Source organism: Indicator indicator, chromosome 22 (assembly GCF_027791375.1).
Source record: "Indicator indicator isolate 239-I01 chromosome 22, UM_Iind_1.1, whole genome shotgun sequence".
Taxonomy (NCBI): Eukaryota; Metazoa; Chordata; class Aves; order Piciformes; family Indicatoridae; genus Indicator; species Indicator indicator.
Genome location: NC_072031.1, coordinates 2,808,026 through 2,949,390, shown reverse-complemented (window position 1 = coordinate 2,949,390; position 141,365 = coordinate 2,808,026). Strand labels below are relative to the sequence as shown.

Sequence of the window (141,365 nt, the reverse complement as noted above, 5' to 3'; positions counted from 1 at the left end):
CTGGCAAGTCAGCTCAAGCTGCCTGATTATCTGAGATCAAACTGGAGTAGGATAGAAATTGCTGAATGAGGCAAGATGGTTGCAAGAGGTCTTATTTTCAAGGTGTGTTGGAGGGAATTTGCATGGGGGAGGCCAAAAGAGGGAAGATATTGGTAGTGCTGAGACAACAGCAGTCCTTTTAAGGAGGAGCTTGAAAACACCACTAGGAAAGAAGTGAGGTAACTTTCACAAATCTGTCTGAATGGGAAGCAGTATGGACAGTGGTAGCAGAATGAATAATAAAGGGAATAGGTAGGATGATGTGGATTAAAAAAAAAAAAAAACCAACAAACCAGGAGAACAATACTGGCCATGGTAAGGCCAAAGATGCTGGAGAAAATGGCTAATATATGGATTGGAGAGGAGGGGTGTGGAAAGGTACATCTTGCTATACTTGTTATAAAGAAGCTAAAAGAGGTGATTGGGAAATCAGAGGAATTAATTGGCTGTCTTTGAAGCTTCATGAGGATCTCACTGAGAAGAAAAAGAAAAGCTGAGAATGAAGAGAACTTGGGTAAGGTGAAGCTATGAGAGACAAGGGAGAGTCTCCCCATCTAGAAGGAATGGGGACAGGGAAGGAAGACAGTGTGTCAGTAGTGACTGTGGGCTCAGGAGTGGGCTGACAGGCCACATGGCAATAGCCAGTGCTGACCAAGGGCTGGGTCTTTGGGACAGGGATCAAGTGGGCAAAATTACAGAGTCTCTTCAGGTTTGGGGCTTATTGTTATCTTGGTAGTTAAACACCATACCCTAAATACTGGGTGGTGTCAGCTCAGGTGACATTTCTGCTGAATTTATCTCACTTGCTGTGAAACAGGAAAATGAGGAAAGGGCTTTTGAATTTCATCCAGTGACTGGAGGCTCAGGCAAAAGGCCTGTCATGAGGCACAGAGTAGGAGGGAATAATAATGGCTGACATAGTGAGAGCGTTGCAAGTTAACAACTGAATGCAAGCAAACACCAACTAATCCTTGCTCCACCCAGCCAGCCATTAGTATAATATCACACTTAAGTGTATAGGACAAGAGATGCAGAAGTGAATCATCAGCAGAGCCAGGAATAGTGTGGGAGTCCCACTGGATGTCAAGTCTGTGTTTGATCTACTAGAGCCATTGAACACAGAAACTGGGGGCCATAGACTGTTGATGAAGTTGGTGCACTGAATGTGCAGTAGCTCTCTATGTCATGGTGGAGGACCTATCCCAGAGCAGATGCTCTGGGAGAACTATATGGACATCTGAGCCTCAGCTTCTGTAGGAGGTTCTTCAGTCTACCTGGGAGAAAGGACCAGGGGGTTAGATACCTTCTGGGCCTGCATGCTGCAAGTCCAGAGGTCCAGGAAAGGCGTTCTCTAGGGTGTTTTATGCAGCTCAGTACACCCTTTCATTTGGCATGTAAGTGATTACTCTCAGTTCTTGGTTGCAACCATGCATGTGATGCCTGAGAGCTGTGACCCCCAAACCTGTCTTATCACCATAGATTAGAGCTAGTGACTTTCCTTTGCTCTCTCAGACATGATCATCTGCTGCAGAGTAAGGTATAAGAGAGAACAGTTGCTAGCCCTGTGGCAAAAACTAAGGAGAAATATCAGGCAGCAGTTACTGAAGAGCAGGAAAATGTCCTGTAAACTCCCCTGCAGAAACACCCAAGAGGCCCATGCTTAATGGCTAGGGAGGTCATGTAAGTTGTCTTCCTTGCACTGAGCAAATGGAGCTCTCTGCAAGGACAGAGCAGACCCTTGTGCAAGTCCTGCAGTGGAGGCTTGGTTTATCTGAAGCACCCAAGATTGACTTAAGGAACTGCAACCTGCTTGATGTGCAGGCAGAAATGTGTAGTCCCAGGGACATTGATATAAGTCTGTGGCTCTGATGTATCTTCTATGGATGAGAAATAAGCTCACTTTAAGTCCTGTGGAAATTAGTATTAAAAAACCAAACCAAAACAACAAACAAAACAGCAAACCACACCCTGAGGCATCTACACAAAGAGCCAGTTCAGGGAAAGGAAGGTGGAAATGACAAAGCTTTTTTGTTCCAGGAAGGACATATCCTAGGGGGAATGGGCAGTAGCAGTTTCCATCATCTTCCTCTGGATTTGCTCCAGGCACTTGTGCTCTGGTGTGAGAGGAGTCGGTGTGCAGCCAAGCAAAGCTGCCAAACTGCAACATTCCACAGCAGAGCCCTGCTCTCCAGCTCTCACCCACACCTCTGCACCTTCCCTCCCCAACATCCCTGACAGCCAAATAACCCCACAGACCAGGGCAGTTCAGCAGGTGCCTGTGCCTGGCATTTGTGCTTTGTAAAGGGGAAACTCAGACACAGGGAGCACAGTGTTTTCAGGAGACCTGGCGGAGCTGTCCTCTGGCCTCCTGCATTTGGTTCAAATAGTTGCAAAGAGAAAGATGACTTTGCCTCCCCTCCTTGTGGTGTTTCTCAGAAAGCTTTTCTGGGTGCTGCATGTTTGCAGTGGTAAGCAGAGACACAGTCCCAGCCACACAAATAATTTTTCAGCTTTCTGAAACAGTTTGATTTCAAGTTCATTGGAAATATGATTTTGCCACAAACACTTCTGTGGCATTTGAAACGGAAGCATCCATGGAGAGTCCTGTGGGATTCATGTCCTTTTTGACCTAGGAAAGCTCAGCAGAAAACAAACTGGGAGCTACTCAACAGTAATTTCAGAAATCTCATTACTTGAGTCCTGATGTAGCTTTGGTTTAGTCTTATGAGCCTGTGCCAATGAAGTATTTACAATTTCACTTGAAAATTGAAGTTCACTAATTCTTCTTCATTCAGACTCAGAAACTACAGTCTGAAAAGGAGAGGAGGCAGATGGGATTGGGCAAGTGCCTGTCCAGGTAACATTTGCCTTATTTCCCTTGGTATTCTGTTCTCTTGCAGTCCTTCCTCAGAAGGAGCCTGACCTAGCTGAAAAAGGATGTAGAATTTCTGTGAAAGCTCATCAAGATTTACTATTTTTAAAGAATTATTTGTTTGTTTTAGCAAGCAGGTCAGTTGTTGGTCTCATACTGCAGACTCTACATGAAGCTTCTAAAAAGTTTTCAGAAGTGCTTGCCACTGGTCTATCTCTATTCCAGCTGAAGAAGTGGAGCTGCTCCCAGGACCCAGACACGGATGTAACAGCACAAAATTACCTAGCACTTCTGGGAGTGGAGGAGACAACTTGGAAGGACAAGTGATTAGCATCATGCCATCTGGTTGTCATATCTGGCTGTCTCATCATGTACCAGAATGACATCCAGAATCTTAAGCAGGACGTGAAGCTTTACAAGAAAATTGTTTAATCTCCATTCCAGCTCCAACTGATGTCAGCATGGGATTGACCGTTGACTTCAGTAAGCTGGGTCAGAGATGGAAAAGACAACATGGAACTTGGGAGGAAATATGAAGTGATTCAGGTATTTCAGGTAATACATTCATAACTTTGACACTTGGAAGATGAATATTTAATCATTGTAGTAAAGTGATCTTCAGATTTCGTGGACAGGTGGAGGTATGGCAGTTTTCCCCAGTGATCTGCTGGTGTCTAGGATTCTAGTCCAAAGGCTTTCAGCTTGCTTGTTCTCCTGTCATCACTAGTTTAATGTTTTCTTAGCCCTCCCAGACTGCATTTTGGAGACAATTTCTGCTGTTTTAAAGCATGGCCATAAAATGCCATTGCTGGCATGCAGTTGCATCTGTGGCTTGAACAATATTGAGTGTCTCTGCTGTATTTTATTGAAGTTAATTCCAGGTTTTGGCTAGCACTGAAACCCTGAATTTCTCAGTGGAGAGATCTTTTCTCTTTAGCCCAGAGCTAATGGTAACATTCACAATGTGCTGAGGCTTTTTAGATGTTCAGGAAGGAATAGTTCCAGCTCTAATACAGATAAGCAAAGAGTTGGGGAGCAGCATTCAGGTATTTGTTCTTAATCTTAAAACAGAAGATGGCTGCTGGTGGCAAATTAAAAGCTGGACATTAAAAAGTATTGAGGATGTCTTAAGGACACAAACTTTTCAGTGGGATGAAGGATGCTCTGCCAATTCCCCATTCTTTACTCCCAAATTTAATTTTTAATAATTTAGTCATTATGGCTTTTCAGCCTCTGTCAGGCTACCAGCCTCATTTCTCAAACATAGGTATGAGTGATTCAACTTTCAACTGAATATGAACCATGTTTCTTGGTGCAAACTCTTCACCTCGGTCCCTCGGCTTGTCTGTTGACAATGTGTAAGGTCAATGCTTGAAGAAGTCAGTGGAAGAAGTTGGTTGTTCATTTGTTACAGTCATCAGGATGTTGTTAGCATTGAGCCAGGGAGCTGGGCAGAACCCAGGAGGTCACATACTGCTTCTCCTCCTCCTTGTGTGCAATCCAAATCCCCATGGCTTACGTCAAAGTTCAGAATAAAATGTGCACAACCGTTGCCCACAAAATCAGCAGGTGCTGAAGGATGAAATGTTGGTGAACTGAGCTCTGCTGAGAAAACTCTCTGCTTTCTGCCTTGTAATGGTGACGCAGGCACAAACCAATTTGAGAGGTTTGGGAGTTTGCTTTTGTTTTGTTGTTTAAAAAGTGCAGCCCAGTGCTGTTTTGCTGCGACGTGCGCCTGGAGCGCTGCTTGCCTGGTTACTGGGCTTGTGCAGGCAGCTGCAGCTCTTCTGCATGCAGATCAGCAGCCTGGCCCTGCCTACCTGGACTCAGAAGGATGCTGGGTAGGCAGGGACTCCCTGGATTTTCCAGTCCTGTCCCAGGTCAGATTTAATGTTGGGTTATTCCTTCATGAAGGGAGCTCTGGTCTATAATTTAGTCCATTTACTGCTCCTGTTGCTCTCACTTCTATAGCAGTTCAAAACACTGTGAACTTTCACAAACTTGCTAGCTTAAAATTATTCCTGCTTGTTTATTCCTGGTTGTTACTGTGCTATGCTTGATAGAAAAACCTTCTCCTCTGGAGACAGCCCAGAGAACATTCCTGTATCCTTGCAACCTTTGCTTCATAGGACTAAGCAAGTTTGTTGAGTCCTTATTTCTGTACATTGAATTCATCCCTCTTGGCCATGAGGGACCAAAGAGCTCTGTCCTCAGCCCATATAAAGGTATGAACGTCACCTCATGTTTCATGGAAATGCTGTCTTTGGAATCATCCAGTAGCACATTTTCCTTTTCCATCAGCTGTGCTGGTATTTAAACTGTCATTAACCAGCAGTAGGTCTTTCTCCTCCCGTGTCATTTTGTACTAATGAATTTCCAGCTTGTAGCTGAAATTCCTGATGTAATTTCCTAAATGCACTGCTTTGTAGCATTATACTGCTTAGGAAAGCTGCCACAGTAGTTCTCTAGGTTTTTTATTCTGTGGAATAGATATTCTCTTTCTACATTTTTTTCCTTCATTCGTACCTTTTATTAGCCACTCTTGTATTTCTGTTAAGGTTATTAATTAAAATTCTGAGTAAACTTTGTCACTGATTTCTGCATTAACTGTTGATGGACAGCAGATACAGCTCTTAAATCTTGTTCCTTAATTTACTCTTTGGGGTATAATCCCTTGCTTCCTTCAGATGACCAACTTTAACCACATTTGAAGAGCCCTTATTCTGAAGGATAAGTACAAATGGGCCATGGGGTTGCACAAGAACTTGTCTCTCCCTAATTACCGTTCCAAAATTAGAGTGCTAACCACTAAAAGGAAGTATTGTCCCCTGGTTTGTGTGTTAACCTGGCCTTGGAGGGGGAAGATGGGCTTGGTTCCGGTTCTGCAACAGTCATGATGAGCAAGTTAATTGGTCTTGGTTTTGCTCAGCTCTTGTATATGGAAGCAGTGTATCAGGGAGACAGTGTGACCATTCTGCAGTGACATGGCCCGCTTCTGGTTATGCCTTGTCTTAAAACTCGAGCAAACACCAGAAGAGAGGAACTGCCAAGCTTAGATTTAGCCTTTGTCCTCTGTTGACACAATTTTGTCTTTCTTGTTTCCTTCAGCTGTTGGAATTGAGGGCAGCCTTACACAATTGCTTCCAGCACTTCAGCATTACCTTAACATTTGGTGTTTGCTGTCTTCATTTCACTCTTTTATGCATTAACATTCCCTTACTGATAGCATTGAATCACAGGCAGGCAGCATTTAATTCATGCCTATGTAAAAAACAATGGCCATAACTGCTGAAAACTGAGAGAAGAGCTCAAGTAAGGTGTCATGTAGCATGTGGACCTGGTTTAGCAACTCTATAAAAGTTGTAAGGAGTAAGCATTCTCTTGAAGAAAGCAGGTGTGTGCCCTGTTTTTATGCATGAACTAAATCCTTTCCTGTGGAGCATTAGTCTGACTTCCCATTCTTATTTCTGTTCTCATCATCACCTTATCAGAAAGATCATTTTCCATCTCTAAACTGTTCTAGGAGAAAGTTAAAATATCCTGAGAAAAATCTTTGCCTCCAGATTTGAGGAATACAAGAGCCTGCAGATGTTGAAAGCCTGACAATTGAAAGAGGTAAGATTAATAGCTGAAAGCCACAGCAGTCATACTCCTTGAGCTCACTGTTTTAGTCCATGCCACCTCCCATTCCTGATGTCCTAAGGAGTAAATGGAGAACTGATCCCAAGTAATCTGAAAGCTCTTACCTTTAGGTATCTCTGGCAGATCTGGGGAGTGGAACCACTTCAGAAGTCCATCACTTCATCCATGTCTTTGCAGTGTGAGTGTGTCTAGCAGAGCAAGCAGCACACCAGACCAGTGACATGCCCTGCTGTCATGCCTCAGTGGCGTGCCCAGTGGAAGCTGCGAGTGCGTCAGGTTGGTAGGCAGTGTGTAATTAGCCCAGTTCACCTGCACTCCCAGCCTACTGCTCCTACCTGCTGTGCAGCAAGAGGAATGTTGTGTGACAGGCTTGCAACAGAACTTTTTCACGGATAGTTTTCTAATATCCCAGAAATTTCACTCTGAGCTAACTTGAAAGCTAGATGAAGGCAGCTGGAAGAAGCACAGGAATAACACGAGGACAACGGAGAGAAAAGTGCATATCCTACCCCCTTGTGCTTCTGCAGAAACCATCACAGAGAGGGATGAAAAGCCATGGGTACAGTTGTATTGTATGTGGGGATTTGATAATTTGTTATCAAAGTCAATGACCTTGCTTAGATCAGCAAAGATATCTGTGTGGGCTGGTAACCCTTGACATGCTAGCTAGGATATCCTTGGTAACTAGGTTTGTGGCTGAACTGGACTTTTTGTTAAACAGATGTTTTGTCTCTGAGGTGGGTTGACCTTGGCCAGCTGCCAGACGCTCTCACAGTCCCCTTCAACAGCACAGGGAATGAAAATAAGATGGTAGGGAGTTTTTTGTTACGATAGTCAGGGAGATCACTTCTTCAGCTACCATCACAGGCAAACCAGACTTGACCTGGGGAAATGAATTTGTTGTCAATTAGAATATATATTTGGATGGTGGGAAACAAAGACTAAAACTAAAACATCTCCTCTAGATGCCACAGATTTAGCATCTCCAAGTATAACAGTGTCCACATGTATTTTTTAGTAAGGACTGGTCTCGCTTCATCCAAACTCACTGTGGACCTGTGCCATGCAAAGACTGCTCTCTGCAACAGGAACCCATCCACAATGCTCCCAACAAGGAGAGAGCATGATGCATTAGGCCTGCCTGGGGGACTCACATCACCAGTTCAAAAACATGCTGTTCATTCAGTTCCTGAGCAAACAAAGTCTTAAGAAAGCACTGCAGCTGTGAAGGAAGCCCCTGACCTTGAGAGGTCAGGATTGCACCACAATTAGCAAAATAGTAAGGTGTGCCAGAGAAACTGCCAATGGGGAAAGGAAGGAGAGAGCAGTTGAGTTTTCAGCCCCTTTTGTCGTCATAACTTGGAAACTGTTTGAAACAGCTGTTTGTGTTGTTAATGGGTGGTTTGGTGTTCATGGGGAAAGCACATCACCTGCCTCTCATCTGGACTCCACGGAGCAGGTGCAGAGCACTTGCTCAGCTTGTCCTCAGCAGCAGGAGTGCAGACTCAGCACCTGGTCACCACACCTGTTATGTTTTACCTTCCACCATCACTGAAGTAGTTGCAGAGCCCCCTGACAAGAATCACATCTCCATGGTGAACAAAAAATGTGAGAGGATGACTGCTAGTAACCGTGGCTGATCCTGCTGTTGCATTTCAAATCTTTGTCCTTCCACAGGTTTCCTGTGTGATATTGGGCAAGTTAGTCACTCTGTGTTCTCTTTATATAAAGGGAATAATAGACGGATCAAAATACTATTACAGAGATCACAGATTGCATTGGGTTGGAAGGGACCCTCCAAGGTCATCTTGTCCAACCCCTCTGCAGTCAGCAGGGACACCTTCAACTAGACCAGGCTATCCAGGGCCACATCCAGTCTGACTTTGAATGTCTCTAGGGCCTCAACCACATCCCTGGGCAAGCTGTTCCAGTACTGTACCACACTTATTGTAAATGCCTTCTTCCTTATGTCCAACCTAAATCTACCCTGCTCCAGTTTCAAACCATTGTCCCTTGTCCTGTCACTACAAGCCTTTCTAAACAGTCCCTCCCCAGCCTTCCTGTAGTTCCCTTTCAGATGTTGAAATGTAGCTCTAAGGCCTCCCCAGAGCCTTCTCTTCTCCAGGCTGAACAGCCTCAACTCTTTCAGTCTGTCTTCATAGAGGAGGTGCTCCAGCCCTCTGATCATCTTTGTGGTTCTCCTCTGGACCTGCTCCAGCAGCTCCATGTCTCTTTTTTGTTGAGAGCCCCAGAGCTGGACACAGTACTCCAGGTAAGTTCTCACCACAGCTGAGTGGCAGAATCAATTTTAACAGAGATGTTAAAATGCTGCTTTACTGAAGCTGAAATGCTTTGGGGAGCTATATTCTTTTGACAATACTTGTTCCAAGGGACACTGGGCATGCACCTGTTCTGACATCTTTGACCTTTACTATGTGAGATGAGAGGACACAAAGATCCTCTTGTCTCCTGCCATACATGCTTTTCTCCTTGCTGTGCTCACCCACCAACCTCACTGTGATCCTTCAGCCCATGAGAGAAGAGAGTGATTTTCAACTTCTATTTACCCACAGATCACTGGCTTTGCTTTTGCAATCTTAATTGCACTGTTTGCCCAAAGAGGCGCAGTGTGATGCTTAGCAAAGAGAAAGATTATATCAGACCCCTTGCATCATGATGTCAGTCCCCTGGATATCATGTATGCTATCAGAGACAAACAAGGGTGTAATAATCACTATAAATTAGTCAATCAAGAGCTGATTGCTTTTCCTGCAGTCACAAAAGATAGCCTCTTGTTACATGTAGAAGCTACCTTGACAACTACATGTGAGCCTCTCTCCTATTTTTGCTTACAGTCTCTCATATGATGGGTTTAAGACTGGGTTTAAGACTGTTTTTGTTTTCTCTGTGTGTGGTTGGTAGTCCCAGTTCTGGCTGTGGATGTTGTAAAGATGGAGTTAAGTTCAGAAGGATTGTTGTGAATGATAAAGGCTGGAAAACATCACCTAGGGATTCCTGCATAGCTGCTGGTGGAGTCAGAGCACTTCTGGTTATTGAGCCCTACACAGGCCCATATGTAAGGCAGTACCCCCAGTGAAAGCTCTGGGAGGTGTGGAGCCTGGCCCAGGCAGGAGCACTGAGGGCATCCTGAGGAGGCAGACACGACAGAGCACACAGCAGCATGAGCTAGGGCAGGGCAGCTCTCCTGCTTGGCCAGGTCTTGCTCATGCCATGGATGAGGGTGGAATGGAGCACACTGGAGTTTTCTTTATCTGTCCCTTATCTGTATCTCATCCATCTCACTTTAGGGAAGCCTCAGCCAACTGGCTCACACTGTGCTCCTAACTTGTAGGTGCATGGAACTGTGAGATGTGTTTCTCCCTTTGCTCCCTTTTAAATAGTTTGCATCAACTCTTTCTTGCTGCTTTGTGCCCAGGGTCTGTCCCAGTCGACTGAAACCTTTGGTAAAGCATGACAAAAATAAAGTTGACTTAAGATCTTATTGTAGGTAACCTATATTTTGATAAAGCTTCTCTGCTACTGGAAAACTAACAATGAATAAAGGTCCTTTCCTTGGAGAAAAATCTGCATCATCTTTCTAGTTATAAAAAGCAGAGACCTTGTGCACACAATTTCCCTCCCGTTTTGTCACAGAATCACAGAATGTTAGGGGCTGGAAGGGACCTTGAACGATCATCCAGTCCAACCCCCCTGCCAGCGCAGGATCACCTGGGGCAGGTCACACAGGAACACAGGTGGGTTTTGAAACTGTCTAAAGAAGGAGACTCCACATCCTCTCTGGGCAGAATGCTCCAGGGCTCTGTCACCCTCACACTGAAAAAATATTTCCTTATGTTCATGTGGAACTTCCTCTACTCCAGCTTGTACCCACTGCCCCTTGTCCTGTCATTGGACATCCCTGAGCAGAGCCTGGCTCCATCCTCCTGATATTTGCTCTCCACATATTGATAAATATGAATGAGTTCACCCCTCAGTCTCCTTCTCCAAGCTAAGGAGCCCCAGCTCCCTCAGCCTTTCCTCATAAGGGAGATGTCCCTTATGAGCATCTTCAGCATCTTTGTGGCTCTGTGCTGGACTCTTTCAAGCAGCTCCCTGTTACAGCAGGAGGTATTTGCAGTCTGTGATATCTTTGTAATTCAAGAAGTCTCACTGTCTGTGAATATTCCTGCTATTGTCTACCACAAATCTAGTACAGGAAGAAAAACATCCTCTCCTAATTAAAATGCCAGCTTAGTGTAGCTGAGATTAGATCCTACTGACAGGGAACTTGCCTGTCCTGTTTGCTATCTGAATGCAAACATTTCTTAGAACACTGCTTACACAAGAAGGATAAAAGTGACTCAAATATGAAACATTATTCTTTTCAGATAAGATCTACAGCTGAGTTGCTTTAATATGCAAAGTCAATATTTGAGTGGCACGTGGCACTTAGCAGAAAGTGCAGAAACCACTTATGTGCAATGGTTTCCAAATTAAAAATTATCTCCAACATCAAAAAATTATACATAGGCTTTATTTTCTTTTCTTTTCATTTGCTTGTTGAAATAAGATGTAGAAAAGAGACCCAGCCACATGCCATGAAGCAATCTGAAAAATCCCTGTATGCTCTGCAACTAATCTGATCCAAAAACCCAGCCTGCTGTAGCTGGACTGTGTGTGAAGCCACGGTGGGGATCGTGGCTTAATTTTGTTAGTAGCACAAAAATCGTGATCTTCTTTTCCTTCCCCTCCTTCCCCTCCTTCCCCTCCTTCCCCTCCTTCCCCTCCTTCCCCTCCTTCCCCTCCTTCCCCTCCTTCCCCTCCTTCCCCTCCTTCCCCTCCTTCCCCTCCTTCCCCTCCTTCCCCTCCTTCCCCTCCTTCCCCTCCTTCTTTCTCTCTTTTTTTTTTCCTTCCTGGTGTCAGAAAGACAGTTGTACCAGTCACATAGTCTTACTCATTGTCAATATGAGGCAGAAAAAGCTTAACAGTTTCATTCAAAGTTAATTGAATAAAAGGAAAAATAGTGGACATTTGAAAAATGTTGTTTTCTTTTATGTTCTTTTTTTTTTTTTTTTTTTAAATTCTACATGTTGATAAATATCCACAATCCTAATTTTGGTATTTGAAATTCAATCATATTTTTCAGGCACTACATGGAAAGGAAGTCAATGAGAACATTTAAAAAGTGGTGAAGTTATCTGAAGTATGTTGTTAATTTTTGCTCTTTTTGCCCAGCTTGGCTGCTAATGGTTTTCAAGGAAAAACTGTCTTGTTAGCTGAGAAGTCAAGTCCTCACATTCACAACTAATTCTACTTGCATGCTAATACATCCCTACTACCAGCAGTAATATTTGAGCTTCCAAGCTAGCACCATACAGTTTGGCTTGGACAAGGCAGGCAAGGCTCCAGGATGTCAGCTGGGAGCTGTGAGATTACTGCTGAACTCTTCATGCCTTGCAGTGATGTACCACAGCATGGGATGCTACAGCAGAGAAACCCTGCTCTGAGAATGAAATTGCATCTACTGCTTAGCATCACACCTTAACAACTGCTAGAGCCAGAACCATGAGGGAGTAGGCTCACAGACTTGGAAAAACACAGAACTGAGAAATTTCATGCAGAGAGGACAAGGTCCATTCTGCTGGCATGACTGTGGTGCTGACAGCAGTGATTATACAGTTGGGCTGTGTTTGGCATGGCCAAAAGTTGTAATATTTTCTCCTTGAGTTAATGGGATTCTGACTTTTCTAGACAATGGCAATCAACAGGATTTCCATCTAGGTGATGCATGTGACAAAATCACCCTAAGGGTCATCATGGCAATCTCAGAAGGAAGAGGACTGGACCATTAGCCCACAGGGCCATTTTGGAGGGTTACCCACAGCCAAGTAATTAACTTCAATGATAAGGGCTGAGATGGTGGAAAGAGCTGATTGCTAGAGCTGGCTTGCAAACCAGAGATGTGTCTGACGTAAGCAAGGGTATATGGTCAGATAAATGAATTATTGTCTGATTGCAAACTTTACTGTGGTCAGAAGAGTAAGTACCTCAGTATTTCAGTTGCCCTTAGAACTCTAATTATAAAAATGGACGATATGGAAAGGAGATTGAACATGTTAATTGTTGGACTCAACGATCTCTAAAAGACTTTTCCAACTTACAGGATTTTCTGATTCTGTAGTTTAAATAGGTCCAAAATACACATTCCACTGCAAAGACTGGGATGACTTTGCACAGGCTCTGCAGATTAGTCGTGAGTGCAATCAAAATATTCTAGAGGCTGCTTCCCCCCAGGGGGCCGGGCAGCACGCAAAACCATCAGTGCAGACCTAGCTGGTATCTCCAGGGAAAAAAACATGAAAGGCACAATCCCATTGCCTGCTGCCTCTCTTGAAGAGGGACTTCAGGTCACTGTACCCAGGAGAAATCTGAGGGTAAGGAAGGTGCTCAAGGGTCCAGTGTCTTGCCTAGGGGAGTCACCCAGAGGCTCTGTAATCTCCTAATTAACTTAGTCCCAGTGTGGGGCACTGCACTGACAAAGGCACCCTCTCATTCATTTTGAGCCTATGTGGTTTATGAGCATTATGTACAAGTGTGGGGCTTTGGTTTGGGTTGGTTTGGTTCATTAGATCAGGGTTTCATAACTTTGGTGTGTGAGGAGCAGGGAGTTGGAGTCAATAGGTGTCCCTTCCAACTTGAGGTATCCTATCATTCTATGATACTAATGTTTTCAGCTTCTGGAGGCAAACAAAATTATTTGAAACTGATCACTTGTTTGTTTTTCTCTTTCCAAGAGAAGAATACGATTTTAAACATTGAACTTCTGAACCTTCCTTCAATTTCTTCACTGGAAATAATCCTATCCAAAAGAGAGAGATGGACAGAGCTCAGCATAGCTGCTATTAGTTGTGGTTGGTTTGTGACTGGACTGTTAACAAAACCAGAGATAAAAATCCCAATTAGTCAACTCCTGGAAAAGCAAAGTATTGATAAAATTCCTACGTTGAGATTTTCTTGGAAGATTACTTCAACTGCTCAGTGTGTAGAGGATGACATTGTGTAAGAGAAGAGATATTCCCTTTATACAGTAGCTGATCACATCTTTTTTTAGCCCTTGACTGAGCTTCCAGAGCACTTAAAAAAATCTGCTAGAAATAAAGGTTCCACTTAGGAGGAACAATATTCCCTGTACCTCTGTACCTACCTGTACTTGGCAGGAAGGACAAAACAACTTTTCTGCATGGCTGGTGTGCAGCTGAAGATGGCATTGGTCAAAGAGCAAATTATGCAAGTTACCTGAGAAAGGTGCAATGACAGTCATATGGGAATGTGACAGTAGTATGTAGAAAGCAAAGTCATAAAGATAAAAAGCTAAAATACAAATTAAGGATACTCTAATTAGTAGAATCGATATTGTATTAACACGGAAAACTTCGAGTGGAATTGTACAGATACCAAAGCACTGGTAGTACAGGATATGGGTTCAAACCCAACAAGCCCCACCTCGACTCGGCTGGGTTCAGCTCCTCACACAGATGGGTGACTGGATGCTGCCACCTGCAGCCCGCGTTGGTCCAGACTGCTCTGACTCATGCACTGACAAAACAAATACTCATCTCTCAGGCTTCTTTCTCACTTAGAAAAGCCTCAGGCTGAAATGTATTCGTATTTTCTGTCCTGAACTATCTGCTTCTAAGTGATTTCACAGAATAATTAACAGAACTACAGAACTGCAAACCCAAAAAAACAAAACTCCAAAACCCCAGAGCCATATCCTGAGATCTTTTACTTACCTGTTCCATTGAACATATAGAAGAAACAGTGTTGCCATGCATGGTCACTCACAAATAGCCTTTAATCCAGTATCTTGTCTGTGTATTACATGAAGACCTCCATTTAGAAGCTATGAATCCTTTCCATCCCTGAGTTCAAAACAGGCCATTCAAAGAGCTGGGGCACATGAAGGGTTTTTCTGTAGCTGAAGTTGGGGCCAGAACCTACAGACCTCCATGGACATGTTCCTTATAATTTAGGTACCTTGAAAGTTATTTTTGGGCTTGCTCTCGGAGCCCTTTCACATGTGAATGACCCTATTGTTGAGCTTTAAGCAGTGGCTGAGATATCAAGTCCTTCCTAATTCAAATTATCCCATCTACTTTATATGCAGTGCTTTTCTTGATGGAAACAAAAGGCAGGCTAGGTCACCCTAGAGGAAGCTAGAGTTCCTCTGCTTGAAAGAATTCCCTGGAGCTGTTTTCCATCAATGTTCAAATGTTTATCAGTCTGTATCTGGAATTATGCTGACAGGGACTTACAGAGAGTTAAAGGTGTTCAAAAGTAGTACAGGGGAGAAAATTAGCCTGAAATCAGCTATAGGTAGGATGGTTGTTAAGGCACTTATTGTACTATAGAATTTGCTTAATGTTCTTCTGTCAGGCTGTGACAACATCTCCTTACATTGGTATATGCCCCTTCTGAATTTACAAGTCATTTGTACTCAGTGGAGTAGTTTAAAGCAATTTTCTGCTATTTCAGGTTTCAGTCCTATTTAGCTGCTAAAATTCTACCCTTTTCAGTCCTTAATCTACAGGCACTGTGACATGAAGAAGCAGCTGCACACCATGGAGGGGTTGTTATTTGTGATCACTATGGTCAAGTGAAAACCACACTGATCCAATTTTTTTGGCCTGAAGTGACAAGTGTTCTGCCTGTGCACAGTGTATCATTGGTACCCAGCTGGCAGTGCTACCATGGCATTCTCTTGGACAGTTCTGGCTTACTGAGGGAGCCACTGAAAGAGTCACTGTGCCCTAAACTCCTTGTTTTCCTGGAAGGTCCTTCAAATGTTGCTGCGCAGCCTGCCGTAGGTGATCCTGCTTTGGCAGGGGGGTTGCACTCGATGATCTCTAGTGGTCCCTTCCAACCCCTAACATTCTGTGATTTTATAGTAATGCCATCACAACACCACCAAAACTAGTTGGTTTGCATGAGCATTACTGGGAGGCACTATCAAAGAGGTGAAGGTATCTTTATGCCAGCATAGATTATCTCAAATGCAAGCTGAGCATTCCAGTTATGCTCTTTAGCGTAGTTTTGAAGTCTCTGAAGCTCTGTAACACCATTTTTTCTAAGTGTCTCCAATTTGTGTTAGGCTGGAAAAAAAGGAGATACAGAGAACTGCTTCAGCATGAAACACTGATATGAGTCAGCTGCAGCAAGTTGTGCTATGATGGAGGTTGAAGCTGTTACTCAGGAGTGATGTGAGTTGAAGCAGAGTCCTGAGATGAGCTCCTTGGCTCTGAGTCACCACTGAGAAGCCCACTCTCAACACCTGTCTTCAGTCCTCTACTGAGCCCTCTTCAAGCAAAAAGGAAATGCTTATGTGATGGTTCCAGTACACACACACCTGCCTCCTACTTTAACTGGGAAGCAGGTACTAAATCATCATTTCAATATATATTTTACTTAAAGATTTTCTGTGTTGAAAATTAATCAGGAGTGTCTCTGCTGCCTGTCGTATATCTGTGAGCAAATGAGTGTGAGTAGAGAGAAGTGGCAAAGTCTGTCCCAGATAAAAGAAGTTTGTAATTTGTCTTTAATCACAGACAACACGCTGCTGACATGAGCAGTCCTTCCTTCAAGGACTGAAATCACAAGCACTCAGTGGCAGTGCTGTTCCTGTGACACTGTGGCAGCAAGCCCATCATTATTACCAGAGCACAGTCAGCCTCATTCATCCCCAGATATTTCCTGTCTTTTCTTAGGCACTTTCTTTAGGAGAATTTCACGCTGTACTGAGGTGGGCTACTTGCTTCTCGGGTATTTCTGACCAACAAGATGCCCAGTGATTATGTACTGAAGGATCAAAAGACACTGGAGCTCCTAAACAAATGGTTTCACTTTTGGAGCATAAGGAATTCATGGAAGTGACAGATCAGAGAGCAGGTTAATTTGAACACAGCAGGCTTCTCTCAAGCAGCCCTGCTTGGATGGGGAGTGTTTCTTCTCAAAAAACCCCAACAAGATTAAACAAGACTAAATTAGCTCACCTACCACTGGAAAAGCTTTGCACTGTTATGTCTCTCATTAACTCTTGCAAAAATATTGATCAGAGCAATATATTATAACATATCTCCTTTCTGGTGCCTCTGCCAGTTAGGAATATAACAAAGACAGTATGCAAGAAATTAAGATAACAAAAACCTTTCATTACTGAACCCAGTCTTTTTCCCTGACCCATTTGTCCGTGACATCCAATTAATTTTATTTCTCAGGAAAACATCAAATTTATGATTAATGTATCAGCCAGTGACATCATTGTGAAATACAGAGGTTTTTATGCAGAGCACATAAAAGTATTTCTCTTGCTCTGCTGTTGTTTGAGTGCTGCTCTCCATGGCTCATATAAAGTGGCTAATAGTTTCCTGTAGCATTCAGCCAGGCCAGTGTGTTAAGGAGCTCAGAAAAAACTACTTTTTCTTTGTTTTTCTTTTTTTTTAATCATCTGTCAGCTTTGACCCTTTCCCATCTGTCCTTGCAACCTGTCTCTGGACTGTTGTACCAGCATTAATCAGCAAAACCCAAATTAGATGACTGACAGCAGAGAAAGACCCAGATGTTACTTCATCAATGCTTTTGCAGGGGCTGCTCAGCCACATTCTGCCTGATCTCATCAGCTCACTGATGTGCTCTTAAACAAGTGGTTTTGCATTGGGCATAGCATGAGGCTTTGTAGGGTACAGCAGAGTGTGGAGGGCAGGAAGAGAGAAAAAGGGACTGAAAAAATGTACAGCAGCTCTATGGATCCAAACAACCTACTGTTAGTTCTACTTTTTGTTTATTTGTTTGTTTGGGGCTTTTTGTTTGGCTTTTGTTTAGGAAGGTACATCTGGGTATTTCAATAGTTCTGTGAAGGAGGAGATAAACAAACTAGAGTTGGAGAGTTCAGATTTGGCTCCTCCCTCTCATTCTCTGATGTGGAGAAACTGTAACAAGCTCTGCTGGAAGGAGATGTGTTTGTTCCACGTGTGCAGGCATCCTCTGAAAGCAAAAGTTACTTTCAGGACAAAGCTAGGAAATAGTGATTTAGTCATATTACACGTCCTCCTGACAAAAGTCACCATGAGCATTGAAACAAGGCTGGTGCAGAAGGAAAATGTAAAGGTTTACAGATTCATAGATTGATTTGGGGTGGAAGTGACCTTAAAGACCATTTAGTTGCAACCTCCCTTCCATGGGCAGCAAACACCTTCCACTAGACCAGAATGCTCAAGGCCTCCTCCAGACTGGCCTTGAACACCTCCAGGGAGGAGGCATCCACAGCCTCCCTGGGCAACCTGTTCCAGTGTCTCACCACCCTTACTGTAAAGAATTTCTGTCTAATACCTAGCCCTCTTTCAGCTTCAATCCATCCCCCCCTCGTCCTATTGCCACAAGGCTGTTGCAGGTTAAGGGAAATTATGAGCTAATTGGTGTAACCATAAAGAAAAGTCCTCCAGAGGTTAGAGAGTCCCAGGGGCACAGGCAGCTTGTCCCAGGGTACTGCACTCTGCCATCCTATTCTGTTTTCCTGTATTTCTCTGTTCAAGGGAGCGTACAGCCAGCTCTCTCCCTCTTGTCTGTGTCTCGGGAGGTGCCATGTGCTGTTGTTTTTATGGTTTGTGGGGGAGAGGCTTTCTCCTGGCCTTGGCTGGCAGTGAGTTTCCAGCTGTGCCCCTGTGCCTGCCGGAGCCTGCGGTAGGCCTGAGTTTAGCGGGGGCAGTTTGGCTGCTCTTGGGGCTGCTGAGGCTGAGTGAGGTGGAGGTTTTTGGAAGGCTCTGGAAGGTTTTGGCCTGGTAGGCCCAGGTAAAGGACTGAGCCTACTTTGTGAATGTATTCCTTTTACCCGAATACCTTTTGTTTATCAATAGAATTCCCAGTGAAACTTCCAGTGTGGAGCATTTTTATTTCACTCCTTGGGAAGGGGTAAAATATCTTTTCTGTCCTTTTGCCCTGGGCAGCTCATGGCTCAAAACTAGGGCAAAGGCATTGTAAAAAGTCCCTTCCCACCTTTCTTGTAGGCTCCCTTCCAGTACCAGAAGGCTGCTCTAAGCTCTCCCCAGAGCCTTCTCTTCTCCATGCTGATCAGCCCGTTCCCAAAGGGGAGGTGATCCAGACCCCTGTGCCACCATCCTGTTCCCCTTCTGAGCCAGCTTGGTTTGCCAGCTAGTAGCAGTACAGTCTTTCTGGCTTAACTTTGGACAGGATTTTAAATCTTCTGATTTTTTTTTTTTTGGGAGTAATGTCATTGTACTGTGATTTAGAGTCTGCAGCATCTAATCTTGTCCACTACTTAAAACAGGTTTTAAGCTGTAGTGCTGCAGCATCCTAATTGCTGAGGAATGATTTGTGTCTAGAACAGAGTCCATGCAAAGACACAGCTAAAAGCAAAAGGCAATTTCTAATGATGATGTACAGCAGATAATGTGTTTAGCCTTAATTGTGTTTACTGTAACTCAAGCCCTTGAGGGAAAACCAATATAAGCAGTTTCTCAATCAAGAATGGAGACACAAGATGAGTGTGTTGTTTAAACAAAATTCTCCATCTGTTAGCGAGGGTTTAAATCTCTTGGAAGGTGGGAACATGGTTTGTGGTAATTGCAGAGTAAATATTTACCTGTTATGGTGATGCTGACTACAAAAGGCCTGACAATAGCCCTCAGCATCAGCAGAAAAGGAGGCATCCTGGCAGCTTCCCAGTACTTGTGACTGGGAGATCACTGAGCTGCTGGCCCTGGGACAGTGAATTTGCACTAGCTGACAATATCTTACTTTTCTGTGTTACTTTATTCCAATATTCTAGTTAAGAAATAGCCCACAGTATCTCTGCAGATCATGGACTGCAGAACGCTGGAACAGACTGGGCTTACATAGCACCGTGAGAAGACCCAACATAATATCGATGTTGCTCAAGGGTGTTTTTCAGGCTGTGTGGGAAGAGTAGCCAGGTAGTTAATCAAAAAGAGAATAGGATGGAGAGGAAACATCAAAGCTGTGAAAAGCTGCCTTGTCAAAGGGACATTACTGCTGTGCTTGCTCACTCTCTCCTTTTGTTCCACAGAAAACACCTCGATTCTTTTACTCCTTGTGCCAAACAACTGTCTGCCCCAGATCTTCTGCTTGAAAGACAGCACAACACAAGAGCAGTTTGAGAAAGTGGAAAAACTGCATCAGTCTGTGGCCTGGGATGTGAGGAGAGAGTGTTCTGTATGTTCAGCACTGCTGTTCCTCAGGTAATGAGCTGTGAGCTGGCTGATTCAAACCCCTCTGCTATTTAAGATGAAAGATCTTCTTTCTGAGTTCTCCCACATGACAATCTGAAAAGCTGGGATACAGGCTGAATATCTTTACCAAATTAAGAAAAAACAGGAGAGTAAATGCTGCAGCCCACAACCATGCAATTGTTTCTGTTGATTCCTATTTTTGAAGAACAGTTTTTGCTAGGGTATCTAAATGCTGTCACATTTAAATGTGTTTCTTTGCAAGTCAGTTTTGTCAGTACATTTTCCTTTGTTACAAAAGCACCTGAGTAAATAATTGTGGATTTTAAAGTGTAATTAATATCTGGTTGTTTTGGTTTGGGTTTTCTTATTTGTTTGATTTTTGTTTGTTTTGTTTTTGACATAAACAGATTGGGAAAAACTCCAAACAAAAGTGAGAACTGAGAGTAGCCAATTTCTTCCAAAGAATAACTGAGTCTGTAAGTCATCACAGAACAATTTGGTACCTGGCAACGGAGTGGTAAGGCTGAAGGGCTGATTCTTCAATTGCATGACCAATGTGAAAAATAGAAAACAATTTCACTTTGAATCAGATCAAACAAAACATGAGCTGAATTGAAAAATATAGATTGCACCAAATGGAACACTGTATTTGGCACAAACCATCTTTGTCGTGATGCAGAATTTAAGACATTCACAAACTAATAATGATAATTAAGCTAAACTATCTGAAGCTATTACTAAGGTGGTATTACCAGGGGCTGTTGAATGATTGCATTGGTGGAACTGTAGCAGATTTCACATCGGAGTGGGGAATCACCTCATTGCTCACTGTAATGACTTCAGTGCACTTTGTTCTGCCTCAGCCTCGAGATTTGATTTCTCTGTTGCCCACTGAAACATTTATGTGTCTGGGCTAAGTGTTGCACCACATACAAAGATTTATATGATTAATAAAAGCTTTCCTCATACAGCAAGTTCTAGTCTGTCAGTCTGGAAACAGAGACTGCAGGTGGAGGATGAATGGAAAAACACAAGTGTCCTGAAGAGGAAAAAAAATAAGAAGAGACAGAGAGGAGAATTGCTTTGCTTTTGTCACCTGGATATGACTCTGATACATAGAGAAATCCTAGAGACAAACAGGAGCCCTCTTTCTTTGGTGCTTATTAAGTGTGATATTGATCCTCCTAGTGAGAACACTCTTATTTACTTCAGCTGAAACTGGAGTAAGTCCTAGGATCATCTTAATCTGTAATGGAACTGCATACAGTGTCATTCTGAAAAAAACAGAGCTGGTAAGTGTTTATACTTTATGTGTATTTTCTCTGTTTGCAAGAGACTTAAAGATGTAAACCACCTCTCAAAGCTGTCCTCATCATTATACATATAAAACTGAGTATATGTGCCTAGGCAGTTATTTTTCTTAATCAGTATCATACAGGAGTGGCTATCTGTAGATATACTGTGAAATCTTTTCCAGAGGTTAATAGAAAGAAATTAAACTACCTGACAGTAAAATGAAAGAGATGGATGAGGTGGAAACTGACCTGATGAACTAGTAGGAAGTGTTCAGTTGATTTCCTTTTAAAAATATAATGTAATTCAATCAATGAATCTGGGAATTTCTTACACTTTCCCACTGTTTATCTAGGGCTTTTTTTTTTTCCCCTCCCTGAGGAAATATGACTGGTAGAAGGAGAGCAAGTATAGAAAACACAGAAAATACCCTGATTAGAGCACCCTTATCCTGGCCTTTTTCTTCCCAGCTGCCAGGTTCTTGGCATTAAAAAAATAAGGGCAATATTCCCTAATAACAAAGATGTACCATTTCTGCACCAGTTTCCAGCTCCCTGAAATTCATCCTAGGCAGAAAACACAACCATTTTTAGGCTGCCATCTCTGTGCAAAGATCTTACTTATGTTCCCAGTCTTCTCTTTTTCCTGTTTCGCACACTAGTGTGAATCAAACACAAAATCCTTCTATCCTCACATCTAGCATACAAATGATAATTCCTTTGCATGATAAATGCAAGGATAGAAGGAATTAATAGATATTTTTAATTATTATTTTTAATGTTGCATTAATACTTCCAAATTTTCTGAAAACAACAGGAAATTGTTGGACTGTATGCAGTTTGGGTTTTTTTGTTGTTTGTTTTTCTTGTGTGTTTTGTTGTTGTTGTTGTTTTTGTGGGGTTTTTTGTGTTTGTTGGTTTTTTTTCCAAAAATACAGAGCCAGGGGTTAGCTCTCCTCAAACAATTAATAGAGTCAGACACCTGGAATTGTCAGTTTAAAGAGTGAAAAAAAAAAAACAACAAAACCACTGTGATGACTGTTCCTGCATGTCCAGCTCCCACTGTCAAAGGATCCCAGACTGTCAATACACAGAGAATATTCCTGAACCACCTCTCTGTGCGATGAAAAACAGCCCTTAGACAAAAGGAAGGAAAGGTGATAGCTAAAAGAAGTAGATGTTGTGAACACACCTGTTTTAACCCTCCTTTTGCTCCTGCCCTTTCCCCCACCATGAGGGTGGAGGAAGGAGAAGTCAGTGAGATACTGAAGGCTCAAGCTGCCTGCCTAAGTGAAACCTGAACTTTTGAAGAAGCAATTTTCTTACACTTCTCTCCCAAAATAGACACAGGCAGGAAATGGTGAAATGGACTGCCAAAGGCTGGGGGCAAGGTAGCTGAGTATTTCCTGTTTGCTTTATCTGTCCAAAACAAAAGGGTTGGAAAGTATTTCCTCTTGAGATCTGGATCGTTGTTGGGAAATGTGGTGTGTTTGACATCATCACAAGGGTCATTTGACTAATCAGAGCTGAGAATAACTGTAACCAGCCCACTCTGCTACAAAACATTCTAGTAGCTCATTGGTGCTGTAATAGCTTCTGCAGAAACAAGGTCACACTAACACAGTTGAATTTGGTAAGTACTGACCTTAGCAGGCACCAGATCAAGTAACTGATTAGTTTCCAGGACAAGCTATAGCAACCTCAAAGTTGTTCTAAATCCTTCTCCCAGTAATGTCTATGGGACAGTCTCAACACAATATTCCTCTAATGGAGATGCCACTGCCTGAAAATTTGACATCCTGTTTGTTTACTGAATGTAACATTTATTCCCTTTCTCCTTCAAATTTGTACTGAACATTTTGACTTATCCCTGACCCTTTGTCCCCCAACATTTTTGAGTAGTTTTCCCAATGTTTGATCTCCTGGTGAAGATTCAAAATCAGAGAAATGCTTTTTATTCCATTAGTCAAGTTCTTTGTCAGCATTTGGTCTTCCCTTGTACACAGGCTTGCAGAAGATACAATTAATGATTTGCACCAAGGATTGTTGATGTTTTCCTGTATGTGAATGTTTTTGCTGATTTCAGTACAGAAGATGAGCACAACTGTACCCACTGGGTGCAGTACCTATGCAGTGCAGTAGTCCTGTGCATTCAGCTGAATGTTGACTTAGGAACTGAACTGGTTTGTTGTATTGGGGTCTCTTCTATGAACTTCCTCTCAGGTGAATACAGCAGCAGTTTAAATGGAGAAGTATGCAGTTATACAAGAACATGACTGCTCATGTCCCCATGCATTTTTCATCCCAATAACCTAGTATTTACTTTCTTAACAGGCATCTGACCTATAAAAGCACTCTCAGAGAACTGTACAATCATATTTAAGCATCTTCACCTTATCTGCACATCCTATTCATCTCCTTGCAAGATGATATCAGTTGTCCCTATGCTAGACTTAATCCAAAGGACTGTGTTATAGTCTTTATGGTCCAGCACTTTGAAACACAGCACAGCTACATTTTTTTCCTTATCTCCATTCTGTTGTGCAGTAGAGAAATATGAAGTGCCATAAAAAAGAACCTGTGAATGTTGTGGAAAGCATAAACAAGCTTCTTTTATAAGGACAAACTGTAGTTAAAAACCCAGCAGCAACACTGTTTATTGGGTGGGTATAAAATGTCAGATTATCCCTGCTGCTCTGTAAGGAGAGTTTTTATCCTTGCATACATCATTCCCCTCCTCCTGCAAACCAGAACTCTTGCTGAATCTCAAACCAATTTGAGTCATCTCAGAATAAATCCCTTCTATTGTTTAGACATGAGTATTTGCATCATGATTTAAGTGTCAAATGCAGAGTATAAAAGCCTGGGCCCAAAGGAAAGCTGTGCTAATGAACTAGCACAGTTAAACTCATATCCATGGGGCCCATAAGAGAAATGCAAGGGCACAGAACACAATTGTCTGTTAACATTGCCATCCTCACAGATCTTTTTTCTCTAGCTGCTAAATGCATTCTGAGTCTTGCTTGGATCTCATTGGGAGATAACAGAAATTTTATTATTGGTTTCAGTCAGAGCAAAATAATTTCCTAGGAAATATTCACTGCAATAAAAGATGTCATAAAACTCAGCACTTCACCAAATGTGCAGGAGATGTGGGGTTTAGTCCATTCTTCTGTTTGAATTGATTTGAGCTTGCATTTGGCATGTATATCTTTTGTGGATCTTCTTGGTCTTCAGTCTTGGAGCTCTTTGTTGATGCAGTTCCTCTTGCTAAGAATAACCCAATTTTTATTAATCCCCTTGTGAAAGAATTATAACATTGTCCATTGATGAGGGGATCTTCTGGATGAGGAGAGTCTAGTACTCAAGACCCTCTTCAGCTGACTTGTACAGTCTATTTGGGACAACATAGACCAGTTGAGAGAGAGACTGGAGAACAGCCTTGTATCTCCTGGAAATTGCCTTAGTTGGAAATTACCATGTTCAGCTTGAGTGTCTTGTCCCTTCAGCCTCTAAATAAGGGGAAAAGCACCCAGCCTGCTCTGGCTATTGTTTTGCAGAAAGGACTTCTGAAGGGAGGGAGAGTTAAAAATCCCAATCAGAGAAGGAAGAATATTTGGCTGAAAGTACCTAAGTTCTTTTCACAAGGTGCCTTCAGACACACTTTGCCTTGACTTTCTGTCACTTCTATTTCTTATATGACATCAGGCCACACATACTCCTCATGGTTCTCAAACAAATGGTGTAACCTACTGCCTGGCCAAACCCCAAACCCATGCCTACTTTTATGAGCGCCCACTGCATGATTCACGCCTCCCAAGTCTGTGAGCAGACATTTCTTAGATGTTCTTCCGCACGTGTGGAGTTTATACCTGTCCACTGCCTTCCAAGAAAGAGTTTTGCCTGTTTCAACTTCATATAAGTTTCCATTTTGTTCAATTCTAAAAAAAAAAAAAAAAAAAAAAAGGCCACCAACATGAAGTATGCAAAGAAGAGGCTTTATAAAAGCTGATTTGTTTCAAGGCAATCTACCCTTTTTATGGCTTCAATGTGCCTCTAATGGAACAGGGCAGAAAATTCTGTCTTCTGTATTAATTTCCTAGGGAGTGTAGCTATTTACTGTTTGGTGCAAGAAGCCTCTGCAGGTCTACAGCACTGCCTGATTGCACTTTCTAAGACTCTTTAGGCTTGTATCTAAAAAAAGAATTGATTAGGAGAATGAATGCCATGTCTGACCATTAAATATTTAAACCTGGGAGGCTTTCAAGAGTGGCAGGCTTGCTAGCCTGTGAAAACACCCTTGTTTTGCCAGATCTCACTTGCCAATGTTAGCTTGAGAAGACTTGAGCTAATATGTAGATGAGATTTTATATCCAATAGTTTACAAGAGAAAATGAGGACCAAAATTAAGACAAGGAGGTACCTTTGAATTATGTCTTGTAGATTGGAACAAGCAATTAAACATTAAGAAATGTAGCTGGGAGAATGCTCTGCTTTTTTTTGTTTGTTTGTTTGTTTTTCCCTGTTTTTTTTTCTGCCTGGTGTGGGAGTAAATGGGATAAATGCCCAAAATGAAACAAACACAAATATTCTAACCCATATATCACACTGATCACAAACACAGGAGACTGCATCTCATCGCATGGACTGTGAATGCATTTATGCTACAAAACTCTGGATATAGTAGTCCAGAGAATCCTCAAGGTGCTAGGATGTTGGAGTCTTGCATTTATATCTTTCTATCCTAGTTTTTTCCTTCTCTGTTTTCTCTCACTGAATAGTCCTAGCACTATGGAATTTTTTATCTAATCCTTTTTTTCAAGGAAAAAAAATTGCAGTTGTTGACAGTTTTTTCTTGCTGTGTAGGATGTTGCATTTACAAGCATTTTGGAAGAACCTATCTGTCCAGACAATCTGTGTTGCTAGTGAGAGCCAGTCTTTTTCCAAGAGAGATAGTAATCTCAGCCCCAGGGATGTAAATATATTTATACCAGTTTAATCACAGCTATCATGAAGAATCAACAGATAATGAACAGAGCTCTTTGCAGGATGTAAAGCTGAAGCACAGACATGACCTCTGTGTGCAGTTTGGGATCTAAACAGAACAGATGAATTGGGAAGAGAATGGCCTCCATTCTGGAAAGACAGATAATGAGAGAATAAGAAACATCTTACCATAAGCTGTCCATGAAAATGGTCAGCCTTTGTATTTCAGCTCCTAACATGCTGCTGCTCTCTGCACACTCAGTGTTTGTGGTTTTCCTCCAGGTAGTTGCCATCTATCAAGGTAGGTCAGAAAAACAACATTTGTGTGATAGGATTGTTTGTAGGCTCTTTTACAGGATAAAGATTTTGCTATGTGTTCATCTGGACAGAGCATAATTGTCATTTTGCTTCTTTCTGGCTATAATTACCTGTCAGCATCTCATCATTATGAATTTTATGGTCATTATTCATCATTGTGATTTACGAATATTATCAACCAGAGTGTGGTAAAACAAATGTATTTAAATGACTGTAGGTAACACAACATGATGCATATGCTACATTTGTCAAAGACTGGCTTAGTAGTTTGACTGGTTAACTAGCAGCCACCTTTTGGTCATGACATCTGTCAGAAGTAGTAAAGCACAAGTCATTTGAGCTCTGTTCCAGTTTAAGAGCAGAAATCTGTATAAAGGCCATAGTAATACATTTGTTGAGCAGCTTTTATATTTTGTGTTCCAAAAAAGCAGTTTCCCAATTAGTGAGGTGCAGTATGTTAGTATCTCTAAGCAGGATAACCACTGCTCAGTGCTAAGGATTGCTTTGTGTGCCCTGCATTGCTCTTGCAGGTTAACTTCTCCTTAACACACTGTACCTTAGAAAGGAAACTTCAGCTGGGATGCTGTGTCTTGTCTTCAAATGTTAATGGCCTTTGCCTATCAGTTCCTGGCCTGACCCCCAGCATGCATAATGCAAACATTGGCACAACTTCCTGTGTGGATCCCTGTAAAGAAGGGAAATCAAGCTGGCTTCTTGACTTCATAGGGCAAGACTGCAGCAAACAGCCCTGCCCATAAATGCAGTACTGAGTCTGCTAGGGCACCAGCTGAAAATACAGGGGAAGCTTCTGGGGAGGGCAGAGGCTAGCATGGCTTGAGGATATGAGTCTCCAGTAAGGCAACCTGTGGTAATGATTGAAAGTAAATACAAACAGGAGTAAGTGATAGAAGATTCTAACTGAAGAGGTAGAAGGGAAGAATATTTTATTTCTGACAGGTAGTCAGTATTTACAAAATCAAAAGCAAATGGCAGAATAAATATTTCTTCTTTAAGGCCTTGATTTCCTACTGGAAAGGGCTTTGGGTTCTTTTATGGATGCCTATTGCATAGGAAGTGAAAACACAAAGACAAGACATATTGGTCTTAAACCAGCACGATTCCCTGGAGCATACCTGGCTGAAAAGCTCAGCTTTTCTGTGTTTCTGCTGCAGCACAATCCATACACATCATTTTTCCTGAAGTAAAAAAACTCCATGCTTTTGACTGTGAAGACAAGAGATTTGAAATAACAGGTTTGAGCTGAATATTAGGTGACTGCCTCAGGACCAACAGACAGACAATATGACTGACTCTAATATACTTGGTGTAGCTGTGAGCCAAGCTGCTCACTGGTGATGTGTGCACTGGTGTGAAGTCCCTTTTTCTGACAGCTAAAATTCATGTGCATGCAAATCATGGGAGGAAGAACCCGGAGTTGGTTTTGTACAAGTAAAGGAAGAATGAACTTAAGGTAAGCCTGCTAAAGGCTAGCTCATGCTAGCTCTCACCATTTCGTTAGGCAAGTGAAGTAGCCAACTGGCCAAATCAAGAGCTAAGCAACACCTGTGTGGTAGTTTTGGAACACACTCAGGAGTACAAAATGGGAGGTGATCACAACCTGGAGCTGATTTATTCTTTGTCCATGACATAATGCCCCAAGTTTGGCTGTAAGGCTCTGGAACTCCTTTCTCACCCTGCTATTAAGAATCCTCTGGATTTCATAACTGAGCTTGGGGGCTAAAACCTCCTCCTGAGGGAAAGGTTTGACTCAGTTCTTGTTGAGAAGGTTGAGTTAGTGCTACGTTTACTACACTCTGTTATTGCTGACTATTTGGTGATTTGGGATTTTGTTTTAATTATTTCAGATCTCTGCAAAGTATTTGCAAGGTTATTTGTAGCTGTAATTAGCATTAACTGACCATGGAGGGAGAGTTGTTTCTTTATGACCATATTTTTTCCCCTGGTCTTCCTGCTGTGATTTATCTGAGAACAGCAAAGATGTCCTCAGTTCCTATGCTTTGCAAACTGAAGTCAACTGAAGCATGATTCAAAATTACTGATGATTAAGACAGTGAGAACACACAACTTGTCAGATACCTGCTATGAAAAATGGAGCTTATGAAATAGAACGACTGTATTCTGATGTGTAGTAAAGAGCTTTAAGTGAAAGGCAGACAACATGCTTTTGGTTTGGTACATTGGTATTGCATTGCTAGATTTCTAGTCAGCATTGTGGCTGGACATGAGAACAAAAAGTGCAATGGAGCACTCTGGGCTGCAGCATACTTAACATGCCACATATTCAAGAAGATAAGAGTATTTTTCATCCTGTTATTCTCTGCTGCAGTCTGACTGCTCTAATCATTAAGAACTTGCTTCTTATTTCCAAGCACTTGGTTCATTCATGTCCAGCCTTTCTTTGTGCTTGTGCCATCTATATATTTTAGATTAGATAGTTCCAAAAAACAGTCCAGAAGCCAGAACTGGAAATCAGGATTGCGTTTTTGCTGTGTGGAACTGTCCTAGAATAGTTCATGCCCTTCCAGCAGAGGTGGACAGTATCCACCTTATGTTGAGTACCAGCACCCATCTACTGTTCTGTGGCTGTTCAAGCCACCTCATCCTTACTGCTGCACAGGGACATACATCACCCACCTTTGCTAATGAATCACAATAGCTGATACATTTCCCCCTACACACTCGTTTCCTTGACTCAAATTGTGTAGGTAATTGTACTTTGAATACTTTAAATGAATGAAAAGTGGTGATGATACGCTATCAAAAAAGCCTGTCAGGATTGCTGAGGGGAGGGCTGCATCTCTGCAGCAGCCCAGAGCTGTGTCTGAGTAAGCAAGTGACCAGCCATCAGGAAAGGCAACAGGTGGGCTAGCCCCAAAGCACTGGACCACCTTCTGCCCTCCTCCTAACTGTGAAGTGTCCCTTGCTGGCCCAGTCCAGGGACCCAGCCTTGAGAAGAGCTCCCAGCCCTGCCTGTGTCCTGGGAAGGAGCCAACACCAGGGACAGAGAGAGCAAGGTAAGTACGTGTGCTGAAGACAGTAAGCTTAGTAATTGTATCGAGGGAAAGAAGAGGAGGGACATCTTGGAGTTTAAGAGGAAGCTAAGACTGATCTTGCCTCCAGCAGCTGGTGAAAAAAGCAGCAGGCAGTATCACATTTCCTAACTGTGAGTGCTGTGGCCACACACATGCACTGGCTGCACATTTATGCTTGGGAAGAGGAGGAAGGGAGGGGAGAGGAAGAAGGGTGAGTCACGGCTGCTGAACTGCGGAGGAAAGCACAGCTGTAATCCCAGACCCTGTGACTGGGAAGACCGCTCAGAGTGGTGTTTACATACCTAGTTCTTCCCCTTCGTCCTCTTCCATCTCAAAAAAAATCAGCCAGTTTTGCCACACAAAGCAAAAGAGAAAAGATTTCCATAAATAAAAGTAATGTTTTCAGGAAGAGAAGTCACCAGGCCCATTACCATGTATCTTGCAAAGAAGTAAGATGTGTGAAACAGAAGTGGATAAAGAGGTAAGATACTGTGGTTCACAAAGGAAGCTGGTTAGTTCACACTGTGCCACCAAACTTTTCTAGATCCTTTGTCTCAGATCAAACACTGTGTTACAGGCTGCCTCTTTGTGTTCTCTTATGAAAAACACAAGATCCACAAAGCTGGCCTGCCAAACAGTCAAAGGAGGGAGACTTATGAAGAAAAGACAGCCCTGATTTAGCTAAAACTGATTAAGCAAGGCTAGAATAACTTCAAAACAGATTTTGAGGGCCAGGGTGCCTGAACAAAGACCTTTCCTTGATTAACTGCAATTTTGACACCCCTTATAGGGACATTCAAAAGAGGCAAATATTAACTTTGCCCAATAGTCCGAGTAAGTGTCCTGGACTGAGAGGCAGGCCAGCAGGCATCATGATCATACCTGCAATGTGACATCTTTCAGTGATTCTCATGTTCCTAGTAAAGACTGTGACAATTAACTGGGAGTTTGTCCTTGTCACTGTCCTGTCTCATCAGTTGTCCTACTGTAGGTTCCACTTCAGGCACTGTTTGCGCAGGAGATGCCAAACACATAGAGATGATGCTACTATGGAGCACCTGTGTGGGCTTAGTTTCTCATCCTTCCTCATTGCACAATTTGGGAAAACTTACCAGGATTATTACTCTGTAACTTCAAGTGGGTTTACGAAGCTCTCTGGCTAGATCATCCCTTCTTTAACATCCTTTTCACACTACTATTGTCGTTTTACTTTCTGACAAATGGGCTTGGGGCTGAGCGTGGTGGGCTTCATGGCTGTCACCAGGAGAAAAGCCCACGTGTGGTGGGGTGCACTGCGTGTGCCCTCCACCGTGGGCATGGCATAGGGAAATTAATTGTATTAAGAAAGCGAAGCTTCTGAACGTATCTGAATAGGCCAACCTGCTCCTTTGCGTCCCGAGCCAGGTGTCCCCGCGGCAGCCGTGGAAGGCGGTACGGTAGCTTCCGGGGCGGTGCGGGAGGGCGGTGCCGAGGCTGCCGGGGCGGAGCGGGGCGGTAGGGGCTGCGGGTCTGGCCCCCCCCCCAAGTTATAACGGGGGGTTCGCGGCGGTAGCAGCAGCGCCGCCCGACAGCCCGGCCCGCTGCGGCCGCTGCCCGGTGTCCTGTCCGGTATCCTGTCCGAGGTGAGCCGGGTTAGGGGTGCCGCTTTTGCTGCTGGTTGAAGTTTTTCTTGAGTTGAGCGCGGAAGCGTGGGGAGGTGGGGAAGGTGGTTTGATTGCTGCCGGCAGCGCTTCTGGGGCTTCAGCACGCCAGAGGGCAGCCGGGCCGGGGGTGCTGCCGGACAGGCATCGTGCGCTGCTCTCGCCGTCGCCGGCTGAGTCAGTGGATTCCTTTCACTTCAAATATTAGGCTAGATTGATTGATTGATTGATTGATTGCTTTTTCCCTTCTGTTTCTTTCTTTGTTGTTGGCTTGTTGGTTTTTCGGTTGGTTTTGTTTTGTTTTTTACCATTTATTTGTGATTTCTGATCCCCGCTTGGCAGCTGGGGATGTCTCATTGCTAAACTCAGAATTGCTTATTTTAATTTTATAAATCACGAGAAAGACAAAGCATGCTAAATAAAAGCTGTCTCCCAATAGGAAGAAGGTCTAAGAGCCCTCATTGCTTACAGGGATACTTAAAACTTCCTACGGAGTCTTGCTAGAAAGTGTTGTTGTGGGATGAAAGGTTCACGCTTACAGTCAGCACCTCAGTTGATTAAAAGTGGGAAAACAACCTTTACTTTGTGTACTCTTTGCATGTCGATGTATGTGTGCAGCTTCCCTTGTAGGTAGCTTCTGAATTTAAATTCAGGATCTGTGCTTCTGAATTTGGCTTTAAAGGAGAGGATCTGAAGTTCTTTTCTGACACTTTTTGCTGAAACTACAGAGCTGCTTCTGTGAAATGTTTGCAAAACCTTTTGTGGTGCCAGATTTGACTTCTTGGAGAAAATACGTCTGAGAAAATTTTAAGGCTGCTTTGATGTGATTCTCCACATCGTTATTTATTGTGAGGCTGAGAAGGGTTTTTGGACTGCTGTTCTTAACCTTCATCCTCTGATTGTTATGCTTGGCAAACTTATTTTGTTTCCTTCTGTTGATTATTAATAACGGACAATAGCAAGTCCCGTGAGCAGAGCTGCAGAGGGCTTTTGCACTTTCACAATACAGCTTAGTACCTCTGTAAATCTAAAGAGGCTTCACTAACATGTAGTGAGGACTTACGTTTTTTTTTAAAGCATGTATATATGAATACTAGTGTGTTTACTGAAAAAAATAAATTGTGTGTGCCAAAGAAAGTGTGGGAAAGATGTGACTGTTCTCTGGCGGTGGGTATGTTTTCCCAGGCTACGTGGGGGTGTAAAAGAAGAGAAAGCACGTTTATTGCGAGAGGCCCTTTGCAGGGGCAGGGCTGAGGCTAGAGCTCAGCCCATAGCGCTGACATGGTGACACCCACATGTGGCGTGACCGACTGTGTGGTTAGGCGGCCTCTCCCATGTCCTGTCCACCTGCTTCTGGCTACACCTACCTTGTCCGCTGCCCTGACCTTCAGTCACTGTAGTTGGCCCATGGTTGTACGCGCTGTGATCAGCATCTTCCCTTTTTTTACTTGTGTGTATGGAAGCACAGAAATATTTGCATATGAGTAATTTGAAAGTTGCCAGGTAATGCAGGCTTCTTTTATGGCTGTTGCATTGTGGTTAGTGCTGTACTTTTGGTGAGTCTAGTCTTTGTATACATTTGAAGAATTAAATGTACCATGGATATGAAAAGTTGCCGGGTAATGCAGGCTTCTGTTCTTCTTTTATGGCTGTTGCATTGTGGTTAGTGCTGTACTTTTGGTGAGTCTATGGCTGTTGCATTGTGGTTAGTGCTGTACTTTTGGTGAGTCTAGTCTTTGTATACATTTGAAGAATTAAATGTACCATGGATATGAAAAGTTGCCGGGTAATGCAGGCTTCTGTTCTTCTTTTATGGCTGTTGCATTGTGGTTAGTGCTGTACTTTTGGTGAGTCTAGTCTTTGGTGAATTCTAGTCTGAAGAATTAAATGTGCCATGAATGAGAATGTATCCATGGCCAGCGAAGTTCCCTTAGAGCAAACAGCCAGACTGTGCTGGTATTATGCTACATGATGGGATTCTTTGGATGCAATGTGGTGTACGGGGTTATTTCTAGGTAACAGGACCAACAGGCAACGGCCAAGGTTGTTCTTGGTGCTGAGCCTGGCAGATGTAAAGATATCCTTCCCCTGCTTCCATTTCACTGCCAGTGGGCTGTGAGGTACAGAAGCAGCTAGGGCCTGCTGGTTGTGGCTTTGGAGTGAAAGGTGTTTCTGCTTTCGCCTTTACGTTTCTATCAAGAGTTATTTTTTGATTGCTGCCCATGGGACTGATAGTAACTGCTTGAAACTTGGGAGACAGCTCTGGGACAAAATTTAATGTGTTTGTAACTGTTCTGTGTTGGTAAATATTCTGAATGTTGGTAGCAAGAGTTGATGGTTATCCTGTTCCTCATCTGGAGGGTTTCTGTCAGAGACTAAGGAGAGGAATCGAGTTTTGCAAGTTCAAGACCGATCAACTTCTGCCTTGGAGCCAGGGAGGGGAGTGCACCCAGTCAAGGGAGATCACAACTCTTCCTTGGGGCTAGGAGCTGCACTGTGCACAGCAGAAGAGGGGCAGTCTTTGAGGAGGAAAAAAAAAGAAATAGCATGTTTAGGTTTTGTTGTTTTTTTGTTGGTTTTTTTTTCCTCTTTCTCTGCACAACAGTTTTGAAAAAAAAAAATCAAATTCTGTGTTTTGCAACAGGCTGATATGGAGGACCAGACAAAGAGAAAAAGCTGAAACACTGCAGAGAAACGAGTGGTGATTTGGGTTTGCATGATGTGTCACTCCTCAGCGCAGTTCAGATAAAATGAAAAATAGAAAGCATTCATCTAACTGCTTTCTCTTTCATCTTGGGGCAGGGCAGAGACAGTTGTTTTGCTTCCTTCTATCTCAGTCTAAATATTGTCTTTTCCTCATGTCCGAGGGAGCGAGCCCCGTGAACAGAGCAGCAATCTGCATTTGCTCTGCCTCCCACACTGATCTCTGCTCATTTCCCTTCATTGATGCCTGTCCGGGTGGTCTCTAGGGGCTGCAGGGGGTAACTCAGCCTAGGTGCAGCAGCAGTAGCCTTGTGCTGCTCTCTACTCTTTCAGTTCTGTAATTCTCTTCCTGTGAGCTGATCTCCTCCAACTAGGCAGCAGTTTCAGGATTTTTCTTTGTGCCTGTTCTGTTTTTCTCATGCCACACATGTGGATATAGCTGGTATGATGTAACCAGTGTTATCAGGAGGAGCAGCAAATGAGGCAGCGACTGGTGCCTGCAGCTAACAGAGTGCTGCCCACATGGTAGTGAATTCTTCTCTGTTGCAGCACTGCTTCTTCCAGTCTCCCCTTCCTGGGAATCAACTCCTGCCTCTTAGGTTTTGTGAACAGGTGTGTAGGAGATCCCTTTGGGGGAAGACTTGGCTTTTCCCCCCTCAGCTAGTTACTAAGAAAAAAAAAGACATAAGGAAGATGCAGAGATGGGAAGCAGTGATGTGAGGTGTCACCTCAGTGCACCATCCCTGCCTTGGTGGCAGCTGTGAAATGCATCTGGGAGAAGAACCGAACTGATGCTTTCTTTGTCTCTGTGTGGTGTAGGAAGACACTTTCTTTTCTGTCATTTTGGGGCATGTGGAGTACATTAAAGTGGTGCTTCTGTTGTTTGCTGTCCCTCAGGGAATCTGTAAAATACCATGGAGTCAAGTTGCATCTTCTCAGGCTTGGCCGTGGGGCTTGCTGGTAATGGGGCATGGGTTCTGGTCTGTGAGCCTGACTTCCTGCTAATGGACAGGGCTTCAACAGTCTGGAAAACCCCTTCCTGCTTCAGTTAAATCAGGTTTCCTTTCTGTGGTTCCTCTGGCACGACATCTTACTGATTTCACAGGTTTGCTGGTTCTTTATTTGCCCTGGATTTGAGGCTGCTGCACAGCTGCTTTTTTTCATTGGGTCGATTTAAAATATAGATAAATAATGAAGTAACCTAAAAAATCATTTTAAAATAACATTCGAGTGTCTTGGGGGTCATGACACTCACATTAAGAGGTTCTTGCATTATTAATGCAATATAGAAACTGAATAACTGTCTAAAGGAAACAAACATTAAATGTTTGACCCTTTTTTCATGGTGTGAGTGTTAGGCTCTGCAGGCTGATGTAGTACTTGCCTCGAATTCTGCATTTCTCCTGAGAGGGGCTGGAGGTAGGGCAAAGGTCTTGACAGATGTTTGAATAGTAGGGTGTTTCAAGGACAGCAAATGTGAATTTGTCCTTTTGATTCTTGCCGGGCTCTTAGGGCAGTAATTGCGTTTGGTTGCCCTGTGATCACACATGTCACCTAGCAACAAGCTCTGGGAAGGTAAACTTGGGTTTGAAAAGTGATCAGATAGTGGAGGGATGAAGGCACAGAGAAAAGAAAATAACCTGCGGTTAAATCCTCAGGTGGCTCTCCACTGGGAACAGGGCTGCAGGGAAGGGCTGGAAAAAGCAAGTGAAGGCTGTGCAGGCTGTGTCGCATGGGCCATGCTCCTTACCCCCATGGCTCCGTGCCTGATCTGATCACAGATCGCTTTGTGTGGGACGAAGGAAAGCAGAGAACCTTGACCTGATAGTTCCTCTAGAATATTAAACCGCACTGCTCCTTTGCCATGCCTCATGAGCAGCATATGACTTTGGCAGAGCGTTAAGAGCTAAGGCTGATCCCAGGAAGGAAAGCAAAGTACATGTTGGTGCTACTTTGAGTGGGAGCTTGTGAGCTAATGTCTTGGTGACTGCTGTGACCCTAGGGTGGGGAAGCCAAGGTGGACTGAGTGTTGATGGTGCTGCAGCCATGAGACACCCGTGGAGTGTGGCCAAGTCTGATGGGTGCTCCCACACTGTGCTGTAGGAGCCTGTAGCAATGGTCTTCTCTTGCTCAGCCGTGTATAGTATGCTGCATGTTACATCAGTAGTGGTGTATTTGTCCTGTGGTGGAGGACAGACTATCTGCTGGTGCAGAGCCACAGCTGCCTGCTGCAACTGCAGCTTTTTGATGACTAATAGTACAGAAAAATATTTCTAAGAATGTGAGTGTGAACCTCTGCTTCCAAAGGGCTGTTTGGGATAGGAAGGAAGGAGGTTTGTAGCCAGCCCAGCATCTGATGTTCCTGTTGGCATCGCAGTGCTGGTTTTGGATAGGGTGGGAGGGATGTTGTGGCAGCTCTGCTAAGGGGAGCTGCTGCTTTGCTTCAGGCACAGCTCTGCATCTCAAAACTTTTGCAGGAGTCCTGCTTTGCCCAAGATTTCAAATTCTTTGCCACTTGCTATTTAAGAGACTGTCTCGATGAAGAGTAGTCTGTCCAGGAAAGAAACATTTCATCCTGTCTGTCCAGTTGGGGAGGAATTTTGGTTAGTATTTGTTGAATGTTTGGGTTTTTTACATTGCACAGCCAGTCAGGTTGACTGAGACACTCTAGTTATATGGACCATATAGCTTTATGAGCTTCTCCCTTCTCAGTGGTTATTGTTTTCTGGCAGGTGTTTTTTTTTTTTGTTGTTGGTTTTTTTTAATTTATTTTTTTACTGCTACAATTTCAGGAGGCTAGTCCAAGGCTTCTGCTTGTTTTCAGTTATGTCAGTTACTTGGTTAAAGTAGACTGCAGTCATGACTGCAAATTCTTGATGATTACTTGAAAGGGTAAATGAAACTCCCAACAAGCAAGGTAAAAAAATTTCCTGTTTATTAAATTTACACCTGTTACTGAGATTTAAATAAATTATTTGGATTTTTTCACCCAGCTCAGCAAGGCAGTGCCTGTCTGTGCAGTGGCATGTCCAGACCAGGAGCTCTGCTGACAGCTGCCAGGAAAGGCAGAATTTACTCAACTGTGTAGATTGTGGCTCTGTTTCCTCCAATGTTTGGAAAAAATCTAGCAATGAGGATTGTGAAATGTGATGATAGCCTTTTCATAGAGACTGCTAAGAGTTCTTAAAGTATTTCACACATGGTGGGTTTTGCTTTTACTGGTAGGGAAGAGGGTAAATAGTGAATATCTGTATTCACTTGCTGCTTTATGGTGTTGTGGAAAGTGTCTGAAAAGTGATCTTATACAAGTCTCAGCTTATGAATAAACATGTGCTTTGTTTCCATGCAGAAAGACTGCTTTTCCCTATCCCAGGAACTCTGGCAGCTTCCTGAAAATTGTTCTCGATCATGTTTAGAACATCATGAACCAGGTTGGAGTGAGCTGCTGCACAGGCATTGCTAGCAACATCCTAGGGTCACAGTGTCATCATACAGCTGCCTGCACTTTCAAATACTCATATGCTGACCTTTTTCACCCTTACATCCCTCAGGCTTTTTATGTAGACACACCTCTCCTGAGAATCCTCCCAGAGGACTAAATTAAGAAACAAAAGTAGTGCAGAATTGTCTTGGCTTCTGTTGCAGCCCTGTGAAAAGCTTTTTTGCTGGACATGCAGCAAACTGGTGTCATTGTGGGCTGGGATCCTAATCAAATTTGTCCTTAAATGTTTTAGTCTGACTGAGCTGCACGCAGTCTTGTCTTTTGCCTGGCACAGATCCTGAGGATGAACTCTATTTGGTGTGGAGCTGTGTGGTCTGGGATCTCCTGGCCATCGAGACCAGGGTGCATCCACCAGATGTGTATGCACCTGGTTTCCCAGAGCCATGACATGTCTTATTCTGGACTTACAGCTTGCTCCTGGGGCAGGCAGATGTGCTAGCTTACCTATGGTTTTGGATGTTTAACGTCAGGTTTCATGCAAAACATTATTCTAGTCCTTTCCTGCTGGCTGCAAGTGTGATTCCTGCCTGCTTTTGGCAGGAGAGGCTGTGGGGCCCAGCTTGCAGGGTAGAGCATTGGGCTGCAAATCTTGAATAGATGAAGCTGCTTTCCCAGAGAGTCCTGTGTGAGGTGGTGCATGAAGATCCATCTCTGTCCTTGGCGTGTCCTGTGGCGGGGGTGTGTGTGGCTTGTTCCCAGCTGGGCTGCTGGACCTGTATTCTGGGTGTGTGTGGCAGGCAGAAGCTGGCTTTTCATCTGTCGCTGCAAAGACTTGCCAGCTGCTGAGGTACCCAGCCCTCAGGACATGATTTGCTAGGTTTGGCTGTTTTCTTGGCTGTTTCCACCGGGCTTGGCACAGGTGCCCTGGTGCTAGCTAATAGGTCTGGTCACCCCATTGTGCTGCTGGTGTGTGGCTAGGTGCATGTGAGAGGCTGCTATTAGCTCCCAGTGAGTTATCTGGAAAATGTTGACTTCTTAATGTCATTAATACATGGCCAAACAAGAAAATTGAATCAAAATAATCTTTTGTAAAGGCACTCACCACCACTGCTGTGCAGTCTTTGCTCGTGTGTCCTATTCCCTCTTACGTTTGCAGCTGAAGATACGATTGTCTGAGGTAGTGACTGCTGGAATACAAATCTTAGTGCAACTTTCCCTCAAACATGTGCTTCCATATTGACTTTTAGTTTCATACCTGAAGAATGTGCATGTCTCAGGATTCATCTGCCTTTTTTTTCTTTTCAACCCTAACAGTGGATTATTACCTTCCCTGAAAAGCTTGTTTTGTCTGTTCCCTTGCTGTAGTCTGTGTTGGCTTTTGAACATTAACACAGTAGACACAAATAACAGCAGCAGCATCTGTGATTCTGGACAGCTCTGTCCTGTTCTGTGCACTTCCAGCACGTCACTGGAGCTGTGGCTCTCGAAATCACAGCGTGGTAAATAGTTTTGTTGATGTGTAAGTGGGCACGGACTCCAGCCTCGCACACGTGCCTGTGCTGGCGCGGCGGTTCTGCGGGCAGTAAAGCTCAGCACGGCTCCTTTTGCCATTTAACTGGCTCTGGACACAGAGAGTGGATGTGCTGAGCAGGAAAGACTGGTTTGTGCACTCATGGTAATTGGGGAAAGCAATCAGACTCCCTGTGGGTCTATTTTCTCTGTAGCCAGGTAAGAATAATGCATTGACTCCAATAGGCTTGCTGGACTCTGGGTATTGTAAGCCATTTTTTGAGATTAAAAAGTTTGGTTTTTGTTTTTTTTTTTTTTTTTGTTTTTTTTTTTTCTTCTAGAAGCCTAAAACTGAATTATCAGTGATGTTTTCCAAACTGTCTTCCAGGACAGCATGATGGAGCATTTGTATAAGGTGTAGTCTGCAAAGGGTTCAGGGTGTTTGAGTGGCTGCTGTCCCTGCAGCAGTTCTGGAGGCTGAGCTGTGGGTGTGTGCTCTGGCTCTATCACTAGTCATGCAATCAGAGATTTGATTACACCATGTAGGGACTACCTGTTTGTCAGTGCACTAGACCACACATCTATCTACAGCAGCAGCTTGTGGTGGGGATAGTTGTGCTGCCAAGACAGAGCTGAGGAGAGGTCTAACAAGACATAAGGTAAAAGGGCACTGTGTTCTGTTTTGCAGGGAGTTTGGTTGTGTGTGTTCTGCTTTACAAGTAGTTTGGTTATGTAAGAAAAGCCAGATTGGTGCAATGTTTTTATTTACACGGTACTTGTCCTATAGCCTTCAGTGAAGTTAATTTCAGGCTCAGAGACAAGAACTGACCATTAATTTTGTAGTGTTGATGAAGCTCTTGTCTCCTGATGGAGTACAAGTGACTTTTGTTCATGAGTGGTGTTCATGAATGTGGAGCTTGAAGATCTTGGTCCCCTTTTCACCAAAAGCAGAATGGGACTTCTCACAGGGCGTTTTCTTGGTATTGGGACAGTGGTAGTGGATGTGCTGCATGCCAGTTGCTGCTGTGGCAGCCTCTGGAGGGGTGAGTGCTGGGATGAGCTGAGCAGTAAGGAAGCCTTTCCAAGATCCAAACACAGGCAGAGGAGGTACAGCATATTTGCCTGCTGGCATAGGAAAGCTAGGGAGCATCACCTCCCTCTGTTAAACTGGTTTGCAAGAAGTCTGTTTTCAGGTCTTGTTCCTCTCCAGACTGGAGTGAGATTGACTCTGGATTTGCAGCAGTGAACTCTAGAAGTTCAGTCAGGGTTTTGTACCAAAAGTTCTCTCTTGGCTGGTCCTCACTATGCTGCTACAAAGTAGGTTATAATTTTTGCTTTAGAGGTGAAGAAGGGCGCTGAAGATGGTCTCAGGGACACAAGCATAGCCTTGTACACAGCATGGTGAGGTATAATGTAAATTGATTTGAGAAATGTTATGGAGGGAAGAAGGAAAACAAAATGTAGGTGTTAAATGGGCCAGTGATCTACAAGCATATATATATAAAATATGAAACTTCTGCTTTAAAATTTAAGCTGTCATCCCACCTTTTTTTCGGGGGGGGGGGTGGGGTGGGGGTGGGTGTAAAAATGTTACCTTTTGATTTTAGTGGATTTTCTGCACCTTTAATTGCTCTGTCAGTTAGCACAGGCTGAACATAGGTTTTCATCAGACTGCCTTTGTTGGAGTGGTGAAGCCAGTTGCTCGCTTTTCCTGCAGGTAAAACGTGGTTTTAAAACCCTGCTGTGGTAGAAGAACCTACAGATGCTTGTAGGGAGCCGTTGTGCTACTGAAGGCTGGAAAGTGGGATGCAGGTACAAAAGTGGGACAGGACAGGACGAGGGTTTAATTGAAATCAAGAGTATTTCTGTGTTGCTCAACAGCATGTGAGGATTTTCTTCTCTTTTGTCAGATACAGAGGATCTTCTGTTCCCTGAAGTATGTTGGTAACTTGTGTGTCTGATGGTCATTAGTTGATATTGGTGCAGGTTCCTAATGATATCTCAGTCACAAACTCTTTGCTTAATTGATTTCTGAGGGATTTAATTGAAGTGTACTTAGGCTGTTAGACTACACTGCTTAAAAACGTGCACAAGAAGTGCCAGGCAGTGAGACTGGGAGATGGCCTTTGCATTGGGATAGCCAGAAAATGAAGTCGGGCCCAGCAAAAGGAGTCTGGGGTCTCTGGGTGCCTCAGTACTGGCGTGAGCATCAAGTTATTTGTGAGTGGTTTTTGTCTCTGCACCCTGCCATCTGCATCTTGCTGTAGCGCTGGCAGATGAAATATCCTCAGAGGAGTATCTTTTCCTTTGCCAATACTTGTATGCCTCATAAATTTCCATGGTTATGGACCTCTGTAATGTGAACTGTTTTTTCCCTATTGAAAATGTTGATTAGGGAGGAAACAGTGAACTAATTGTTCTGAGCAACACTCGAGCCACATAAATATTTCAGGGGATTTCAGTGGCCTTAAAAGGCTCAAAGTTGCACATGAACAAACTTACCCAAATCGAGCATGAAGTTTTGTGATGTGAGAGGCAGCCGAAAAAGGGAGAACTTGTGAGAAGTGCCTAGGGATTTACATATGTATAGGTAGGCTTTGTAATGGTATGACACTCTCTAAGCCCATTTGCCATGTAAATGAGCCCTAAGATGCTTAGACAGGAGACACATTCGATATTTCTCATGTTTTGGTATAAATATTTTCTGCCAAAATGAAATAAATCCTGGAATAAATTCCCATGGGATGTGCCAGCATGGAAGTGATTGCAGAGGCAGAGCTTCAGACTTGTAAAAGCACTGGTGGAAGAGCTGAGTTGCTGAGCTGGAGAGCAAGTGCTGGAAGGGACAGCTTGTTCCCTGTGCAGCCATATACTGTGCTTCATCTGGGAAAGATGTGAGCTTACTGCGATTGTGTTTAGCAAGAATAGGATGAGATATATTAAATGTTGCCTCTGCTGTCCAAGAACAGAGTTCCCAGCCTTGGCTAATGGAGGCATGATGAAGGGAACGGGAGCCCAGAGTGATTAGTACAATGGTTCTGTGCTGGGGAGCATAAAACATTGGAAAGATTATATCTGGTTTCTGGCCAAAACCAGCTAACTCTTTAGAAATATTTGATACTAGTAGGGTTTATTGTCTAAGAGAGTAATGGCAGCCATTCAAGTGATAAATGAAGAGAATGAGTTAGAAAAAACTAAGATGTGTTTTAAAAAGGCATAAGGATTTTCTTTTGTACTTAGAAATTTAAAGGGAGAAGGGGAACACCCACAAAAAAGCTTGTAGCTCCTCTTGCTCTCTATCCCATTTATGTCACTTCTGGTGGAAAATGTAAAGTTTGGCTTACAAGTAAGTGTGCACCCTTCCCTGTGTGCTCCTCTAAGAGAATTTTTTTTCCTGTTTGGTCCCCTGCATTTATGCCTTTTTCTTTCCTTTTCCTGCCTTATTTGCCATGCTCCATCTTTTAATCTCACTGGCCTTTAACCCTTTTTTAATGTCTCTGTAAGAAGAGCCACTCCTCAACGTTCACAAAAGAAATATTTTGTTTTGTTTTTTTTTTTTTCACGTGACAAATTGTGGGACTCTGACACAGAATACTGTGGGTGCTAAAAGATTATACAAACTCAGGAAGGGTCTGAAAGAACTCATAGAAGGTTATTGCAACCTTTAATTTGGCATTTATTTAAACCGTACATCCAAGATGCTGGAAAGATATTGAGGGTAAGCACCACTGTGTGCTTACCTTGTCCTTAACTCTGACCTAGGCAGCCAGACCTGGCTGCCAGCATCAGACTGAGTAAAGTCATCCTGATGTTCATCCATTTCACCACAAAGGTCCTGATGTGGTCTCTCTTCACATTTCCCAGTCTCTTTATTACATCCCATCTGGGACATATGAAGATTCACTTCTAACCAAAACTGGAGGTGTTGCGTGCTTGGCTCCAGGCAAGAGTGCTTGGAGCAGGGCTGTGGGAGTTGGCGTATGTGCTTCTGCTCCCGGTTCTGGCAGTGAGGGTGTTGCTGGCAGGGATTCTGCAAGCAGCTGCACGCTGCTTTGACACAGTATCACTGTTCTGCTACAGAGACAACTGGGTTTGTAGACTTACAGTTCATGCAGAAATCAGTTGGCAAACTGAAAGCAAGGCAAGACACCAGACATCACCTCCCCGGCTTGCTCTGGCTCTGTATCTGACCTTGCTAGCCCAGGAGTGATGATTCATGATCTGTTACGCCTTGGTCTGGCTCAGTTCTGGATTGTTAGCTGCCCCAGCAGCACAAGAATGGGTGTAACAGCTTGTCCCCACTGTGATGGTTCCCACCTGGTCCCACCACGTTTGGTTGATGAGAGGCTGCTGTGTCCTGTCCAGGTGCAGACCGTCATTGTAGGGGCTGATGTGCAGGTCTGTCTCCCAAACATACTTCAATCAAGGTGCTCTGTAACCTGCAGATTTGCATGAAGGAGGACATGAAGCTGTAGGCATAATCTTTAGACTTATCTTGGGCTTACATTTCAGGTAAGGTCACATCTCTGCTGCACAGCACACTTTGGTGATGGAGCCCATGCTCACCCCATGGGCCTGGGTTTCAGTGCACAGGATAGGCCACTGCTAGGCAGCTGGCAGCTCCTGTGCAGGGCACAGCTCAGTCCGTCCCAGCCTTTAGCCTTGGCTGGGCTGTGGGCCCACTCTTCACAGCACTGTGGGCAGATAAGGCAGAATGTCCCAGAGCTGCTGTGACAGAGCTTTTCCCATGCTGTTGCCATGCCCTTATGGCCTTGTGTCTGCAGTTCTGATAGCTTGGGCATGGCGAGTGCACTGGGAAACTCCCCCTCTTCCTGCTGTCACCTGTGTCAGCCCACACACTACACCTGCTTATGGCCTTTTGTGTTGGCTTACAAGTGAAGGACCCTGGCTAACTGTCAGGGAACAAGAAGTTTATCAGTATCAGTTAGGGAGAGAGGATGTTGATTTCACAGTATTTTTGATAGAATGACCCTCAGAGTATCACTGCATGTCCTTCAGTATAATCATAAACAAGTTGAAACATACCCACTCTGTCTCCCCACTCTGTTTCACTTTCAGTGCATCTGCAGCTTACACAAACAGTGGAAAACAGAGGACTGTAAGAAGTCCTTGTTGTTATTAGTATGCTATATAGACTGCTGCTGACTTGGTTCCCTTCTCGCTGCCTTCTGTGGGTTTTCAGACCCCTGAACTGTTCACTAGAGGAGCAGAAGGGCAACCATAGTTGTTGGAGACAAGGTCTTCACTTCTGAGGCTGCTTGGAAATAGCTGTTGCTTTTTAAACTAATTTGTATGCATAGAAAAGCAATAGGAATTTTCCTTGTTTCAGTTTGCTTACCTTATAATCAGGCTTTTACTGGACAAAGGGATGGTTGGGCAATGTCCTGGTCTCCATTAGCTGCCAAATCACTACAGTGTGTGGGCACTTCTCTGCAATCCCTATGAGCGTAATGTTTATACTGTAATCCTTTGCCTTGACGTGCCACATGCATGTTGCAGCTCTGAATTTCAGCATTAATTGAAATACCAGGGTTAATTGTGGAAACTTAGTCATGCAAACTAAGCTGGAAGGGGAAGTTTTTTGAAGCAGCTGTTTCATAATTGTGTGTGTTTTGCAAGCGCTTAACTCTGTGACACAGGAGTGTTGTGATGCTCTGTGCTGCTGGGATCTTTGTGTACTTGGGTCCCAGCACCAGAAAGTGCTTTGGAAAGAAACTGCATGTAGGAGCAGTACTTTGGCTGGGTGCTCAGGGTGAGGGTGAGCTCAGGTGTCTTGGAGAGGTGTCAGGGAGCTGCTTTAGAAGAACTGAGGGCACTCTTGACAGCCAGGCACCTATAGTTCCTCTCCTGCATCAGAGCAAGGTAATGTGGGGAGCAGAGGGTTCTGGGACCTTTATTCTTTCAGTAGATGAGAACAAGGAACATATGGTTAGGAAAGGGCAGAATCAGTCTGTTGTCACCATGTGCCATTGAGCCCAGTTTTTCCTTTTGCTGAGAGAAGCTTGTAGCTGTCAGCAGAAGACCAGGGATTTCCTGAGGGAAGGAAAGAAATACAGCTGTGTAAAATGAATTTGGAAATGAGGACATTTAAAAGTGAGTCACTTAAAGAGTTCTTCATGTTGTTTCAAAATCCAAGGAAAGCCCAGAAAAGAAAATTTCAGATATCCACATTCCTCTAGGAGGCTGAAATGAAAGAGCTACCTTCCAGCAAAACCCTGCTGGAAGCTGCTGGTTTCAGGGTACAGAAACCTTGCTCTCTCTTTGAGGAAAGGTCTGGTTTTCCAGGCATGTGTGGCCAGTGCTGTTGATACCTTTTGAAAGCAGCTCCCCCCAGACAGTGTCATTTCCAGGCTAAGGAGGCTAGAAAGAGCTTTTTCTCTGTGCTGGAGCACTGAAGCGTGCAGAGCAGCGTTTCCTGGGGATGAGCTCTGTGCCCGCTGGAGGTGCTGCAATGTCTGCTGTGTGAAAAAGAAAACGTTCATAGACGGTGAGATTTCCTGCAGGCTGTCACCCAGCCCTATCCGTTTTGACTTTTTTCCAGGCATTTTGTTTAATTAAAAGTGAGATTGGATTTCTGTGGTAGTGTTCTGCTGGTCAGAATGGCTAACTTCCCCCAAACTGTTAGTTTTAGAGCTCTGGGGTAGACTTACAGAAGAACAGAAGGAGAATGGGTGACGATGTAGAGAAAAATTGGTGGCACCCCAAGCCTTCATTATTTCAATAGCTTTTTTTGAGTAGTATTTTATGGATAATTTCAGAGGTTTCTCTTTCTTGTATTGCATTGTGTGCTTTGTAGGTTGTTTGTAACAGATGATGTTCTGGAGTCTCTGTGTATGTGTTGGCCAATTATACTGAAAAGATTACATTAGAAATTGTATTTCTGCTTTGAAATGTTGTTAGTCTATTTCCATGCTGCTTCTGTGATTTATGTCATTTTAGTTTGGTGCATACCTATAGTCTTAAAAAAAAAACAAGTATGAAAAATCACATTGGTGAAAGGTAAGTGATGTATGTTGAAATATGGGCAGATTTAAGGGTAATGTGGTTCGTGGTTGGAGTTTCCTGAAGAGCCTGAAAACATCACTGCCTTGTGCCCTGTTTACATTCATTCTGTGAATCCCCCAAGGCAAGTATTTTGCTGGCTTCAGCAGAAGAGAGATGCTCTCTGTATTATCCCTCATTTTTGAGGCTGGAATCTCATGCTGCTGGACTCTTGGTACCTATGATTTGCTGCTATGAAGTACGGCCAAGCAGAATGCTCTTGGGTGGTGCAGTGCCCTGCTAGCACTGACAGGGGTGCAGCAGATCCCTTTCTTGCAGTGGGGAAGTGGAGAGTCATAGCTGGACTGGAGGGAGAGGGGAAAACAAATAGAAAGAGGGTGGTGGGTGGTGGGTTCATGAGAGGTGTAATGAAGTGGTTTTATTAGGCTAGTCACAGTGAGGAAGGTTCTGGTTGCTGAGGGTGGGCTGGTAGGCAGCTGTCTGAATCCCAAGAGTGATTCCTGATTTGCAGAGGATCAGTTCAGAACCCAGGATGATAATGTCTGAAGAGCAGCTTCGAAGACTGCCAGTAACTGTGTTTAGAAGGCAAAACTTATGCAAAGAGGAAGGCTGAGAGGGCTGGGGTTATGGGGTTTGGGTTTGAGCGTTTGCTGTAGGCTTCCTGTATAAACGGTGCCCAGCCTCAGAGTGCCTCCAGCTGTGCTTACAAGGAGAATAGTGTTTCTGGTTCTTCAAGAGTGCTGCCAATGAAAAATGAACACCAGAACAAACTGAAATAGCTAAACTCCACCATTGTCTTGGAAGAGGTTCAGGTGAAAGTGGTCTTCTGCATTGAGCAGAGGTTCAGAGGAGGCAGGAGCTGCTGTTGTCCCACTGCATGCAGTGCACAGGGTAAAACTTGGTGATTCGGTGTGGAATCCTTCTCATTGCATCTGATTTTTACAGTTGTTGCAAGAAGCCCAAGAGGCAAATGGATGTGCCAGTGCCCTGCACATGCAGTGATACAGCACACCTGCTACTACAGACTACTGCTGAGCTACAGTGTAGCCACAGGCTTCCTGTTCCTGCTCCTGTGCATCCCTCCTCTTCTGAGCTGTGCTCGCTTGCTGCAGTGGGTGTGAAGCCGAGCGTGGCTGCTCCTGGCCGCCTCCAGCTGTGTGCATTTGTGTATCTGCTCTCACCGAGCTCTGATCACGACTTAGGACTTGTGTAATAGAAATTATGAGAGTCCAGGCCATTCATCTACTTTGGCCATGGGCAGAGAACAAAAAGGGTATTGAAGTGGCACTGAAGTGAAATGGCACTGAATGTTCTATATCAGTGTTTTATTTTATGTTGCAGAGAAGCAGGCACAAGAATAACATAAATGGAAACAATAAAGTATCTTAGCACACTCCTAATGCCACTAAGCCTTCTTTATTTGCAGATGTTTTTGTGGTTCATCTGGAGGATGAATTCTGAAGGGAAAATTCTCCTGTCTCTCTGCCCTTGTTTGAGGAAGGAGATGGGCAGTACTTTGTGGCTGGCTCTGCTGTTATGCTGTGAATGGGTGAAGAGCTCTGTAGTTTGCTTGTCACCTCATGGGCTACTGTAGATTCAGATGAGGGTAGAGAGGGTGTGATTCTGAAAGCTGCCTTTTCACTTGTGCAAAGGCCAGGCCATGTGTGCTGACTTACCTGAATGAGGTTTTCATTGTTTGCTCTTATTTTTCCTGTGACTTCTTAGAGTCCTGCTATGTCAAACATGCATTCCTTGAAAGCAAGGCACCCGAAGGAGAGGTCTTTTGAAATCTGAGACTTATTATCAGCCAGCACAGCAAGTCTCTGGAGGAAGAGGAAGTTTGGAAAATCCCACCCCTTTAGTAGTATTGTCTCAGTCTCAGCTGAGCACTGGGCCATGACATTAGGCAGGGCATTGGCTTATGGGCAGTAAATGCCATCCATATTTGAAATGCCACCTGTAAAGCTGTGGGTTTGTCTTCAGCTGAGTTGTTGGTCTTGAACAATGTGGAAAGCACAAGCTGGTATATGAGGGAACATGATTAGCTACTTCTACCTTCTCAGCAGCACCCTGAACAATTAAACACAAAAGCCTTTGTTCCCTGGTGACTTCATTCTTAAGAGGCTTTTTTTTAATTTTAGTCCTTAGTTTCAGGAAGAAATAATGGGATTTGTCATTGACAAGAAGGCTGCATCTCAAATGCCATGTGAAGGATCCACTCCATAATTCATGGGCTGGGAGTGTGGGTGTCAGGAGTGTGTAATGGATAGGAGAGATTTCAGCTCAATGGAACTATTGGTCTTAAAAGCAGCATTTCTTGCCTTCTTGATACTTTCTTGACCCAGATCACCACACTTTTTGCTGACTCATCCAGATACCCAGATATTTTTAGATTTCCTGAAATAAATGTAGTGAGCTATTGGTTATTTTTGTACAGCTTATTCCCTTTCCAATGCAGATGGGGACTTGCACAGTAATACCAGCGCTGTGCTGATTGATTTCTCTATGTCATGGTTCTACCTGTAAGCCATGCATTCCTGTGTGTGGAAGTGCTGCTGGTTCTCACCTTATCAATCCTTCCCATGGATTCTGTGAGTTTTGCTTGTTGTGTGATGAGATGTGTGTTGCTGTTGGCGTGCTGAGAAAGGGACCTTCTCCTGCCCATTCTGTGGAATGTGAATAAGAGCGAGTCTGGCTTGGGCTGCTGGGGATCTGAATGCAAATGTGGATTATTGGCTTCCTGGTTCCTAGAAGGTTGTAGCACGCTCAGACCTTCCAAAAGCGGGGGTGCTGGGTCTGCCAGATCTCTACAGGCTGAAGGAGCCACTTCCTTGCAGTCAGCCACTGTGTTCCAGCTTTGTGCAAGCTCCTGTCCTTGGCAGAGTAAATTAACTGTCTGACTCTGAAGTGAATTAAGGAGCATTTGTTTAGTTTTCTTCTTGCAGTCAAGCTGAAGGTGTTACAAGCTCTGACAGAGCTGTGCTAATAGCTGTGCAGCAGCAAGGAAGTTAGAATTGGTGATTGCAAAGCAAAACTGACTGCCAGCAGCACAGGTACAGCAGAGGCACAGCATTTCTTCTGGTGTTTCTGTCTTGTAATTCCTTTGTATGCAGATACAGGAGGCTCCTCTGTGCTGTCAGTGGTCAAATCCCATCTGTCTGCCAGCTGTGTGAGGCACACCTATACCTAGTGTTGGGGCTGAGCTCTGCTTCAGGAGCCATTGTCTATCAGTGAGGCAGGAGCACGCAAATGCGTGTTAGCTGTGGGGTAATCTGTTTTCAGTGGAGCTTCCTGGTACAGCTTACAAAAGCTATGAGATATAAAAATAGACAAACATTAAAAAATGAACTCAGTGACACAGAGCATGAGCCTTTGGTGCAGCTGTGTCTGCGTGTGCGTCCTCAGGAAGTGAGTCGTACTCTCCTGAAATCATCAGCTGAAGAATTCATGACTTTTATGACAATTCACATTTTGTTTTGGGCTAAGTCAGATCTCTTCCTCTCTCTAGGCTTTTCCCAGGCATCAGGAATGTCTTCTGAGCCCACTTCCTCTGCCTCGCAGCAGCCTCCCACCTCTCCACCCTCACCCAGTTCTCTCCACCTGCCCGAGAGCCGCAGGCCAAGAGACCGCTCGCCGTCGCCCATGCGGGGGTACCTCATCCCCAGCCCGCTGCCCACCCGCCGCACCAGGACCTTTTCAGCGTGAGTACTGAGAAACCTGCCTGTCAGGGATGTACCACACAGTTGTCTCGGGCAGAAAGATTGACTCCTGCCCGGGTGAAGGGTTTTGTAGCAGAGAGGTTGTTTGTATCCAAGTGCTTTGGTATTTTACTGTTATCTCTTCTCCAATACATTCTGATGCCACTAGACTTCTAGTCCACATCACCTGTAGTTTTTCAGTGCTCTGTTTGTGTAAAGGATGGTCTAAACCTTTTCCAGTCTTTTAGACTAGAGTTTTCCAGGGGAAAATACACTGAGATTTTTCAAAGCACAGTTTCTTCTCTGAAGCTTTGGACACTGTGGCTCTCAGGACCAGTTCCTGTTGGTGTTTCTTTGTTAGCTCCACCTCTTCTTCTGGCATGACTTCTCTTCTTACCAACCCTGAAGCAGTGGACCAGACCTCACTGAAGGTTCTAATTCTTTCACTGCTGAGACCTGTGCTACCATCAGCCATGTTACCTTTTAGGGATGGTCCATGACCCTGTCACTTTTCACAGTGCTTGTTTCCTTTTCATCTTTCTTATCTCAACCTTAAGATTGGTCAAATAGACCTGTAAAAGAATGTGTTGGTTTTCAAGGTATGAATCCTGATCTCTATGATCCTCTAAGATTCTATGAGGTTTTCCATAAAACGAGATGAGCTTTGTTGCTATTTGTAGTTATTTGAGGTATTGATCTTGACTTTCCCCAAGCTTTCCTATTGCCCCATGGTGGCATGCAGGCTCCTGAGAGCTTCCCTCCCAAAGGAGACTCATCCATAGTGCAGGAAAAGATGATTGTTGTAAGATGTGGCAAAAAATTCGTAGTACCTTAGATGGGTCTCCCAGGAAAGTGCTGATCTGTAGAAGGCACTGTGGGCTTCTGTGTTAATCTCGGTGGCCTTGGAATTGGGATCTGAGGGTGTAATGTGAGGCTGTGGTCAATCCAGTACACTGTTTTACAATTGTTTCTGTGTAAAGGAGGCCTGGTAGAGCTCTGTGAAACACTGTAGAAGATCTCAAACCCACAGCTAGCTTATTTTGTGCTGCTTAATCTAGCTGGCATGGTTTTTCCTTTTTGCTTCTTGCAGTGTTACCCAGCTCTTCTCTTCAAGAGTTATCCATGTGGATTTAAATAGCATCAATCCCAATGCTGCTTTGTATTATTACTTCTGTGTTTAAAATGAGGTGAAAAAGAAGAGAGGCAGAGGAAGAAAAATTTAAATGTTGTCAGTTCCGGAAAGCCTTCATATGCCTTGAACTTTGTAATGGAAGGAGATTGCACAAAGGAAGATAATTGTTGTGATAATTGGGATTGCCCTTGAAAATCAATTCCAGGCTAGCTTGCCTTGGTGCTGTGTTAATAATGAACTCTTTGTAATCTTTCTCAGCTGTTCATTTTAGTCTGGTTCTTACAAAACTAAAGAATTTGTTATTTGGCTTCCAGTTCTTTATTCATTAATTAGTGTAGGAACCTTGCTTGCCTTGAAATGAAAATAGCTCTAAATCTTCATTTATTTTTTTAAGTGTCTTTTTTAAAAAGAGGAGCTATAGGTGAGCTGTGGCTCCACAGGTGTATGGAAAAAGATGAATGTGACAGGCAGTAGGTTTCTATTCAGTGACATTATTTAATTTTGGTTTATTGCAAGCGTGGGGCATTATCCCCCCCAGTGTTTTATCTCCTTGAAAGATGCAACTGAACTGAATTTAGGGCAGTGAGTGCTCCTCTGTGTAACCAGCATGTGTGGGGTCAGGTGCATCAACAGCTTTACAGAGCTGGAAATGAAGTGATTTAATGGAGAGTTCTTTAACACTTTCAACTGTATTTCTTTAGTGTCAATTTGACTTAAGGAACAGAGCTGTTACCACATTTTAAAATTATTTTGTTTAGAGTTCTGTGAGCTTTGAACATTTGGAAAATCAATGTCAAAACTTCCATGAAGCATGTAACCAAATGGCAATAGAATCATCTATTGAGTTTGAAGAGTAGCACCAAAATCCTTTTCTAACATGGAAGCGACCTCCTGGATAGTCATGGCATGAGAAGATCCTGACCTATTGCGTCCTTTATGTCAACCCTGTAAGACACCTAAAGCAGTTGGCTTAATTAGTGAAAGTATTTGAGTGAGTTTGGATCCCTGGAAATTCAACTCAGCATATCTGGTGGGATTTAATCACACAGCTTTTAGGATGGGCCAGTTTCCACGGGTTTGTGTATGCTTTTTTTTCTTGACAGCTGCAAGTCATCCTAAAGGTTTGTCTTCAAATAGTAGCCTTCCAGTACCTGAAAGGGGCCTACAAGAAAGCTGGGAAGGGCTTGTAGTGATAGGATGAGAGGGAATGGATTGGAGCTTGAGGAGGGCAGATTGAGACTGGAGATAAGGAAGAAATTCTTTACGGTGAGGGTGGTAAGACACTGGAATGGGTTGCCCAGAGAGGTTGCGGATACCCCCTCCCTGGAGATGTTCAAGGCCAAGTTGGACTAGGCCTTGAGCATTCTGGTCTAGTGGAAGGTGTCCCTGCCCATGGTAAGGTGCAGGTTATAACTAGATGACCTTTAAGGTCCCTTCCAACCAAAACCATTCTATGAATCTATGAAAATCTGTCTTGTTTTAAAGTACAGGTCCCATAACAGTGGAGGAGATCAATCTTGAGTCTTGGTGTTACACATACCAGTTATGCTTCATAGCATGCTGGAGTCAGTGGAGGTGAAATACTGACTTCATTGGGCCCTGGTCTGGCAGGATAGTGATAGACATGCATGCAGAAGAGCAGTGTGTGTGTATATACACATGTGCAGAGTGACACAGCCTCATGCATGGCAGCCTCGCCATCCCACATGCACACGCTTGCTGTTACACTTAGAATATCTGTGCCTGGTATAGTGTGCAACCACTCAAAGCTCAGCTCAAACGCCACAAACACAGACTCTGAACAACATACCTCTTCCTCTTAGCTGCACTCTATTTAAATTTTGTTTGTTTGTTTTGGGTTTTTTGGTGTATTTCATTCAGATTTCTCATCTTTCAGTACTTGAGCAGCCACTAACTTGTTTTCCATGACCCTTCTGTGAAGTTGTGACTTTAAGTATTTTATTTCAGTTCATGTCCATCCCAGAAGCTATGCCTGGGGCTGTTTCTGGCCTATAAAAAAATGTGCATAGAATCAAGAAGGCTGGAAGAGACCTCAAAGATCATCGAGTCCAACCTGTCACCCTAAACCTCATGACTATCTAAACCATGGCACCAAGTGCCACGTCCAATCCCCTCTTGAACACCTCCAGGGATGGTGACTCCACCACCTCCCTGGGGAGCACATTCCAATGGCCAACCACTCTCTCTGTGAAGAACTTTCTCCTCACCTCCAGCCTAAACCTCCCCTGGCACAGCTTGAGACTGTGTCCTCTTGTTCTGGTGCTGGCTGCCTGGGAGAAGAGACCAAACCCCTCCTGGCTACAACCTCCCTTCAGGTAGTTGTAGACAGCAATGAGGTCTCCCTGAGCCTCCTCTTCTCCAAGCTCAACACCCCCAGCTCCCTCAGCCTCTCCTCATAGGGCTTGTGCTCAAGGCCTCTCCCCAGCCTCGTTGCCCTTCTCTGGACATGCTCCAGCAATTCAACATCTTTCCTAAACTGAGGGGCCCAGAACTGGACACAGTACTCAAGGTGTGGCCTAACCAGTGCTGTGTACACTTGGGAAAGCAGATTCAGAACCTGGGGGCACGCTGGCACTCCTGAACTCATGAAAGGTAGAAGATGCTCACATTTAGTACAGAATCTAAAAGAAGGTTTGGCAGGATGATAACAGCAGATGGATTCAGGGTGGCAGCTGATGGATTGTAATGAAGCAAATATCATCATTTTATCTCCCATAAAAAGGTTGCAGGCAAAACATACGCAGTGTATGAAATGGGTGTTCAGCAGTTGCTGCACAGGAGTGTCCTCACTGGGAGTGAGTATTGGGACCATTTATGCCATTTGCTCAGTGTGCTCTGGCTGACATAGCTGGATGCTGTCACATCCCTGCTCAGCAATGAAGCTGCCCCTTTTGTGCTTTCTTTTGCAGAACTGTGAGAGCATCGGAGGGGCCCATCTACAAAGGTGTCTGTAAATGCTTCTGTCGCTCCAAAGGCCATGGCTTCATTACCCCTGCAGATGGAGGGCCTGACATCTTTGTACATATCTCTGAGTAAGTCACCTGGCGGGCTGAGGGAGGCTGGAGGCAGCTTTGGTTTGCCTTAATTAGTGAATGATTTTGATTCAGTTACAAGAATGGTTTATAATCTGTCACCCTTACCCCAGCAAAGAGGAGTTACAGAGATGTAACTGTCAGCAACAGCTTATGCTCTTCTTTTCCTGTCTTACTGTAAATCTGTTGAGTTAAAAACTAGAAGATGATCCTGTCAGATCTCGTAGAATAAGCCATACAGTTTCACCCAGACCCAGAAACTTGCATTTACCTGAAGCAAATAATCCATGCAGTATTCAGTTTTAATTTAAAGATTTATAACACTGAAAATTCACTGCTTTTACTTGACAGTGCTTGTAGCATCATTAAGCTAAAGGTTAATTACCTTTTACTGTTAAGGAAAGTCATGCCTTTATTACTTCCTTGAACTTTTGTAGTTTCAATTTTGAGCCATTTATAGCTAAAACTTTCTCTGCTAAGAGTTCATCAGTACCTGCCTTGAACACACTGTGAACCACCATCTCTGAAGCTACCTTTTTGATAAACTAAACAGATGAAGTCTTTCAAGCCTCTCAATGAGAGTTTTTTGTCTGGTCTGTCTTTCCAGTCTCTTTTCTAAGTGTACTGTAGAATCTAAATATAATTTAAAACCAGTACAGTGTACACATACTTTCAGTATATGGAGATAAAATCTTCTCTAGACCACTACCTTGTTTCTTTACATCCTATAATCATGTTAGCCCTCTTGTCTCTAGTTTTTTGCTGAGTTGCTTATCTGCTCTGACCTCAGCCTCCTTTGCGCATCAGAGTTTGGTTCAATTCCAGTGCATTCTGGCATCTCCAGCAGCAGTGTCTGCATTCCTTAGATGTATGACTTCATATTGGATGCAGTTCCAGTGCAGTCTGGCATCTCCAGCAGCAGTGTCTGCATTCCTTGTTCCTAGATGTATGACTTCATATTAGGTTGTACTGCAGCACATCTGAGGTGGATGGTCCCTGCCTGCCAGGGGATGCACGTCATACTCTGGGACTGCACTGTCACTGCTTGGCTAGTCTGCAGGGTTCAATAGACAGTTGGTTTTGTTTCTAGGTTGAGGTGTTGACCAGCACTGGGGCTCCAACTGGCCTCTGAGGATGTGTATTAAAGATTGCTCAATGTTTGTTCTCCAGTAACCTTTCAGAACTATCACCAGTGTTTAGTCCAGGTGTGGAAGCTGTATAATCCCTGTTTGGTGTTTGGAGTGGTTATCCACAACAGCCTTACCCAAGTTATTCACATTGCCCCATCTGTTTTTCCTGCTTGTGTGTGTAGCACGTGTCCTTGGAGAAGGAGCACACTGGGCTTCTTCCAGTTCTCTGAAATGTTGCTGGGCGTTGGCAAGCCGAAACTTTTTAGGACTCACAGGTGCAAGAGGGCTGAGTGATCTGACTTACATGTTCAACCCAAGGAAATGTTACTTACCATCTTTTTTTCTTTTGTCTAATACAAATGTAGAATTTCTTCTTCTTGGGTTTAAGTGCTTCAGGAAACATTTCTTCTATCACAATTTAAAGATGTTACTATGAACAGCTAGTCTGACCTATGCAGCTACTGATCAACAAGGCTTTAGTCAGAACAGCCCTCTGACAGAAACATGAATTCTCAGTCCTCTAATGAATTCTTTTTAAAGAACTGTCTATTTTGAGAGCTGGGTTTTTTTTTCCTCTTCATTTTCTTTGCCAATTAATTCAGTGAAATGCTCTTCCATTACATGAAATTAACCCTTTTACAACTCTAGAGAACTTTTGATTGGGGCTGCCCTTTGTTTGTATGTACAAAATGTCACCTAAGCTTTCAGCTGTTCCCCAGTTCCTGTACTGTGACCCAATCCATCTTTGTCTCTGGACCCAAACCCAGTACTTGATTCTGGGAGCACTAACTCCTCCTACCCTCAATCCCCTCCTATCAGCTGTAATTCTTAGAAACTCCAGTGAAGCTTTTCTGTTTGGCTACTTAAAGCTGCCATCCTTCTCCTGTACTAAAATTCTTTATGACATGGTTATGACAGTTTTTTTCTCTGCTGTGGTTATGGTGGTCTATGTGAGAGGCCCCCCTGTTGTGGGCTGTGCTAGGTGCTGTATCAATCCTGTATGCTTTCCTCTGAGCCATCAATAGCTATATTTGGGTGATTGTAGCCTGAACATGGTGTGCCACCCTCCCCTTTCTTCCATGCACTCCACCTGTTCTAAAAAACCTGCTGAACGAGTCACCAAGGTTGTAGAAGTTCCTGGGCAATTACCCTTCTTGGTGTATCTTCAGCATCTGTATTTTTGCTGATGTGTGTCCAGTTTTCTGCTCTCACTCTCACCCAGCCATGCCCTCAGGCCAACCCTGCACTGGAAAGCAGGAGCAGGTAAAGGATGAGAAGGGGAGAGCCACTGTGTAGGCTGTGGTTGATGTGCTCTGGTGCAACCTTCAAACTGAGCCCTGGCTCCCCATGTCTCAGCTCAGTGCCCTGCCTGCTGGAGCAGGCTGCTTCTCTTAGTTTTTAGGGTGGGGAGCAGAGACTTTTTAGGGTGGGGAGCTGTCTCTGCATGCCATACTGTGGCATGCTGCAGTCTTTCTCCAGCATGACATCTGTCTTAAGTTTACTATAGATGAGAAGATGAGAGGGGACCTCCTCTACTCCATCTGCTGCTGCAAGGCTCCTGTGCCTTTCTGACAGATGCTTTACACTTTGTACCCTTAACAGTTCCAGTGCTGGGGATCCACTGCCTCCCTGGGCAAGCTCTTGCTGTAGTTAACAGACATGGCTCTTACTTGTTTCTGAGATTTAATCTGGCATCTCCCTTACATTCAGTATGGCCCTTCACTCTTCCTTCCATCTCTACAGCAGAGAAGTGATGCCTCTCCTCTTTAAGCCTATGTGTTCAAAGACCATTTTCCTTGCTCTTTTAGAAATGTTTTAGCAAGGTTAATTTGTGTGAATTTTGTAAGTCTGAAGGATGTGTTTTATATAACTTTTAATAGGCTCAATTCTGCTCCTTTGAAAGCAACAGGATTTTTTTCTATTGAGCCAGGACTGAGCCACTGTTTTAAATGTGGTTTTATGTAGGTACTGCCTTGGAAATTAAATTCAGAAATAGCTGATGTTTCTGCCTCAACCTGTTAGTAAAAAGAGCTATTATGGGAGTGCTGGAGGTTTCAGCACATTGTGTTCTTTAATTACCCTGAGTGTATTTGAATTGTTGGAAACAACTTCTAGTGCTAGAGGGTGATGGTATCACTGTCTCAATTCTGATGCAAGGCAGCAATGGAAAGATAAATTAATAATGCCTTTCATTTCAGTTCATTTCACAGTGAACTAGAAACACTGCTCTTTATTGACGGGCAATTGCTGCTTGCAGCAGCATTCTGTAACCATCACTGTGGCTCAGGGGACTCTAATGATTCTGGTTTGCATAGTGTGAGTTTTGAGATACTGCTGGTCTATATCACACAGTTCTTTTCTACCTGTTTTACTCAGTTAAACTTGAATGTGAGAGAGCCATCAATCTGTTCACTGTCTCAGTGTGGCATAGGCATCTACTTGTGAAAAGAGGATTGTTTCTTCTGAATCAGTTCTCCCTGAACGCTAGGATTTCAGGGATGGGGATAAAATGGAATGCCAGTTTGGATTCAGCTAGATAGACTGTTCCTCTGACTCCATCACTAAGCTGTGATGATTAGTGAAGGTTTTGAGCATTGAGACCAGCTGCCTATCTTGCAGATTAATGCAATTGTAAGCATAAAAATTTAATTTGAAGATTTTTTTTTCCCCTTTCCTTAAGCTTTGGGGAGCTTGTAAAGTTACATCTGAGTGAAAATATCGTCTGCAAAATGGGATGTCTGCTTTCCATTTATTTTTGTTAGGTAATAACACTTATGGAAATAGAAATGTCATGCTAAATGAGCATTAGCCTAAAAATAAGGTCAAATATATGTGGCATTCAAAAGCTTCTTCACTTGGCATCTGCAAAATTTTGAATTTTGATACCTGTGTGAGAGTTTAAGGTGAATGTGGGCATGTGGAAATACTTGAGTGGCACTTGCAGCAAAGCTGTGAAGCTGGAGTTCAGTTGTGAGTAGATACACAGCATAAGAAATGGCAGTTTGAGAGGCAGGTTTTAAAGATGGGGTTTGTCTTTGGTAACGCTTGTGTGGAGCCAGTTCTGCTTTTTAACTGATTAGGCAAAAATGTACAAAACTGACAAATTAACCATGGCAGCTTGGAGTTGTCTGGAAGTGCTGGCACTGCCAGGTGGTAGAGTTTCTTCTGAGCTGTCCTCAGGAGGCAGATAGAGCGAGCCATGGTGGCAGCTCTGGTGATACTCAATGCAGGTGGTGGCAGCTTCCTGGCAGCACTCATAGCACTTTCCTGAGTTGGTCTGTGGGTAAAGCATCTCCGGCTGAAAGCCTATGCCCCAACTGCAGCACCATTGGTGCTCGAGATGGACAGGTTACAGCCAGCTTATGCACACCAACCTGAGCAGCCATTCTGCCAGCAGGAGCATGGCATGGCACAGCGAGGAGGCTGTCACACTCCTGCCACCCAGCCCAAGGTGCCCACCACAGGCTCACTGCCCCTTTCTTCATTGCTTCCTTGTGTTCATGGGAAACACTTCTCAAGTTGGTGTACCCAAGTGTACAGGAAGATGTTGGGGCTTGCTGACTGTGGTGAGAAGTTCTAAATTTTCCTTGGTCTTCTTCAGGGAGAAGACAAAAATCTGCTTGTGAGTGTAAAATCCTAGCTGTCAAGTGTGGGGATGGGGGAATTGCTGGAATGGGAAGTCTTGATAATATCTCTGGAAAGCTGGAAACAAAGGCAAATTCATTTACCTGAAGTTTTTCAAAAGCCCTTCGTGACATTTTTAATAGTGACATGCACTGTTAGTGCCTTCTCTTCCAGCAGCCACCACCGTGATCCACTGTCACCAAACTGATGGTGCTGCTGCAACACCAGTACTGAGAACTGAGTATCCCACTCCTTACCCTGCCTCCTCCACTGTTGTTTCATAGCTCTCTCTCAAACCCCAGCCAGGTTGGCTATTCCAGAAGTGTAATGGTTCTTGTGCCTTCAGTTTCACTCTCTTGCTGCTCTTCCTGCATGCGTGGCATGTTTGGAGAGCAGGCAGGGAATCCTGGCAGTGCTGGCTGCTGAGGCCCCCCACCTTGTGCTGCCTGTACAGGCAGGTTCACATCAGCTTGTCTTCCAGAGGGGGTCCTGAGGACACAGACCAAGGGAGATAGGGGCAGGTGGGGTGTGGGTGCCTGTAGTGGCAGATCAAGTGATGTGCTTTGGAGCACTGCCTGAGAATGCCACTCTTTTGCTTTCCCAGGGCATTTGGGAGTGGGCACACGATGGGTACTCCTTACTCTCTGGGCTTTTGGTTTTGATGGGGATTTGGCCTGAAGCCCGCGTAGCTGCAAGGGCAAGGCAAGGAGGTAGCTCACCAGAGAGCAGTGATGAATGAGTGACCACACTCCTGGGGTTTTAAAGACTGTTTTTTTGTTTTTTTGTTTTTTTTTTTTTTTTGCAAAAACAGCTGACTTAATGGAACAGAAAAAAAAGCTGTGCAGTGCTTGTGGGTTTTCTGCAGTTTGCTAGTACTTGGCTTTGAAGGGCAAAATGCTGCATTGCAGAGAGGTCTTCAGGCTGTCCTTCAGGCTTGGATTCCTGACTCCATGCTGAATTATGGCTCTGGAGATTTGACTGTACTTCCCCTGGGATGTTGACACCCAGCACCCTTGGATCCCTGGAGTTTGCAGTGTTTTGCCTATGTGTTGTGTTGTGATCTGTGGAAACTGTGATTGTGGTGCCTGCAACTCAACAATACTGAACAGGAGAGAATTGGTCTCTTGGTGGGTTTCCAGGTGGAGGTATGGTCCTATTCTTCTGTTGGATCTCAGTTTCTGGCTACGATGGAGATGTATTATTAGCCACATCTTCCTGCAGCTTAGAACCCAGCTGCACCTCTGCTGCTGTCCTGCTGCATTGAGGAGCTGACTTCAAGCTTTTTATGTCCATTGAGAGATTGTCTTTTCATGCTCCTTCCCTTCCTCTGCCGGATCACTGTTTTAACACAAAGCATTAATGCCACATCTCCTCTGTTGTGATGGTTTGAAACTGTCTCTTTAATTTTTCTTTGCAAAGTTCAGTCAGAGAAAGTGGAAGAGTGTAAATAAGTCACTATTGGGTGTAAGAAAGCAAAATACTGATTGTTCTAAACACTTCCATTGGATAGATAGAAATGTTTAAGAACTACTACTCCAAACAAAGTCTGCAGTCTGCAGTCAGGGCAACTTGCTGGGCTGTCTTGCTGCTGTTTCTTCTTCTCTTCTGGCTGAAGATAACACACTGACCTTGGCAGCTAAGTTAACAACTTTTCTGCTTTAGCTAACTCTGCTTTCTGCCAGGGGGTCTGGGGGGGAGGCCCCTGGGAGAGAGGCCCCTTGGGAAAGATCCCCTTTGGGGGGAAGCAAAGGGAGCGTTGTGCTTTTTCTGTGGATTGTATATATTTGTAAATGTTGTGAATTTTGTATATTTGCACATATTCATTGCATTTCATCATAGATTGTAGATCTGCTTGTAAATACAGCTTCCATTCGCTTCCAGACTGAGCTAGCCTGGTTATTGTCGGGGTGTGGGGGGGAATTTCAGCTCACACTGACACATCTGTGATTCTGTTCTTTTGGTGGAGTGTAACTATACAGGTTGGAAATTGCTTGTAATTATCAGTTAGTCTGAGAGCTGAATCTCAGGTGCCTTTTCTGTGAACTAGCAGCAAACCAGTTTCTGCTGGCTGCAGCCAAATGCTCTGTGGCTGCTGGGAACCAAGTCTGAGCGGTAGGTACAGGGTGATTTGCCTGTCATGATCACCATGGTGTGTGGTGTGCTGCCTGGTGTTGAACCAGCTGCTGAAGGTAGGTGCAGAGCCATAACTATCCCTGAATGCAGATTAAAAACCCATGACTAGAGATCTCAACAGAGAACTAGGCAAGAGGATGATGACTCCACTGCACTGGGAGGGATGTGCAGCTACTGTCTGACACAAGGCAGGTCCTGGGAAGGTTGCTTAGCAGTGACAGAGATCAGGGCAAATCCATAGCAGAGACCTTGGATGTCAACAGCTGGGATTTTTTCAGTGTCTGTATCTCTTTCACACTTGTCTGTCTCAGTTGCAAGTGTGATTGGTGGGTGGGAGGCAGCCCTGCTTCTGCTTTGCCTGCCAGCTGACTTGGTAAGGTCATGGCTGGCTTTGCTGATGAGCGCTGGAGCCGTCAGCTTACCCCAGGACTGCTCAGGAGGCCATTCAGGATTAGTAACTCATAATGGTTCATTCCTCTACCATGTCCTGCTGTTTCATAAAAATACTGGGGGCTGTGTTGAGGTGTTAAATGAGCTTTAAGAAGCCCACAAGGTGATACAGTCTCCTGATGCATGGAAGGCAGCTGTGTGGTGTGATCCATGGCAGACTTGACCAGCAAGGCTCTGAATTCTCCAAAAACTCTTCTTCAAAAATGTTTCCATGTGACTTAGTCTTTGTCCCAGGAGGTTTAACTAGAGCCCTGGAATATGAATAGCAGCTGTGAGAAGGAAGAACTAGAACATTCCTTATTTAGGTAATTTCCTAATAACCTCCCAGTTCCCTAAAAATAGTGCAGGATAAAATGCTCCACCAAACCAGCCTGGCACTGAGCTGGGAAATGGGAGTTGCTGGGTAATCTGAAACTCCCTCTATTGTGTCTCATTCCAACACTAGCATCAGTAAAGCATTTCCTATTTTAAGCTTAATTTTATTGAAGTGTCCTAAAATTCCTGGATACCTAGATATCCATTATTTTGGTAGAATTTGCATACTAATCTCTTAAATAGCAGTGAAAATCTCCACCTTCCTCAATTCAACATTGAATATGGAGTAATGGTAAAAGGAAAAATCACAAATATAAATGTATTTAATCCATATATAACATATATAACATCAGGAGAGCCCTGTTTAACTTTTCTGTACAAGGTAACCTCTATAGAGAGTGGCTGTTATAGGCTGAATTTATCCAAGATCCTATTTATTTTCTTGGATCTTCCCCAGTTCATTTCCTGCCCAGTGCTTAAGGCAATTCCTTCCTGATGGAGGATCTTCCCACAGCTTTGTGTGGGGTTCTGCCTCCAGTGCCGTACTACCTCCTTGTATGGCACATTTCAGGTGCTGTTGTATTCTTTCTTGACACCACCAGAAGTACTGCACAGTCTGGGTGTTGTTTGGTTCTGCTTCTAAGCATCACATAGTGCTGGAGTAAGTCTGCAGCTATCCCAGAAGCAGCATTTCATGGGTAAATGCTGTGCTGGGAATACTGTTCACAAGGAGCAAACTAAGACCTGTACCCTCTTGCTTTCCATGTGCACTAGGGGCAGTGAGTTAATAATCTTGTATTTGGTGGGCACCAAGAATAGCTGGCAGTTAGAAAGCTGCAGGAAGAAAGAGAGTATCTGATCTGGGGGAGAAAAGTTTAAAGGGCAAAAACAGAAAATGAAATTGGAGCTGGTTTTGTGGCTGCAGCCTTTTTACACAGCTGTGCAAAGGACAGGCCTGGTCTTGGTGAGGTAAGATCACTTTAGCAAGCTTGGAGGGAAAGAAACTAAGGGATGAGAAGAAGCCATTTTGGAGTTGAATGGAGTTTTATCACCTGCCTCTACCTCTTGTATCATCAGCTTAGATAAGGAAAGAAACCAAGAAAGGATCTGATGCTGTCAGTCTAACACTCAGCCCCGTGAGCAGTGCATTTCAGTAGAGAGAAGTCTACCTTTCCATCCAGATTTGGAGACTATAACATGATCTGTTTAGTAGAAGGAACAGGAGCAATTAACCTCATGATTCAAGTGTAAGAAATTTGGAGCAACAAATGTTTGGTTGGTTTAGTATTTTTTTTTGTCTTTTTGTTTTGTTTTTTTAAATTTTTAAAAATGTTAACAAATTTTTAATTTTTTTTTTTTCCTGTGCAGACCAAGGGCTGTAGACAGTACCTAACAAGTTACCTAACAAGTGCTGAGGAATGCAGAGGCAATCTCAGTGATGGCTGGGAGTGTCCCTGCCCGTTGGGGTTGGTTCCTTTGCTTCTCCTCTTGCTGGCAGCAGCTGTCAGACATTAGGTGCACTGTTCCTATGTGTATTGATTCACTTGTTCTTAATTTCTCAGACAAACAGGAGCACTGTGGTTACCAGTACACCTACAACCCCATTCTTGGAGATTTTTAAGGCCAGGCTGGATGTGGCTCTGAGCAACCTGATCTCGTGGGAAGGGACCTCAAGGATCATCTAGTTCCATCCTCCCTGCCATATGAAGGGACCTCAAGGATCATCTAGTTCCATCTTCCCTGCCATATGAAGGGACCTCAAGGATCATCTAGTTCCATCCTCCCTGCCATGGATGGCAGGGAGGATGGAACTAGATGATCCTTGAGGTCCCTTCCAACCTGAACAGTTCTATGATTCTTACCAGAACACATCCTGGCATATACTCATATTTCACTTTTAAACCAAACTCACCCCAACAAAACATCCTTTTTATTTTATTTTTTTTTTAATTTTTGTATTACTGAAGCTCTCTTCCTCACTTGTATCACTTGAATCTTTCTAATTTATCTCTGTTGTTCAGGAGCTGTAAACCCTACTTTTGTGTACTGGCATGTCTCTGGTGCTTCAGGAAACAGTGTGAATCCACTTTCCTTCTACATTAACCATACCTACTGATCTCTTTGGCAGATTTCAAGTGTTTATTTCACTAACTGCATCTCATCCTGTTTTACAGGAGCTTTTAAAGCACAGATGAGGTTCCTGTTAATTAAAGAAGCCTTTCAGCCCAACATGAGATCCCTTCCTGGGCAGGGCATCCGTTCATTTGATGTTTGCTAAGTGATGGCTCTGAGCTTGCTGTGTGTTCATCCTCTGTGCAGGAGTCAAAGGCAGTACCTGGGGCCGGGGAGTGAGTGGCTGTAATGTCAGGAGGAGATGCTGCTTTAGTTCCAGCCCCACTGTAACTGCTATGTGCTCCTTGAGACACTGTCCACAGCTGGTCCTGGTGCTCGAGGCCACATGAAGAAGCATGTTTCATTGCAACTTGTGCCAGGGGCTCAGCTGTGCTTTGAGTCACTGTAGACTTTCCACTTCAGCACCTATTGTCTATGTTCATTCCATCTGAGCTGGGAAATGTTTCTGCTCAGAATGTTTTGCTAGTCTCATGTTCCTCTGTGCAGATAAAATGTCTGTGCTGCATTGCCTTCCACTGAAAGATGCTGGCTTGCTCAGGTGGGACTGACATCTTGCATGGGTTGTGTTGAGAGTTACTCCTCATAGCAATATGGTTTTAGCTCAATAGCAGCAATTTTTGTGGCAACAAGGGATCATTCAAGAGATTCAAGTGAGAAATATGTCTTTTTGGTTTTTGGCATTCCTTTTTTCACTCCTGGTTCGACCCTCTCCTGCATCTCTTCCTGAGGCTTCATGTCCACTTTGTCAGGCTCTGACACAGTGCAAGTAGCATCTTCTCATCCTTACTTAAAATCTTCTTTTTCAAAGTCTCAGGGTAAACTGCAGAGAATTTGTTGGAAAATTAATTTGGCAGTAAAAAAGGTGAACTAATCTCTGCTCCTGGAAGGACAGTAAGTGTTTGGTGTATAGCCCCATCATACCTGAAGGAATCTTAAACTTTCTAGAGAGGGGGGAAGTGAGGTATAAGTGAAGGCAATAACTGAGGAGGACAGCCACAGCAAGAGTCTGGACGTGGGAGCTTGAACACAGTCTGTCCAGTGTGATACAGGGTTGGGCTGACAGTTGGCCTGGAGGCTTTCAAGTAAGTAAAGGTCAGTGGGATCAGCCTGCATGTGGTGAAAAGGGCTGTCAGGTCTGATGAAGAAGGCTTTACCTTGACTTTTCTCTAAATGCTTTTTTTGTCTTCAATTTACTGCTGTTTTCCCAGGCCCTGCTCTGAAGAGTTCAGCTTAGGACATGCCCTCTTGGGATCTGATTCCTGCAGTCACAGGCAGCTCTGGAGTAAGAGAAATCGAGTCTGAAGGACTTGTGTTTCAAACCACAGGCCTTGGGAATGCCTTTAACTCCTCCTAGCAGGTTTTAGATCCATATTTAGATACAGGAGCGTTTTCAAGATCGTGCTGATACAATTAGTGAGCAAACAATGACTTTTCTTTTGGATTTCCCACGGGAGAAGTTCTACATTATGGGTCAGTTTTGTACATTCCTGCTTACCCTGTCTCATCCCTAAGCACAGGCTGCTGCTGCTCAGCCCCAGCCCAATCAATGCACCAGCTCCCTGAGCAGCAGTGGTAGTGCACAAGTCAGAGGGGAGCAGAAGCTGAGGCAGCACTTAAAGGGAGAAAGGTGGGAGAGAGACAGTGCAGGAGATAAAGCTGACTAAGTTCTGCAGAACTGCAGGAGAAGCAAAATCTGATGTGAGCTTACAACTGGCAGTAAGGGCCAGAATATTTCTCTCCTATCAGTCCTGCCAGTCTTTCCTGCAATACAAAAGCTGCAACAGTAATGGTTCACAAGATGAGAGTTTATATGAAGGGCACTGCTAAAATCTTGGATCCCTGCAATTAACAAACATTTGTGGGGTAAAATTTCCTGGGTGGTGTGAGTGTGCTCCCAGTGTGTTCAGTGAAGGCAAATAAGCCCCACAGTCTATGCCAAATTTGACACAGAAAAATCTTAGTCTTCTTACTCCTGAACCCAAATCTTCCCTGCAGTGTAACATGAGTACCCAAGCAAGTCATGCCAGTAAGGCATCCAGCCTTACTGGTAACGAGTGTTTAGCTGCTCACAAATACAAATGCTGCTGAGAAACACTGGGGAAAAAGCCTCAAACAACAAGAAATCTATAGGCTAGGTTGTCAGGGAATGGGAACCTGAGCATGGGATCATGTAGGCATGCTTACAGACAGGGGAAGTGGCATCCTTTCTGCTGTCAGAGCATCATGGTAGTGCTGGTTGGAAGGCAGCTCTGCTTGTCTGCTTTGGCACATGCTGGCATTTTTATTAAAAAGCTTTGATCTTGCTCACAGTGGTAGAGGTGAGGAAGGCTTTGCAGTTCTCTTTCACCAGTACATTGTTCTGAACAGAAGGGAACAGCCCTTCTGCCATCTCCCACTGTTCCCAGGTAAGGACTTGTGTGCAGTAGCAAATCCATGGTGTGAGTCCTCCAGCATCCATGCCTGCTAGAGGCTACACAGAAGTGAGCAGCTCTTGGAAATCAGGAATTCCTAAGTGCTGGATGCTGGAGGAGAGTTAGTGTTGTAACATGTCAGGGTCACAGAACTCTCCTTTTTTTGCCACAACTTATTTTGACATATTTGGAATATCCTGGGGTGTGTCAAGGAAGGTTCTTCCCCTCTACTCTGCCCTGGTGAGGCTGCATGTGGAATATTGTGTCCAGTTCTGGGCCCCTCAGTTCAAGAAGGGCCTCAGGGAACTGCTTGGAAGAGTCCGGTGCAGAGCCACAAAGATGCTGATGGCAGTGGAATATCTCCCTGCTGTGGGAAGGCTGAGGGAGCTGGGGCTCTCTAGCTTCAAGAGGAGGAGCCTGAGGGGTAACCTCATTCATGTTTCTAAAGATGTGAAGGGTGAATGTTGGGAGGATGGAGCCAGGATCTGCTCAGTGGTATCCAATGATAGGACAAGGGGCAGCAGATGCAAGCTGGAGCAGAGGAGGTTCCACATGAACGTAAACTTTTTCACTGTGAGGGTGACAGAGCCCTGGAGCTGGCTGCCCAGAGAAGTTGTGGAGTCTCCTTCTCTGGAGACTTTCAAAACCTGTCTGTGTTCCTGTGTGACCTGCCCTACTCTAGCCTCTGATCTTTTGAGATCCCTTCCAACCCCTAACATTTTGTGTGACACTCTGTTCTCTTCCCTTTCTTTGGCTCTTTTGTTATTTTTTTAACACCATGGACAAACTACGTACTGGTGAAGTAACCTAACAGTAGAATCAACAACTGGCACAGTGCAATCCTTCTTTGAAAAAAAGAAAAAGAGAGGAAAAAATCCCCAACTTCAGAAGCTTAAGTACGAGGAGAAAAACCATCAGTTTCCTATAGTTTAAAAACCAACAAAACTCTGAAGGAAGTGTCAGCCCTGCCCTCTAGTGCTGCCAGCGAGGAAGAGGTGGTTGTGTGGTCCACAGAAGTGCTGCCCGAGGCCGGGCTCACCGAGTTGGTTTTTAAGGCATTTTAGAGTGTTTTGGGTTTTTTTGTGTCTAGTTTTGTGTTGTTTTAGTGTGTGTGTGTGGTATTGGTTATAGTGTTTTTCTAGGATTTTGCTGCAAGACAACCAGAGTCAGCCTTAGGCTTTGATTGATGATGGGCTCTTAAAAAATCCTGGAGCACTTAAGAGAATGTGGTAGTTTTAGGCTCTGCCTTTAAGATTTTTTTTTTCCACAGATTTCAAGCAGAAAGTAGTAAAAATGTGAACAAATCACTATTAGGTGTAAAAAGGAAAATAATGATTATTCTAAACAATTCCATGGAGGGATAGCTCCCATAAGATTTGGTTCTCAAGACAATCTCTAGCAGTGTATTCTGCTCTATTCTTGCTTTTTCACTGGGAGGATTTCTAACACGTTTTTGCTGACCTTGACTGCGTTGTTTGTCTGGTATTAATGTATCTCTGCTTCTTTCTCTCTCTTTCTTGAGCTAGTCTGGTGTGCTGGTTTGGGACCAGACAGATCCACTCTTGCCCCAAGAGGGACAAAAGAATGACACTCACGCAAACAGATTGGAGAGTGATGGAAAGTTTAAATGGAAAGGCAATTGGTGAAACTGTAAAACTGCAAGCATAGTGGCAAAGATATCCCAAAGCCTACAGAGTCCCTTACATAACACCCAAAGACCTCCCAACTCTTCCTTTCTCCCCACCTGAGAGTATACCCAAAACCCTCAGGGCTCTTTCTTTCCCCCCCACTGCTAGGCAAGTCTCAGGCTGGCCAGGTCTGAGACTGCACCCCCCCTTCTCCTCCTGGCATTAGGCCTAGACAGGCCTAAGAGGCCTTGAGATACTCCCCCACTGTTACCTGATAGGGAGCAGAGAGGGAAGAAAGAGGCAGAGAACACCTTTGCAGATGGATTGATAGGGGGCAGGATTTATGGGTGGAAATAGGCTGTTTCCTGTGTCCACCTGATTGGGTTGGACACTGGGGACTGGAGGTGTAGCTTATGTGGCAGTGACAGGAGGCACCCAGCCTGAACTGCCACATCTGGTAAAGCTAATGTTGGGGGTTGGAATTTCAGGCCCCAGAGAGAATCATTATGTAACTGAGCTGCAGAAGAATTTGAGTGCTGGTGTGATTGCTGATTAACAGGAGCTTTCCCTTCACAGCATCGAGGGCGAGTACGTTCCTGTGGCAGGCGACGAGGTCACCTACAAGATGTGCACCATCCCTCCCAAGAATGAGAAGCTGCAGGCAGTGGAGGTGGTGATCACTCATCTAGCTCCTGGAACCAAGCATGAGACCTGGTCAGGGCACGTCGTCAGCTCCTGAGGGGTCCCGGAGGGAGCGCGGCTGCTGCCTGCACCGTCACTGCTCAACCACTGGCTGCAGGGGACCTGTCCTGAGAATATTCTGTCTATCGTGGGGGAGGAAATACTGCATTGTCAATAATAGCAGAAACTGGCCACATTTACCTTTTTTACAGCTGGCCTAAGACCCAAACAAAGCCAACGACAACAAAAGGCAATTCAAATGCTAATGAGAAAAAATCTAGCATAAGGTGTTTACCAAACATGTGTTTTGAAGAGACCTAGTTTGTGTGCTTGGTGGAGGAGGGGAAGTTTGGTTTTTCTTTTATCTTGTGACCTGATTCCAAGAAATGCCCAGGGCAGTCAGGGAGAGGTTTGAAGGAGAGCTCTACTAGCCCAGACAGGCATAGCAGAGGCAGGGCTGCAAGGCCCTGGAGGTGTGTGAGCACCCTGTTCCCTGGAGCTGCCCTTCTGTAAGGGCCGGAGCAGGCTTTCTGCTGCTAACAGTGCCTGAACGCCTGGATGAGAGAGAGGGAGGTGTTCACTGCTGCTGTTTCTTTTCCTCATGGAAGGAAGTTCACAAACAGAGCAGCTGTTGCAGGGTGGAAAAGCTCTTACTTGGTGGCTCTGCTCCGATGGCCATGGCTGGTTGCCTTTCAGGTGCAGCATTTGCACATGGCATATGTGTGGAATATTGAGGTTTCAAAGCCTGGGTTGTTTGTGAATTTACTTCAGTGCCTTGATGGTTGATTAGCAACAGATTTTGTAGGCCAGTATTAAAAACAAAACCAAACCAACAACCTCCTGCCCAGAATCCAACCCAAAATGTAAAAAAAAAAAAAAAAAAAAGGGGGGGGGGGGGTCAAAAAAAAAAAAGCTTCAAGGTAGGTGGTAGAAAGCTGTATAGTGGATATTTCATAGTCTTTGTGTCTGAGTTTAGACAAAGCTACAGATTGCCTGCAGCTGAATCTCTGCTGTGGTGTGCCACAGGGCAGGCAGAACAGCTGTGCCTCTGCAAAGTGAGTTCCCTGCTGCTCAATGACTGTGTAAAATACTGTGTGAGTTACTTAACAGACTCAGCTTCTGCAGCTGTTTCCCTGGACAACTTGCTTGGTAGGATGTGATATGGTCACCCTTCCTCTGACTCTTCTCTGCCTGCAAGATTTTATGTAGTTGTAGTGCAACTGAGTTACTTCTGTTCCTATTTGCCTTCCATGTCTGTCTGTTTTTCAAATGAAGCATTTTTCTCTCTTAGTTCCTAATGGTGGATTTTTATTGACTTTGCAAATAAAAGAAACAAAAAAAGCTGGCATGATACTTTCTGGTAGCTGTGTGAAACAGGTTCACTTCAGTTGCCCATTTGCCACTCTAACAACAGGTGCTGCCTTCAATCTCCATTGAAGGTGATTAGCATTCAAGACAGAGGAGATATATAGGCACAACTCTGGGATGGTATTTAGAAGCTTTGGAAGAAGTGTTGCCAGAAGACCTAGGGAGTAATTGAGCAACTTTTCTAGCTGTTTCAGAGGTGAGTGCATAATAGATGCTGCTACTTCTGTTACATACATTTATTTTCATTATATAATAGCTAATAATAACTGTTAGTAATATACTGTAGGAGCAGGGGTATAGCATAGCCTGGTTATTTCAGCTGGCACCTGGGGAAGGAATGCCCCAGAGCATTTCAGAAGGGGCTCCTGAGACAGAGCAGCTACCATTGCAAAATGTTGCAGCAAAGCTCTGGGCAGGCTTCAGGGGATGGGAGCCAAGCAGGGCTTGCTGCAGTTGGAATGGTGGCTGTGCCTGCCCTGCTAGCTTAAACTCACACTGGAGAAAGGAAGATGAGGCAAGGGACTGGGCATTGTGGGATGCTTTGCTTTGTGGTTTTTTTTTTTTCTTTTTTTTTTCTCCCCACAGACTTTGCTTCTCATCTGCTGGCAGGGGAGGCAGAAGACAAACAGCTGCTGGCAGTAGATGCACAAGGCTGACTGGCAGGCTTTTAAGGCTTGAACATGTGCAGGTATGTGCACACAGGTGAGAACAAATCTGGGCTTGGTCCTGCACAGGATGTTTTGCAGAGGTAACTGCAAATACCATAACCAGCCATGCAGTTAAGTAACCAAATATTCAGATGCATCACATGTGCAGTAGCTGTTAAAATCTGGCCATCTTTAAAGGGCCCTCCTGCACTGCAGGTGGTTCTGGTGTAAAGTCTGACCCCACTGGTTGAGGCAGAGTTACCCTCTGGAAGTAAGCAGAGAAGGGTATGAGATGAGACAGTTCTGATGCATGAGGGCATCACAACTCACTCCTTTTTTGTAAGCCCCTTTGGGGATTTTGGGGTGCACACAAGGATTGTGTTCTCCCCTTTTGCTTTGTGCAAGTATTGCATAAACTTGGAAATGGCAAAGATTCAAGTCAATCATTTCTTCATACACACAGAGGAAGCGTACAACAGGTATTTTACTTGCCCAAATGACAGATAGAAAGCAATTTTTCATGATTAAATAAGACTTTTATTCTCCTCCACTAAATTAAACCGTTCATGGAGATGATTACTTCCCTAATGCCAGACAAGAACAGTAACATTAACAGTTACACTGTCATGTGCCAGCTTGAATTTCAATACAAACAGGTCATTTTTCTTAGTACTAAAATTTCACCTATCCTTTAATATCTTACCAGAAAAATGTAATTAGTGACAAATATTTTTGCTGCCATGCTTAAGTTCTTTTAATTATTTTTAATCTTTTAAAAATAATAATTATTATTTAGATTTAAAAAACAATCTGCAAGAAGTGTAGGTACCATGAACTGCAGTATGTAGGTAATTTCAGCACCAGTTAGTCCAGCATTCCTTGTGCTGGTGGACCTTCTGACCAGGCAGTGGAACATGGGTGAGGTCAGGGACTTCTGGCTCAGTTCTACCTTCCCACCACCAGAAAGAAAGAAAACCTCTTTCACTCATCTTCCAGTTTTAAACATGGAAATCCCAAGTGTCTTAGAATTTTTGTCTTTGCAGCACAAGGTAGTATTTTAATAAAACCCCAACTCTGAAACAGTCATCTTTTAAATAGGAGTTTTGAAATTAAAACTCAGGGCATAGAAACTTGCAGGCCAATTCTGAGATCACAAATCAACTATAGGCAGATTATCCCCACCCCTTCTGTCCTGAAATGCAATTAATTAACAAAACAAGCAAACAAACAAACAAATCCAACCCCACAACCAACCAAAAAGAACATGGAATATTTGTCATATGACAACAGGGGAAGGATGGTGCTGATTGAGCTCTGCTGTGTCCTACTGGTCAATGAGAGGCCCACAAGGCTCTTGCTGTTTGTGCTCAGGTAGAAAAACCAGGACAGAAGCTGTTGGGGATTACTAAGCCATCCTAACCGTTTGGCCACTGTGAATTCTCAGTCTTTCATTTAAAAAATAGCTCTTCACAGATTCTTCTGGTGTCCTGTGGGGAGGTGACACTGTGGCCTTCTGTCCTAGAGTCTGTGAAAATTTCATAGTCGTTCCCTCCCTGAAAATGAGAGAAAAAAGAGAAGAGGAATTAATTTTATTTAACTTAATGTGTAGTCACAGTCTTAGGGTGGAGAAGGCACACATAAAGGAAATTGGTGGAGCACATTCAGAGGAGGGCCACAAAGATGATCCAAAGGCTGGAGCATCTCTGCAATGGGGATAGGCTGAGGGAGCTGGGTTGTTCAGCCTGGAGAAGACTCCAGGGGGACCTCAGAGCTGCCTTTCAAAACCTGAAAGGATCCTACAGGAAGGCTGCAGAGGGACTTTTCATAAGGCTGTCTAGCAACAGGACAAGGGGGAATGGTTTCAAACTGAGGGAGAATAGTTTAGACTGGATCTTGGGAAGTTCTTCAGCATGAGGGTGATGAGACACTGGAATAGGCTGCCCAGGGAGGTTGTGGATGCCCAGCTGGCTGAGGCCTTGAGTAGCTGAGTCTAGCTGAGAGGCATCCCTGGCCATGGCAGGGAGGCTGAAGCAGATGATCCCTGAGGTCCCTTCTAGCCCAAGCCATTCTAGGATTATGAAGAGAAGGGACTCTTTATGTATGGGTATGTAGGGCTAGGACAAGGGGTAATGGTTTCAAACTGAAAGAGGGCAGACTTAGATAAGATACTAGGAAGAAAATCTTCACTGTGAGGGTGACGAGGCGCTAAAACAGGCTGCCCTGAGAAGGTCTGGATTCCTCATCCCTGGAAGCATTCAAGACCAGGTTGGATGGGACTTCAAGCAATGTGGCCTAGTGGAAGGTTTGGAACCAAATAATCTTGAAGGTCCCTTCTATTCTAAGATAACATAGTCACATCTGAGGTGTCTTCCAGAAAGCTGTGTTCATAGCAGAGCTGTGCTGACACTTCTGCTGAACTCCACAAACACCTGCATGGGAACTTTCTGACCTGCATGCTGGCATTGGTAATAGTAGAACTCTCAGTGTAAGTTTAGCCATGTTTTTAGTTTTGTGTGGCAACCCAGCATGACTGAGTTTACTTGTTAATACTCAGGTATGAAGCTTGTTACAGGACGTTCTGCCAGCTCGTGGCACTTGTGATTTACTTGCATTAACCTCTTCCCTCCAGCTTGTTTTAGTGAGCTCATTAAGAGCAGCGATCCTTCAACTACTACAGCAGAGTTTTGGCCTTGTTCCTTGTGGTGTGATGTGACATTTGTAACTGGTCTCTAATCACAGGAGAGCAATGAAAGCTCCTTTTACATCTGGCTTAGGGAACAAAGGTGCTGCCCCTGCATAAGCAGAGATCCCAAAAGCTGCAGCTTTGAGCACTGGAGGAAGTAGTTACCTAGCTTTTGTAGCTTGTTTGCCACACTGCTTCCCAGCAAATCTGCCACAAATCACTGAAAATGCTGCACTGTCACTTACAGGGTCCAAGATCAACTATCCATAAACTCTATGCCAGAGGGAGAAGGTGCAGCTGGTGGCAAGAGAGTGAAAACCCTTTAGTTCAAAGCTTGTCTTTTTCTCATAAAACTTGGCCTTTTAAAATTTATAAAGCTGTAATGTTCTTAGTAAGTTATAAAATGTTCTTATAAAACTTAGCCTGACACAGTCCCTTGGCCACATTCAAACAGCTTTAATGTCATCCAGGCTTGCTCTAGTCCAGTCTCTGCTCAGTATCTCCAAAAGCCTCTGTGGAGTTGTGTAAACAACTCTGTGGAGTTGTTTAGCTCTGCCCTATGACTAGGGCCAGCAATTATGTATAATCTCAGTTCCTCTATGTGGAGACAGAGTGGTTAGCAGAGGAACAGCATTAAATGCAATGGAAAACAAATATGGTTAATAAACACCAGCCAACAAGAAGCATCAATCCACCCTAACCAAACAGGATAATCCCTGTTATGTAGCCATGTCACCTAGGATTTTAATGTAATTACACAAGTTCACTTGAAAAACATAATCTATTAAGTCTGTCAAGAACACTGTGTTCAGGAAACAGAAGATAAATCTGCACTCACAGCTGCCTCCCAGGTTTATGCTGAGCAGCACTGCACAGCCATGCTGTGGGTATCATTTGTATTCTCATTTCAGTTCTTGTCAGGCATAAGGTAATTAGTTGGAGCCTACAGTGCTTGTGATTTAAAACAGAAGCTGTGAAATGGATACACAAAACAATCTACTCACTGGCATAGTCTTATCCCCAAAGAAATAAATAGTCTTGTATCCATCGTTGGCAATGATTCCCAAGCAGTACCTCTTATCCCAGCCATCTGGGAACACATCGAAGCTTATCTGGCCTCCTAGGACAGACATCAACCAAGCAAACTTTGTTTTATTACAAGAACACATTTCTGAAGGAAGGGTAAGTGAGAAAAACTAAGCTGGGTAAGATTTTTTTGGTAGAGGGAGCTTTGCAGAAGTCAGAAATGTTACAAGACCCTGGAGTTAAGGAGGGTATCAGTTATTAAACTTGTGATTTATTATTTACCCCTTAAAAAAATACGGACACTAAACCTTTATAGGAAAAAATTACAGGTAATCTTTTTGCTTTTAGAAAGAAACTGCATGAATGAATGCAGCCAGTGGTGTATGTACAGCCACAGAGTCTTATGCAGAAGACTTTCTAAAGCATAGAAAAAGGAGGAAATCAGCCTTTGCAACATACCCTGACAGGACAACTCCTCCATTTCCAAATCCTTGGACTTTACCAATACATTGAAGTGATTCCCAGCTGAGGCTGGTGTCCAAAAAAGTATCTTCCACATGCTCTAGGAGAGCTATCCTGCAGCTCATTTCTGCCCTAGTGTTTCAATGCCACAGTACTAAGGCAAACTCTGCTTTTTGTAATTCTGAAAAATAATCAAGACTGTGGCAATAGATTGGGGAAGAGAGGAAAAAAAATGCATGTAAAATTAGTTCCTCATCATCACTTTTCATGTTAAGCTTACACTTGGATTTCTTTCCCTCCTTCCATATGCTGCAGTTACAGAGCTGAAGAACCAAGGGCTGCTGGCACAGTACTGATGTAGTATTTCTGATCAAAACTGCTTCACAGAAAGAACTCTGACTAATCATCAGCGTGTGATATGTTTCAAAATGAGCAGAATCAGTCACACAACTGCCATTAAAAGACAATGAACAAGACAAGCAATGAAGTTCTCTCTGTTGATGGATCTCAATTAAAATGCACCAAATGAAAGCCTAAGAGGAATAAGAGGCTTAGTCTTGCATGCAATGCCTACAACCACCCCCAGAGAGGGAGCTGTCACACAAGTGAGATAGGGTCTGTCACAGGTATAAGGGGAGATGACTGAAGTGAAATTGAAATATTTGAATGTGATACCTATGGAAAATGTGAGGCCTTTTCCTGCAAATTCTCTTCGTAAATCAGCTACAAATTTCTCTCTTATATGTTCCCTCTGTTAAAAACCAAAACAGAACAAAACATCAGTTACATGCTGTGTCAATTCATCAATAAAAAGATAACTCAAAAACCTACCCCCCAAAATACCCAAAGGTCTGAGTACCAGGACCAGTGTGACACAGCTACATTTTATTATTACTGAAAGCATCCTGAGAACATTTCCACTTTATTACCAGCTTGTGAAAAACAACAGCATAACTTCACCTATGTGCTGGGATACTTTCTTCTTTATCTGACAATCTTGGAATACTAAAACTAGATGCTTCAGCTCCTGCTAAAGCTCAGTTTGACATGTAGGGAAACAGAGGCATAGAAAGAGTCTCAAACTCTGATGTCATATACACCAAAAAAGGTATTTTCAGAATGCCTTGGGTTTAGCTGTCTTCCAGCACCCATTAACTGAGTCACAGGCAAAGACTGCTTTAGAGGAATTAGATTTCAGGCTTTTATATCAGATCAGAAACAGTTTTCATGGTGTTGCAGAGAACAGAGCCCTGATACCATGACTCAAGATTCTTTTCAGCCATGCACATTTAGCTGTGTGCAAATGAAAACAAACAGTGACCACTTCAGCTCTTAAATTCTGTTTCACAAGGCTTTAAAGAGTTGAGAAGAAGCAGTGTTATTGATTTGGGTGGATAGAACCTGGTTGTACTAGAGAGCACTTCAGGTTGGTTTTATCTATGGCAGGGTTTTTGAGGAACCCTGTGTGTAGAGGGAGGATGTTCAGCACTCTTAATATAGGGTTAAAAAATATAAGCCAAACCCACCCCTTCTGCAAGTAATCAGTGTGCAACAGAAAACCTATTGTACATTTCCTGACATCTGATCAAAAAAGTTAATTAAACACATGGAACAGATTAAAATGCAAAAAATAACTGCAAAAAGTATAAAAGCTTTTTAGAAATCATGACCTGGCCATGACTGCCTCTTCCAGCAGAGTTGGGTATTTTTCAAGCCTTGTAACTCACTTTATCAAGTTCATAGAACTCAAGTCGTTCCTCCTGGCTGCAGCTCCTTCCAATGGGGGAGACGTTTATCATCCCATTTCGGAACTCAATGAAGGTGCCCCTGGGAAGAAAACAGATGAAAAGTTGCTCAAAATACAATCAATATCACAATTCATTTTTATTTCACTCTGTAGACACAATGGGAATCAGATATCTCCTTCAGCCTCTCATTGTATTCATAAAAAACCAAACATGTAGGAACCAGGACCTTTGCCATGAAGGTCTTTTGGACTTCGATTCAAATCTGGAAACTTCAACATCATCCTTACTGACTTCTAAAAGGATAACTGGAGCATCCTGTCAACCCAAATCTCAGACCCTGACAGGCCAGTCTCTCAGCTTTGGGGTGAAGCAGCAATATTTAGAGCAATCTAGGCAGTGTTTCTAGCTTGCCTTACATATGGTACCTATTAGTGCCTTGAGCAGCTGCACCCTCATGGAGCTGTCACATACAGCTGACCTTATTCTATGCTTCTAATCTCTGGAAGACATTATGCTGCTCAATTCCAAAGATGTCAAAAGCTGAACTTTCTTCCCTCTTAATAAAAATGCTGAAGCAGTATTTCAGATCCTGTGCTCCAGCAGGGAGCTTGTCTCTATGTGCAGGGACTAAGCCCTGTTTCACATCTACAGTATTCCTAAAGCACAAATTACTGCTTTTGTGCTGAGAGGTTTGCTTTACACGTTGATACTGAACACTAACATGGAGACTATGGCAACACTAAGATCATAGAATGGCTTAGTGTGATGGTGTCCCTGTCCATGATGAGGAGGTTGGATAGATGGATCTCTAAGGTCCCTTCCAACCTGAGCCACAGGTTGGAAGGGACCTTAGAGATCATCTATCCAACCTCCTCATCATGGGCAGGGACACCTCTCAACTAGACTCAGCTGGTCAAGGCCTCATCCAACCTGGCCTTGAACACCCCCAGGGAGGAAGCATCCACAACCTCCCTGGGCATCCTGTTCCGGAGTCTCGCCACCCTTGTACAGAAGAAGATCCAGTCTAACCCTACTCTCCCTCAGCTTCAAACCATTCCCCCTTGTCCTATTGCTAGAGACCCTTATGAAAAGTCCCTCTACAACCTTCCTGGAGGATCTCTTCAGGTATTAGAAGGCAGCTGCAAGGTCCCCCCAGAGTCTTCTCCAGGCTGAACACCCCCAGCTCCCTCAGCCTATCCTCATAGCAGAGGTGTTCCAGCCCTAGGATCATCTTTGTGGCCTGCTCTGCACTCACTCCAACAGTTCTGTGCCCTTCTTATGCTGGGGACACCAGAACTGGATGCAGTATTGGGGTGAGGTCTCACAAGAGCAGATGTATGCAAGCACATACCTTTTCTTTGGCAGTTTAATCTTTGCAATGTAGCTCAGGCAGTAGTTGATTAGGTCCTGAAGCACATCCTCACCCAAGTGGCCCTGAATGTTCTAACAAAACAAACACCAATCAACCAAGGGTTGAGAAGCTGAGATTCTAAACACAAGTTAGATGGCTGGCAAAGCACAGACACTGGACACCCAGGCATGTATGAGTGCACAAAGGAACAAGCCCTCAGGGATGCACACACAGTATTGCCTAAAGGCTCTCTTCTTTCTTTTTGTTCTCTGTGGGTTTTTTAAACCGTAAGACCAAACTCTCTGACCAAACCAGCAGACCTCAGCAAAAAGCTGCACTTAACATCTACTGTAGCCAAGTGTGAAGAAATAGAGATTGTTACTGCAGTACATTGGAAACCAGTGCCACAATTTCAGCCAGGAGCATTTCTGCATCTTTTATCTCCAGTAGTTATGTTGAGCCAATGAAGGTGATTAGGGTATCTAGAATCTGATGTCTATTTATATTAATTTAGAGTATTTACCTACTGGCTTATGCAACATATCAGAACATTCACTCTGAATTAGTACTAAAAAGCAGGTAGAAGATTATTTAAAAGAAACTTTCTGAACCCCAAGGCCCAACAGATATCACAGAATCAGAGAATGTTAGGGACTGGAAGGGACCTCGAGAGATCATCTAGTCCAACCCACCTGGCCAGAGCAGGATCACCTATACCAGATCAGCTAGGAAATGTCATATTCCACATGACCTCCAGGAGCAGAGGGCACATTTCCTATGGATAAGCTGAGGGACTTACAGTTCTTACTTGATCAGACACAGAAGAGTCCAATAGCTTTTGGGTTGGAAAATACCCCAAAGAATAAAGCTTAAGGTACAGATTGTCATTACATGAACCAGAGCAGCAAATGAATGATCTCTTACAGAAGCAACGTGAAGACAGCAGCAATTTTGGCCTCAGTTAGAAGGGTGATTGTAGAGGCCTGTGCTGGAGCAAGAGAGTTTAGAAATGTCTCTTCCACCTTACTGGGAATGTGCCCCTTACCTGCTTGCACAAGAATTTCCCATCTTTGTATGCTACAAGGCCATTTTCTGGAAAAACGTAGTCAAACTTTTCAACCACTACAACCAAACAAAAAGACAGTAATTGTAATTCCCCCTCTGTCTTGGAGCACACACTGAACTGTTTATAATACAGCAAACATCAGATCCTGAAGCAGAAACATGGAGCACAAGACCAAAGCCACTCTCATGTCCCTCCAAGACTGACACACACCTCAAACCAATGATGACTTTCAGTGAGTTACCTCTATTTTTGCTTCAAGGCTCTCCCTCTCCTGCAAATACAGAATCACAGAAAACATACAGTTGGAAGAAACCTCCAAGATCATCCAGTCCAACTTTTGACCCACCACTGAAGGTTCAACACTAAACCATGTCCCTAAGCACCGGGTCCACATGCTGCTTAAACACTTGCAGGGGCAGTGACTCCACCGCTGCCCTGGGCAGACAATTCCAATGTTTGATAACCCCCTCTGGGAAGAAGTATTTCCTAGCAGAAATACATCTCTTTGCAGTCAATGTAAGGAATCTCGTTGCAGTCAATGTAAGGAAGAGACTGAACACCTCAGTTATTAGAAAAGCCTGGCACCCAGCCTGGCTAAAGGCAAATCAATACTACCATTTTAGGTTTCTTTTCAAGTTACTAATCTACAGTAGATGTCTGAGAGCTGTTACAACTTACTGCAATGCAATATGATGTGGCTTACTGGAGACCACTGGTAAGCCAAATGATTTCTGAGTGATTTGGGCATTACAGAAGGCTATCAGTGGCATCGATTACAGAAAGACCATTAAAGAGAGCCTTTTATACAGAAAGAAATGGCTCTGAAAAGAACTAAAGCAAGAGTCCATCTCTGCATCATGATTCCAGTTAATAAAATCAGATCCTTCAGGGATGTACTCCATAACTGAGCAGCCTGCTGTTATGTAATAAATCCATTTACAAAAGACAACAAAACAACCTCCTAAGGTACTGATGTGACATCAGGTAACAACCCGATGTAGTAGTAGTGACAACTCCTTAGTAACACACCCAGTTATCTGTAAACACAACACAGGTTGCAGTTTCTAAATGCCTGTAAGCAGCTCCTCATTGACTGAGCAATACAAGAAAACCAGGAGAAAGGTTGGAAGGAGGAGCAGGCACAGGGTTTCACCTACATTTAACCTTCACAGCTTCCTCCTAAGCAGCGAGTGGAAGGGATTGCATCAGCCACTGTCCTTACCGTCATCGCCAAGCTGCTCCTTGATCTTGTCAAAATCTGAGCCACCCACGACTCCAACTTTCACCTTCTGACGCAGCCTCTGCAGAAAGGCGGCCATCTCGGCTGTGATTTTCTAGGTTCCAAAGCAAAACAACCACATCTGTCAGCATCCTTGTCACAAGACCAGCATCCCCGTCTCGCAGTACCCGTTAGAGCCCGGCAGCGCACCGCACATCTTTAAGAAGGGAGGACTTTTCTTTTCTCCTTAAAAGGGCAAAGCGAGTTTGCACACCGCGAGAAGGGGCGCAGAACCCGCAGTGCTTACACGTCCAGCTCCCTAAAGGCTAGCAGCCCTTAACCGAACGCGCTGACAGCCCCATCTCAGCCCTCCCATCTCAGCCCTACGCCAAGGCACGGCACCCGGCTAGGGCAGGGCAGGGCGCACCCCGGGCCGTCCTCGCCCCCGGCGCCGCGGGACTCGCCTGGCGCGGGGCCGTGAGGGTTCCGTCCACGTCGAAGAGGCAGAGCGCGACAGGCTCCGCCGCGGCCATGTTGCCGCCGGCCAGCGCGGCACGACGGGAAGCGGGACAGGCACCGCCCTTCCTGCCGCGCGGCGCTCGGGGGAGTCATGGCGGTGGTGAGTCGTGCCGGAGCGGTTAGGGTGCTCTACCTCCTTCCTTCCCTTCCCGTTCCGTCCTCTGGGCCGGGAGCGGGGTGAGCGGTACTGCCCGTGAGGCACCGGCAGCACGGTTGAGCCGCGAGCGGCTTGCGGCCGCCGGGAGCGAGGGGGGCCCCTGCGCGGCGTCTACTGGCCGACTAACGGCCCCGGGAAGGGTCACCATCGTGATTACCCCGGAAGGGTACCGCGGGGATTAACGGCCCAGGAAGGGTCACCCAGGTGCCTAACGGCCCGAGGCGGGAGGGCCGTACTGGCGGAGAGCCGGGCACGGAGCAGCGGGGAGGGCGCCGGGGGAAGCGGCGTCTTTACGCTCCACGTTAATCTGTCCGCGAGTCCGCCGTTGGCCGCCCCCGGAGGCGGTGTCCGAGTGATGGCGTCCCTCGGCCCGAGGCGGTGGCCGTGGCTGTACTGAAGCCGCCCGAATGCCGGTGACGGCGTGAGAGCAGCACAGGAGGTCCCTTCCTGCCTTTTTTCTTCCCCTGTTCTGCACCTTCCTCATGGCTAACTCCTCTTTCCGTGTTGCTCTCCCCTTCATCATGCTCTGTCCACTTCTCCTGTTTCCCAGGAAGTGCTCTTTGCGCGGTTATTTAACACGTAAATGGTTTCACCGGCTGGCAGCCCCAGGTGCTCTCACCCTCTTTGCTTAGCAGCAGCCTGTAGTGCTGGTGCTCTCCCTTGGACTCTGCTCAAAGTGGGAGGCAATAGGATGGGGGCTATAACGATCTGTCCCGTAAACTAATGCTGGCATCAGAAGTATTTTCCCTCTTCACCTGCAAGGAGGGAGGTGAATGTGAATACCAGAACCAGTTTTAAATGTAAGGTTATGGTGAGCTGGAGCTTATGCTTTCTGTCTTTAGGTAGCCAAGGAACAGTCTGAGGTAATCAAATGATGACCTGTGGGAATGTTTCCTTATAGGCTAGGCTCTGCCGGATTAGGACTAAAGTCTGCATGGCACCATCTTTTGGGAGATGTCTGCAAAATGAGCTCTGGACAAGGTCATGGAAGAAGGAAGATGCTCACCCACCCTGGTTTTTGGGTCCAAGGGAGTGTTTACAGTCACTAAAGCAGCGAGTTAAAGGTGCCAGTAGTTATCATGGGAGACAGCAAGAGCCAGCTGTGTGTCTGTGCCATTCAGCCCCTGCTGCTGTGGTCCAACAGACTGCTGTGGAGCAGAAGACAGAAGAGTTCAAGCTGGTATACAGGTTTCCAGGGATTAAATACTGCAGGGTGCTGTCCAGATTGAAGCTGTTGCAGACTGCCACCACCATGGTCATGCTGCCACCCATCACCTACCTCTATTTGCAGGACCAGGTTTCTCAGAGCGTCCTCTTGTACACAAGTGGAATTGCACTCTTTGCTGGTGCCATGCTGTACACTATGAGCTACTTTTTGAGACGAATCATTGGATTCATCTACTTAAATGAAAGTGGCCAGACTGTCAGAGTGGCTCACCTGACCTTCTGGGGAAGGCGGAATGACGTTTACTGCCCCAAAGAGACAGTGGTGCCTTTGGATGAAGTTGGAGACAGCAAGGGGGAGCTGCTGCTGCAGTTCAAACGGTATAATAGCAGAGATATTTTGTATTTCACCATTAAGTATGGACAAATTGTAGACAGACAAAAGTTTACTCAAATATTTGGAGAACTTGAGCGATACAGCAGCTAATTTCCAGTAGCTTTTCTTGCTGTGTGTTCATTGTGCGTACTCTTCTGTGAAGTTTAACTGGTTGGCCTGACTGATGTTCTTGTGTCATTTTCCTGTGCATAGCCTGCTGGTAAGGGCACTGTGCAGGAAGTAAAGAACAATCCACTGCATTCAGTGTCTTGGCAGCTCGTTCAAGGTGTGAGCAGCATCTTCCATGTGGGATACAGGGATGTGTGTGGTGCTCTGTCACCAGTGGTTCTAAGCCCAAACTGTCCTCCTGGGAACCTGCAGGAGGCTGAAGTAGTGATGCTGACCATGACTGTTTCAACTAGCCTCTTGGGTGCTTTTGAAACAGGAAAACTCTTGAAGTGAAAGGCAGTAACTACCAGAGCATCCTCACTTTACAGCCATTGTTTCTTTTAGTGAGCTTTAGGTTGCCTGGGAAGGCTCTTGGAGTTAAAACTTTTCCTACATACACATGATCTGTGTATGTATGTGCTGGATGCCAGATACAGGCTGGTGCAGGAGTGAATGAAACTCAGGTAGCTGGAAAGAACAAGGCACAATACTACATGAGGTGTCTGCAGTCTCTTGGCAAGGTCTTTCAGGATGGGGTAATAAAATTGGGCAAAACAAGGGTGAATGTCACAAAACATAGGGGCAGCTCAGTGACAAGGGTAAGTTAAAGACTTGGGCAGCATTTAAGGAGCCTCTCATAGGAATCAAGGAACAACACACCTAAGCTATTACGCTGTGAGTTACAGGGACAGTCTGTGACATCCTATTCAGTTTGGGTCCTGATGATGACCTGAAAACGTGGAACCACTCATCCTTCATGTCTGTGTTTGTTTCCTTTGCATTAATCACCCCTAGCCAGTGCTGTAATACCTGAGCTGCAAAACTTTCAGGAGACCTTACAGAAATTATCTTATCCTGTGTGAATTAAGCAGTCTTCTGTGAAGGTTACTTTATAGCCTGGGAGCCAAGTTAACTCCTTCAGCTGCTTTTCCAGCTGTTACTTCATTTGAAACTGGCCAATAAACTGACTGTCACCAATAGAGAACTGTGGGGAGTGGTCTTTGCCCTGTTTCTCAGTCACACATACTGAACCTCCTGTGTCACTGGATCAGCAGATGCAGGTAAGTACAATGGCCACTGAAGTGCCTGCCTAACCCTGATTTACTGTCTGTTAAACTTTGCCTCATGGGGGCTCAGTTATTTTACATTTTGGCTGATACTGTGTGGTACAGCAATGTCAGAAGGAAAAGAGAAGTGGCCCTTGGCTTAAACACCATGGCAGCAACACAGAGTGGGGCTGTATGCAGACCCTGTGGGTTTTATAGAATCACAGAATGGTCTGGGTTGGAAGGGAGCTCTGAAGGTCATCTAGTCCAACCCCCTCTGCACTCAGCAGGGGCATCCTCAACTGGATCAGGTTGCCAGGAGCCCTGTCGAGCCTCACCATGAATATCTCTAGGGATGGGGCCCCAACCACCTCCCCGGGCAACCAGTTCCAGTGTTCCACCACCCTCAGTAAAGAACCTGTTCCTAACGTCCAGTCTAAATCTCCTTTAGTTTGAAACCATTGCCCCTTGTCCTGTCACTGTAGGCCTTTGTAAACAGTCTCCATCCTTTTTGTAGGACCCTTTCAGGTACTGGAAGGAAGGCTGCTATTAGGTCCCCCCAGAGCCTTCTCTTCTCCAAGCTGAACAACCCCAGCTCCCTCAGCCTGTCCTCATAGCAGAGGAGCATTTTCGTGGCCCTCCTCTGGACCTGTTCTATTAGCTCCGTGTCCTTCCTGTATTAAGGGCTCCAGACCTGGATGCAGTACTCCAGGTGAGGTCTCACCAGAGCAAAGTGGCAGAATCACCTCTCTGGATCTGCTGGCAGCACATCTTTTGATGCAGCCCAGGAGGTGATTTGCCTTCTGGGCTGCAAGTGCAGTGCCTGCTCGTGTTCAGCTTCTCATCCATCAGCACCCCCAAGACCTTTTCCACAGGGCTGCTTCCTTTTGGAGTCTTACCTTCACAAGAACATACTCAGTATGCACTGATGATTCAGTTTAGGTGTGTACTAAGTGTAAAATAAAAAAACCCTGGAGAAGTTCAATTATAAATATTTTATTTAAGAATATTGATTACACATGAGATGTCATTTGTTATGGTCTGTGTACAGTTACTACTTACACCATCAAGTGTAGTTAAGTATTTGTTTAAACATTTATTTGGCACTGTCCACAGTATGCTGTAAACAATATGAACTTTGTATGCTTTAGCTGCAGTGCTTTGTAAGTATTCTCTAACATGATTTCATCAACATGTTGTACACAATTATACAGTTACTGAGTGTCAGTAAAAATTATAAAAACACCTAGAGTATTCATAATAAAAGTGAAGATGTGGTAAGACTTCAAATTACTGGACCCTTTCTCCTGTAAAAGTACAAGACTTACTAGAGACACTTACTAAAACTACTGCACTGATATGTTGAACAAACTAATTCCCAAATTGCTGTCAAATACAGTTCTCAGTTGAATGTTCTTCTTGCTGATAGTACACTTAGGAGGACAGTGATGACAAGGAGGTTGTGTTGCACACCAGCTTACTGGGCCTCCCCCCCTGATTTCTACAACCTCTGTTCAAAAACTTGCTCAGGTTCTGACCAGCTGGTACCAGAATTGTGGTTTCTGCAGAGAGGTTTACAGAAATCCTGTTATTTTTAAGCTAGAAGTGAGTACTTGAGCTTCCCAGTACCAGCACCCAAAAAAAGAAAATGGGAGACCCATGATTAACACCTCACAAAGCAGGTAAGAAACCTTTCATGTTTTGGCAGCTGTATTGAAATGTAAATCTTTAACTCCTCTTTTACTATGTACTTAAATTGTGGTCAGGTCTAGTAGAGCAGCTCTGAAGTCCACAGTGGTCCCCTGATTTTTTGGTACACAACATGAAGTTAAACTTGGAAAGAAAAAAATACAGATGCTAGCTAGCCAAGAATAAAAGGAAAAATAAAAGGCACCAGACATAGTTCAAGTCAGCCTAAAGCAAACAGCAGAGTATGCAGTAGCGAGCCAGCCAGAACAGTGCTCTGGAGAAAAAAAAAATAATCAATGGACTGTAGACACTTCTTGATCCTGTGGCTTTTCAGGGGATCTCTGAAGAGTCAGTGACTTAGAATAAACTTTGAGAAGAAAAATAGAACTAGTTTGCACCATGACTGTGCACTGATGTCAGGTGATGGCCAAGATCAAGCAGTTCTACTGCAGTTTTACAAAATACCCCAAGTATTGATATGGAGCTGGTAAGAGAGATGAATGGCTAGCTTGTGTCCTGGGCAGCTGGGGAAAGAGCTCAATTCATTCTAGACTGCTGGCAGAGGTGGGAGTAATGTGCTTCACATGATGCTCCAAGCTTTGCCAAATTACATACCTCAGGGTATAGTTTTCTCTGTATGTCTCCTTGTAAGAGAAGTCAGAGTTTCTAAATCCAAGATGAGGAAGGAATTACAAGTACTTGAATTCCCCTCGGAGCACTGGCCAGTGGCTGAGGGCACTATGTGTAGCCTGGGCACAGAGCAGCTGATGGCATCCTGAGCCAGCTGCTGTGGCAGATGTCTATGTTCAAGGGAAGAAAGCTGGAACTCACTCTGTGAGGTGCTGTACTTGGCAGTGGTGGAAAGCAAGAGCTTTCCTTGAAACACTGATTTTATTCCAGCTACCATTAGAGAATGGCACTATATGGCAGGCATGTGGCTTTAAAGGCTACGCCCTACTGGTGACTGCTTCTGGACACAAACCTACTGGGATTACCTGTGAAAACAGACCATACCAGGGCCAGGAACATTGAGAGGACTCTGCAGTTAATGTGGCCCAAGCCAGAAGGTGGAGGGCCACAGCTTCTAGAAACGCACAGTGTGGGACAGCTGCATGTACCTGCTGGTGACCAGTACCAATGCTCTGCCTGGGTCGAGTTTGCATGGAGCAGCTTGCCTTGGTTGGGCAGGATTACAGACTGAACACAAACTCCAGTTTATGACTTTACACTTATCTTGTAAGTAGAGAAGACATGAATTAATGCAAACTAAATTCATAATCAGCTGTTCAGTGCAAGAGAACTGCTTTTTTACTTGAAGTTTGCTAGGATGTCACTGAAAATGTTCAGAAAGAGGTGTGCATGGTGGTCCTTGAAGATCAGTGTTGGACGGAAGCGAATGGATCTGTCACCACAGCCTCCCAGCACAACACCTACAACAAGAATAGAACAGGTTCCTGTGTCCATCTGCCACACAGCCAGGAAATGCAGGTCTCTGAATGAGGTTCATCTCATTTGATGACCAACAGCAGCTCCCCAAGTCACTGCTGACTGATACCACACAATCAGTGGAGCAAAGGGGCTTCAGGCATCAACTCAGAAGACACTGCAGGTATCTTCTGCAGGCCTGTAGGTGTTCTGTAAAACACCTGGAATGTTGGGAATAATCCTAGCATCAGTGGAAACCATCCAGTGCTCTGAGACTTGAGAGCTCCAATGCTCTACTGGTTAAGTAACTCAAAGCCAGAACAAGACGCAGAAGGTTTCATTGCAATTTTGATTTTTAAATTACTTCCTTTTTAGTTATGAAAAGTTAAAATCTCAGTGCTGGCAAACTTCCTCCTGCAGTACTTCTTTTTTTTTTTTTACCCCCTCAAATGAATCCTTTCAAATGTTTGTAGGCAACAAAAATCCATACTGCTGAGCTGAGCTTACTGTGCCTCCAAGCATAGCTTTGGTTTTACCACGCAACAAACCCCTCCCTGCTGGCTTAGTTTCCAAGAACAAAAATTACCACACAACAAACCCCTCCCTGCTGGCTTAGTTTCCAAGAACAAAAATTATCAAGTCTTTTACACTCTAACGTGTTGGCTTCACAACATTTTAGCTGCATCAAAAGCTGACTTAACAGCAAAACCTGAGAGTAGCAAACCTGGGGGTCACACACAGTTAAATTCAAGGAGAATGTTAGGCTTCAGGTCCCTCCTGATACCTGCACTTGCCTACAGCTGGGCAAAACTTGTCTTGTCAAAGGGGGATGCAGCTGTAGAACTGTGCCCATTTTAGGTAACTCATTCCATAAAATGCATAGTTTTTATTCCTGTCTTTTCCTGAGTGACAGTTTTATTAACTTCCAATTCTCCTGACCTGTTTCTAGAAGCAAGCCATGCCTAGGTGCACCTGAGGTCACCACAAAGGAACAGGAAGTGATGCCACAACCTACAGAGCTGTAATGGTTTGCTGTCTGACAAGTATTTCCAGAGCAGTCTAAACACAGCTTTGTTCAGGATTTCACTTCTGTCATCTGATAGTAGTACACAAGCCATATGAAAAAGGAAAAATGAAAAGCATTGCAAATGGCACTGTTTGTCATGTGAAGCTAAGCCACACACACAGACTGTCTTACCTTTGTTTCTGGCTATTGTAATTAACTTGTTTCTAGTAGCATCATTGGGAGTGTCAAACGAACAGAATGTTCCTCTTCCTCTCACTCTGCTGATAAGATGGGGGTAACGAGCCTGTAAAGAAAGGTGAGGAAGCTCATGGCAGATGCTGCAACAGAGGGCACCTGGTGGCAAGCTCTGCTCTGCCAGGCCTTCTGCCACATGGAAATCCTGCTGCCGCCTCCGATCTGGTGGAGTGGAGCCACTGCACAGGCTGGATTTCCCACAGAACCTTGTCCTGGTCACCCCTTCTGACAAAGGTCTGAACAGAGCCCAACAGGAGGCATGTTCCTTCTTCACAAAGCAGATAAACCTCTGAGCAGGAAGTGAAAGTGAATTTGCAGCCCCGAGTTGGACCAAATAAAATCTTGGAACCTCCTGAAGTAAGCATAAAGCACCTTGCATCTTAAATGCACTCCAGGAAAACCTGAGCATAAATAGTCTGGGATGGGGCTAGAAACCAGCTCATTCTTACACTGCACTAAGGCACTTCCTAGGATTATCTGCTTCACTTATTGTCAGACAAAATCCTCATCTTTATCAAAGCAGCCTTTTTTTGGGATAGTAGTTGTTCTTTTCTGGCCCTCCAAAGTATGGAGTTCTTCAGTCCAAGAGTTTAAATGGGATGTCAGGTCCTACCTGCAGAGCACATTTCACCTGTAATCCTTGCCTAGGTTTACCTGTAAATCCAGCAGCCCAGTCAGCAGTGCTTTCCCAGCATGGGTTGCATTGTTTAGAAGGTCCTCTGTTTTAATAACCTTAATGACTTCAGCAAGCATAAGGTTCTTGGATGGGTCTCCAAGCCAGGTATTAAAAATCCGGTAAGGCTAGGGTGAAAGGAGAGTTGTGGAACGTGTCAGCAGGCAAATCATTCTAATAAAGGAGGTCATCAAACTAGTAACACAAACACCTGGGGTATGAAAAAGCATGCACTAATCTCACCAACTCCCCCTTTTGTTGGAGCAGCAAAATAGAGCTGCTCCGCTGAGCAAAAAAAGGACATCTGCTAAATTTATGCTGAAGATAGGGTGCAGTCTGTCTTGGGACTCTGATACCTCTCAAACATGGCTATAGATGACATGGAGATCAGCATCATCTGAGTTTTACATGCAAGCTTAATGCTGTCTTTTTTTTTTTCTTTATTACATTTAAAATGTCATTAATGTGAAGAAGAACTCTTGCTGACAGAATCTGTAATGCTGACATACAAGCTCTGAAGATACCAAGTTGCCCTACGGAAAAAGTTGTCAGTTTGTGGTAGGACTTTGTGCTGAAGCTTAGTTCATTGGGCTAAACCCAGTTCTTCACTTCCTCCCACCAGCTTTAAGACCTTTGTGACTGGCAGCAACTGGAATAGAAGTGAACAAGTGACAACAACTTTTGGGTAAGTACAAAGCAAGTATCTGTGAAGTAGCAGCTCCATCTAGCTGACCCTGCACTACTGAAGGGCAGCTTGCCTCTTCTGTGGACATGGCAGTTCCTCAAGACTGGGTCACCAATTAGCACAAAGTTTCATTCTATATCTTACAGCATTTGGCCTGAACTCCTCCTTGTGGAAAAATCCTCCTGTCATCATCTTCTTGCTGAATGTTACCACATCAGCTGGGTCATCCAGGCCCCAGTGTTCGTGCGCCCAGAACTTCCCTGTGCAGCCACCTCCTGTCTGCACCTCATCCACCAAGAAGCCACAGCCATGCTGCAAAGACAGATGTAAGGATCAGGGAACATTTCCAAAACAAAAATACCTCCCCTAGAGAGCAGACAGATCCAAGCCAAGGGCATGCAACATCCCTCCTCCCTCCCTTCACTGCCCCCAGTGCTGTTTGCTGCACGTGAGATTTCCCAATGACACATTCAGCTGTTGCCCAGATTCACCACTGTACATGAACATTTCTAGAGGACACCTGAACATCTGGGAGGACTCTGGGTGGCATTTTGAAAGCCCCTGAGGGAAGAAGAATGTCTACTAATGTCTTAATGACCCCAGCTGCCACAAATGAGTCCTGTGAAGCTCTTGGAGTGCCTGGGGCAGGGGGAAGGCCTCTGGAAACAAGAAGAGGTATTCGGCTGCCACTGAGTGAACAGCGAAATGCTGCATTACCTTTCTGGCAATATCTCGTAGCTTTCTGAAGAAGTCATCTGAAGCATGGTTGTCCCCACCCTCTGACTGGATTGGTTCTACAATGATTCCAGCCACAATCTTCTTCTTTTTCCTGTACTTTACAATCAGGTCTTCCACCTGTAAACCCAGCAGGACATTCACACGTTTCCTCCAGAAAGATTAAATCTTAGCAACAGAACTTCAACTTTCCATAGACATTCCTGGCTAGAAAGGTGTCAGAAAGTGCAAGGAATTATCCAATCATTCCTAAAGCATTTAACACTGCCCTCATGTTCCTGAATATTGCCTAAGTTTAAATCCTATCCTAACCCACTGCAACTAGTCACAAATTTATCTACAATGGTGTGAAAGCTCTAGCGAATTTCAGCTGAGAGTATTGTGGCAACCACTGTAGCTTGCTATGCCCTTAGTCCACACCTAAGCTACACAGAAGAAAAACATTTTCTGTATCAGGAAACAAAACTCAGCTAATGTGTTAAAGGTGGTAATTTGGTAAATTTGCCTGTTCTAGTCACCTGCTTCAGACAGTTTAAAATTAATCAGATCATATAGTGCAGTAATCCTGTTGCTGATAAGAGGCTTACAGAGAAATGACCTTGTAGCACCAGTTGCTGTGAATCAGTGGTGGCACTTGTACTGGAAATGCCCCTCAGAGCTTTCAGGGCCCAGAACTGGTGCACGCTGTGTGTAGCACTGGTTTCCAAAAGCTGCCAGTAAGCCAGTCCACAGACTTTCACAGAAAGCACTGTGCCTTTTTTTTTTTCCTAAACAATGGCTTGAAGTCTGTGGTTTGATTTTATGCACCAGAATTTCCCCACCCCAAGCTATGGTGGAGCAAACACCAGGGAATCTGCTATGCTTTCTGTTTTCTCTTCAGTTATGCAGGTTTGAGTAAGACATCTTTTTGATCTCACTCTGCAGAGCCATCCTGAGTGCATTCAGCACACCACAGCCCTCTCCTCTCTAGTCATTAATGATGCTCCAGATCCTGCACTATTTCAGCTCCAGCCACAGGGCAGACTGGGCCTTGCTCCCCACTGCTGTCTCTCAAGAGTGAGTCCTTCTTGCAAGTGACAGATCCCAGATCCCTGTCAGCCCAAAAGGGAATCCAGTGGTCCTGGTACCTGGCAATGGGTTTCCTCTCTTATGCTCTATTCCTTTCTCATGGGCTCCGGAAGGCACAGAGCAGAGTCCCTGCCCACTCAACTCCCTGCAGCCACAGGTAGCTGGTGCCAGAAGGCTACCACAGAAAAGCTGAAAAAAACTGAAACAGAGCTGCAGGTTCTCCTTCAAAGGGCTACACACACTGTGCTCTCTCAGCCCATGTCCCTTTGCAAGGTGACAGAATGAACTGCTGCATGTGCAGTGTCACTTTGGTACAATTGATGTAGACTTCTAATTCACAGCAAGTTGGCTGTTCTGAGAGGCAGGGACAAACTTCTGACTCTCAACACCAGTGAATGCTGCTTCAAGCACATGCTGTTCCAATCCCTGAAAACACTCTGCTAGTGAAAAGCAGCTAATCCCACCAACACTATTCATTATTTCAGAACAGAAACAACAGAAAGCTGCCAGGGGATTTTTTACCTCCTCTAAACAACGGGCTTCTTCCTGTTGATTCTCTTTCACAAAGTCTTCCAGAGGATACTTTAGCCTTGGAAATGGAGCAATAGGCCAGTCCAGTGATGGAATGTCCAGTTTGTGAATCGCTTTAGAGTGAGTTGTAGCTAAGCAACCTAAACCCAAAAAAGCAAACATTAAAATAATATCTGTCTAGGAACAATACAGGAAAAAAGCTACCAAGAGGTGACAAATTGCCTGACACCTGCCTGACTGCAGAATTCTCTTCACTACTCTATGTTTTTACTACATTTTCTCAAACACTGGGCAATGGGATTTAGTCAAGCTCTAGCTTTTCAGCATCAATTTCCACATGCACTGTTCCAGAACAGGAAATCCTCTGTCAGTCTGAACAGGCTGCTCAGACAAGATGGGTTTCACCTTTCCAAAGACAACTGCTCAGAATTGCAGCAGTAACTTGTTTAGAAGAGGGACTGGATTGATACAAAATAGTAAAAGTGAGTGACATCTTGTTTGTGTATTATGGTAGTTCTACTGCAGGAGATAAATTTTTACTAGTATAGACAGAAACCCCTGCATTCAGAAAGAAAATAGAGACCTTCTGAAAATTAATTTTCAAAGCAGATGAAATTAATTCCCACTGTCACTCAACTATTCTGTTTCAGTACTGCTGGGGCTTCCAAGGCAAAGCTGCAGTGAACCACTGGTACTGTTTGCCTAAGGAAAGGAGCAGGCTTCAGAAATGACAGCGAGGTGACAGCAGTGGCTGAGGAGGGAAAGGGAAGGGAGATGCTGCTGGCACTGATTTTCTTACCCAGGGTCCTTCCGTGGAAGCTGCCCATGAAGGAGAGCATGGCGTAGTCAGGGCAGCCAGGGGGCTGCAAGCAGAGCAGAGCAGAGGGGACACTCAGCATGTGGTGCCATGGGCAGGTGGCACTGCCAGCCCTCAGCCCAGACACCAACCCGCAGCCAGATCACAGCAGGGGGACTGCAGCCAAGCTGCCGCCTCTCCAGGCATGCTGATCCTTGGCTCCTCAGCCCTCAGGCACCACAGATCCTTACAGTTACCCTCTGAAACACAGACACTGGTGCCCCCCAAAGCTGCCTCAAGGACAGCATCAATAGTAACGAGGACTTGGCCATTTCCTGTCTCACAGCCTCACTTCACTCTGAACTCCCCCCAAGGCTGAACATTCAGCACAACAGCCCCAAGCACAAGGGTACAGGGTGGCCGTGCCCAGGTGTGGCATCAGGGCTCCCCATGCCCTGTGCATTCCCAATGACTCTCTGTATCAACAATGAGAAGGAGCCATGACAAAAGGCATGCAGCTGTATCCTACCTGGAATTTTATAAAAGGATATACTTGGGCTAACCCTCCATGCTCCCTAAAAGTACAATTCTCTTTATGCCTGTCTCTTACCCTTCAAGAGAGAGGATTGTAACCACTTCCAACATTCTGTTTACCTCTTTAGCCTTGTAGCCCACATTCAGCTATAGAGTCAAAGCTCCAATATTTGTGACTGGATTCTGCAAGATCCCCCCCTCCAAAAGGGGGATGGAGGTGCACTTTCAAATCTGTCCCCTTTTAAGCTAGCTTAAAGAGGAATCCTAATGTTTAGCTAGCTACACCTGGATGAAAAGTGATCATTAGCTTTACAAGTCTTTGGTCATCTTATAAAATCCCTGCACCTTCAGGTCACAACGTGCCACCCTCTTATTTGTACTGGCACAGCCAGCAGCCTGGCCATGCTGTAAGGAACATCACAGAACTTAAAAAATAATTCTGAAGGCAGAACAAACCAAACCAAAACAGAACTAAACCGAAACAAAGCCTCCTGTAAGAACCCTCCCAATTTTAAAGCCAAATGAGTTTATTATTCCCATGTGAATGAACTGAATGCTCACCACTAAAGAAGTGCCAAAGATCAGGCTGGGATCAGCAGGTTATTACCTTCTAATGTGTTTGTCTCAAAGAAGAGATTAAATACTCTGTGTTCTGCTACTGTTGCCTAATAAGATTTGTGACTGGCAAAAGCCAAGACCACCCCAGTTGAATGTAAATAGTACTTCAGAGGTTTATCAGCTGCAGCTCCATTTCCTTATCCTGCCTGTTGTTAATATTTAGTCAGTCAAATTTTAACCAAGCCCTTTATCAGTTTTGAGCTATAAAATCACAACTTTGGAAAAAAAGACAATGAGAAGGTTTGTTGTTGTTATTTGTAAACTTTTCCACATATTAATATTCTCCAGGTACCCATCCATCATGTGGGCCCTTTTCTAGCAAATGGCATGTTGTGAAAAAAGGGAGATCTTCCCAAGATTCACAACTGGGAAGGATGCAAGAGAATACAAGCAGCAAGTCTTGGTATTTATTTGGAGCAGATTGTACTGCACCAAATACAAATTAAGATTCCACTTGTGAGACAGGAAAGCAAATTTTTCCTCCCAGTCTTCCCTGTAAAGGCTACTGCAGGTGTAGTAAAGAACAAATATTACCTGGTTAATCATGCAAGATTCCAGTTCCTCTTTTGTGACATTATTATGGCCTCTCTCCTTGTTCTGTAAAAGAAACCAAACAATCCCACAGCTACCTTTCCTGCAGCCCCAACCAATGCATTTTAGGCTGAATCACAAATTAGCAATGCTGCATTCCAAATTGAAGACACCGGTTGTGGCTTTTACAGACTGATGCAATCAGTGTTTTCTTAATTTCCTTTTCCTTATGACTTCTAAGCTTGTGTCAATATGAAGCAAAAGCTTAGAAGACAACTTTTTAATAAAGATTTTATACTAGATTGAATATAAATAACTGCATGAACAAGGCAAACTGCAGGTGCTACTTTGTTTAACAGTAACAGGTCTAACAAGGAATAAATACTCATTTCTATATCCAAACCTACCAAAAACCCCCAAAGACTTAGTATTTTACTCACTCTGTACCACATAAATATTGCTTTAAAGGCATTTTCATTAGAGCACGATCCACAGGCCATGGTGATCACCTGTGACAGGCCCTTAGGAGCCACCTGTCGAAGAAGACAGAAAATTACTCCCAAGTAATTGCACAAGTGTAGTGCAAAGTGAAGGTAACACTGATCATGAGCTTCAGTGTAATGGAGGACAGCTGTGCCTTGGATGAAGAAAGCCAATTTCAACTGCAGCTGACAGGGCTTGACTCAGTTTCAGTCCCAAGTATCTTCAAATTTAAGTCAAGACAAACACTTCCCCCACTATCTCTTGTGAAAGCACAGTGAACAGAGGTTAGTGGAAGTGTGTTTTCTCCTCAGTTCTTGAATCTAGAATGAAAGAGGCAGTATCTGTGCAGAGCAGGCATTCACCCTCTCACATTCAGCTGTCAGATCAGGGAAAAAGGTTTGATCATCTTACTTGCAGTGGGAAGGCAAACAGCCAACAGCTCATCTGTAATGGTCCCCATGAAGATCCCTAGTGTCCCTGGCTATACCTGAACACAGAACAGGGTAACTTGTCACTGCTATCTCAAACTTACTGATAAAAGAGATTCCTTCAGTTTCTCTGCAAAGTTCTCTGGAGGTAAAATCCCAAGGGCAGGTCTGTTGATAAAAGTGCTCTACAATGGCAAAGGAAGACAGATTAGGTTTTACTATCACATGAAAAATCTCATGTTGATGTCAAGGCAGTTACATTTTATTCTAATCACACATACCAGACAGAAATGTGCAGTCATGGCAAAAGGAGTTTTAAAACCAGAATTCTTTTCTCCATCTAGCCCCTTTCCCTGACATCAGCAGAACTGAATCTATGTTGATTCAAGAGCCTTGCTAAGTGGCTACAGGAACACAGCCTTCCCATACCTAAGTGGAGATTACTGAGAAGATGGAGGCAGGCTCCAGGCTCTTCAATGTGAAGGTGAGAAGCAGTGGGCAGAAATCAAAACACAAGAGGTAGTGACTTGGGTGTAAGGAAAAGCTTTTTCACCAAGAGAACAGCAAGGCAGTAGAACAGGTTGCCCAAAGAGGTGGTGCAGTCTCCCTCCCTGGAAGTTTACAAGACTGCAGATCGAGCCCTGAGAAACCAGGTCTGATCTCACAGCCAATCCTCTTTGAGCAGGAGGTTGGGAAAGAGACCTCCTGAGATCTCTTCCAACATTAGTTGTCCCATTGGTCCCATGAACTGGCCACATCAGGATTCACAGCTTTGGGAAAGCTCATTTTGGTGCCAATGAACAGCAGCTGGTGGGTATGCTGAGCCCACTGCTCACACAGGCAGCTCTGGAAACTTTCCCTCTGCCTCTCCAGTCTAGTAATGGAGATGAATTTGTCATGTTTGTGCAATTAATGTAAATTAAGTGTCAGGGATTACAACTGATTCACCATTGCTCTTAGTCTCTGTAGGTAATTTTATTTGATTCACAACGTGCTACTTTTTATTTTAAATTAAATTTGCTGAGAAAAGGACAAGCTCAATAAATCTGCCAACTGCAAAGCAGCATTATTTGCCCTTTTTTTGCTGCTTGTTTTTCCTGCTGTTGTACCAAGTCATTGCTGAAATTAAAGGCTGAGCTTCAATGGCTTAAATCTTTATGGATCTCCAGAGGGGACAGACTGCCTCCCCCCCAACATTCATATTTTCAGTGCAACTCAAGCTTGCACATTTATCAGCATCTTTCAGTCTTTTTCCTCAAAACAAGGACTCATTTATTCAGACGTGTGGACCACCACAAGAGCTGTGAGTGGTCACACTGTACCTGTAAGGATGTGCCACCAGCATTCCTAAAGAAACCCAAGTGTCACAGAAGGTATCCCAGAGCATGAGCTAGGACTTCCTAACTTGTAGAAGTCTGTTACTGCCAAACAGTGTTTGTTTTGACAGACTCAAGCTTAAAAAACACAACTAAGGCAGGCTGTTGCTGACAGATAAACACAGTTTTTTAGTATGCATGAGAAATCTCACTTGACTTTTTAATCTCAGTTTAGAAGTAAATTTTCATAGAAAGTTAGAGATAGGAGATCATAAATTTGTGTGAATTTGATTATGGGCTGTCACAGTCTGTTGGCAATGTTTGCCATTAAGCAGAGAAGTGTATTTTTCTTTTGTTGTTAATGAGATATTCAGTACTGAGGAAAAACAGAGCATCGACATCAAGCTGCTATGGTCTCAAATGAACAGATGCATTTTCTGTTCTTTATGGCTGCCTATAAAGAGGATATGTGGAGCATTACAAACCAACCAACCAAAAAAACCCTGCAGCAAACCCCTGATCCCATTGTTACCATGAGAGGAGGGCCCCAGCTCAGTGGGCATTGCTCGAGCAGAGTCCTTTCACAATAAAGTCAGTGCTTCACCTGCTGGCAGACACCAGCTCCTGTCTGCAGCAAGCTTTGCACAGTTCTGGCTCTTCACAGCTCTCTGGCCTTGGCACTGCAGAACTTCACTGCAAACTGCCATCCTGCCTGCACTGTGCCCAGGCTAAAGCCTGCGAGAAATCCTGAGTGCACACCTGGGCACCGAGGAGTTGGTTTGGTGCCACCCTCCCCACTGAGCCAGAGCTGGGTTCAGACATCAGAACAGGGCACTACTGACATCTTGGGTGCTCAAATATGGGAGGGGTTCTGGATGAACCATTCATTCTGGCCTTTGGAGGCACTGCCTTTTACTGCAATTTCCCCTTTCCCAGTGCACAAATTAGCCACTGCCACCTGGCAGTAGTTGTTTCTCAGTTTTGTTGGTTTGTTGGCTTTGGGCTTGGGATTTCTTTTTGTTTGTTTGCTGTTTGGGTTTTTTTTTGGTGGGTTTTGTTTATTTGTTTTTTTCTACAGTTTTACTTTGCCTGCTGCACTATAATGAAGGTATTGTTAACTCCTCAGAAATAATTTTGATGAGTTAACATAAGTATTTAGAAATATTAGTGCTGCTGTAATATCCAGATTGAGTCTGGCTAACTCCAGCTTTTCTAACCCTGGTGGTTTTTCAAAAGAACTGGAAGGGTTTCAGTTCTAGGGAAGGCAGAATATCTCATCCTGAAGAAATGAGAACTCCATGAAGCAAATCAGCTCAGGGAACTCAAATATCTACACTTATTTGACACTGGCTCAAGATTTACACTCTGCTGGGGGCAAGCCAGCAGGCTTTTTTGGAAGGGAAATGCAGGCATGAGAGAGCACTGGCTCACACTGAGCCTTGCAGGCAGCATAGACACCCCATTATTGGGTTGTAGGAGCACTGTTTCAAGTCACTGAAGACAGCAAAACCAAGAGGGATCTACTGATGGGCACTCAAAAGCCAGTGAGCTCAGTTTATCCACATACTACATGTATAAGCTATTATGCCAAAAAAGTGACTGTTAAAGCGCACAAAATCATTACGGAATCCAAAGCTTCTGTCCATGCCGTAGTAAAATGAAGCCCAAAATAGAATGCAGCTTCATTTCACCAATTTCCATAACTCACTCCAGGTTACTTCCAGTACAATGTCAGAAGAAACAGGAAAAGACTTTATTTAAGAAGCTAATTTGAAATAATCCTGTTGCTCTAGCCTAATGATTTGATTTTTATAAGGACATGTCAGTGGTTTGTACTTTGTACTTTGGGGATGGGCACCAGGCATTACCCTCCACCTCACCTCTCAAAGCCACCCAACCCAGAACCATCCCCTGCATTCCAGATTTAGGACACCGTTTTCACATTCAAAGTGCTACACTCTCTTCTCAAGGACTGGTGCTTGCTTGAAAGGTCAAAAACCTTCACTTAAGAACACTGCTAAAATGGTAAACTGGAAGCACTATGCTTGAACTATGATTTAAAACTGGCTGCAAACATATCAAGTGCTTGTATCACCCAAATGTTTGCTTCTTGTAAAGCTTCACAGAGGTTTTGGTGTTGTCTTTAAACGTTACCAAGCTCTTTTCATCTAGTGAAAAATAAAGCAAGCAGATCATAATCATTATCAGCTGAAGAAAATAATAACACAGACTGCCACAAGGAGGGAGAGAACTCCTTGTACTTTATGTTTTAATTCACTTACCAAGTTCTGTGGCTGCTGTAGAAGCTTTATCAGAGAGGGATGGCTGTAACCTAATTAAAAAGAATCAAGACAGAAAATTGTTATTTCTGTCTGGTTACAATAAACTAATGTGAAGCACAACCTGGAAAATAGCCTTAACTTAATCTCAGCTGTTTCTGGGTAACTTGTGTAAGTTTTAACTACTAATAATAGAACTTCAAAGCAGGACAAACTTCTCTTCTTTTACAGCATGTATTAGCTGGAACTTTGGTACAGATTTCGTGTCAGGCAACTGCAAAACATATTTCAGTACTGAAAGCTAAAAATGGAGCACAGAATTAAATGAACATGACTTGGATCTTTTGCCTGATAGAAGCATCGGTTTCTAGCAACTACTGTGGGACCAACACTACTAAATGCTTGCTCACTCTCCTTCCCAGGTTTCCCACATGTATTTGGTTTCTCTGCAGCAAAATATGTGAGCCTCTCCTCTTCCTCAATTAAGAGCAGAAATCACTTTGTGGCAATGCAGCCCACAAGCCATTGTTTCTATTACTCACCACCTAGCTGTGGGATAGAGTCATCTCCAGCTTCTACTGCCTGAAGCAGGTTGTTCACTGTTCTCACTCACCATAACCCTGACCTGTTCCACCTGCATGGCCTTCTGAGCACTGAACAGCTTCCAACACATGGACCTCACAGGGAAGCTCCCCATGCAGCTCTGTGCACTTACAGTAGCTGCTGCTACACCTTCTAGGGCCTCATCCAACCTGGCCTTGAACACCCCCAGGTAAGAGGCATCCACAAGGTCCCTGGGCAGCCTATTCCAGAGTCTCACTATCCTCATACTGAAGAACTTCTTCCTAAGATCCAGTCTAAACCTATTCTCCCTCAGCTTCAAACCATTCTAGGTTTTCATGTATATATACTCATCTGTTTGCACTCATGAAGATCCATATCCACCCCTGCACACTGCAGATGTTCATCCTACCAGGAGGAAGAGGCTGTCTATACAGACACTAAAACTCAGGCACTATTAAGTATCCAAATCTTTAACCCACCACAAGCCATCAGTTATTCCAAAACACTTGTTTGGAAAGCTTTCCTTCTCAGTCATAGATTTATGTACCTCAGCTGTGCAGCACAATCAAAAAAACCTGTTTGATAAATTGCTGTCTGATATTGAAAGAGATTCTGTACTTCTCTGACCAGCTTTTCTTTTTCTTCTTCTTCTTGTTTTCATTACTTTGATAAACTTTCATTTGGAAAATAATGCAACAATTTGTCATTTTTACCCAGAAACATCCAAGATATGAAGAATGCTTTGGGTTTAACACAACAAAGGTGCTTAATCTATAGCCATTGATGCTCTATGGGCTAACTTGCCTGCTTGCAAGTATGGCAATGTATCTGAGGTTAAAAAAGTAAATAAAAATCTTCTCCAAAGCAGCCCAGAAAATTTCATTTTAATCCTGATTTCTATCGTATGAAATGCCAAAGCCAGAGATTAACATCATCTTTTATATTCCCTTGTAGAAACAGTTGGAAACCTCATCCTCCCTACTGCTCAAGAAATCAGACCACTCTAATTTTATTTCAAAAGCTCATCACGCCTCTGAACTCCTCATTCTGCTTGAATGACAATAGCCCTGATTAGCCTGTCTGAGCAATGGAGCATTAGGCTACTCTGTTACCAAATCGATTAGAAATTCTGTTTTGAGTATTTTAGTTCAAAACAAGGAAATATCCAGATTGTTTTAACTGCATGTTATGCTGCAAAGGAGCTGCTAAAATCATTACAGAGATGGTACAAGTGGTTATTTGGGGACACAACTAAATCTGCATTGCATCTGCTGTCATGGGAAGAATTATTAGGCTAGAGGGAATGACACAGTTGAAAGCTGTCACTGTGAGCTGTAGCTATTGCTGAAAGCACCTTTGAGAGCACACCTAGTGTTTTAGAAATCTCCAAAGTAAATCTTACAGAAGGTTGTCATAAATAACTGCCATTGCTTAGGGAGCTTAACCATTAACTCTGGCTTGCAAAAACATTATTCTGCTGCTGGTGATAAGATGCATGAAGACTGCAGAGATTTCTGCCTCTTTTCTTATATAACACAAATTGAAGGCTCCTATTACCCATAATTTACCCTTTCCCACACTCACAAGATGTCTCTCCCATTCTCTATGCTTCAGGCTGAGTGGCCCAGCCTTCTTCCTCCTAACACTTCCTATTCAGTCTCAAACACACCCCAGTAAAAGCAGAGAGGATTCTTAAAGCCTGACCCTTTCTGAAAGAGTAGAAAAATGCTGAACTGGGAGGTGGGTTCACAGACACAAAACCAAGGCCAGGAAGAACTAAATGATTAAATAACTATTATGTAACTCTGGCAGACAAAGTCAAAAAGCTCTAGGCTGAGGCAGCAGATGGGAACTTATTTCATTGCCACGACCAAGGCAAAGGTTTGTAGCTTCACAAATCCACTCTCAAACACATCCCTATAGGAAGTGACAGAGCTGGCTCTTAATACACAGGCACCTGTTTCATCACTCTTGCTGTGTTCCTAGATCAATGTGACAGGAGAGTACATGTCCTCCAGGCTCAGGACTACTGTGCCTGTCTGCAAGAGGGAAAAAACTAGAGGCTGCTAAAAAACGAGTTGGAGAAAGCCCAAAGGATCGATCTGAAGTGAGCAGCAGGCTGCTGTCAGTAACATCCAACTACATCTCTCTGCATCTCCCCAAACAAGACCAGATTGTTTCATTTGCTATCCAGGATGTTTGCTAATAAACATGGTGATGGAATCCCATCTTGCATTTGGCTCCGTGGGGTTTCTAACTCTCAGGTGGATTAGATACAGTATTACAGGAGTATGTTGTGCTATACCTTCCCCAAATACTCTGTGGTAAAAAACTGTTTTGATTTTTGTTTTTCAGCAAGAAACAGCCCAGAACATCTTTGCCTAGAGGTTTTTTATACTTTAATTCTTATCTCTCTGCACAGGCACTTATTACCTCTCAACCTTTGAAGATAAATATGTTCTAGTGCTGCAGATCATTATTAAATCTTGGGGAGTCCTGACAGGCTCATAACAGGCTTTATTGGATTTACTTGCAGAAAGATAAGCACAGAGGACTAGCAAACACCTTGTGATCTTGTTTTGGTGTCTCAGTCTAGAACCTAACTGTCATCAAGAGGGACATTATTAGCAACCTCTGCAGCTTCAGATTATAACTCTTTTCATTCTGTTAGTCAATGCTGTGTGTTCACTTAGATTGAGGTCAGCCTCTTAGGTATTAAATTTTCATTTACTTCTTGTTGCCAAACATCACGGAGCCATTATCTGAGAAGTTGCATGAAACACTGCACTATAGTTCCTTCATGACTGAGGAATATGGCCTCTAGGACAAACAACTCAGCTTATCCCCAGGAAGGCACTGCCATACAGGAAGGAGGAACTAGTTACAGACACTAGACTTTCATTTCTGTGTCATCAGTTTCAATCAACCAGAGAAAGTAAACAAGAGAAGCCCTTCCACATTTAGAAAATATTTTCCTGATACTTAAATTCTATATACAAAAACTATAGTAAAATAAGTATGTCCACACCACCAAGCACTAGAAGGTCAGAAAGCCTCAGCGCAATCTTTACAACCTTCATTTCATTCTTTTGGAGTATGCACTGACTTTCCTTGAGCTACATCACCATACACTAGTTCCTCCAAATCACCATTTCTTGTGCGAGGGGTGGGGAGTCTGTAACACTAAATGCAGTTCCTTTCCTAGAAACCTGAAATCCAGTCCTGTCCAAGTTAGCTCCATGTTAGCATACAAGCATCATGCTCCTGTCTCCACACTGGCACACAGGCATCATGCCCCTATCCCCACACTGGCACCCAAGCATCATGCCCCTGTCTTCACACTGGCACCCAAGCATCATGCCCCTGTCTCCACACTGGCACACAAGCATCATGCCCCTGTCTTCACACTGGCACCCAAGCATCATGCCCCTGTCTCCACACTGGCACACAAGCATCACGCCCCTGTCTTCACACTGGCACACAAGCATCATGCCCCTGTCTTCACACTGGCACCCAAGCATCATGCCCCTGTCTCCACACTGGCACACAAGCATCATGCCCCTGTCTTCACACTGGCACACAAGCATCACGCCCCTATCCCCACACTGGCACACAAGCATCACGCCCCTGTCTTCACACTGGCACACAAGCATCATGCCCCTGTCTTCACACTGGCACCCAAGCATCATGCCCCTGTCTCCACACTGGCACACAAGCATCACGCCCCTGTCTTCACACTGGCACACAAGCATCATGCCCCTGTCTTCACACTGGCACCCAAGCATCATGCCCCTGTCTCCACACTGGCACCCAAGCATCATGCCCCTGTCTTCACACTGGCACACAAGCATCATGCCCCTATCCCCACACTGGCACCCAAGCATCATGCCCCTGTCTTCACACTGGCACACAAGCATCATGCCCCTATCCCCACACTGGCACCCAAGCATCATGCCCCTGTCTCCACACTGGCACACAAGCATCATGCCCCTATCCCCACACTGGCACACAAGCATCATGCCCCTGTCTTCACACTGGCACCCAAGCATCATGCCCTTGTCTTCACACTGGCACACAAGCATCATGCCCCTATCCCCACACTGGCACCCAAGCATCATGCCCCTGTCTTCACACTGGCACACAAGCATCATGCCCCTGTCTCCACACTGGCACACAAGCATCATGCCCCTATCCCCACACTGGCACACAAGCATCATGCCCCTGTCTTCACACTGGCACACAAGCATCATGCCCCTGTCTCCACACTGGCACACAAGCATCATGCCCCTATCCCCACACTGGCACCCAAGCATCATGCCCCTGTCTTCACACTGGCACACAAGCATCATGCCCCTATCCCCACACTGGCACCCAAGCATCATGCCCCTGTCTCCACACTGGCACCCAAGCATCATGCCCCTATCCCCACACTGGCACCCAAGCATCATGCCCCTGTCTTCACACTGGCACACAAGCATCATGCCCCTGTCTCCACACTGGCATACAAGCATCATGCCCCTATCTCCCCACTGGCACCCAAGCATCATGCCCCTGTCTTCACACTGGCACACAAGCATCATGCCCCTGTCTCCACACTGGCACACAAGCATCATGCCCCTATCCCCACACTGGCACCCAAGCATCATGCCCCTGTCTTCACACTGGCACACAAGCATCATGCCCCTATCCCCACACTGGCACCCAAGCATCATGCCCCTGTCTTCACACTGGCACACAAGCATCATGCCCCTGTCTCCACACTGGCACCCAAGCATCATGCCCCTGTCTCCACATCAGCAGTGCAGCCTCTCAAAGATAAAAGAACATCCAGAAATTGTGTTGATGAAAATAAGCTCTGTGGCTCTAAGCAACCTGGTCTAGTGTGAGGTGTCCCTGCCCATGGCAGGGGAGTTGGAACTAGATGATGCTTGAGGTCTCTTCCAACCCTAGCAATTCTATGATTCTACAAGCTACAAACAATGAAGACATCTGGAATGATTACACATTTACTGAGGTTCTGCATGAGAGCACAAACATTAACTGCCTGCAAAGAAGACTGGGATAACTGAAACCCCACTGCAGTCACAAGGTCTTGGATGACAAAAAATTTAATAGCAAGCTGAACCTCACTAAATTGTTTCCCAATAAAGGAGGCCTGCAGGGGTGATTTTGAGCTATCACTGTTTCTATACATAGCACAACATCTACCTTTGAAATCACCCCAGCACTTTAGGCTTCTGCAGAAAGGTATTTTTAAGCAACTTAGAGGAACAAACAAACTGATCACCTATTGAAAAAAAAAGAACAAACAAACAAAAAAACCAGCTGACTTTCCCAAGCCCTTGAAAAGCACATTGCTTGGTCACTCAGCCCAACTGACCTGCCACCTTTGGTTTCACACAGCACCACAGCTCTTGTTTGGTCTTGATTCATCCAAATGGCCAACTCCCTTTTTCAGTTTTTTAGAGGTTGAAATGTTAACTAAAGCACATCATTTAATGTTAAAATGTTTAAGTTAGGTTTGTTAATGTTTAAACCTGTAACACTGTTACAGAATCACAAAGTACACAAATCCAAGCAAACAAAGACAACCTCAACTGCAGAACTTGCATATTCAAATTAAGATTAATCCCAGAGCTCCTTCCAGGAACCACTATGTACTCAAGTCAGCTGTACCTACTGAAGTTGTAGTTTCTTCAGCCAGTCAAAACCACCAGTAGGAAGTGCACCCTGATCACAACAAGGCACACATTATGTCAGCTCTGGCTTTTTTAGTTAATCAACCAACTTCTCTTGTAGTGACTAAGATAAGAAAACAGCTGGAGGACAAAGTGTAAAGTTTTGGTACAGCTGTCTCCTACCTATTGGGACGGATGAAATCTGAGAGTAGAGATCCAGCATGCGATTGCCATCGACATCTACCAGGTAGTTCCCTCGGCTCTCTTCGTAGTTGCAAAAGAAGTGCACAGCCTCTGCGTTCTTGAAAGGAAAAAACAAACAATCAATGCTTTGCGAAGGAGCAGCATGGAGAGAAGGTGCCACTAACCTGACCAAAGTAACTAATGACAGGATACAAAGACACATTATAGTCATTGCAAGGGAATTAGCTGTAGAGGGAGTGTTAAAAGGGATAGGATGCACTTTTTTTCTACAGGGATGAAGCACAGACTTTGAGGAATTGCTCATCTTGGGAAGGCAACATGCACTGAGGTTGACATAGCTCAAATATACCTGTGTGTTCAATGGCCATTTCATCAAAACCCAAAAGAGAAATCACTGATCCTAGCAAAATAATTCTGCAGTATGCAAAATATGCTATAGAAGATTTGATTGAAATGCACAGATGAAGTGTACACAATATGCTCAGCATGGAAACCCAGAGTCATTTCTTTTTTAATATGGAATTAAGCATACAAAATGGGATCTGAACACAAGTTCTGCAATCTCAATGCTAACACCCCCCAAACTCAGAAAAGTTGACAAATTACCTGCATGCCATTCAGCTGCTTCATTAATTCCTGTAGAAAAGCAAACACCAAAGAGTCTCAGGTATGTGATTACCAGAAGCTGAAGAACGCATGTTTCTTTTGTATGAACAGAGAAATCACATGCAAAACTTGCAGTCCTGTGTGCTCACCAGGCCACTCTGCTTGCCACATCAACTTTCATAGTGCATCTTGCAAATACTGTAGTCACAACTAGTAACTGTGGCATGCAGAGCTACGTGGGCTGCAAACACAATTTTGTTGTATAGCTCCAAAAAGAGAAAGCTGCCTCTTCTGTATTGATCAACTGAACTGAGAAAACAAGAGCAAAGCCAGAGACAGCCAGAAGGGACTTTGGCATGGTGCTCCTAGCAAGACAGCTCCTTTAAAAACAAAACAGAACTCGATACACCCAGCAATGCTGACTCTGCCAGAGGAAAACACCAAAACATTATTTCACATCACGAAAAGCCAAGTGAGGTTCTGTTTCAGCAGGAGCGCAAGCAACCAAGCCTTGATGGGATGTTTCATCAAACTGATGCTCTTTTGCTTTCAATTATTTCATAGGAGAAATTGGCAGCTGAGATTCAGCTCTCTCTCTGAGAGGGGCATGTCATTCCTGAGCTTTTCATTCTCAGAGTCTTGGTAAAAGTGGGCACAGACTCTTGTGAAATGATAGTGTGATGTTTATTTATATAAATGTAAGATTGGAATGCAATCTGTTTTCTAGCATGTTAAACATAGCTAAACAAAAATAGAATATAAGTTACTAGCCTTTGGGAACTTACTCTAGATCGTGGTCCAGGAACTTCTGTCTTCATTAGAGGTCCATCATAATCAAAATCCACATCAATTTTAGCTGCAGCTTGACTGATATACCTGCATCCTGTAAGAAACAGTGAAAATCTGAGTATACACTGTATTTTCTGTGCTCTCCTCTAAGAACAATATCCACACCTTACCTGACAACACCTGGCAGATGACACCAATCACATTGTACTCTCTGAAGTAAGCTAAATATCTCACCTTTGACAAGTGTTAAAATAAAACCAATACCAATGAAGTGGCTTTTGAAAAATGAACATCAAGTGAAATGACAGCCCTAGAGAAACAGAGGCAAATCCTGCTGTAAAGGACAGGAGGACTAAGAGCACATCTGTTCCCATCTCTGTTTCTGGGTCTCTCCATTATGCCTTTAGCATTGTCTGCTGTAAATTCCCCTCTCCTACAGAGAAATGGTTTTGTTGGCTACCAGTAACAACTGAAAAGCCTGATGGAGTTCACAGGTAAAAAACACTGTTATGTTCTGCAGTAGCTCAAAGAACACTGCTTGGGAAAGAACTGTCTCAGAAAGGTAAGTGGCTGTCTTTAAATTATCCAGCACCTTGCAGTGCAGCTCAGAAATCCAAGTCTAAAGTAGTGACAATTTTCCCTCTGATCCTGCTTTGCTGTTCTTTATCCGTGTGTGTAACTGGGGGATCATAATGAATTTGACATCTTAATGAAACCAAGGGACAAATTCTTCTTGTGCTTCATCAATCACAGGGTCTGCTTCCCTTTCTGAAGTAACTGTTTCAAAAGACAGGCATAGATCATAGGGCAGAGGCAGTTTTGGTTAAGTCCATACTCCAAGCATGCATAGGTCATGAAGGGGATTCCAGGATAATATGGCAATTGCACGTTTGCAGCAAAGGAAGTACAGACTCAAGAGCTCTACCAAGGAGACTATGAGCTTGCTCTGTACACTGGTTAGTGTTGAACTAAACTAAAGTTCTTAGCAATTACATTTTGTCATGGAGCACCTGCCAAGTTTCCACCCTGTAGAATATCATAGAATGGCCTAAGTTGGAAGGGATCTTAGAAATCATCTACTCCAACCTCCCTGTTATGGGCAGGGACACCTCTCAACTAGACTGGGCTGCTCAGGGCCTCATCCAACCTGGCCTCGAACACCCACAGGGAGGGGGCACCCACAGCCTCCCTGGGCTGCCTATTCCAGAGTCCCACCACTCTCATACTGAAGAACTTCTTCCTAAGATCCAGTTTAACCCTACTTTCCCTCAGCTTCAGACTATTCCTCCTTGTCCAGTTGCTAGACACCCTTACAAAAAGTTCCTCTGCAGCCCTCCTGTAGGATCCCTTCAGGTATTGGAAGGCAGCTGCAAGGTCCCCCTGGAGTCTTCTCTAGGCTGAACAACCCCAACTCCCTCAGCCTATCCTCAGAGCAGAGGTGCTTCAGCCCTTGGATCATCTTTGTGAGCCTCCACTGGACTCAATCCAGCAGCTCTGTGGCCTTATGAAGGGGCCATCAGAACTGGACACAATATGCTTAACTTTGACACGTTCTGCTTTGACCAGATCAACATCCAAAACATGAGAGCATAACTTATTTAGTCTGTCCTAGGCACTTTAAAGTTGGTGCAATTTGGATAGCCCCAAATGAAGATTCTTTGCACTCCTCCTTGCCAGCGAAAGCCAAACTCAGCTCAGAGTGCTGCTGGGATCCCCAGGCAGCAGCAGCCCCCCCTGTGCTTCATCCATGACCATCTCCCACTGCCAGAGCTTTGTTTCAGAAACACCCTAAAGAAGCTGTCAACTAAAGCAAATGAAGGCAGACAGAAGGTGTGCTCTGACACTGCTCAGCAATGTTCTGAACACAGTCATTTGGCCAAAATTTCCAACAGTGACTAATTTCCAACATTTGCTTCAGCCTGTGTCAGCCCAAGTTGAGATGTCCCGAGCAAGCCTGATTTTAAGAAACTTTATCTGAAAAATCACAGCCCACTGAAAGCATCTCTGAGCACTTCAATTCACTGTTCATTTTGGGAACACTTAGTCTGCAAAGATGATTATTTTCCTCAGCTTTAATTCCAAGTCCCTTCATCTGAGATGCGTCACTGCCTCTCTGCAAAGCTATTAATAGCTTTTGTTAGAGCAACGCCACTTCGGTTTTGTGTCATTCTGTTTGGTGTTCATGTAAATTGGAGACTGCATGACAACTGCTCTGCTGGGAAAAAAAGCCACTGCACATGAAAGATCAAAAGCTACACAACTCATAGCCAATAAAGCTGCAGATTTAGTAGGCACACTAGGAAGTTTTAAAAGGAGGCAAGAGCCCAAACTAGCGCTTCTGTGGATCCTCACTTTGCTTGGTGGAGATCACAGCAAACCAGCAGCAAACATTTCCTTTCCCCTGTCATCTGCCCAGCCCTGGCTCTAGTGCTTCTTGGTATGATAAAGGGCAAAGTACCAAGAGACATAGAGAATATCCAGGGCATTTTGGTAGGCAGCAGTAAAGGGAACAAAATGGAAGCCCAGCAGCATACTTGGAATCATTTGACATGGCTGTGAATCAAGTGTGGGTGAACTATAACCCCCACACAAGGTCCTCCTCACCCTCTTCCTCCTCAGTCCTGCCTGGTGCTCTGCTGCCAGAGACCCTGTCCCCTCCATTCCTCTCTCAGGTGCTCCCACCCAGAGCAGCAGCTGCAGGCACTCTGCCTGCCTCAGTCTAACACATTTCCCATTACAATACATTCGTGTGGACAGTGATTAAAGATTCCCTCTGCTGTCAGCAACTAAGCCACCCTTGCAAACATGTGAGATGCCCAATTGCCAGCCTATAAAACTGAGTCCAGTGGTCAAAGATTTCCCAGTTATTGCCTAAGAGGTGTGGGTGAAGTTTTCCACTGCCCTAAGGGACAATCTATGAAATATTTTAAACAGACAAGGATTCTAAATTAAACATGAATTTAATTATTTCTCTCAAGAAGTTCTGTAGTGGATATTGCCAAGGGCACAGTCTCCCCAAAGAAAACACACACATTTACAGAGCTGTGCAACTGGGAATTCATTGGGGGAATGTTTTACTGTTGTCCTATCTTGTTTAACACCACAGTTCAAGAAGAGGTTGCTTCCATCAGCCAGGCTGTGTAACAAGCAAAGACCAAAACCCCTGCTTTGTAAACTCATGCTACATGTCATCAGCCTCTACAGGCAAGTGATTTCCAGGCTGATTCACCAACACAAATTTAATTTTTATATACTTTTTTGGAGGAGCCCAGAGTTGTCTCTCTCATTTCATTAACACCAGTACAATGGCTGCTGTGATTTATCCATCCTTACACTTGTCAAAGAGTTGTTCCACCTCCTAGCTCAGGCAAAACCTATGGTTTGAATCTGAAGGAACTGTCTGCCATAAATAAAATGAAAATGCCCTGTGTGACCAGATTAAAGGATTTTGAAAAGTAGGGTGTCTTTCTTTCCCTTAAGGATGAAGAATATAGGCTAGCATAAACCTCTCAAACCCCCAAATCACCACATCCTAACAAAGACTTTGATGGCAAAAGCAAAAACCAAAGTGGACTTAAGCCTCAAATTTCTTGTATGAAGCTCTTCTCCCTTTGAGACTATAACACAAATCATAGAATCATAGAATCATAGAATCAAGAAGGCTGGAAGAGACCTCAAAGATCATCGAGTCCAACCTGTCACCCTAAACCTCATGACTATCTAAACCATGGCACCAAGTGCCACGTCCATTCCCCTCTTGAACACCTCCAGGGATGGTGACTCCACCACCCCCCTGGGCAGCACATTCCAATGGCCAACCACTCTCTCTGTGAAGAACTTTCTCCTCACCTCCAGCCTAAACCTCCCCTGGCACAGCTTGAGACTGTGTCCTCTTGTTCTGCTGCTGGTTGCCTGGGAGAAGAGACCAACCCCCTCCTGGCTACAACCTCCCTTCAGGTAGTTGTAGACAGCAATGAGGTCTCCCCTGAGCCTCCTCTTCTCCAGGCTCAACAGTCCCAGCTCCCTCAGCCTCTCCTCATAGGGCTTGTGCTCAAGGCCTCTCCCCAGCCTCATTGCCCTTCTCTGGACATGCTCCAGCAATTCAACATCTTTCCTAAACTGAGGGGCCCAGAACTGGACACAGTACTCAAGGTGTGGCCTAGCCAGTGCTGTGTACAGGGGTACAATGACCTCCCTGCTCCTGCTGGCCACACTATTCCTGATGCAGGCCAGGATGCCATTGGCTCTCTTGGCCTCCTGGGCACACTGCTGGCTCATGTTCAGGTGCCTGTCAACCAGTACCCCCAGGTCCCTTTCCACCTGGCTGCTCTCCAGCCACTCTGACCCCAGCCTGTAGCTCTGCATGGGGTTGTTGTGGCCAAAGTGGAGCACCCGGCACTTGGATTTGTTGAATGCCATCATGTTGGACTCTGCCCATCTGTCCAGCCTGTCAAGGTCCCTCTGCAGAGCCCTTCTACCTTCTAACAGATCAACATCTGCTCCCAGCTTGGTGTCATCTGCAAATTTACTGATGATGGACTCAATCCCCTCATCCAGATCATCAATAAAGATATTGAACAGGATGGGGCCCAGCACTGATCCCTGGGGGACACCACTAGTGACAGGCTGCCAGCTGGATGTGGCACCATTCACCACCACACTCTGGGCTCTGCCCTCCAGCCAGTTCCTAACCCAGCACAGAGTGCTGCTGTCCAAGCCACAGGCTGCCAGTTTGGCCAAGAGTTTGCTGTGGGGCACGGTGTCAAAGGCCTTGCTGAAGTCCAGGTAGACTACATCCACAGCCTTTCCTATGTCCACCAGGCTGGTCACCTGATCATAGAAGGAGATCAGGTTGGTGAGGCAGGACCTGCCCTTCCTAAATCCATGTTGGCTGGGCCTGATTCCTTGGCTATCCTTCAGGTGCGCAGTGATTGCCCCCAAGACAATCTGCTCCATGATTTTCCCTGGCACTGAGGTCAGGCTGACAGGGCTGTAGTTCCCAGGTTCTTCTGTTCGTCCCTTCTTGTGGATGGGCGTCACATTGGCCAGTTTCCAGTCTTCTGGGACCTCTCCAGTGAGCCAGGACTGGTGGAAAATGATGGAGAGAGGCTTGGCCAGCTCATCTGCCAGCTCTTTCAAGCACCCTAGGATGAATCCCATGATTGACACGAACTCACACAATTGCTAGCAAGGTCAACAGCTTTATTCCAAATAGCCCACTTGACTACTCATCAGGTATGCATACTTGTTCACAGGGTTGGTTAACAGTAAATGAAACCACCTAAATTTTAAGAATACAAAAACACGGCTCCCCTGCTTCCCTCCTTTGAATTCTGCCTCTACTTTTCAAGGAAATTTGGGCTCTTATCAGCAATGTTAATGACAGGCTAAACGGCCAGTTCCTGCAAAGAGCTCAGTCTGTGCACACACAGGTTGTGCAAGTCACTGGCACTCACATACAGTGAGCTCTCCTCCTCTAGGAGTATCTTAACAGCAAGAAAACAAACTGGATGAAGCCTTTTGCAGCCTAATGCTACCTCGGTGCTCAGGGACCTGTCTGAGTGCTCGTGAAGAGGAGCCGAAAGGAAGCCCAGCAGTTTTCACTAGCTGAGCACTCCTGTTCAGATTAATAGTGCCAGGCTGGAGGAACAGAGAGGCAGTACCACAGCACTGCTGCCATTCAGACAGCCCATTCCATTCCAGGCTCACAGACTGCCCTGGCTGCACAGCCTCAGCTGCTCTCCCATGGTGAAAGTTGGTCCGGCCACCCCCTGCATGAAGACTTACCAGCTTTTTGGCACCCCTCACTCTGCATACTCTGCAACACTTTGTCCTCTGGACCCCAAATAACCCCAGGACATGAGTGCTACTTCTTGCTTCCAGGCGCCCAAGGCCCTGCACACAGAGCACAGTTCCGGAGGCCGCTCACTCTCCTGCAAAGGCTTTTCCAAGCACTTGGACACCCCATGGTGTTTGGCCACATCAATACCTGCTTTGTTTTGCCTTGAGGAGGATTTCAGCCCAGAGGTCATGCTGTGTCTCTCTTGCTTCCCCCTACCCCAGGTATCAGTGTGGCATTCTCCTAATGATGCAAGTAAATCAGATCAGTCCCTGCAGTGTTTCATCCCCCAGTAAAGTGCAGTGTGCTCTGCTCAGATGGCATTTCCATCCTAAAGGTACTCAATGTACTTTACAACCTCACCCAAATTATTCCAATTTGACTTCTTTAATATCAACTTACCGTGCAAAAGATACCCTGAAGTCACCCCATAACTCAGGCTACATCAATTTGGTGCTTAGGAGTTTAGACATTTGCATGTCAGGTCTCGGTTCTGAAAACTGCACTGTGCCTCTCCAAAAGACAGCAGAGATGGGACAGATAAAAACTGAGATTCTTACTATATCCAAGCAAGGTATTTTCAAGAATTAGGAATCCCTAGTGGCAGGTTCTTCAGTGAACTAACAGCATTCCCTATGTAACAAAAAAACCCTAATAGTGCATTTCCTATTTTATTCCTATGGAATAAAAGGTCTAGAACACAGAAAATGCCACAGAGGTCAACTGAGACCCAATGAAACTCTCCAACAAATCCTTGGGCTTGGGTGGTTGTTGGTTGGTTGTTTCTTATAATAAATAAAAAATGTCTGTTAATATTCTTCAATTCATATTGCACTCTAACTTGCGTGTAAATCAGTACCTAGATGTTTAGAGTCATGCTCTTGGGCCACGAACCAAATCAATCCACTGACTTTCTGTTGAGGTCTGTGACCAAACTGCAATAGAAAAAAGGGTTTCTTGTGTTGTATTGTCTTTAGAACAGGACCAAATAACATGACCTCAACTCATCTTCAAAGTGTGCTGAACTAATGGGCTACAGCAGAGTGTCCATCTCTGAAGCAGCATTAAGAAAGCTCCAAAATTACATTTAGCTAATATGACCAAGAACAGGAGCCTCTTCTCCCTGATAAACAGAGCTGTCTCTTCATATCAGGGCAAAGTGAAAAACCAAACATATTAATGAACTTAATTATCAGAGAGCACATCAGCTGAATAATTTGTAGAGAGTTTTCTACCCATCCCGTTTAAAGAGGGTGGGTATGATGAGTTAAATTCTGCTTTTCTTGTGGGCTTCTCAAAGCTCCATGCAACACCTATCATTCTAAATGAGCAACATCAGCAAATGATCAAATCTTTCCTCTTCAGCCAGCAGGATGTCAGAATTTGTGAGCACACAGAAAAGCTCATTTTCCAACCTCTCTTCTTCATGCTGCCCTCATCACTCACCAGTGTTTCCCTCAGCAGTTCTGAACAAAGTCCCACATTGCTACAGCAACACAATCCATGTAAGTCTACCCTTCTAATGTTTTGTAGTGGTGGTAGACACTGAGTGCTACTGTTACCAGGCCTCTGTGCTGTGTAGTGACCTCTGCTAACAAGACCCAGGTCCAAGACAGGGCTAGAAAGAACGTGCTTAAGCCTCTGAGATGCCTGACCACAAGTAACACTCATATGAACACAGTTCCTGAGTGCATGAGAACTGGTTGTTACCTGGGAGAAATGCCAGTGGAGGCACTAAAATTACATCAGGGCCATCAAGAGAAGCCACTCCCCAAGAAAAAAGAAAAAGAAGGTAAGTGAAAATAAATGCTGGCATAGTAGGTCTCTGAAACATAAGAGTTTTGCTGTGCAAGGGCGTAAAGTGAAAGCCCTCCAGTCCCCAGGGAGTCGTTTCACACCTGCCACAGCACCAGAAAGGCAATTTCCCTTGAATGCCTTTAACTCCTGCTCCATGGTGTCTATCAAACCACCTTCCAGACAGAATTTTTAGAGTGTGGAGGCCCTGACAGCCAAAAGTAGGAGGACTGTGATTTCCCCCAAGTCCGCTTTTAGGTGTTGCAAGTAGAATCTGTTACTAACAGATCTTGAAATGGAATGGCAAAAGGCCAGGCTAGCTAGAGATATTTGGAAAATGAACATCACTCTTGCATAATATTGTGAAAAATGAGAGTGCTATTTACAGACTGCTTATGCTGCAAGATCAGAAAGCTCTTCCACATGAGATTGTTTCAGTACTCCCACATACACACTGGAGATTTTATTGGAAGAGGATTCTCCAAAAGACAAAGAAAACAATACCAAACAAGCTATACAGAAGAGGAAGCTCCTATAAGAAAGAACATGAACACTTTCCCCTCTCCAGCACAGCGTGGGCAGAGCCATGGAACATCCAGCTTCTGGTTTTCTTGTAAGTCCTCTGACCTGAATCAGTCATGATATCCTTCTTCATTTCAGACAAGAGTAAAAACTAAGAGACATCATCAGGACAGCTCTGGAGATGAACAGTCACAAGGAATGCCCAGGTGTGAAAACAGCCAGCATTGCCACAGCCACCTTTTGTGGCACAGAAAGAACAAGAAAACTAGATAGGAACATCAAAGGCCTTACATTCACTCAAGAAACTGAGAACTGAAGTCCTAACTTAGCCTTATAGCAGAGCCTTCTCCTGACAACAGGATTTTATATGAACATTTTTATATACTCAGCTTTTTTGTGGGAACATTTGATCAGACAGAACAGTAAAGTGGGAGAGGCTGCACTCCAAACTCAATGATCAGTTCCCAGGGCATCATTGAAGCTGATCTCAAGTCCATGTTCTCCTCAATCCAGAGAAGGAAACTCATCCTTACTTCTCCCACACATCCCTTACCCATATCCACATTGTTTTCTTTGACTTCCTAGGGAAGCTCCTAATGTACAAACAGATTAAAAAAAAAAAAAAAAGTCTTAGAAAGGGTTAATACTGGAAACAAAAATAGGAGTGAAAGTAAAATTTTTCTCATGGCTTTCCAACCTCTTTCTGGTAACTGTGATGGGGATACTAGAAGTATCTCTCAGGCTTTATTGCAGCACACCCATGCAGAGAGGTAGGCAACAAGCTGAGACTGACGAGGTACAGCCTGAAGCAGAGTTAGACCATTTAGGGAATTGCAACAAAAGTGCAGGGACACTGGAAGAGAAGAACTAGACCTGTGAGGAGAGACTGAAACAGTATTTAGATCTGTTGAGAAGAAACTGAGGTCTAGAAGGAGGTAATAGGTTTCAAATGCATAAAAGGCTTCCATAAAGAAAAATAAAAAACATTCCAGCTTCCAGGTCCTTTGAGGGCAGGCCAAATAGTAAGGATATTTTTTCCCTATTTTGCAACTTAGGTTAAATACTAGAAAAAGCTTTAGAGGTAAGGTCAGTTCAGCAATACAGCAGACTGGGGAGGCTGCAGAAGCTGCACTGCTGAGGGCTTTTGTGAACAGGTCAGCATCCAAGAAGGGCATGGGCATGTACTAACACTAACTGGTGCTATCTTAATGCACAAGACTGATCTCTGGGCATGCTGTTCAGTTCAAGATTCAAAGATGATTCAAGATGATCTTAAGCTAGCAGCTCAGTCTGCTATCCTTCTGCCACCCTTCACATTCTGTAGACACTAGGAAATAATTCTTCACTGAAAGGGTTATCAAACATTGGAATGGTCTGCCCAGGGCAGTGGTGGAATGACCATCCCTGGGGCTGTTCAACTGGTATGTGGACCTGATGCTTAGGGACATGGTTTAGTGTTGACCATTCAGTGCTGGGTCGAAGGCTGGACTGATCTTGGAGGTCTCTTCCAACCAGATATATTCTGTGAACTTTATATTCAAGGCCAAACTATTAAGCAGATTAAGTACAAAAGGGAAGTAGATCCACAGCTGATTAAGGCTTGCAGGCTTCACAATTTAGGGGAAGGTTTAAGTTGCATATTACTTTCCCATATTTTATGTAGCATTTGCATTTTGATCAACTTCAATAAATTTCATTTTCCTTTTCTATTTACCTTGCCATGGGCTAGCACTGTGCTAGTAATGAGAACACTACAAGCAATGGTCAACTGAAAAACGATTCTCCAACCAGATGCTTATCTCCTGTCCCATGTTCCTTAAAAGACTGAGGGCTTGAAATCATCTTAATTAGAATGAAAAACTGCCCCACACATACAGCTACAGAAAACATTCCTAGAAGTATTTTGATTAATATAAAGCTTAGTTATTCTTGTTCCTGTGTGTTTTACAACAGTGGCAGTGAATGTAATCCTTTGCTACAATTGCAAACTTGCAGACTTCCCTTCCATATGCCCCTTTTTTGTCAGTAACCAGTTTACTTCATGCTCAGGGCCAGCACAATGCTAACTCCCACACTTGCTTTAAAAAAATCAGAAATAAACAAGGATGAATAAAAACCCCAACTCTCTTTCTGTAAATAAATTTGTCATAGATTGGAGCTGAACAGGATTGTTGCACTTAATGCACAAACACAACTGAAACGTGACAGCCCACAGACACACAGATTTCTACCAAGAGGCAATCTACTCTCTCCTCCTCTCCACCTCCATCTCCCCTTGGCAAACCCTGTCATTTCAGTACCCACAGAAAAAAAAAAAGAAAATCAGCAGACCCAATGGCACCACAGGATTTTTGTGGGAGTAAAGTACAAGGCTCTTTTTTCAGTCCGTAAAGCTCTGAACTTGAGTGCACAAAAATACCTTGGAGGAGAGCACTCTGGAGCTGAGAGCTCCTGGACATTGTCCTTGGCACTTCCTTAAAAGCATCAGAAGACTAAAAGCACTGCAACCTTAGCTGGGGCTCACAAAACAAAAATTGGTCTGAAGCTCTGATTTTTGCTCCAGGTATCACAGCCTCCTACTTATTCTGTCAGCCAGGAATGAATGTTGGAGGTTACAAACCTGCCAGGATAGTTCCTTCTGGTGAGAGGTCCTCTTCTTCCATTTTTTCTAATGTCTGGACACACAAAGTATTCAGTCCCAAAAAGCCACACTCTGCCCAAAGGCCACAGACCTGTCATCACCCAACCTGCAGCCAAGGCCCTCTAATCTTTGCTTCAATATTTCTGCAGGCTTTCCCACTTACGCATTTCCTGAGCACAAGGATGGTTTAATAGAGCCCAGAGTTCGTTCTTATTGATGATCTACAACCCCTCACTGCAATGGTGAGAAAGGAAGAGTGACTGCATCTGCCCTCCACTGACCTCAAGCATTTTGCCCAACAATATTTGCCTCTGCAACTGGGAAGCAGCACAGAGGGAGGGACAGGGAGCACTCAGTGATGCTGAGACGAGATTTGCTCAAAGGAGCCTCCAAAAGCCTGGCTGTGCAAGCACTTTCCATTGTCCACTGCTGACCAAACAATCACTGCTCCTGCATAGAGCAGACAAGAAGTGTGACACTCCCATAAACAGAAGCCATCCTGCACTGAAACACTAGTTACAAGACCAGATTTTGTGTTCCTTATGCAGTTAGCTGCTCCCCGAAGTGTGTAATTCAAAAGGAAATCAATCACATTTGAGTTTCTGAGCAAATGGAAGGGTTTTGTGTTTGCCTGCCAGTGGCAGGAGCACAGTAGCACTGCAGAAGAAGGGCTGGAGAGGAAAAATTGGTATTTATGTGGGCACAGAAAAAAACATTCAGTTGTACTGTATCAGTAGAATAGCACACAAAAGGGATGCCAGAGCTTAGATTCTACACTGCTTTGTCAAAAAAACAACAGAAATTGGCTTTTTATATCTATTTCACAGAGTCTTCAGGTTTAATATGCACATACATGTGCTACAAGTTGGGCCCAGCAAGAACTTGCCTTCACTTAGGAGAAGGTAGTTTAATGGTGTGTGGTAGGATTTTCTTTTGCACTAGAGTTATCTCCAGGCAGAAACACACATCCAGTGAGGGACACCTCTTCACGGCAGTCACACAAAACCTCTTCACAAGAGAAGATGGGCAGGGTCACACCATGTAGCAGGCTGATTCTGATGGATGACTGTTTCATCTCTGCACAAATTAAGAGCAGAGTTCCAAAGGCTTTCTTTTGGTTAGCATGTTTACAGTTCGAATTATTAACTCAACAAGTTCTTGTTTGCAGAATGAAACCCCAAAAAGCACAGCACCTTTGAGGGCCACTTCTGGACTATCAGTATCCCAGATGCAGAACATCATTCAACAACTCTGGATAAACTAGCATAAAGTGAATGCTTACCAAATACAAGGATATACAAAAACCCACTTACCAAAGATAGGTAGTCTGGAGTTCTGCTGCAGGCAACACGTCAGCTGTCGACTAAGCAACATTGAGGCCATTTTATCTTTTCTTTACTCAAAAAGATTCAATCTTGAGAGATTTCTTTCTGGATGATGTTCTGAAAAATAAAAAAAAAAAAGCAAAGCAAACGCTTATTCATGTCTCTATGGCTGCAGCCACTATTACTGTGCCATTCCTTTCAATTTCACCTTTCACTAATTTCAATCCAAGGATGCTGAAAGCAAGTCCTGATGGATTGCGGTGATTTGCCTCACACACCCTAGAAGGCAAATGGTATCCTAGGCTGCATCAAGAGGAGTGTGACCAGCAGTGCAAGTAAGGTGATTCTGCCCCCCTTACGCTGCTCTGGTGAGACCACACTTAAAATACTGCATCCAGTTCTGCTGTCCCCAGCACAAAAAGGATACAGAGCTGCTGGAATGAGTCCAGAGGAGAGCCACAAAGATGATCCAAGGGCTGGAGCACCTCTGCTATGAAGATAGGCTGAGGGAGCTGGGGGTGTTCAGCCTAGAGAAGGTAAGATTCTGGCAGGACCTTAGAGCTGCCTTCCACTACCGGAAGGGATCCTACAGGAAGGCTGCAGAGGGACTTTTCATAAGGGTGTCCAGCAATAGGACAAAGGGGAATGGTTTGAAGCTGAGGGAGTGTAGGTTTAGACTGAATCTTAGGAAACAGTTCTTCAGTACAAGGATGGTAAGACTCTGAAATAGGCTGCTTAGGGAGGTTGTGGATGCCTCCTCCCTGGCAGTGTTCAAGGCCAGGCTGTATGAGGCCTTGAGCAGCTGAGGCTAGTTGAGAGGCATCCCTGCCCATGGCAGGGAGGTTGGAGTAACTGATTTCTGAGGTCCCTTCCAACCTAAGGCATTCTATGATTCTCTGGATGCTGACATCCAGGGCAGTCTCAGGACTGAGACACAAGGCTGGTGCTAGGCCTCGCTGAGGCAAATGACTTCTAGGCTAAATCTGTGTCTCCCAGATCTCTCAGCCAAAGCAGGACCAGGGGGTAAAGATAATTTTATGTATTTTCCCTTGCTCATCTTCTCTGCTTTCTTTATCTACATGAAGTACATTGAAGTTTTACAAATTGTTTCCAGCCAGTCTCTCAAGCCAAGCTGTTACTTCAATTTGGCTCAGGTTTATGAGAAAAAAACCCAACCTCATCTAATATAAAGACAACAGGACAAGCACTAGGAAATAAAAGAAAATCAATCCCCTGGACAAAAAAAAAAAAAACAAAACAAAAAAAAAAAAAAAAAAAAAAAAAAAAAAAAAACAAAAAAAAAACAACAAAAAAACAGGTTTTACCAATTAAACAAGAGAAACTGCGAAAGTTTCTGGGATTGTTCAACCTGAAGAAGGCTCAGGTTGCATCCCATCAACATGTATTAATACCTGACTACAAGGAGTAAATAGCAAGCCAGGGTCCTCTCAGTGGTGTCAAGTGACTGGGTAAGAAGCATTAGGCAGGAACTCAAATACAGTAAGCTCCACCTAAACACAGTAAAACCCAGGTCAGGCTGCCCAGAGGGGGTGTGTAGTCACCATGCTTGGAGATATTCAAAGCTCAACTGGACATTGTCCTGAGAAGCCTGCTTTAGGTGACACTCCTTGAGCAGAGGGCAAGACCAGATGACCTCTAGAGGTTCCTTTCAACCTTAGCTGTTCTGTAATGTCTCAGCTAGTTAAATATAAATGACCTTGTAAAGTCAAGGAGCATGAATGCTAATATGACTCATTTTTCGCTCTGGATCACCTGTGCAGGAAGCCTGGTTGGAAGTCATAACTAGATAAAACAGGTCATTGAATTATTATCCAGCATACAGGTTAAATTCAAACTTTACCTCAGAAGAGTGGTACCCTGTGAGCTATACAGGACAGTAGAGACCTCCTCTGCCTGTACAATGACTAAGCTGACTTTTTTCCCCCCTCACTGGATGTCTCTCCCCTCTCAGTGGGTGTAGATCATCCAATAGGAATGGACTATTTGCTTGAAGTCCAAATGAAAGCCGTGCTGGAAAGGTTCTATTTAACAAATACGTTCTGAGAATGGAGCTGATCTTCCAGCAGAAAGACATCACAGCTTATTGCTTACATCACTTCTGTGCTATCCATAAAACATGTGAACAGATGCTGAGGACTAGATGCAGGGAAACAGTCGATAGGAATCAGGAATCTCACGTTTGTATGCTCTTTAGCCAAGATAACCATTTTGCTTGCCTTCACGCTTGACCTTCTTCAAAATTAACAAAAGAAAACACAGAACTCCTTGCCTGGGGAGATCTGTTAATTCATGGCCCTGTTAATACTGAGGTACAAAGAGAACTCCCTCTGCCTTCCCAGACAATGGACATAATACTTGGTTTCACTTAGTTTGCTCTGAGTTGAATTTAAAATCCAAGGGATTTTTAAATCTGCCAAGGTGAGCAAACACCTGCACAACATTCGTGTGCATACCAGAAAAAGACAGACTAGCTTCCTAAGGTTTTGGGTCAGAACTGTAGAGGGAACTAGTTCATTTTTTCTTCAGAACAGAGTATCTTTAAGATGAGGTTAATTAAATCCATCCATCACTTTTGCTTTCTCAGATTCTTTCTTTAGTTGTGTTAATTTCTGCATAATCAATGCATAAAGAAATATCCCAGCACCAAAGTTCTTTAATCTCCTGACTATAGCAAAAACCCCAAATGTGAGCATAAGTGAGTGAGACTATCACTGAGGTAAAAAAAAAAAAAAAACAGCTGTTAAAGGGTGAATCAGCCCTGCATCTCCCACAATGATTAACCACCTTGACTGATGTCCTCTGCTTAGAGCTATTTATCTGGTCTGTACTTCTGCAGTCTACAATTCCCTTCTGAAGTTTGCTCTGCAAAGAATTACTTAATAAAAGTCTCCAGGACTCAGTTAAAAGCTTTGCATGGAGTAAGAAGTGGAGCTGTGCAGATGTACCTATAACAGAAGGCTATCACAACGCACCCAGGTTCACTTGGTCCTTCTAATCCCCTTCAGGCATCTCCTGCAGTTGCCTTCTACTGACTCACCTACCTTCCCCACAAGGATGAGATGTCTGTTCACATACAAGTCAACCATACCTTCCACTCACACTACATTGTTGCACCTGCCAGTGTCCAGTTTCCCTTCAGCAGTACCTACTGTTCCTTTTCTGGGTAAACCACTCCTATGTCTTTGCTCCCAGAATGTTATTTTATCTTTCCCTTATTTATTGTTTATCTGAAGCCTTCAATGGTTAAGATCCAGCAAAAGCCTCTTGTAAAAGGCTTGAATATATATTTGGAAAGGGTATTGCCTTGCTGAAATACTTGTAGAAAAAACCCAGTTGTAATAGGTTTAAAAAATAAGGTAGCTTAGCCCTAATTTTCCTTGACAGTTGTTATATAAAATGTTTTAGGATTTTCTAGTCCAGAGTCAGAATAAATCATGTAATAGCACATGTGAATATAATTAAAAGCAACTTCTCTTCCATCTCCATTATGCACACATTCTCACAACAGATCAGCTGATGTGATTAGTATATTTGCCTAAGAACATGATATTTGGCTATCATCATAACCAACTGAATTTTGCCTCCACAATCCTCTTGATCAATTCCCACAGACCTAGCTCGTTCTAGCACTGCAAGCAGCAGCACAGTTTGCACTCCAGCAGAAATTACCTCTCAGGCACACGTCAAAACCGCAGCAAAGCCACGCTCCATCACCTCTGCTGCTTCACAGCAACTGCCTAAGATTTCAAGTTCTTTACAACTAGGCAAAACACATCCACCAATTTCAGGTACCAGATTGCAAAGGGGATATGAAGGACAATGTGTGGATTAGATTTGTGACTAAATGCTAGCTACCTTAGACCTCAAAACGAGACTTTTCCAGAAAAAAAAGAGACTCATAAAAGCCTTCTCTCAATGTTTTTCCTCTAATGGTAACTCTGAGCCGAGGGCCATCTTTACAGAGGACTGTCCAAAAACCAGCTATGCTGAAGTGAATGTTCAAGACATGAATTTTGCAGAGTTGCAAATATATTTGCTTGTATTTCTGTATGTAGTTTTGCTTTACATAAACATATGTGCTGGCAAACACAGTTTAAGTCTGTCACATTCTTTGAGTAAGAAATCCTTTTCGAAGAGGAAGCTCAGTACAGCTTATTGAGCACAAAAACCAGAAGAATATGTGAATTTCTTTAAATGCACATTGTGAAATTGGGTGCCTTTTTTTTTTTTTAATAGCAGCTCTTCAAATTCTGTACTGAGTGATTATTTCTGACAGGCAAAATTACTTACTAGCAACGACAACAGTCACTCAGCAGCCTACTGAGAACAGATAAAGACCCATTGTTTCTGTGAGCTAACAACACCGTGTTTCTTAGGGGGAAACCCTGGAAAAATAAATAAAATACAACAATTAGAGCTACCCCAACATTCAGGGACCCTTGATCCAGATACAAGAGCAGCAATACACAAACTAGGAGTTCATATAATGTTCTGGCTTGCTAGCAGAGAAGCTAATGCAGCTTGACGTCCCTGCTTCAGACTGCAGCCTGCAAAAGCCTGCCTCTGAAAACATCCTGGGGATAGATGCAAAGGTAAGAGGTGAAACAGACACTGCAAGACCACTAGAATTCAGCACTGCAGAATTGCATCTCTTCCTCACAAACTCCTGCCAAAGACACAGAAGCCTATTTAAAATTCATGGGGGCACATTCATGTGTCCCTCAGCTGCTTCAAACCCATTTAGCCAGGAACAATTAGGTGGTTTATAAACAGCAGCACAAGCTGCAGGGCAATTGCCCCATAAGTCTTCACAGATTGTATTTGGAGAGCAGGAAGCTAAAACGAAAAACATTCTTTTTTTGCTCTTTTCCTTCACTTGACTTTTCCACGATGCACAGCAGCAAGGGCATTGTTGCGCAACATCTTAATTGTTGTGAAATTTAGCACATTTCAAACTATCTTTTAGTCCTGTTTGCTTGGATTCATCTACATGGGAAAACTGTGCCAGGCCCATTTGCTTTGTGAGCTGTGCAAGGTTTGCAGTGGGCACAGGGGCAGCAGTCCAAGGTACTGAAGCTCAGGCATCCCACAGATGGGGTGGTCAATTCCCCTCTCCATCGGGAACCCACCAGCAGCACCAGAACACACCCAAAAGCAAAGCCACACTTCACCCTCCAGCCTGCCCTGGCATCCTGGAGTTGGGCAGGTATGGAGAGTTTGGAAGGTGATTATTTCTCAGAGAGGTCAGAACGCTCTTCAGCTCTCAGCTTAGCATGTTTTGACACTGCATTTTCTGTTTTTTAACAGTGTAAGAAACTGCAAATAGAACGCTCAAGTCAGCTATGGTTCCTGGGACTACAACAAAAGGACAACATCGGAAAGCCCAGCAGCACTCAGGTAGCCATGCTGGAAGTGGTAAAACAGTGCAAAGCTGAATTACTTTTGGAATTAGAAGTAAATTCCCTTGGCTTCAGAGGACAGTGAGTTCCAGCTCCTGTGACAAATACCCACAACATGATAAAGCTTTAGTTGTTCATTTTTTTGTGTTATCTCCCACGAGTGTTTGTTTCTCCTTTCTAACCTCCGCAATGTTCCCATACCTGCACATCAGAGCTCTTCAAACAACTTTTATGGAAGAGAGTCAGGCTGGAATAAAGCAGAGGCAAGTTGTAAAGTGCCTGGATAGCAGGGCCAGGACATGAACACTAAGAAGTGGGGGTCACAGACCCCACCACATAAGCAGTGACTGCCATATGGTAGGTAAGAGATGAGATGAACAGTTCTGAAAGAGAGGAAAGATAAAAAGGCTGCTAAAACCAGACCTGGATGGGACAGCAGCTCCTGAACTCAGCAGGAACAAGCTTTCCAGCCTCACTCACACTGCACAAGCCTTATCATCTCTCACTCTGCAACAGCATGACAAGGGAGAAGGGAGGAGAAATCTTAACCAGTCCTACATTCTGCACCCTATAAACTCCTGAAAATCCCTTGTTGTTAATTTTGTATTATTTTCATCAACTTCTGACAGATAATGTTCTGTGTCTGGGGTCCACAAAACAGAATTGAAGGGCCTCATCTTAAAAAAAAATAAAAAAATCAAGGACCATTTGTTAAGGGGTGGGGGGAAGTCTCCTGGTTTGCAGTGGTCCACGAGCGAGCATTTTTCATGATTTAGGTGATGCAGCTCAAGTATTTTACTGCTAAAAACAGCTCAGGGAGATCCCAGAGTCTGCAGTAACCTCACAACTTCACAACAAAATGTTACATATGGGTAAGATGAAGACCCAATGTTATCATGGTATCTACATAAAAGGATTCAAGGAATACAGCATTCACTGTCAGAAAATGCACCACAATCATTAAGACACCCCCCCCAACTCTGGGGCATGGGGAATGTCCACATCCAACAGATCACAGCAGGAAACCACTGAATGACTTAGCCAGGTGCTGTTGTTGGAGCACTGGGTGACATTAGAAATCCTGACTTACTGCTTTAACCACTTAAATGTAGTAAACAACAAATAAAGGATCCTGCCAGCATGCAGATGTATTTAACTGCAGTTCATTGGGTCCCAGAAGCAGAGTTAAGAGTTCAATACAGACCATGCAGCTATGAAAGTCTGAGTGCACACAATGAAGTACAATCAGTACTTTTACTTCAACAGGTTGTTTTTTTTTTTCAAAGGTAGACTTCTGAAAAATTTTTGAATTAGCTTGTAACAGTATTTGCAAGAAATGTCTGTTAAGAGTAACACTAAGAATTTTAGTGACAGCTAGACTAAGGCTATCTCAAATTGTCATGGGAAGAGGAAAATCCTCTTCCAAGGCAGTTGCAAGAAAATTTGTTTCTAGTGTTCACAGAAGGCTGGCATTAGATTTTTTTCATCCAGCATCTGTAGAAACCCAGTACAAAACAGAGCTGAAACCCTCAGCTTCAAGAATAACATCTAGCACCATCTTCATGAGACAGCACAGTAAAGAGAAACTGTAAAGCTGCTCCTCACCTGGCTTGGTCAACCGAAGGCCACAGCCTTGTACTTCAGAAGCAAAGGTGGCTATAAACACCCCACAAGATCAGGGCCACATAGCAGGATCACTACAGTGATGAGACTGTGGAGGAGGTCTGCAGGACAACACACAGATCAGAAAGAGAGCTCTGGGCACTCTGAATCTCAACACTTCTCTGGTGGTATTTTCACAGGCACCAGCTGAAAAAGTCCATGCAAAAGGTTGCTCCTGCCAAAGAATGGGGAGTTTGTCCTTGGAAAGCACAGCTCACAAAGGCATTCCCCACCAAGCAATGCTGACAACAGAAGTGACAGCCAACTGCAAATGGAAATGTCTATCCACCACCAAAACGGATTTTGCTAGAACACACTTCACAAGCTGACAGTTGCTTTTGCTGTTGATACCTCTAATAACCCTAACAGCTTAGTGCAGAACAGGATGTAATTGGAAACTCCGTGGTTGTACTTAAGTTGTCAAGGACACAGTTGTCATAGTTACAAGTAAAGCTCAAGTGTCTGTTATTTGTGGTTGCTTATTTATTTATTGACACCAAGAGGATCAGACACTCCCACTACTGTTCAGAAGTACAGAAACAGGAAGACTGGTTTTGTCCTTCAAGTCTTGTCAGTGCACATGACAGCGTAGGTCTTCTCTAATAAACTGGCTTTTTGTACAGCTACCTTATCTCACTCCACATTCAGCTGGCATTCAATCAGTGCGTCCTGAAAACTGCAGCACAAGACAAAGACCTCATGTCTATAGGTTGGAAGTACTGTATGGTATCCATCAGGAGATGGCAACACCTACCTGCCTAAGGAGATCCACAATCAGGTCAGAGCTGAAACAGCAGCAAAGCTAGAAGAGAAAACCTTCAGTTCTTCCATCAAGTTCTAAAACACACCTACAGTCAAAAGAGTCATTATACTCAGATGTCCAGGCCTTCCTTCTCAGACATCCTCTAAGTAGGGTTTGGTGTTTGGATAGGAATACATCTCTTTGAAATCTTTCTGCCTTGGCCTCTGCTTTCCCTCTCTCCAAGAAAATACTCCTGGTCCATAATCCAATGAATAAGAACAGGTAGGAATGTTGTGATCATGGCACACTAGGATTCAGGTGACCCACTAAACTTTTGAGCACCTCATTTTTGATTCAGGAACTACTGGAATAGTTAAGCTGGGGGATAAGATCTGTGAACACTTTTTCCACTGAAGGAAATATGTTGTCTCAGGAAAAGAAAAATATGAGGTTGAAAAAGCATCTGTTAGAAGCTGGGCACGTTCCAGATCCATGGCTAAAATTACCTACATAGATGGCAAAAAAAAAAAAAAAAGGTAAAAATCAAACACAGCTAAACTATTAAAAAAAAAATATTATTCCCACTGAAAAAAAGATTGCACTTTGATATTTCAGTGAACTTTTCCAGTAGAAGTATGAATAAGAACGTCTCTTCAAGCCTACATGTTCTGAATCCATTATTTTAAATGCAGCAACACATACAAACCATGACTGTTTCCTATGCCACATATTTCCTACACCAAAACAGTCCAGCAGTCAAGGGGTTAAATAGCTTAGCTTGTGACACAGCATTGCTTTTCAGATTAGTTGCCCCACAAGCATTCTGTATTTTTGGAAAAAATATTGAACTATTGGAAAATACACTCAAAGTGGAGCATTGTCCTAGGAAATTCAGTTATATTCCATGTAAGATTTTATTCCTCAGCATCCTACCACTGCCTCCTCAGAGGTCATGAAAATAGATAAACAGCAACAAATTAAATGCAGTGTAAAAGCATAATTTATTCTTCTGCCTCCTGAAGTCATAAAATAGCTCACTTGGAGGCAGCCTGCACCAAAGCAAGGGGAATGTCTTAAATGGGAGTGAGTGTTCTGGTTGCTCAAGGTGACCCCCATTTCAGAGGGGGACACAGACAAGCAGATGCATACAGGAGATTTCTTTTACAAGGGGTCCAGCAAACAAACCGGGGAAGAGCTAACCACATGTATCCACGAGAGGCACAATTTAACATATCACACACCTGCACACACACACAGACACTCTCCTCTCCAACAGAAAGCACAGCTAACCCCTACCGCACGCAGGCACAAGGCAGAGGCACTTACAGGACCTGGAAGACAACTGCTGGCAGCCAGCTTGCTGCTTGCAATCACTGCTCCCTCCTTCACTTCACAGTCGGCTGCTGCTGGCTGCATTCGCGAGGAGAAATGCCACTGCTGTCGGCTCCCTGCAGCCGCCACTCACGACTGCCGGCAGCGAGGACAGGCATCACCCAGAGGAAACCCTGAGCTGCGACCCTGCAGCTTAGCTGGTGGGAATGCCCCAATTAATGAAGGTTAATGAAAGCAGCTCCTGCAAGCTATACGCTGTGCTCAGCCAAACCCAGTGGAGAGCAATATCCAACTCTCCTCAAACAGATCATTTGTCTCTGCCTGTTGATACTCCAGTACCTCTGGCATGTGGGTGTAACCCCTCAGTCCAGAGCTCACCTGAACACCTCCTTGGTTCCTGAGCTGCAAGAGCCAGGCTGCCTTCATGTCTGAAATGGCCTCCTAGTTTTCATGAATTGTGGAAGCTGAAAAACAGTTTTTGTCCTTAAATCCCTGCATTTCACTCTGGTGTGCAAATACCCCGAGGTGACACCCAGGCACAAACTATCATTAAATAACCTTGGTTGGGTTCAGTTCCTTCAGGTGGTGCCCAGGCATAGGCAGCACAGGCAGCACATGCCCCAGTGCCACCTCCTGCTGCGCACTGCTGCGATGGGGGTGGGACAGAGGTGGGGACGCACAGAGACCACAGCCCCTCAGGCTGAAGACAAGCCAGCACAGGGTGCCATCACCAAGACAGAGGTGTCCCAGCCAGGTTGCCATGGTGTCAGGGGGCAAAAAGGAAGATGTGCCAGAGCGCAGGAAAAGGCTGAGCCTCTTCAGATTTAAAGGCTTGTGACAGCGTTTTGGCCCGAGCCACTGTGCGGTTGCTGTGGCAACAGAGGAGTGAAAAATCACAGAGGAAATCTGTAATTATCACAGGCGAGATGGTGATTTACCCACTTCAGTGATCAGGGCATTAAAAGGACTCAAGCAGAAGAAAGGGTGCTCTGCTCCCCACAACAGGCAGGGCTGCACTGCAGCAGGGAGCCAGGGGGCAGATCCTGGCTGTGGGACCTGCTTCAGGCTCTGTCTCCCATTGGCAGCAGCAGGGATGTGCTGTTCTGGCAGGATCCTTCCCATGCACAGGGTTTGAAGCCTGCCTGAGGGGCTGCGACCCAAGCGTCTGCTCCCATGTGCTGAAGGAGGGAGACAAGGAAGCAGCCTGGTCCTCAGGCAACCAGAGTGAGCCCCAGACTTGTGCTGCCTTGGTTCAGCACAAGCACAGTGTGGATAAGGAAGGGTCTGAGAAGCACAGAGGAAGGGCAACATCAGAAGCAAGCGACAAAGATGGAAGACGCAGTGCTTATACGTCGCTGGCAATTCAGCCACTCCAGCTCCTCCTGCCATTGCAGCAGCACACTCCCTCCTTCCACCTTCTCCCAGTGCAGTAACAGCAGCAGTATTGATTCAGGTGGGAATGTTGTGGTTATGACTGTGATAATACAGGAACGATGAGGGACAGAAAGTCATCCAGGTAGAACAAACATTCTGCAGTGTCTCTCCACTCTAACATTATCCTGACACTAAGAGATGTGATGCCAGCATCCACAGAACTGATTTATGGCCATTGTAGGAGTGCACGGTTTAAAGTCACCACGTTGTTCTCCAGAGCTCTCTTACATGAAGTGGACTGGACAATTAATCACCAGCCAGAGCAAGTACTAAGGAAAATCCTGCCAACACCAGCAGGGAAGCAAATCCTGGCTAAACCTGGTTTGATTTTTTTTCTCTGTTGCCATAAAATGTGGCCTGGGGTCCCATGCGAGTACTAGCAGCTGTCAAGAGAGAAGTCCAGACTGCAGTGGTTTATAAGACACGATACATTCTACTCCTAAATTAGGAACTGCTGACTTGATCCAAATTAAAGACAGAAGCTGATCTCTCACTTTTTTATTATTTACAATCTGTTATTAATTATGTACATGGATTGTAAATTGCATATCTAAACTGACCTGTACTAGTTGTGAGACAATAAACCAAACTGACTCTAAACTGAACTTGCTAACTAGCTAATCTACCCCAGAAAGTACAATAATCCTAATCAGGAAGACAGTTAGAGCACAGGGACACACCACAAGGTAGAGGGGGAAAAACTTAGAAAACTTGCAGGTATTTACACTCACCAGATACAAACCACTGGACTGAAAGGCAGGGCTTTGTATAAGCAATTTATTACTATACTTAGTGAATAATCAGGATTACAGCTCCTGAGAGAGCATAGATACGTACACAGTGGTAATCAATAGCCTCCGTAGCTACATTCCCTCGTATGTTTTGAAAATTATTTTTGGGCTCCAGATGGACAAAGAAACCAGTGCCAATCTGATTCAGTGAGATAAGTATTTCTCGTGTGGGCCCATTCACAAAACTCTGGCTCATTCAGAGCTAAAGGACTCTGCTGAATTAAAAGCAAGGTATTAAAACTGGTAATGGGAAGAATCCCTGAAAATTACCAACTAGGGAAAAAAACCCCACTGCATAAGCTGTGGTGATTTATCTTATATACTGCTTATGTGACAAAAATACTTATAAGCTGTTGCATTAGAACATTTAACCCAAGTACTAAATACCTTGACACAAGTTTGAGGAGGTGACTTAGATCTCTCCAAGTGTGCTAATGGCTCCACTCACTGGGCAAGTCTCATCCATGTACATCTATACTGCACCCTCAACTCTCACACTGACACCCACCTGAGAGGCTAAGCGATGGTTTTTCAGTCTGGTACACACAAGCTATTCATTGCATGAATATGCATCATATTTAGGTAGTTAAGAAGTGTTGGGAGAGTCTTGGGAAGGCTGCTGGTACCAAGCAAACCTTTATGAAAGTTTCTAGTACAAGTTGGGCAAGTCCAGATTAGTTGCTAGGGTCAGAGAAGAGGGACCTGGAATCAAGGACCTGTTGAAGGAATACTAATGCAACTGTGATGCTCAGGGATGCTGAACCAATTCCAAGTGGGGACACAAACCTAGGGTATGGTCAGCTGCTCCTGGAATTACAGAAGGTAGCCTCTATTCCCATTTTGAAAAGCAGAAGACCCACTGGACCAAAATTACAGACAAGCTAAGAGCAGGAATGGAAACTGACCAATTTTTAAGGTCTTGGGAGATAACCTTTTCTGAAATACTTATTTGCACCCACATCTCAGGCATACTTTGAAACCTTGTGAGAAGTACCCAAAGCCAGTGTCCATGCCACCACCAACCAGTGTCAGTGTTGCATACCTTACCTCCCACACCAACAGTTTCAGAGCAGCTCTGTGCTGGCTCTAATCATTTCCAACCACCAAGTGAGCCACTGCATGTCCTGCAGCTCCGAAAACATCCCACAAGGCCCATCCGTGGGTGCTATACAGAAGTATTTTGCAAATACAGGCTATAACAATGAATATTAAGAAATCAGCTGGCAATACCATTACTCTCAGCGTGGCAGGGCAGGCAGGAGACTGCACTTATGTCAAGTGCTAAAAAAATGCTGTAATAAGGGAAAATAAAGGTACTTTAATATAAGCTGCCAAGTGGCATGGGGCAGACAGACAACCTGCCTCTGTAGCTACACTATTGCCAGAAGGACACTAATAATCACTAGGAATGTCTGCCCTTTCAAAAGGAGATCAAGGTAAATCTCTTGTTGGTGTCATTTTAAACAGCTCCTCCAAGTTACTCCAGGATGAATAGAGCCAGTATGGAATAAAGAGCTAGTAGTTAGGTTAAACAGCTATTTATTTTTGTAGATTAGACTGTAATAGATTTTTATTAAACAAAGATCTGTTAAGAGAAATATTTATCTTTCTAAGGATAGCTCATGAAAGGAAGCAGCAGTAGCACAATGGGACAGCAGAGCACTTCCCCTCAGAGCACTGTCCTCCATCTTCCTTCAGCAGGACTTAACCTCTCCTTCTCAAGAGGTCCCAAGAGAGCACTTCATAGCAGCTCAGGAACAAAAGAATAGAAAAAGGCAAGCAAATTTTTCTTCTCCTTTCTAAAATCAGGGTTTCAGCAAATGGATGCAGTTGCAGGATTTCTCATTAACAGGGTAATTCTTCACAGAAGTTCCTGTACCACACTGCCTTGTCAGCCTTTAGGAGCACTGTGTCAATATTAGCTCAAGATGGCCCTTTTCCCTTTTTGCCGTTAACTACTGACAGTAGCTGAAAGACAGAATCAAAGGCTGAAGTTTTGCAACAGATAAGAAGAATGTGGCTGCAAGCCTGTGGAGCTTGTTTACCAGCCAGAGCAGAGAATCAGTTATGCAAGGTTGCATATGGATTTTGACCAGATGTAACAGAAAGTCTCTTTCTCCTCCCTTTTCCATTCAGAACAAGAAAACCAGACCTATGACCTACTTCCTGCCATGTATCAGATCACTCTGGAGCCAAGAGAATACAAAAAAATAATATTTAGAAAAAAAAAACCACAAAAAACCCAACTCTTTTCGCAAGTGATGCATTCAGAAATGATGTATGGTGTCATACAACAAATCCTGGGCTTGCAAGGGGAGTCATCTCCCTTCTCTTTGCTGAAGAACACCACTTTCATTTAGCTCTCCTGTCACCTGCATGGCTCAGTCTCCCAATCATACCAGAGATTCCCAGTTTGGCAAAATCACCAAACCTTTCACAGCATCCAGTGTGGTCACAACTTCAGTTCAGAGAAAACAAGGTACAGCAGCAAAAGGAAACAACTGAAGAAAGGAACAAGAGGTCCAACTAGAGTGGACACCACACTTGACTCACTGTTGAAACATTATCTACCCATGAACTCATGTTCATCATCAGCCTCACCCTTTTGACCAAGCAAAGTCCCACTACACCAAGAAAGAGCAAAGAAACAAACTTTAAACTCATTCACAATCATAGGTCCATTTTTTACAGATAGTTTAACACCAGCAATCTTACTGGTTGCATCATAATACGTATTTTTCAATTGCCTTTTTGACCAAGGTAAAAATACAAATTGCTGATGAGAATTTAAGCAAGTTGTCACTGCTCTCCTGCTACTGCTAAAAGGCACTTCTAAAAGAAATAGTATTTTGGATTTTGTAATTGGAAGACAAAAAGCACATGAAGATTCATTAGCTATAGTTACAGATGTTGCTGGGATCACAAATTCCTTCCCAAAAGCCCCACAGCATTGTGAATCCAACCCCTAGCACTGTTTGTCATGGGCTCTATTTGCCTCCTCTCTCTCTTAACACACAAGCTAGCATTTTCTATGTTCATCTTCAGCTGCTTTTTGCACATCTGAGGGAAAGCATTATGTTACAGCAGTTACAACAGTCCCTTACAATACTCACTGCCCAAAGCATGGAATAAACTGAAGATTTTCACCTCTATGAGTTTACCATTACCTGGGAAAACTGCACTGCAAACAAGGAGTGTGGAGTTCCTCTGAGTCAAACTCATCCTCTGCTTTCCTACCTCCACCAGGAGCTTTTGATTGTGTAATCCTATTTCCCTCTCCAGGAAGCTGCATTGCAGCAGTAGCTGTGGAACAGAAAACACGCTTTGTGTTCTGATGGAGCCAGGATGAGACAACACGGAGGTGAATGGCAGCATGGTCTGTAGAGGTAAAGCTCATCCCTCATGCCTGCTGTCAGGGGACCCTGGCTGTCAGCAAGCTCAGGAGTGTGCTTCGTCTGCAATGATGGAATCAGTGCAGATCCAGAAGTTGTGGCCTCTGGCCTGTCTGCAGCACTCTGTGGTAGGATTATGCCCTGGCCTGTTGCCAGGGAGCATCTTATGCCTGAAATCTGTCCTGTCATGCCAGAGCAATTTGTTTGGTTTCTAACCAGGTTTTTAACCTGCTGTATTCTCTAATTCCCACTAAGGCAGTCATTTATATCATCAGATTTATACAGTGGGCTGCTAAAATGCTTCAATACAAATTTACTCCCCACTTTCTACTCCCAGCATCCTACTGTTTTGGGGGTACATCACAACATTAGTATCAAGCAAGCACACGGCAAAAAATGCGTCATTGATGCCAGATGTGGAAAGAGAGGTGCCAGAGAAGAACAAGATGGGTGGTTCCCATCATTTGGTAGCTAACATGAAGAAAGCCTGACAGAGAGTTGTGGAGGAAACATAATACAGAGAAAAAACAGGACTGCTAATAAGTTACACCAAGCTTATTCAGATACTTAATTTTTATGTGATTTACGTTATTTATTCATATTTTTGTATTATTGCCAGACCAATTTAAACCATGAGCCAATTTCAGTTGTGTTTACTGTCAGGGATGCTGCCAAGAACTTTCGCACACTACATACCCTTCACTGTAAGAGGAAGGCAAAAGTGGCACACTCTTGTGATGTTCACATCTTCAATCAAGATTGAGCCTGATGCTAGACAAATACAAATGAAGGGTATTATCCTTTCCTCCCCCTGCAAACTCATTTTCTCCCAGTTTTCCTCAATGGCTTCTACAAACTGTATTCTTGCATTACTTCAGAAAGGAAAAGTGCTGGAAAGGCAAAAGGTGGCATCTCTTGTGAGTAAATCTGTAGGGTTGTTCATCTGCTGAGTAGGAAGGAGGAAGAGGAAGGGGTGATTTAATATCAAGATTACAGACAAGAAAGTTAGCATGAGATCATTCAACACTAGGGTACAGATTTCCCTGAAGAGCTTCCTGCCTTGTGCTTTGCCAGGTATGAGGCTTGCAGATAGAAGATGGATACTTTAAAATTGAGCCAAACATTAAAAATAGGACATCGTGAAAACATCATCACCAATTTGTGTCTTCTCCCAACACCCACTGTTTTGTTCTGTGAGAAACCACTGATGAAACCAAGGTTACAAGAGGAGGAAAAAAAACACACCTTGAAAAAAAACAAACCAACAACAAAACCCCCAACAACCATCCAGAAAGAAAACCTTGTGCAGGAAATCCACACTCTTTCACCTCCACAAACACATCACAGCAGTTTCCAGCCATCCAACTGACCCCCACACAGCTGTATGCTCCAGGATGACAGGACAGCACCTCTCCTTGCCTTTTCTTTCTGTTCACCTTGTCTGCCCTTCCAGCCTCCCTTTCCCCAGGAGCTGGTCTGTTATCCGACAGGCTAGTGTATGCTCTGCTATACCTCCCACGGAGCTCTAATGGTCTTCTAGTCAAAAGCATTTGGTTTTAGAGCTGGCAGGTAGGACTAAGAGTTCTTAAAACAGATCTGAGACGCAGTAAACACAAGATCTGTGGGAAGACCAGCAGAAATACAGTGTGTCATGCTGATAGCCCAGGCAGGCTAAAAGGCTTCAGGAAAGAAAATCTGGTGCTCGTGACATGCAGATGGCAGAAGGGATGAAAGGAAACGTGAGAAAGAAACACTGATCCTGATGCCAGGATCCATGCTCAGAAACATGGCTGACAACTGTGGAAGTGGCACTGTGAGGGGAATGGAGAGCAGACTTTGGCACAGGAACCTTAATCCAAAGCACTCAGCTGACTCAGCAGAAAGTATCACAGGAGAGTCAGCACAAAATACTCATGGACTATAAACCAAAGGAAGCACGTGCAGCTTTCTTCCACACAGCACTCTGCTCCTGTAGCTGAGGAACAGCTTTCTGCTCAGGAAGACAACATCTCAGTGATGCACCCCAGTACCCTCATCCTTGTGCAGAGGCTCCCAGCAGTCACCCACACCTGCCAAGCTGGGCTGGGGAAGGGCACGCTGATGTATCCCCAACAGGCTAAGGCTAAAGTGGATTTTACTAGTGTACTTTAGCAAGTGCCAGGTAAAAATTGCTCAAAGAGTGATTACGTGGTCTCTTTGCTGATACCCAGCCAATTTTCTGACCCAGATCTGGCTAGGAATGTATTCCAAAATAAAATAAAATAAAATAAAATAGTACTCGAAGTATGCCAGGTTTCAGACTCCAGGTATTTTGAGGACATGGCTAAAAAAGTTGTTTTCCTCTCAGAATTAGAGATATACAGCTAAGATAGTAGTCTGGCACTTAGTCCTGTCACCTGGAGTTTACTTGACATACTGACTGTTTACATGTAATTTGCCAGTGCCAAGTTGTGTTTCAATGAAATCATAAAAATTTCAATGGGAAGCTCACCAAGTCTGAAGCTTTTTTACCTTCCAAGTGCCTTATACATTGTCACAGAAAGAGTTAGATAGAAGACTGCCTTTCAGCCAGAGGCTAAAATAAAAGTTTGACACAGTACAATACAAGCATTTATGATGCTTTGTCCTGCATTAAAACTGTAACAGCAGACAATACAAAGGGGAATCACTTTTAAGCTTGAACAACTAAGTTCACCTTCCTGACCCTTTATCTTCAAGCTGGTAGCATTCACTTTACTAAAGGCAGTACTTTTAGAGGAGTGGGTTTAGTGCTTTCTCACATCAACTAGCACAGTGCAGCTTAAACATTTTTTGATAATGAAGTTCACCACTAGGTCAGACCTGTGTCCTTGACACTGCAGATGTCAAGCTTTCAGAAGTACAGCTTCAGAAGTGACTGCGATATACCTTCACAAAGGCAGCTGGAGAGATCAGCTGCTTGCTGGTGCAGTAATTACATGACTCTCCAGCCCCAGCTAGAACCTGTATTCATTTCCTCAACAGAATTTACAGCTGTAGAAGTTGTCACACACCAAACACTAAACTACTCCAAATCAACAATCTAGGACAGAAGAACATAAACCTTATGCAGCAAAATGGGGGATTCCTTTTTGAAAAGAAAACCACACTGTTCTCACTGCTGCAAACAGCCTGTCTCCACTGGACGGCAAGAGCCACCTTCTTGCACATAACCAAGAACTGCAACACATAACCAAGGTTACTACCTGATTCTTCTGCTGAATTCCTAGTATCTGGCCAGCCGAGAGATGGGAAATGAACAGGAAATATTTTACAAAAGAGAATGCCAAGAATCTAATACAAGGAGACAGTACAGAACCCTACTCCCACGGATCAGAAAAGACTGAAAGCCACAAAAACAGTTTAGGACAACACTTTCCATTTTATACACTTGGCATGCTGTGAACCCCCCCCCCCCCCCCGAATACTGTTATTTTTGCACAAACACCATATGGCTATGAAAATATCACTTTCTCTATCTTCCTGGCTCACAGCTGTCAATTCAGTAAACAGGACTGTGCATCCATCTCTTTTCTATTAGTTACTCTCTTAAATAGGCTAAGATACCTCAGTATTTTTGCCTGAAAAACTCGTAAGAGCTTATAAAGAACTGTACAATAAGAGCAGGCACTACTGGAAAAGCATGCCTGAACATAAATTGTACACACAGATTGACAATTTACAACACACAAGTAGGAATCAAGTGATCTTTGAAAAAAATACAGAGGAGAAATGTCTTTCAAGAGATTTGAGAACTATCACTTCCACACGAAGTACTCCTTTCTCCTTCCTGATCCCTCCTGCAGAGGCAAAGCCAATAGCAAAGAAGATTCATCCAGGTTCAAAGAGACACTCTGATTAAAAACTTCTGGTATACAGTCAATAGTAAGATTTTTAAGACACAAGAGGCATACAACAATGAATGCTATACTATTCATACAGTACACACACTGACTGCTTCCTAACAGGCTTTCCCCCATCTCCCTCAGACATTTCCATAAGCTGTTTCCATTTGGATAAGAAAGAAAGAGAATCTTAACTCAGATTTGAAACAATTAGTGTTTCTGGAATGGACTCTCAGTCCTAGAAGTCATAAAACAGAGCTAGGAAGCCAGGAATCAGGTCATATTTTTCCTTCCAATTCTGTGATCCCTCATGTTAAAATCACTGCAAATAAGAAGTTAGGCAGCAATAAAGATATATGTCATGAGGTAACTTAAGCTGCTTTAATTCAGGCCCAGTGATGAGAGCACAAGTCAGGAGGAACACTGCAGTGGGAGTTATACCTCTAAGAGCAAGAGTTTTACCTGCCAGCACACCTGGCTGGGCTGTGCTACGAGCAGCTGTGGCTGAGCACACAGGCAGCTATTGCTAACCTGCTGAAGGATACAGCTGTAGGGCAGACCCTTCTGAAGCTTCACTGCTGAGCACCATACAAACCAGACAGGGCAAGGGAACCACCACCTGAAGACCTCTAAGGTGCTGGCAGTTGCAGCAGGAGCTGGTTTGAACGTATACACACACGGACTGTAAGCATCTTAATTCCTCTCTGCTTCTGAAAAAACCCAGTCAGGACATTTTCCTTTTCCAGTGACAGCACAGTTGCCACCTACTGATGTGCTTGGTGTTTATTTGCATGCCATGCTCACTTACTGCCTCCTGGGCATAAATACCCAATTTTATCCACTTATTTTGGTTTATTTTTATCTTAATGCACAAGACACTTCGCTGTACAGTATGTCTGTTGCTCCTCAGAACACAAAAGGGCTGGGCTTTGGAGAAAGCAGTTCTATTGCATTTTTCTTTTCTCCTTGCATTTTACAAGTGGTCAGCTTGTCTAGTAACACCATACACTTACAGACTCAGGTCTCCTTTATCTGAGGATGTCTGCTTCACAGTCTTCTGAACTACAAATAGTCCAAGAGGTACAACACAGTGCAATGGCAAAGCACGGGCTGACTGCAGACATAGAAGACCTGAACACCAATATGGAGTCCAAAAGAGTACCCAGCAAGTTACCTGCAGCAACAACATTCTTTCCCTGTATCTATCTCAGTTTCCCTATCTGTACAGTCAGTCCATTGATGCTTATCTCATTTGTGAAGTACTTTAAACACTAAAGATGAGAAATACTATGACATCCAGATATTGTCTAGTGTTGCACATGCTGTGCTTTAGTACTGAGTTATGAGCATGTGAATCACCGACCTCTAAATCTGCACATGTAACTCCAGTCAAATGAGACAAACTGACCCAAGACACAATTTGCTCAACACTCAACTGCTCAAGTACACAGAAAGACCGATTTTAGTAAAAAAACCAACCAACCAGTCCAACAAGAGCTGCAAAAACTGTCCTCAATTCCATTTGTAACTCAATAATCAGACTACAAGAGGATTCAACAGGTAATTCCCTTACTGTAGAGCTTCCAGAAGCTAACCCTAGTAGTACCCTCCTTTCATACCAGCTGGCTTTCAGCATTTACTGAATTCCTTGCCTCAAATTATAGGAGCAAAGACTCTTTTAAAGGAGAGCCATGCTTTTGAACTGTAGGGCAAAATCCAATTTTTGAAATCCTGAACATTCATTACTGATTACAAAATTACGTAGACATCTCCCACATGAGTTCAGTTTCTTTGCATACCTTTCCCTTCACTCTATTTTATAAACAGAGGAGAATCACGGAGGCAAAAGCCAAGCCAGGCAAAACTCTGGCCGCAGAGTCACATGCTACTTTAAAATACAAATGAAGGTAAGAGAAGTGAGGCCAGGCAGGTGTCACAGCAAAGCCTAAGGTAGTGACTTGTGTTTTGCATCACAAGCATTAGAAGGAAACTGTAAAAAGCTGGTGAATCTCAGCTGGAAGTGCAGCAGCAGGCCTCCGTTACACCATTATAGAGAATTCCACCCAACTGACTACTGCATATTAAGAAGGGGAGAGCAACATGCGAAGCCAGAGGTGTTTTCCCCACGGTACACATGTATTTTCTCATGGGTTTTGTGTTCCGTGTTCCCCTTCTCTCTCCTTTCTGTAGACCTGTGCCAGGTTCATCCGCTGCAAGACATGAGCCCCACAGAACCAGAGCAGCCAAGGGGCTCACGCCTTGTGCAGCGAACTGGGAACAACAACAAATCCTCCTGCTCAGGCTGTTCCCCCAAATCCATGGGGCACAACCGCCAGCTGCGCCCTGCCTGCCACTTACGGGCCCAGAACCATGCTCGGATCTGACAAAAGGACTCCCCTAAAGTGCCAGCACCGGAGAGCCGAGCGAACAGGAGCAGCCCCTGCGGCATTCCGCCGCCGCTCAGCACACACGTACACCCGGGCGAACTGAGGGGAGCCGGCTCCTGCAGGAAGCGTCACCCCACCGACTGCAGGGGTACCCTCGGCGGTGAGGACAGCGACAGAAGGCCGCTGGTAGCCTCACACCGCAGGAAGGGCATCGGAGAGCGGGCTGGCGAAGGCAGCCTCTACTGCTGCCTTGCCGAGCGGTAGCGATAGGTGGGCTGTCCCGGCCAGACGGACAGGGACGGCCAGCAGCCTGCAGGCTCCTAGCCCGGCGAGGCCCATGGAGATCCCGGCTCGTCGGGCAAGAGCGGCTCCCCGCGAGGGGAGCGTCAGGGGGCATACGCAAGGAGCAAGCCCCGCGCCCCGAGCGACCAGCACCCCGGCCACCGGCCCCGCGCGGTTCCGCCGCTCACCGGGAGGTGCGGGGCTGCGTCTCCTCCGGCCGCCGCGCTCCGTGGCGCCGGGTGGATTTAGCCGGGTTGGCCAGACGCCTCCGCAGGCCCCGCACTCACTACCCGCTGCCTGCGCGGCCCCGCCGCCGCTCTGCGCCCTGCCCCGCGCGCCGCAGCCAATCGGCGCCGCCGCCCGCAGCCCCGCGCCCAGCGCAGCCAATGAGGGTGCGTGCCTCGGACTCGCCCGCGGGGCGCAGGGCGGGGCTTGTCGGTGCCGAGAGGCTGCGGCGGAGCGACCCCGGGGCCAGCCCCACGGGGGCAGCCGGAGGGGGTTGGAGAAATGCAGCGGGGCTGGCAGAGGCTGTTCGCTCCCCAGGAGGGCTTGCCAGTGAAACCCTGCTGATGGACTGCGCACAGCGATACAGGCGCACCCGGACGGTAACCGCTGTCACTCGCACCGCAGTAGAGCCGAGAGCGCCCACACCGGGTGCCTGTGACGTCTGGCAGGGAAAACATGGAAAACAAAATCCTGCTGCTGGCTTTGGTTACTAGTTTCTCTTGAAAACGACCTGCCAGCCCTTCTCCTGGACTGACTGCAGGCCAGGATACACCTGAGAAGGGGAGGGAGCTGGCTGCTGGCCATGGTGGGAGCCTGGGCTTCTGCTTCGACGGCTGCACCAAGACTACCTCTCCTTTCATCAGTTCCTAGTATTTACCTGCAGCCCTTGGGGACGTACTTAGCATAGCAAACACAACAACAAGAAGGAAAGTCATTTGGTCTTTTAACTCTGATTATAAATTCAAGTTTACAGCAGGGATTCAATCCTCTCTGAAGACATCAGCAATCAACTCTGTAATGTGGCAGTGGGACTGCTCACCAATATTAAGCTTTCACAACAGTTTCTCTAGAAGTAATAATGGCACCTGTTACTGCTCAGTTCATCTACAGCAGTGTGATACTTGCAGATTCAAAACTACCCTTGAAACCCCCACCCAGCAAGAAATATTTCTAAGTATCTCCTTCACAACAGAAAGTATCGCAAGCATGTCAAATCCTACCTTGACTCATCTCACAGATGAGGTCTTGCTTTTCTTTGAAATCTAGAACCTGGCTGGCAAAAGGCCCAACAGAAGCTTGTGAAACACTCACCTTCCTCCTCTTTTCTATGGCCCACACCAAACATCCTCTCCCCTTTCAGGTTACTTCATAGAACTCGTGCCCTGGGATTCCTAATAGCTGTACATACAGTCACAATAGAGAGGAGCTGTCACACCCTGCTCACTGCTCAAGAGCCTCCACTGAAGATTCCAAGGAGTATCCTGGGACAGCCATCATGGCAGAGCAGTTGGACACCACTAGACAGGAGAGCTACACAGGTCACAAGCAAGGCAGGAACCTTGCAGGATCTGAGCAGCTGAAGTTGCTCTTTTCACTTGCAACCACCACCAATTTACAGATGGTATTAGACGACCTTTCTGTCCTTGCACTTGAGGGACAGATGGTCTTGCACATCACTCGAGGCTGGGTCATCCACGCCTCTTCCTTTCTGCTAATCCTGGGTAGAACTCTTACATCTGTCATAGATTATTACAGTAACAAATATTTAATGGTCCAAAATTGCAAGAAAGACAGCAGTTTAGCCATGAAGAAAACTTTTGTATCAGAAAGGATAATGAATCCCTAGAACAGATTACTGGGAGAAATACAGG

At 44.4% G+C, this 141,365-nt stretch overlaps 4 protein-coding genes across 8 annotated transcripts; 2 read left to right on the top strand and 2 right to left on the bottom strand.

Annotated features, from left to right (window-relative positions):
- Positions 1 to 31,068: 31,068 nt before the first annotated feature.
- On the top strand, positions 31,069 to 69,019 carry CARHSP1 (calcium regulated heat stable protein 1). The gene is made up of 4 exons (XM_054390906.1): positions 31,069 to 31,086; positions 49,290 to 49,482; positions 53,542 to 53,664; positions 68,065 to 69,019. Exons 2-4 carry the CDS (start codon positions 49,310 to 49,312, stop codon positions 68,225 to 68,227), a joined length of 459 nt encoding a protein of 152 aa, XP_054246881.1. The 5' UTR covers positions 31,069 to 31,086; positions 49,290 to 49,309; the 3' UTR covers positions 68,228 to 69,019.
- Positions 69,020 to 71,543: 2,524 nt separating this feature from the next.
- On the bottom strand, positions 71,544 to 80,272 carry PMM2 (phosphomannomutase 2). The gene is made up of 8 exons (XM_054391131.1): positions 80,204 to 80,272; positions 79,743 to 79,854; positions 78,500 to 78,576; positions 77,455 to 77,546; positions 76,083 to 76,182; positions 75,031 to 75,106; positions 73,872 to 73,987; positions 71,544 to 71,737 (listed from the first exon to the last, which is right to left on the bottom strand). Exons 1-8 carry the CDS (start codon positions 80,270 to 80,272, stop codon positions 71,633 to 71,635), a joined length of 747 nt encoding a protein of 248 aa, XP_054247106.1. The 3' UTR covers positions 71,544 to 71,632.
- An 834-nt stretch (positions 80,273 to 81,106) lies between these two features.
- On the top strand, positions 81,107 to 82,223 carry TMEM186 (transmembrane protein 186). The gene is made up of 2 exons (XM_054391269.1): positions 81,107 to 81,130; positions 81,317 to 82,223. The coding sequence occupies exons 1-2, from the start codon at positions 81,107 to 81,109 to the stop codon at positions 82,064 to 82,066; spliced, it is 774 nt and encodes a 257-aa protein (XP_054247244.1). The 3' UTR covers positions 82,067 to 82,223.
- Positions 82,224 to 86,166: 3,943 nt separating this feature from the next.
- Positions 86,167 to 118,241, bottom strand: ABAT (4-aminobutyrate aminotransferase). 5 transcript variants are annotated; one of them, XM_054390854.1, is made up of 15 exons: positions 118,172 to 118,241; positions 106,059 to 106,156; positions 105,274 to 105,303; positions 104,647 to 104,764; positions 98,225 to 98,274; positions 94,731 to 94,811; positions 94,156 to 94,248; positions 93,719 to 93,781; positions 92,036 to 92,099; positions 91,228 to 91,376; positions 89,620 to 89,757; positions 89,047 to 89,214; positions 88,199 to 88,345; positions 87,482 to 87,593; positions 86,167 to 86,288 (listed from the first exon to the last, which is right to left on the bottom strand). In XM_054390854.1, exons 1-15 carry the CDS (start codon positions 118,239 to 118,241, stop codon positions 86,167 to 86,169), a joined length of 1,503 nt encoding a protein of 500 aa, XP_054246829.1. The 5 variants fall into 5 exon arrangements, with proteins under 5 accessions (XP_054246829.1, XP_054246830.1, XP_054246831.1 ...); XM_054390855.1 differs by lacking the exon at positions 118,172 to 118,241 and adding an exon at positions 111,729 to 111,742 and having other exon boundaries at positions 106,059 to 106,206; XM_054390856.1 differs by lacking the exon at positions 118,172 to 118,241 and having other exon boundaries at positions 89,620 to 89,718; positions 106,059 to 106,145.
- Between the last annotated feature and the right edge of the window lie 23,124 nt (positions 118,242 to 141,365).

Bases quoted from the DNA above. Each gene is read 5' to 3' on its own strand.
- CARHSP1 (XM_054390906.1), top strand. From the start codon at position 49,310: ATGTCTTCTGAGCCCACTTCCTCTGCCTCGCAGCAGCCTCCCACCTCT. The intron at 49,483-53,541 runs GTGAGTACTGAG...TTTCTTTTGCAG, and splicing joins CGCACCAGGACCTTTTCAGC to AACTGTGAGAGCATCGGAGG. The intron at 53,665-68,064 runs GTAAGTCACCTG...TTCCCTTCACAG, and splicing joins ATCTTTGTACATATCTCTGA to CATCGAGGGCGAGTACGTTC.
- PMM2 (XM_054391131.1), bottom strand. From the start codon at position 80,272: ATGGCCGCGGCGGAGCCTGTCGCGCTCTGCCTCTTCGACGTGGACGGA. The intron at 77,547-78,499 runs GTAAGGGGCACA...TTGTTTTGTTAG, and splicing joins GGAAATTCTTGTGCAAGCAG to AACATTCAGGGCCACTTGGG. The intron at 73,988-75,030 runs GTATCACATTCA...TGTCTGTCCTAG, and splicing joins AGGCCTCACATTTTCCATAG to GAGGCCAGATAAGCTTCGAT.
- TMEM186 (XM_054391269.1), top strand. From the start codon at position 81,107: ATGGGGGCTATAACGATCTGTCCC. The intron at 81,131-81,316 runs GTAAACTAATGC...GTTTCCTTATAG, and splicing joins GGGCTATAACGATCTGTCCC to GCTAGGCTCTGCCGGATTAG.
- ABAT (XM_054390854.1), bottom strand. From the start codon at position 118,241: ATGGCCTCAATGTTGCTTAGTCGACAGCTGACGTGTTGCCTGCAGCAG. The intron at 105,304-106,058 runs GTAAGTTCCCAA...GCTTTTCTACAG, and splicing joins TTCCTGGACCACGATCTAGA to GAATTAATGAAGCAGCTGAA. The intron at 104,765-105,273 runs GTAATTTGTCAA...TTTCCTTTCAAG, and splicing joins AGCAGCTGAATGGCATGCAG to AACGCAGAGGCTGTGCACTT.